The 138,857-nt window shown below is 42.6% G+C and overlaps 7 protein-coding genes across 7 annotated transcripts; 3 read left to right on the top strand and 4 right to left on the bottom strand.

Moving 5' to 3' along the window:
• Window positions 1–1,568: 1,568 nt before the first annotated feature.
• LOC308333084 (lysophosphatidic acid receptor 4-like) lies at window positions 1,569–3,112 on the bottom strand (the record flags this gene model as incomplete). The annotated part of the gene is made up of 2 exons (XM_080789279.1): window positions 1,569–2,048; window positions 2,624–3,112. 2 exons carry the CDS (start codon window positions 3,110–3,112, stop codon window positions 1,569–1,571), a joined length of 969 nt encoding a protein of 322 aa, XP_080645405.1.
• A 4,905-nt stretch (window positions 3,113–8,017) lies between these two features.
• On the top strand, window positions 8,018–30,988 carry synpra (synaptoporin a; the record flags this gene model as incomplete). Its single annotated transcript, XM_080789270.1, has 6 exons — window positions 8,018–8,035; window positions 8,197–8,262; window positions 28,852–28,976; window positions 29,425–29,623; window positions 30,418–30,609; window positions 30,746–30,988. The coding sequence occupies 6 exons, from the start codon at window positions 8,018–8,020 to the stop codon at window positions 30,986–30,988; spliced, it is 843 nt and encodes a 280-aa protein (XP_080645396.1).
• An 8,826-nt stretch (window positions 30,989–39,814) lies between these two features.
• On the top strand, window positions 39,815–48,689 carry LOC308323650 (interferon-induced GTP-binding protein Mx3-like). The gene is made up of 14 exons (XM_080775410.1): window positions 39,815–39,921; window positions 40,042–40,174; window positions 42,784–42,973; window positions 43,388–43,470; window positions 44,115–44,297; window positions 44,710–44,848; window positions 44,958–45,156; window positions 45,564–45,642; window positions 45,728–45,850; window positions 46,064–46,205; window positions 46,390–46,548; window positions 46,647–46,723; window positions 46,819–47,040; window positions 47,720–48,689. Exons 2-14 carry the CDS (start codon window positions 40,097–40,099, stop codon window positions 47,942–47,944), a joined length of 1,899 nt encoding a protein of 632 aa, XP_080631536.1. The 5' UTR covers window positions 39,815–39,921; window positions 40,042–40,096; the 3' UTR covers window positions 47,945–48,689.
• A 486-nt stretch (window positions 48,690–49,175) lies between these two features.
• Window positions 49,176–55,990, bottom strand: LOC308332409 (interferon-induced GTP-binding protein Mx3-like). Its single transcript, XM_080788303.1, has 13 exons — window positions 55,654–55,990; window positions 55,064–55,201; window positions 54,488–54,642; window positions 52,978–53,116; window positions 52,743–52,848; window positions 52,340–52,432; window positions 51,954–52,032; window positions 51,671–51,793; window positions 51,034–51,175; window positions 50,770–50,928; window positions 50,424–50,500; window positions 50,010–50,306; window positions 49,176–49,869 (listed from the first exon to the last, which is right to left on the bottom strand). Exons 1-13 carry the CDS (start codon window positions 55,838–55,840, stop codon window positions 49,645–49,647), a joined length of 1,920 nt encoding a protein of 639 aa, XP_080644429.1. The 5' UTR covers window positions 55,841–55,990; the 3' UTR covers window positions 49,176–49,644.
• Window positions 55,991–57,104: 1,114 nt separating this feature from the next.
• On the bottom strand, window positions 57,105–65,817 carry thoc7 (THO complex 7). Its single transcript, XM_080781020.1, has 8 exons — window positions 65,733–65,817; window positions 64,538–64,661; window positions 61,985–62,112; window positions 61,678–61,764; window positions 59,294–59,351; window positions 59,141–59,207; window positions 58,982–59,051; window positions 57,105–57,282 (listed from the first exon to the last, which is right to left on the bottom strand). Exons 1-8 carry the CDS (start codon window positions 65,749–65,751, stop codon window positions 57,221–57,223), a joined length of 615 nt encoding a protein of 204 aa, XP_080637146.1. The 5' UTR covers window positions 65,752–65,817; the 3' UTR covers window positions 57,105–57,220.
• Window positions 65,818–67,636: 1,819 nt separating this feature from the next.
• atxn7 (ataxin 7) lies at window positions 67,637–106,632 on the top strand. The gene is made up of 13 exons (XM_080776146.1): window positions 67,637–67,791; window positions 70,414–70,516; window positions 78,922–79,248; window positions 79,565–79,633; window positions 86,866–86,970; window positions 95,330–95,603; window positions 96,719–97,065; window positions 97,874–97,956; window positions 100,014–100,285; window positions 102,815–103,007; window positions 103,970–104,091; window positions 104,865–106,029; window positions 106,408–106,632. Exons 3-13 carry the CDS (start codon window positions 78,930–78,932, stop codon window positions 106,423–106,425), a joined length of 2,967 nt encoding a protein of 988 aa, XP_080632272.1. The 5' UTR covers window positions 67,637–67,791; window positions 70,414–70,516; window positions 78,922–78,929; the 3' UTR covers window positions 106,426–106,632.
• Window positions 106,633–114,696: 8,064 nt separating this feature from the next.
• Window positions 114,697–120,360, bottom strand: psmd6 (proteasome 26S subunit, non-ATPase 6). Its single transcript, XM_080780919.1, has 8 exons — window positions 120,050–120,360; window positions 119,154–119,359; window positions 117,761–117,906; window positions 116,697–116,916; window positions 116,171–116,279; window positions 115,479–115,647; window positions 114,992–115,069; window positions 114,697–114,882 (listed from the first exon to the last, which is right to left on the bottom strand). Exons 1-8 carry the CDS (start codon window positions 120,192–120,194, stop codon window positions 114,786–114,788), a joined length of 1,170 nt encoding a protein of 389 aa, XP_080637045.1. The 5' UTR covers window positions 120,195–120,360; the 3' UTR covers window positions 114,697–114,785.
• Between the last annotated feature and the right edge of the window lie 18,497 nt (window positions 120,361–138,857).

Here is a 138,857-nt window from a genome sequence, read left to right as displayed (position 1 = left end):
ATAGTACTTATACTACTGCATGTCTACACGAGTGGTCCTCAAACAGTTGCATGTTAAGGAGACCCCAAATCAACCTGACAATAACGTTGTGCAATTTTAACCATGCCATGTTTATTACAGCTGCAGTGGATTTGGCATCTAGTCACAGAGACACATACGCACGCGCACACACATGCACATAAGCGCCCACGCGCACACACACACACACACACACACACACACACACGTTTGGTGACCCGGGTTCGAATCAAGTGATTAAACACACACACACACACACACACACACACACACACAGCACACAGAACACCAGTGGCGTGCACAGATAGACACTTTTGCCCTTTTACCTCTGGACAAATATGCCCTTTTTTGTACAGTGACAGCATGTGGTCCATGGTAACATTGATCAATTCTTGATAAAAAGCTTCCAATATATTATTTATGCCCCAAAATCAATAAATCTCACACTATTAAGGAAACCGGCCGGTTCCACGCACTGCACAAGGTGCCCTTTTTCACTTCAGCACCTGCCCCTCTAAATGTCTGTGCACGCCACTGCAACACACACACACACACACACACACACACGCCCCACCCCCTCTTCCCTTTCTCTTTTCATGGAAATATCAAAAACGATGGAGCTTGCACAAAAACGAATTTCACCCACTATTTCACACGTAAAATTGATACTGATTCAGCCATGCACACGCGCACACACACACACACACACACACACACACACACACACACAAACTTTTGATACTTTTGAATTTGAATCCTGAAAAGTAAGAGTTTTGGACATATGAGGTTTCCACCTGACAGAGACGATATATTAGAGACGTCTGGGGCATGTGATGAAAATGTTTTGGGGTTGTGTGCAGAGTTATACCTCTAACCACATCACTGCACCCCTGGCTTATCTGGACAACCTCAAGACAAACATTTGCAAGAAGGGATTTGTACTAAAAGCTTTTCTCCATCCTGCATTTTCAAAATGTTTTCTTGTAGCAATCGGGGGATTTTCCTAGAGTTTGTGGAGGCGACATCTAACAAACAACTCAACATGTGTTAAAAATAGTCAAATAGACTATTTTGTGGCTTGTGCTCAAGCAACTTGGAAAACCTAAAAGAGACAAATAATATGCTCCCCCACAACAGTTTTTATTTTTGTTGTTGTTAAATCCTTGTTTAATCCTGGTTGTGTCAAATAGTACATACGTTTAAAGCTTCACTACAAGGTTTTGTAAGCATACATGTGTGTTTTCAATCAATCTAAATCACGTAAGGCATTGGAAATGTACAAGACCAGTCCATATACTATATTTTCCACAGTTTCAGCTTCACCCAGCTGATGACAGCGGATATCCCCAAAACATCGGAAAAACCTCTAATACCCATGGAGTACACTGACGTAATTAAAATGACACCATACACTGGCATGGATATTTGGGAATGCCTGACTGACTCGGAACTCCATATATGGGCATAAATGGGACACAGACAGACAAACGTGTATAGAACAGAACAGGTACTTGCATTGCTCCTGCGTAGGCCGGGGCAAAAATAGTCCCTTAACTATTGACGAGTTCCTCAGTTTGGTGGTTGCACTGTACAGAGCTCTGACTGTTCATTTGGAACTGCTTCCTCATCACGCGCCTCCTGAACGTCTCCGTGGTGAAGTAGTACACGATGGGGTCTAGCATGGCGTTGAGGCACGCCACCATCAGGGCGTAGCGGTACGCGCCCAGCAGGGGGCAGGGCGTGTCCTCCCGGTAGAGGTAGAGCAGGCCGAGGACGGTGTGGTATGGGAGGAAGCTCAGCAGGAAGATGAAGAGGCTGCCGCCGACGAGTCTCTTGATCTTCCTGCTGTTGACCAGCTGCGTCTGGGCCACGGGGCTGCGCTGGATGGCCCTGAGCAGACCCCAGGAGCACGCCAGCATCGCGGTCAGCGGGATCCCGAACCCGATTGTCAGCGTTGAAAACAGGATCCCCGGCTGGGTGTAGGCGTAGACGGGCAAACTTCCAAAGCAGCGTGGCTCCAAGTCCTCGTGCTGTATGTGCAGAATCAGAATCATTAATAATTTAAAAAGAAATTGGCTTCTTGCCTTTATTAATAGATTACAGTAGTGAGAGAGGAATCGGGGAGAGAGATGGGGGGTGATACACACCAAAGGTCATCAGGATCGGGATTTGAACCCGTGACGTGCTGTCAGGCTGGATTACGAGCCTATAGGCTATGCCAGCCGCCAATACCAGAGTCATTATTTTTAGGGGTGCTAATCGCTCCTAGGTCCAGTTTGAGGGTTTGTGTAACTGTAAACACAAACATTGTCCTAACACAAACATTGAATGCGGCATTGACAATGAATGGCCAGTTTTGAGTGTTTGTGCAAACACGAACATTGAATGCCATTGACAACAAACACAAACATTGAAGACAAATGTGGGGACACAAATTGTGATTGGCCAGAATGAGATGATGTATGATCATGTATGATGATAAGAGCGCCCCTCACTTCACACAGGTGTGATTTTTTCAATTCTACAAAAGCCACTCAGGCTATTCCATTTGCTGTATTAACACAGATGGCTAGCCTGCCCTGCATACTGTACAGTACATACGTACTTTCTGCAAAAGGCGGCTCGGCAGGCTGGAGCCGAAGGTGAAGAGCCAGATCCCGAGGCACACCGCTGCCGACTTCTTGCGGCCCTCCCGCACGCGGGACGACATGGGGAAGGAGACGGCCACGCAGCGGTCAAAGCAGTTGCAGGTGAGGAGGAAGACGCTGCTGTACATGTTGACCAGCAGCACCAGGCCGGCCCACTCGCACAGCCACTGGGGCAGAGCGAAGCCCAGGTGGTGGTAGATCCTCAGCGGAAGCACCAGGACCAGGAGCAGGTCCGCCACGGCCAGGTTGGTCATGTAAACGGTGGTGTGCGACGACGTCGCCCTGCAGGAGGACTTTCTGCTGCCGAAGCGGCAGAACACGAAGAGGGCCGTGAGGTTGGAGACCAGGCCCACGATGAAGGTGGTGCTGTAAACCACTACGAAGATGGCGGCAATCTCCCCCGTAGACCTGTCGTCACAGCTGCTTGTGGTGGTGTTGTTGGACATGGTGGCTGGCATCTATGAGCAAGAAAGAGAGAGAGAGAGACATTCGCTTCTATTCTGCTTTACCGACTCCCGTTGCCTTGATTGATGATGCTGGACAAAACACAATGTACTGCCAATCTCAGCTTCAAGGCCAAAATGGCCAAATGGCCAAAAGTCAGCAGTAAACTCCTTGGTGTCCAGCAAAGTAACCTGACAGTGGTGGACAGTTACTAAATGTACTTTAGTAAATTATACATAAAAAATTAAAGCAGATCAAATCAAGCAGACATTTCTATATCACGACATACTGTAAATTAGCAAACATGTTAAATGTGGAAAATATGCACAGAACTTTGACCTTTTGACTTGAGATGGTGAAGTAATGAATGAAGATCCATGTATTTGGTGAGCTGAAGAGGATGATGATTATACTTAACTTAGGTTATGATTATAATTTCCGGATTCTGTGTTTGCCTGCGTATCCTGTCCGTCTATTTACTATACAGATATAGGGCATGATAAAGTAGTCAGTAACTTACATTTATAGGAAGAGTAAGATTACAATAAAACACCATCAATTATGAATAAAAAAAGTAGGCTATACATTATGCAACCTATAGGCTACAATAACAAGTATGCAGACGTATACACCAAGAGTCAGGTTGTGCCACCATGGCCATGCATGGTGCAGGAAACTTACTGAGTTTATCTTTAGAGAAATTCAAGTCTCGTTCTCTGTCATTCTGTCGGGAGGATGAAAGGATGTCTCTTCCTGCTCAGCAACGTTTCTTATGCATGCTCTGTACATCCATCCAGATATGTCATATCATACTGTATGTGTTGTGTGGCATCGTTCTGTTACAGTACCTGCAACATTCACCCCAAACAAACGTTTATGTATACTAAACAGTCTCTCTCTCTCTCTCTCTCTCTCTCTCTCTCTCTCTCTCACACACTCTCTCTCACACACTCACACACACACACACACACACACACAAAAACTCACACACACCCGCGTGCGTGCGCGAGAGCACTCACATTGTCGTTCTTTCTAGGTTACAGCTGCAATAAAGGAAGACATTCAAAGAAAGGGGAAATTTATTGTCCCGATTTGTGCTAGTAATGGTGCAACGTGACTGGAAACTAAAGAGGTGGCTAAAGTGTTGTTGTTGAGCTCAGGGGTGGCTTTATTACACACACACACACACACACACACACACACGATTGGCAATGCTACTACAAACAATGATGGTGAGAATACTGTGATGCCAACTTAACTGGGCTGGCAACTTAACTGCAGTGTCCCTTCACTGACTGACTGACTGGCTGGCTGGCTGGCTGGCTGGCTGGCTGGCTGATTGACCCACTGACTTCACAAAGTCTCCATTAGCCCATAAGGCAGATTCTAAAAATGCCTTCTATCTATCCGTTTTTGTCAGCGTTCCCGGCTTGAAAGGTATATAATGACGTAACAAACCTAAGTAAAAGTTAACTAAGCTGACCAAAAATGATGACCTGACCTGACCTTAAAGCTGTATATAGGAGCGCCCCTCAAAAATGACTCAACTTCAAGAAAGTGCTGCCCTACACCAGAACACAACAGAAGAGAGATTAGAGTCATATTAATGAGACGGAAGCCATAGATTTCAGTTTCTGACAGACAGCTGCAGGTCAAACGGTCCTATTGGTATCTGTCACGGGGCAACCCGTGCCCTATATACAAAGACACTTGAAACTGCTTTCTATAACATGCAAGGACTAATGTTTTAAACTTGTGTATGGAAAACTGTGTGTTCACTGATTGTTTGCTAATTGTCTCTCCTGCACTGCTGGTGGCATTGCCCTTGATTTAGGAAGGGGCCAAGTGCTATGCAGGGGAGGGGGGGGGTACTTCTTATGCTTTGAGTATTTGTCATTGAGTGTTCATGCTTATTTATATTTGTTTAATGGTAACGCATCTTTAGTATGTTTAGGTTACTTTTATACAAGGGATTATTTATGGCAGTATTTATTTATAAGTATTTATTGAGAAGAAAGGTTGCTAATTGCTCTGTGTCCTGTGGTATGATCCACCCCTATTTAAGGGAGGCTGCAGGGACAAGTGGGTTAGTTGGTTGTGGGCTTTAACACGGGTAACAGTCCTGAGGGAGAGCTACAGGGCCTTGGGTGACCAAGGTTTAACCTGAAGAGAGTTCTCATCCTATGTGATTTTGTTCAATTGTGTTTGCCTAAGTATTTGTTCTGTTGGTCTATTGTTGGCCAGTATTTAGTTTGTGTATGTGAATTGCACTGAAGAAAACTGTCTGGAGGTTGGTGGAGGAGTTTGGGGAAAATAAAAGCCCTTAACGAACATTTCTGACTGTTCTTGGAGCCTTGGCCGTTCGGGCAACTTCACAGTATCCATTTCATTTGAGTCAAATCTTATTAAAATTGCTTAGAGTGTGGGTGGAAGGTGAAGACTGAGTGCCTCCACAGTGCCTCCCCTGCAGTGTCTGCCCAGTGCCTCCCCAGTGTCTGCCCATGTGCCTCCCCAGTGTCTGACCAGTGCCTCCCCCGTGTCTGCCCAGTGCCTCCCCAGTGCCTGACCAGTGCCTTCCCGTGTCTGCCCAGTGCCTCCCGAATGTCTGCCCAGAGTCGGCCCAGTGCCTCCCCAGTGTCCACCCAGTGCCTCCCACGTGTCAAAAATCCCATGTGTAATTTTCTTTGTCTCTAATGTGTCAACAAAATGAAATGATAATTTTGAACCTGGCTTTATCCGATCTTCAGATTTATAGTCCTGAAATGTATGCAAATTAGCGCATATAATGCCTAATTTGCATATTTAAACATATTTCAGAAAACTTGTAATACAAAAAATCTTAGTTTTATTATAAGTAATCAACTGGAGAAGTTTCATTGTGATAGCTATTATTTAACTTTTTTTCCCTATTTACCTGGGGTGTCTCGCCTTAAATGAGACCATTTAAATGGTCTCATTTAAAGCAGTAGAAATGTTAAATGTGCTGATTTAAAGCAGTAGAAGTATTAAATGGTCTCATTTAAAGCAGTATAAGTGTTAACACTTCTACTGCTTTAAATCAGAAACCCTATTCCCACGGCTCCACCCTCTTGCTGCCACAAAGGATAGGTGAACCTGAACTTGGCTAGCTCGTTAATTAAACAAGCAGCCCAAACTACAACAACAAGAAAGTTTTGTAGCTTACCAAACTTTTAGCTTTAAACGAGCCCCCGTGTTATGGCTGGCTCTGGGGCCATAACGAAGAAGGGGAAACCACACCGGAGGACAATCGAAAAATAAGTATTTTATTTAATACTTGTGGAAAAAGATAATGCAAGCAATTCAATTAAAGTTTCCAAATCATACCGGCAGGGAAACATGCTGCCCAAAGTCTAGAACCAAAACAAACAAATTAACAAAGGAACTCTCCTGCGGCCGCCCCTGTCGCCTGTGGAGAAAAGCAGATCTGTAGTGCTATGAGAGCAGGTGTCTTAAATAGTGTTTGGGGAGGACACTGGCCAGGTGTCTCCCCTTCCACTAATCATCTCTGGCTCCGCCCTCCAACACTGCAATGGAACTGTTAAAGGCACAGCCACACATACACACACAGAACCCATAGTACGACACATCGTAAACAGAATATTTCCATTTTGTGGTTTTGCTACGTTTAGGCCTACTTAAATTTAATCTGAGCACTCTCCCACCACAGTCTGCATGATGTTAGGTCAGATAAAAGGCAGAGCCGTAATAGTGTATGGCTGGGCTCGTGTGTGTGTGTGTGTGTGTGTGTGTGTGTGTGTGTGTGCGTGCGTGCTTGTGAGAGACAGAGAGAGAGGGGGGGGGGGGGGGGATTGGAGATGTGGGAAAATTAGCCACGCTGTCAGAGCAGTTAGCACTTGGCTGTAGAGAAATTGTCATCAGCGCAGCATAGTGCCCACCACTGTAGTCTCTCTCTCTCCATCTCTCTCTCCCTCTCTTTCTCTGCCTCCCTCTCTCTCTCTCCCTCTCTCCCTCCCTCTCCCTCTCTCTCCCTCGCTCACTCTCTCTCTCTCTCTCTCTCTCTCTCCCTCTCTCTCTCTCCCTCTCTCTCTCTCCCGACTCCCTCTCTTTCTCCCCCCCCCTCTCTCTCTCTCTCTCTCTCTCTCTCTCTCTCTCTCTCTCTCCCTCCCTCCCTCTCTCTCTCTCTCTCTCTCTCTCTCTCTCTCCCTCCCTCCCTCCCTCTCTGTAAAACAACAAAAGCATTTGGGAAATAACAAAAATAATAATAACAATAAGGCAATAATAGTAGCCTATGCATGTCAACTGACGACTAGACTAAACGACAACGTAGTCTATCTAGCTTGAATATTGTAAAAGGTGCATTTACGTTGAAAGAGCCAACACAACACGTGCTGATTGTTGCCTGGTGCGTATTTGTGCGTTTTACGCACAGAGCGCTGCGCACACGCGCCGTTACCCATCTGTGATGATCTGCAGATGCAAAGCGACTGTGATCGATTGAAAGGCATGCTGAATTTATTGTAATAAATACATTACAGAACTAGCTGTCGCCAATAGCCTACTATTTTTATGTTTGTCTAATCTATGCAAAATGGGAAAAACAGAATTCTCACAACAACTCGCCATTAAAATTTGAGACAGATATAACAAAGCACTTCGTCCAATAGTAAAACGACGAAGGCGTTGCTCTTCCTCGTAAAGCCAATCCCTGGCTGTCTCTACGGTACTTTACATTATTCTACAAGCCGAGGACAAGTCGATGCTTTCCGTATGGAGTAGCCTAATCAGAGCAGAGAGAGAGAGGGGGAGAGAGAGAGAGAGAGAGAGAGAGAGAGAGGGGCGCATAACGCGCATTATCAATCGGGGATTTGACTTGCATTTTGTTATTGTTTTCATTTACTCAAATCTAGTGAAAAAGTCTTCTGGAAATGGATACTGCCAATCAGGTTCGTAAATCACTCTTTTGCCTTTCCCACTCTTTTCAATTGCATACGTGCGCGTAATCAGTGTAGGACCTAATTAGACACAGACTACAGTATGTGACATTAAATGTCAGACCAGTATCAATGAATTGATTTATATATATGTGAAAATTGTCTTTGCACAGCTTGCATCTGCGGGGACATTCCACGTGCTGAAATTACCTCTCGGATTTATCCGCGTTTTGGAATGGGTAAGTTGGAAGTTTCCCTTATTGTTTTGCATGAAATAACTTGGTGAAGAACATTTGCTTTCCCCCCCGTCGACAGTATCTCTTCTCCAAAATACAGCCAATTGTAGGCTGTATGTAGATGTTGTTTGCTAATGTTTCCCCCGGTATAATATTATAATGGATGTTGTTGGGGTTCAACTTCAAGTGGTTATAATATACCCGACCGTCTAGGCGCGCAGCGCGCAGATCCAGTTTACACTTTACAGTGGTCCGCCGTGACCAAAATGGTTGTGTTCACTTCAGATCTGTGCCACAGAACAAACTGGTTATAACCTGCATGATATCCTAACTGTAACATTCTGCATTTTTTTTCTCTCCCATTCCTGTGCGTCTGTCAATAATTGCCCGTAAAAAAGAGGGAAAAAAGAGAGATCTGAGATTCTATAAATCACAATCAGAGTGTTAGTGAGAACAGCTTGATCCCATCTTAATTAGCATATATTGACTAATAACCTATACATACATTTCCAATTGTTGCATGAGTTCTTATTTATGTTATTTGATAGAGAAATGCCAATTAAGAGAGCTCTCTTATATATATAAGTAGACTGTAGTGCGCGCGTGTGCATGTGTATAGGCTAATGTTGCTTGAAGGGTGAACAATGCTGCTTGAAGGGGTGAACAATGTTGCTTGAAGGGGTGAACAATGTAGCTGAAGGGGTGAACGTGAACCTTAAGCTGCGTTCAGACTTCAGACCTGAATACATATATTCGCCTCGGTTCGTCCCGTTGGTACCCTGCACCAATTCTTGTCTTTGCAATGACTTTGTATAATCGCGCCGCTCTAACATCCAAGTCTGAACGCACCTTTACACACCAGACTTGTGTCACATTAGTATAAGGCAGGAGTTCCAGGGACCCCCTGCCCTGGGTTCCTTAAAAGGAGGCGGATGTCCATTTCAACCACTTTAACCATATGCTCTGGCTATGTTAAAAATACCCAATCTAAGCCCTCAAAGTGTTCGTGACTCGCGTCAAACTTGTACATTATCTTTAAAAAATCTTCTCTTTTGGGGTCCCCTTGCAGTTGCACAAAGTCCTTTGAGAAGGGTGTCCAACTGTCCATCCATTTCAGATCTCTTGGCTGTCTTTTGTGGGACTAATTTAAAGATGGACACATAATATAGGCTACAATTGTGGGTCAGAGCCAAAAAGAGCAGCCAGTCGATGACCCAAAGCACCATCTGTATGATGACGATAACACTCAGAGTTGCCTCTGTGTGCATGCGTGTGTGTGTGTGTGTGTGACTGTGACTGTGTGTGTGTGTGTGTGTGTGTGTGTGTGTGTGTGTGTGTGTGTGTGTGTGTGTGTGTGTGTGTGTGTGTGTGTGTGTGTGTGTGTGTGAGGGACTCCATACCAATACCAATCACATTATGGGAGCATTTTTCTCTATTCCAGTTTTGGCGACCATCTTCTATATAATAATATCAGGGGCCATTGGTCTAAACTCTAAAGGTTAGATGAGCGAGTTTATAAATGAAAGGTTCCCGGTTCGAAGATCAAAAAAGATCTGGGTGAGGAAGTGAATGCATGTCACCACCTTCCGAAACAGAGCTGGAGCAAGACGCTGAACCCCCTCCCCCCAATTGGCCAACAGTAAGTGGTTTTGTACTGTGCAACTCGTAGGTTTTAGTGTGAGAACTTAAGTGAAGAGAATAATTTGTTCTCAACGAATATAAGGCATTAATGAGCAAAGAATAAATAAATAACATAAAACATTGAAACATAATTATATGGAGATCCATGGTTTCTGCCCAACAGCAACGAAATTTGACCTTTGCCCGTTTGCCGTAGCTCCTCACTTACCATCTCAAGAGAAGGAGACTAAAGCCAGGTTCCCCTGTGGCTGCTATGGTTAAGGATGCAAACAATTCAAATCATGACTTACGTATTCGAATTCATTCAAGAAGACAGATTTGTACCCAACAGTAATATCATCATCCTATTACAATAATAGCTGGACTAATGTGTTAATATAAATAAAAAGATGGTTCTCGAAGTGGGGCCTGGGGATTATATTAGCTGCAGAAGCCTAAATCTAGCTTGATTTGGTCGCTATAGCTTTGTTTAGGTGCTCAGGTGGCACTGTGGTAAAGTGCCATGCCCACCACCGCAGAGGTTGTTGGTTCAAATCCAACATGGTGCATCCAGCGTGGCCAATCGTCTGTACAAACTCAATTTGGCCCGCGTTTGGGGGAGGGAAGCCGGTGGGACGGTGTTGTGTCACTGCATGTATCCAAACGGGGCTGGGGGCGGCACTTCTCAGCGGGCAGTGTGGGGCGGGAGAAGCCGTGCGAAGGCTCTATACGAGTCTACGTCCTCCCGGTGGGGGCTCCTGTCCTCACCGGCAGGTGAGTCAGTAGATGTATGTGCATGTGTGCGGAGAGGAATTGATTGGAATAACGACTAAATTGGTAGGACAATAATTTAAAATTTAAAATTGGTACGAAAATAAATTTAACCATGCACATCAACACTATAATGTCCTTATTCTGTGACGAACATTCAGCGAAAACAGCAGAGATTTTCAAGCTCACAGTCATGGGTAACAATGCAAAGCCCTTTGAGCTTGTAGATCAGCTGTTTTCGGTGAAGATATTTCGCATAGAGTGAAAACAGGAGAAGTCTTATAGCAATGACCCTGGGGTACTCCAGTCAACTAATTATACCGGTCTTTAGTACACTCTATACCGGAGTGTAATGTGGTTCATATTGAGTGTGGTTTTGTGCTGCCGTGCAGTTTGTTATAGGTGTTTTTATTTTTTGTACACGGGGAATTAATTGCATTGGTTTTGTTAATAATGGAGATTGAGCCCTATTAGACAGACTATATACTGTTATGTATCGCTTTACTCTTCAGAATAAGTCACCAGGAGGAAACATATGTTTGTCAGTCAGATCCGTTTCCTTGGCCCCGGGTGGCCAGAGGCATGTGTGTTTCCTTGGCCCCGGGTGGCCAGAGGCATGTGTGTTTCGATATAGCGATTGACATTTACTTTGCTAATGAAGTCTTGAATATATCGGCTGCAGGCTGCGCTGACTGCAGTGTAACGGTCTCCCTCCATTAGTGCTTTTTTTAAGCTTTGAATGAAGTCTGCAAAGGGCTATGATAACAATCCATTTTAGAGGTTTTGTTTGGAGGATTGCAAGAGAGCTCTTTCGCGCGCACGCGTGTCTGTGTGTGTGTGTGTGTGTGTGTGTGTGTGTGTGCGTACGTACGTACGTGTTTGTGAACTGTGCGTGTGTGTGCGAGTGAGTGCCAGCTCTCGGCCTGTTTGGCACACTGTTAGTGGATGACATATTACGCTTCAAACGGCTTTAAGGTCCCCTTCTCTCCTCCATCCAGCAAGTCATGCAGAAGCTGTCCTTTGAGATGTGCCCCAACTCTTCATCTTGTGTGCATTTCTTTGCTTGTGCATGTGTGTGTGTGTGTGTGTGTGTGTGTGTGCGTGCGTGCGTGCGTGCGTGCGTGCGTGCGTGCGTGCGTGCGTGCGTGCGTGCGTGTGTGTGTGCGTGCGTGCGTGCGTCTGTGTGTGTGACTTTGTGTGAGAGAGAGAGAGAGAGAAAGCAAGTGAAATTGTAGCGTTGATTGGGCATGTCGTTGCTGTCGGGTGGAAACCTTGTATGTCCAAAACAGTTCCTTTTTTATTATTATTTTACAAACATTTTCAAATTGTGAAATTAGCCCTGTGTACAAGCTCACAACGCGTCTTGTAGATCTGATATTTTCACTCTTTTTTGCGGCACTCTTGGATGAAGTAGGGCATTCAGTAGGGAAAAAATAAAAACTAAATTTGAAATATGGAGATCTGAGTTTTCTGCCCAACAGCAACGATATTATGCAACTGATGTATATTCATCACATGAATTAGCATTAGAATAATTATTACACAGTGAACGCAATCATATCAATGGCCTCCTATAATCGCCGATGATGAGTCACCCTCGTGAATCCCGGCTGATTCTAACAGTGCACCCCCCCCCCCCCCCCCACAAGATTCTAAAGATTTTAAATAAATGCCGGACAAAGTACGCATATTTCCATTTGTTTATTGGCACACACCAATTGTTTGTATACTGGAGTTTGCAGGTCTGGCACTCCACAGAAAACCATTGTTGATGCGGAACCTCTTTTCCTCATTCCCCAGTCCTGTGATGTCAGCGCCATGTGACTTGCCCCGGGGTAGACACTTGTGCACACTCAAACCCTTAGATCTCCATATATGAAGCTGACCTGGTCTGACATTCCATATGTGGATCTGACCTCATCAAACCCTGTACACTGTGACTCAAGTCACGGTCCATATATACAAAATTAATTCCATACGTTGATCTGAGCCCCATGCCAAAGTGCTAGCGCTCGCCTAGCAATCTGCCGTCTGCCGTCAACCAGGCGGATGCGTGCAAGCGACCTCGCCCTTTAGGGGGAGGTCCTCAGGGCGTCTTACTGGTACTAGTGGCTCCTACTGGTGACATGCACAAACATGCATGCATTGCATACAGTACATCATTGGTCGGGGGGGTAGGACCAAGGGATTTGGGATTTGTTTATAAACATTTTGGTATTTGTTTATAAACATTTGTGATTTGTTTATAAACATTTGTGATTTATTTATAAACATTTTGGGATTTGTTTATAAACATTTGGGATTTGTTTACAAACATTTGGGATTTGTTTATAAACATTTGGGATTTGTAAGTCTCATGGGGGGGGGGGGGTAGGACCACTACCAGTTGACCTGTAGTAAGTCTCATGGTCGGGGGGGTAGGACCAAGGGATTTGTGATTTGTTTATAAACATTTTGGTATTTGTTTATAAACATTTGTGATTTGTTTATAAACATTTGTGATTTGTTTATAAACATTTTGGGATTTGTTTATAAACATTTGGGATTTGTTTATAAACATTTGAGATTTGTTTACAAACATTTTGGATTTGTTTATAAACATTTGGGATTTGTAAGTCTCATGGGGGGGGTAGGACCACTACCAGTTTACCTGTAGTAAGTCTCATGGTCGGGGGGGTAGGACCAAGGGATTTGGGATTTGTTTATAAACATTTTGGTATTTGTTTATAAACATTTGTGATTTGTTTATAAACATTTGTGATTTGTTTATAAACATTTGTGATTTGTTTATAAACATTTTGGGCTCTGTATAATATGTTGCCTAGGGCCTCAAAAGGCCTAGAACCGGCACTGAGTACATGAGTACATACATGCAAGTATACACAAACACGATCATGCATGCAAGTGACTGTGGAATGGATGAAAGAGAGGAACATATATCAATATTATGTAACATTACCAGACAGTGGCCTTGTGTTTAGAGTGTCTGCCCTGAAACTGGGAGGTCGGGGATCGATCCCCGGCCGGGTCATACCAAAGACTGTAAAAATGGGACCCAATGCCTCCCTGCTTGGCACTCAAAGGGTTGGATTGGGGGGGTCAAATCTACTAATCAAATGATTGGCTGCAGCTCACCGCTCCTTGGCTGCGGCTCACTGCTCAAAGAGATGGGTCAAATGTGGAGAACAAATTTCACTGCGGTAACATGTGTGACAAATCTTATGACTTTGACTTACGTTTCTTGCCCCTCCTATATACAGGTTTAATGTTTGTTTTTAGTTCAATGTTTGTTTAAAAAACGCCATTGACAATGAAGAGAACACAAACATTAAATCCCATTGTTTGTTTTTTCATCATCATTACATGCATGCGTCAAGCGCTTCTGCCTTATTGTCATTTCTCTTGGGTCTGATGGGATATATTCACAGATGTGTCCCCTTTTAATACGTATGCTCGGGTCATGGTAGGCGACTATAGCTCCGGGATCTGACGGGATATTTCCTGATGGGTCAGGTCAGAGTTGAGTTGCTGCATCCTGTCTCAGCTCGGTGAGCAATGATCTGCGGTCTGCGCAGGGAAAGGTCGGCCTGTCTGTGGCAGACATGATTGGCCAATGAGGCCGCATCTCTCTCTCTCTCTCTCTCTCTCTCTCCTCCTCCTCTCTCTCTGTAGGTGCTTTTCCATCAAGAATTTTCGAAAAAATAAAGCGTGTTTTTCTTAAATAAATAAATAAGCAGTAGGTGGCGCTATTTTGCCAGTCAAGTGAGACACATTATCTGACATTTATTTTACCGTTTCATGTTCTGTTAAGACACTATACCCGATCTGAAATCTGATAGCATCACACACTACAGGATAATCTTACACGATTATCTTATCATGTCACACACACACACACACACACACACACACAAACACACACACACACACACACACATAAATAGGCGTGTGTTGTTGACTTGACAGGGTCTGGTATAGTTTTGTTTTCGAGTACAGGGACGAGGGACCCCTGTCCTGCGACTTTTGTGAATGGACGCGAAGACAGTACATTCATTTCCATTTTGGCCATGTTGATGTTGTTGACTACTAGTCTCCCCTCGTCCGTTCCGAGCTGTTTTGGAGAAATTTGACCGATCTAACCTCCATGATCAACGCACTTTTAATACCGGGGGAGAGCAAGAGCGCCTGCAGACAGATAACCTCGCGTCACCAGGCATAAATGTATGTATCCACATCCCACCCACGCTCCCGTTCACTCCACTAGTCCACTGACTCACCATTGCGTGTTTTTTTCCTTTTCCAACTGTCCTAAAGCGATATAAATGTGAGTTCAATGCTTTCTAATTAGAAATATTTTCCGCAAGTGTTTCCATACCCCATTTGCGTATTTCCTTTTTTTCCCCGATATAGGCCAAAATAAACCCTCTTCAAGCGCAAAAGGGTTTTTGCGGAAATACGTTTTGAGGTGTTTCCATTCAGGATTTTATTCAGGCAAGAGCCGTATTGTGCAAAACCATGGAAACACAGCTTGTGTCTGTCACTGTCTCTCTCTCTCTCTCTCCGTCTCCTGTTCAGATCTGAAGCGCAGAACGTCTGCACTGCATGCCACTTGTTACTTTTGAAGGTATTTTTCAAATGAAAATCTAACAAAGACTAAGGCACTGAAGGCAGTTTGTCTTTTGTATTAGTTATGGCCTTTGCATATTATTTTTGGAACATTATGAGATTCTTCTTTCTCTTTGTCTTTGTCTCTCTTCCTCTCTCTCTGTCTGATTCTTACCCTAACCTGAATGTTTAGCTAATTGTCTAAACATATTTTTCTAACCATATAAAACAACCATTTGTCTGTGAGGGACATATAAAATGTCTTCATGTCAGTTAACTAATACTATGCTACTACAGCATACACATTAACACATGCACGCACGCATGCTTGCACGCTTGCACGCACACTTTGCAAAGGCTACTTGCCTTGCATTTCTTAGTGATTTATTATTTTGCCAGAGCTAGACACATGTAAATGAAAATGCACAAACACGCTACCACAAACACCCCTCCACATACTGTACGTCACAATGCACACACGCATGCACACGTATGCACACACACACAAACACGCATGCATGCACAGTCGCGCACACACACACACACACACACACACACACACACACACACACACACACACACACACACACACACACACACAAAGCAATTATTATGAAACAAGCCAAACACAAATCAAGAGTGTTAAATGTATGTGCAATTACAGAGCATTAAAGAGATGTGTGAACAGAGCTGTGTCACGTTGCATTAGAAAAACTGGCCCACAAAACCGAGCAGTTATGTAACAGGATTGACAACTTGGTTTAAACTAAGCGTTTGGAAAATATGGCAATATATTCTGCCATCACATGGTAGGCTTGGTAGGCAGGAGATTTCCAAACACATGCACGCACGCAGTCACTGCAGGGCACACACACACAGAACACACACACACACACACACACACACACACACACACACACACACACACACACACACACACACACACACACACACACACACACACACACACACACACACACACACACACACACACAGGGGCCGGGCTGCAGGTCACCTGACTTCAAGTAGCCATGGAAACCCCACTGGGAGAAGACGACCATCAAGGACCAGAGAGACACTGTTAAAATAACATGGAGATTCTCTGCCTGCTTGTTGTGGTCAGTCAAGCTTACAGTTGAGTACACAGAGAGAGAGAGAGAGAGAGAGAGAGAGAGAGAGAGAGAGAGAGAGAGAGAGAGAGAGAGTGAGTATCAGCATCAACATTACTGTAATGTCACTTTACCTATTAAGACCTGAGGACAAAACGATGTCTTCGTTTTCTGAACAACTTATGTTGTACAGTATCAGTGGCAGTCAAACCTTTTCATGTCATGGACCCCCAAAATGATATTAATGTATATGTGTGCATGGCTGCCGACCCCTCATCTCAACACATTTTGTTTCAGGGACCCCACAGACGTAAAGGTTTTGAGTTAAAAATGTTCCCATTAAATATATAATATATATTGAAATATATTGCAGCCCCGTCCTGTCCCGTCGTGCAAAGGTGTCAAAACTGTAAATCTAATGATTTGAAGCATATACTGTACAGTGTAGTATATGCTTAGCAGAAATTAAAATTAAAATATATATTTTATAGATATTTTACAATATATTTTCGTGAACGGAAATGACGAACAGATGCCAGCTAGCATCCTTTCTCAGCTTTCGGGAGGCGAAGTTCCACAATCCCCAGGGGTTCCTTGAGAGGGTTCCATCCAGGGGCTCCCCAGTAAAATACAGCAGTCAGTTTGGAATGAAAACCAAAGCTTTTGCCATGTGGAGAAAAACCTGTGACGTGAGGTTTAGGTAAATATGGCTGCACTTTTTCTGTTCTGTTCACTCACATTTGTACTCGTACATACATGTATATCCCCCTGTCTTCTTGTTCACACGTTCCGTTCCACTCTCTCAGTTTGTTACCAGAGACTGTACAACACATGTCACAGTTTAACATCTCTATTGTGTGCATCAGGCGTGTGGAGTCTGCGTGTGATGGCCTCTTGGCCCTCTGTTTTGTACTTAACTAGCTGCCGTAAAATTGCTCATATTGGCGGACCATAGCGATTGCTATATTGCTTCTGCCTGACTGACTGGAGTGAGAGGGGTATTTTTACCATCCAGCACACACACACTCATAGTCATTTAAAGTATACACGTACTGTATGCACATTATAATTGCATATCTATGCAGACAGGCGTGCACACATTCATGTTGACCGTGTGTGTGTGTGTGTGTGTGTGTGTGTGTGTGTGTTGTGTTTGTGTGTGTGTGTGTGTGTGTGTGTGTGTGTGTGTGTGTGTGTGTGTGTGTGTGTGTGTGTGTGTGTGTGCGTGCGTGCGTGCGTGCGTGCGTGCGTGCGTGCGTGCGTGCGTGCGTGCGTGTGTGTGTGTGACTGTGTGTGTGTGTGTGTGTGTGTGTGTGTGTGTGTGTGTGTGTGTGTGTGCCTGCAATGGCACGGATTTGCCACGGACCCACATGCATCCACAGTGTTGGAGTCGGAGGCTGTTCATTGTTGTTCTTTTTTTTTTTTGATTGTTGTACACAATCAAACAAAAACTCCAATCCTCATAAGATAAAATATTTGGGAGGAAGTTCAGCGCTGATCATTAGCATAATAGAGCTTATTCGATAACATCATTTATTAGGAAAGGGGGGCTATGCGAATATAATGAGATATCTCTCCTCCCCCCTATCTCCCTCTCTTTCTCCCTCTCCCTCTCTCTCTATCTCTCTCCTTCTCTCTGTCTCTGTCTCTCTCTATCTCTCTCTCTCATCTCCATAAAGGGTGCCCCAGATTTTGCTCTACAGACGGTGACTACAATTGTAACATGCTGTGCATTCAACACTGTGGTGATTCCTATAATCATTGAATGTAGCAGGTGGAAGCCATGTGCTATATGTGGTTGGCACTCATTGATGAATACGTATACACCTTAGAGCCTGAATGCCACTTGGCATCATCAACATCATCATCATCACCCTCCCCCCAGTGGTGGAGAAGAACTCAAAGTATTTATACAATGTAAACATACTCTGTTGAAGTAAAAGTTTGGTATTGTGAATTTACTATAGTATATAGTATATATACTTAAATCTATAGAAGTAATGTACCCAAAAATAAATGTTAGTCTTTTTATGCAGAAATGTCCCATTTTCAAAATGTCAAAATGTTTAAAAATCCTTTGAAAATAGCAGATCTGCAAGCTCACAATATGTTATAAAAATACTATTTTCAAATAGCCCAATTATTATTCATTTACCAAAGCTATGCATACAGATGTCGTGTGTACTGTCACAGTGGCAGGTATACTGTATATTGCACAATGCACATCATGCATGATGTTTAGAATATTATTATCATCAAATGCAGGTGTACAGTAACATGCCGCCCTGAGGCGAGGTTAAGGTTCAATAGGCCAATTCATGGATCAAGGGAACAGGGAAGTAAAGGTGCTATAACCACATGTTCACATAATATAATCCACGTCAGGTAATCCAGTAGGGGGACTAGACCATAAGGGAGATTGTGACAGCCTTAGCCAGCCTAAGGTGGTCTATTTTGGGCTGAACTTGCCAAGTAAGGAAATATGAAGGTATCATTATTTCAGAATATATCTGCTGTCGGGCTAAAACCACCACTATGTCCAAAATATGATCCTTTCAGGAAATGGAATTGTGTTGTTTTTAGAACAACACAATACGGCCTCATCAAAGTTGGCATGGTGACGTTATACATTGTCAGATACTTTAATGTGTCCTTATATTATCACCACTTTATCCAAATACAGCTACCGACGATGTCACTGGTATAGGCATGTTTCTGAACGGTCCACAGCTCTCCTCTGAGACAGAATAATGAGGAATAGTGAGGACCAATTATACGAAGAAGATAGGTGAAGTGGCCCTATGGTGAAGTGGCCCTATGGTGTGCTGAAGTAGACAGTATAGAAACATTCACTCGCAGGCTGTTTGTTTTCATTCCTGTACTTGTCATTCCAGGTTTATCGTCATCGTTCTCTCTCTAGTCTCACCCACTCTCTGTCGGTGCCCCCTGCACCCATTTTACCCACCGCTCTTCTCCTCCATCCCCCCCCCCCATCCCCTTTGCTCCATCTCTGCTTCCCTGAGGAGGCCAGCTGGGAGAGGCAGATAAACACACTGGGGGCTTAACACGCGCGCGCACGCACGCACGCACGCACGCACACACACACACACACACACACACACACACACACACACACACACACACACACACACACACACACACACACACACACACACACACACACACACACACACACACACACACACACACACACACACACACACACACACACACACACACACACACACACACACACACACACACACACACACACACACACACACACACACACACACACACACACACACACACACACACACACACACACACACACACACACACACACACACACACACACACACACACACACACACACACACACACACACACACACACACACACACACACACACACACACACACACACACACACACACACACACACACACTCCCCTCCATGATGCCACGCTCGCCTGTTCAAACGCCCCAGCCACAAATGTGGAGAGGGACTAAAATCCCGATGCCGAAAATCACAGGGCGACGACGCATCTGTAATATGGGAGAGAGAGAGAGAGAGAGAGAGAGAAGGAGAGGGAGATAATAAGGATAAAGGGGGTGTTTCTGGAACTCAGTGTTGCCAGATTGGCAATAATTATAATTTTGTGTAAATGTGTAATATCATTTTACACTCTAATATTGTGCAAAAAATACCCAAATGTACAATACTTCACCATATCACAGTAAATCACATGAATGACTGACTCAGCCCATGAAGCCTTGACTTCATGGAGATTTGTGTCGCATTCCTGATCCAATATTTATTTAATTAACTGAAGTAAATTGAGGCAAAAGGCAAAACCATAAAAAAATGTAAATGAGACTATAAATCCCAAAACAACTCTCAGTGTAATCACTGAAAGGACGACTACTGTGATGGTTTTAAATAATTATATTTTCACTGTTGGGCAGTGTGAGGGCCACATATGTCATATGATGGCCACACAAAGTTGGTAAAGCATGGTGGAAACTTGTCTTTTTCGGTTTTTGAGTTTATATTTATTTTCAGCACTACTACATTCTACACTACAGTACATGCATAAAGGACTACACACAAGTTACACAACACAACCGGTTGAATGACACACTGGTTATTACAATTGTGATAAAGTTACAGACTGGAGTGCACATCCATATGTTATATTTTGTCAAATGCCAAGTTGTTTTATCAGGAGTTATATATGTTTTTGCTTTTAGTACTGGAGTTTAAATGGCTGGTCACGGAAAGAAGGGCCAGCTGCTTCAGATTGGTTTATAAGGAGCTGGGTAATTGGACTGCACCATGTCCCCTTTGCATTGGGGTTGGGCAGGGATTTAGGTTTGAATTTATAATGATTTTGAAGAAATGTATTTTGATATTTCAGTTTAATTATGTTTCTTTTGTTTATGATTTTGTGATGTGTTGTAGTGGATTATGTTGTAGTGATTTGTAGTATATGTTTAAATGTTATTATTTGTCTTCCCCTGTGTTTCAATAGTGGTTTGATCACCCACTATATATGTTCCCCTCAGGTCTCATTTTGGTTAGCTCAGTCTTGATGGCAAGTTCAGTCCTGTATTTTGGGCCTAGAATTAATGTTCGTCATTCTGTCATGTTTTCATGTGGAAAATAAAAGACAAAAAATACAATTTTAAGAAAACCACGCAAGAATCCTGGTGTCTCTCATTGCCGACCAACTCTGTTCCCTGACAGGCAGAAACCTCTTATCTCCATAGTTGAACTATTTAACTTGTAGATCTCCTAATTTAGCTATTGATTTTGATCTTTGATCTTGAAAAGTAACAGTTTTGGACATATGATGTTTCCACCTACACCTACATTAGTAGTAGGCCTATTGCATATTGGCCTCCCTTTTTTTACTTAAATTCATTATCTTTTACTTTTTTATCGTTTCCTAATAGTGATTTTCTTTTTTGCTCTCTGCTGTGGCCCACATGCATGTAAAGCGTCTTTGAGTACTATATCAATCCCAGAAAGCCTATTAATGTTATTATTTATTGGAATTTTGGATCAGGAATATGACCCCCCCCCCCCCCCACACCCAAAAAAAAGAGAACTCAGTGAATTCAAGGCTGGGGTGACTGATATAGAATTTATTTTGGGGTGAACTATATCCCTAGTACAGCATATTCTGTGCCATTTGTGTGTGCCTGTGCTCGCACATTTCTTTTATGCATGCTTTTTGTTGGCGCTTCTGTACTGTGTCTCAACAATCACGAGAGTTGTGGAGGGGAGAAGAGAATTCCCTGCAGTGGTCTCAGCTGTGTGCGTGGCGCGGCATCAGCAAGCATGCAGTGCTGAGGCTACACCTGAGGCCATGGGATGCCATGCAGTAAAACCACATTGAGACAAAGGCCACATTGACATCACCAAAGCCAAGTCATGAGATTCCAGGCCTGTGTGTCCCCCTAATTATGTCTGTTATGAATGCAGGGTCCTGTTTCTGCTTTCAGCCACAAGGTGGCATCAACCACCTGATAATGTACTTGATCGCAGTCTCACATGCTGTGAATACTGTGTAAGTGTGTATTTAGCTATTACAGTCCTAAATTGAACATAACATGTTGGCCATTTTACAGATTTGTATACACATACCATAATTGTATGTAAACAAGGCATCTCAGGGTTTTAAACCCTTTTGTAGGCTCTCTTGTACCAATACAATTTCACCAGAATCAGATGATGATGATGTAGGCCAATCAGTGACATCATAAAAGGATTTTCCCCCCCTCAGAATAGGAGTGTAATTTTGAATTGCAGTAGCTGGCAATTGCCAGACCCTATAGCTTTCACATTAACTTCAAAAGTTAGTTTTATCACATTTCCTCCACCTCTTTAAATTATGGCTGCACAATATATTGCGATATGATATATTGTCACTATATCGATTCGTTTTTTGAGCAATGTTTAGTTTTCAATGTTGCAACACTTAAAATATAGAATATGACATTTTAACGGTAATATTGTATCGATATCGCAATATTTGTGCAGCCCTACTCTAAATGTTTATTGCAGATTCATCAGATTCAATGTTCATTGAACTTATTTTCTTTCTTCAACCATATTGCTTAAAACTTTTATTTAGATACAAAGTGATTACACAAATAAATGAGCAGACAAAATTGAAACTGGAACACTAAAAATGTTATTTCTGTTTATCAAAGAGTTGAAGAGACATGAGACCCAGAACAAACACTCTATTGCAGTGATTACTATCACAATATAGTGCTTAAACCTTTTAACAAATACCTAACAGATACCTTTAAAGCATCGCTACTTAATCTTTGTTTATGAATAAAATTTTATTTTATTTAATCTGTATGGTAGAGTAATAAACTTCAGGTACAGTAAGGATCTCACAATCACTAGAGGGATTCCTATTTAGCTAATATTGCAAGGCGCTCAATTGTATCACTGTTTAATTAACACATGTGAAAGCATCTATCTGGGCCTAATGGACTGAACAAATGCAGGAGATGAGGGTCGATACGGCGATGAACAAACAGAAATGATGCCAATTGGTACATAAATGGGTGAAACCGGTGGTGGACAATATGAAATACTGACAACGTCCAAGGTTTAAATGTTACTGCTGTACGGACAGCAACAGTTTGTTTGTTTGAAACAGAAAATAAGCTCTTCATCATGCATCTTCCTAGCCTGAAGCATGAAGCTTCAGTCTGATTTCAGTAAAACATTCTGTTCCATTGGGGGCGGCCATAGCTGAGGTCAGTGAAGAACCTCATCTCTTTCTTCTCCTGTTCTTTGGCGGTGAAGTAAATGAACTAAAAAGAGAGATGAGTGCTTTTCCTCTCCCTATAGAGCCCATAAACAGACGTAAAGACTTGACTAAATACTTGTACTTATACTAAATATGCGGAGCCGGAGGCACAGGCAGACGAATGAGGGTTTCTGAGCCATGCATGCACCCTTCAGCCTGACGGCTTCAGGACACTGACCCCACATAGACAGTTCTGGCTAGTCCATAAAGAAGCCCAATACACATTTCAAACAGACAGTCATTTAACACCCAGACCAAATGGTCCAAGTCACTGTGTGGTCACAGCAAGATCGAACAACAGGAGACCTCTCTGGTCTAGATGCTGCTATCAACAAGCTAGATCAATAGGCCTATACCGGTAGCTATTTACCATAGAGTGCAAGCTGTGAATGGTGCCCATGCGTCTATCCAAACACGTCCTGTTGGTCAGGCCTACTAGTTTAGATGTGAAACAATTTAGTCTGTCTAGTTTAACATTATTAGGCTATATTAATGAAATGTGGTTCCATCAGATACCACAGCGGCATCCTTGATCCTTTACAATCTAATCTTTCTTAGGAGGAGCCTCTTTCTTAGGCTCCATCTTACCAATCTTCTTGGCGTCAAACTGATCCACCTTTTCACACAGCCTGACTGACCTCCCCAAGGACTGCTTTGAACTGTGTCTGGTTGACGCAAGTGACCAAACCAACCAGCAAAACAACCAGCGAAACATACTCTGTCCCCAAGCCTTCGGCCTGGTGGAGACAATTAAGCAGTCAGCGGTTACTGTTTGCACAACCAAGTATCGTTCTCTTTGTATCTAAGTATGGCAAAGCAGGGGTCCAGAGAAACATATAAGCTTAACCACTTCAACCCCAGCATCCGTATTGTGTGTGTGTGTAAAAGCTTTTGCAGAAAATTGTTGATCGACAAGCCCACACACACACCCCGCATTGTGAGTTTGTCTTATCGGCTATGTTCAGTGAAAGCTTTCTCCATAACAGACAACAGAAAGGACCCTGAGAGACTCCGATCAGCCACATAGGGTTTAAGTGGTTAATAATGAGGTCTCTTTGGACCAGACTGAGGAGTAGGCAGGAGCAGAAACAACAACCACAACGTGGACATTCTTTCAATCTATAGCACAATAGGAGTGTTTTCTGGAGTTGTTCGCTGGCATTGACTCACTCATCAACATTACTGATTCACATTCAGTCACGAGTTGTTATTGGAGAGTGTGTGTGTGTGTGTGTTGTGTTGGTTGAATATCTGAATGCAACGGCCCATTAGGCTTATAACCTCTATGAACCATGCAGCAGAACACAAACGTTTGTTTCTGTCAAACTTTCTCTGTCTTCAGCTCTAAGGGCATGGTCACACCGCACTTTTAGTCTACCTATATGAGGGTGGATTCTGCCAGTGCATTTCAATGGCATACATGTTAGTCGTCAAGTCAATGGCACTGACCACAGGGATCTGGCCCTTACAGTATGTTGAGGACCAAGGACCACATACATAATACTTTACACAAAACTTAGGCTAAATCTCTGCCTATACAATTAAAGGAGCAGTAGCACTTCCCCCATGTTGAACCTTGTTCATACAATGGGACCTCAGACTCCTCACTAATGCTCATTTTAACATGGTACCATTTCTGTATTTGCTCTTTATCTCATAGGTGAGCTGTGGACAATTCAGAAAACTGCCAAACAATGACATAATCTATGTTAATTTTGATGTCTTATTGATGCAAAGACAATGGCTTCTATATCAGCATGCGAACATTCCAGGAAGGAAGAGAAAGGCTGTGGTTTCCATTCGCTTGGAATCCCCACTGTCGTTGGTATATAAACTGAACTGTCCGCGGCCCACCTCTGAGACGCACCCACAGTAGATAGAAATGGTGCAACTTTATAAGTAGCATTAGTGAGGACCAACTGCATACTGTATGAAGATATGGTTGAAAATGGCCTGCGTGGCCCGGGCCGGTCTAGTGGTCCAGGCACCTAGGCTGCTAATCCAGCCTGACAGCGTGTCGCAGGTTCGACTCCCGGTCCTGACGACCTTTGCTGCTTGTCACTCTCCATCTCTCTCCCCCTGTCAGCTTACTGTACTAACTACGCTATCAAATACAGACAGAAAAAGCCCCAAAACAAATCTTTAAAAATAATAGAAATTGGCCTGGGTGATGTCACTGATGTGCACCTATAATGTCTAATTGGAGTTTGTCTTCTCGATAAATCAATCAACCTAGATGAGCAAGATTTAGTTGTTGGTGTAGTTGGTTATAAATATCGGTTTCAATGTATTTTCTGTTAATTAGTATAATTACCTTCACTCTTCCCCTCTCCCTCTCTCTCTCTCTCTCTCTCTCTCTCTCACTCTCTTCACACTCCCTCCTCCTTACACTCGGTCTCCTTCTCCCATTCATTCCTTTACTTCATGCTAACTGAGCAACAGGGAGGGAGAGGAAGAAGAGAGATTGGGACAAGGAGTAGAAAGATGCAGTGCTGTTTAATTATCAGTGGGCTTCTTGTAGCCTGGGTTTCATGGTCAGCATGGCAGCGAGCGCTTCTGGAACTCCTATAATTTAAACTAGCAGCAGTTTGTATCTTCCCGTCCTAAATGTGTATGGTGATATTAGCTCCGGTAAGTTCAAGTTTACTATACAAGGTACAGCATTGGAGATAGTGTGTGTGTGTGTGTGTGTGTGTGTGTGTGTGTGTGTGTGTGTGTGTGTGTGTGTGTGTGTGCATGCGTGCGAGCATCATAGTGGAGATGACTTTTGGCAGGTTCACTGGCTTTGCCTTCCCTTAGTGCCACTTTGTTAACAGCACCCATGTGTTTCAAATGCTACACGTGTTATTGTGATCAACATCGTTTGACTTAACTTTTTTTGTTGCTACTTTTTACCCCCTACCCAATTTAGTCATTATTCCAATTGATTCCTCACCCCACACATTTGTGAGGAGCTCACCCCACACAGTGAGGAGCCCTAACCGGGAGGATGTATAGCCTTCGTCCTACTCCTCTCGGCCAACACTACCTGACGGGTGCCGCCGCCAGTCCGTACACCTCGGTGGTTGTCGGCAGGCACTTTACCACTGCTCCACCTGAGGGCAGACCTTTGACTTTTTTTTATTTTTACCCAAAAGTGAATCACCTATTTGGTGTACCTACTGATTATTAGTGTGTATGCCCTGAGGGCAATCATACTATTGCTTTTGTGCCCTTTTCTTTATTATTATACTAGATAAACTTTATTTTGCCGTGTTATATCTCCCACAGTTTTTGTCGCACGCACTCGAGCCATATGTCAAAACGACGGGCTACATCGGGAATCGTGTGCTTGTTGGATACTTTAATTGATATGAATTAATTAGTGCATTAAATTTCCCCATAGACATTAATGGGAAAATGCAAAAACTCACTTTCAAGTATTTTTTCCTCTGAGACCGTAAGGGCTATACTTACAAGACTTGGAGGAGAGATTCATCATAATTACTCAAAATAATTACCGTAGAAGTATATCGGTCGGCCTCATGGTGGCGCTATAACAGCCAACTTTAAGTTTTTGGGTATAACTCTTGAACCGTAGGTCGTAAAATCTAAATGTCACAAATCTCACAGAAATCGGTACACATGATCTCCGGACCTATCCGATTAAAACAGCACAGTCAGAATTTAGATTTTCTTTATCGTTCGGCCGTAATCGTCTTCCGAAGTTAGTGGGAGGGGCCTATTGTACGAAAAACGCCACAATTCACACACGGAATGTCCGATCCATCCCAAATCTGAATCACGTGTCGAGGGTGGCTTAATCAACGCAGAGCCAAAAGCGATTCCATTTTCGACGGCTGCGATGTAGGCAATCACACTTTGCAATTTCCCAGAATTGCCTCTTTCTAGTTCTCATTTAGTTTCATGGCTATCCGTACTAGAGTTATACCTGCCATACATTGTGCGTGCGTGCGCCCCAACCATGAAGTGCTTTAATTGAATGATATTGATTCATTGTTGTGGGCAACATTCGTTTTTGATACCGATCAGCTGGGTGAAGTTTTCAGCTTCACCCAGCTGAGTGCTGTCCACAGAGGAGCGCGTATGGGTGCTTAAGTGGAGTTAAGTGTCTTGCTCAGGGACGCTTGACATGGCTGAGAGCTAGAATCATAGCTGTGACCCTCCAGAGTCATAGGCGGGCTCACTAACCATTCAGCTATGGCCATTCGCTGCTGTCCCAGCTGTGAATGAATGGCATTGCACAGATGCCACTGACAACAGTACTCACCATTCATCTATTATTGCTTCATAAATGGAGCATTGCCACCTGACTCATGGTCTGGAGAGTTTCTAATCTCATTCTGAGAGGAGAAAGATTGGGGGGAAACAAATCTCATTCTGCTAGATTGGAGATTCTGTGTCCTTATTCGCCTGCTACACACTCGTTGCTGTTGGGCAGGAACCTCTTAACTCCATATGTCTATGTTTATTTTTTCCCCCGTACAACACCCCTACTTTGTCATACAGTCAAACCGAAGCAGAAAAATAGCCAATATCTCCACGCGTCTCAATGCGTCTCAATTGGCTTTTATGTTTGTTTTTTGTTCGTTTTTTTCTGAAAAGTAGTTACATTATGGTTTCCGTCCGGACAGTAACTCATTGCTAACTCCTCCATATCTTCTCAACAGGCCAGCCGGCACATTCCCTAACACCTATAACCTCACAGCAAGAGACAATTCTGGTGTCAAGGCTCCACACTAATGCATTTCATTACAGATCCTCTTGCTACATGGGCCGCGTTGCACATCTGATCTCCATATTTAAACTTAAACAAACACACAACACAACAGCATCAAAAGTAGTAGAACCTCAAGCTCGAAAGAGCTTGTAGATCTGATACCTTTGATGCTCTTGTCCCTTGGAAGCTCCTCAAAGACCCCTGGGGGCGGGGGCACCCAGAACCCACTTTGGGAACCACTGCTGTACGGTATATTCCACACATCAGTGTGTGCGTGATAATTGGCAGTCGCCCTATATGGAGGAGGCGATGCATCCTGTAATCATGATCTGTATCCTGAAATACTGAGTTTCCCAAGTTTCTGCATCTACCTTTGGGTTAAAGAATTTCTTGTTCGTGCGTGCATGCGTGTGTGCGCGTGCGTGCGTGCATGCGTGATAACCCAGACATTTTTACATATTTGACAGCTAATATTCAGAGTAGTGTCTGTATTGGAGATGAATTGATTAATTAAATACCACTATAATATAAACTTGAAAACAGAAGGAAACTAATCACGTCACAATTAAACAATAACAAACTAACAAAGAACTGAACACACAGGGGCATACTAGGAAGGCACAGAAGAAAAAGATACAGTTACCAAGGCAATAAACTACAGGAATACAAAAGTAAACGTCCAAAAACGAATACACTAATAAAGGGCTGAGGAGCGGACATGGCGGAGAGACACTGTATAGTACTGACTGAGTGACATGCTTATTGTATCATGAAGACATTACGTGATGACATTATGCCATGATTTTGTGAATGTAACCTTAAGTTAACTGTACTTTCATCCTTGTATGCTCCCCTTTATGTGGACATGAATACATTGTTAAAATGTCTGTGTGTGTGTGTGTGTGTGTGTGTGTGTGTGTGTAACACAGCTGTTTGCCATCTTTGCATTTGCAACATGCGGTGGCTTCACGGGCCAGCTGAGGGTGAGTGTGGACTGCATGGAAAGGGCCGCCAGCAACCTCAGCATCCGCATCGACTTTACATATCCTTTCAGGTGAGTGTTCCCTGTGTGCACAGTTTGGAATAAGGGGTCTTCTAGGGGGACCCCTAGAGTTACTGCAGGGAGGGCGCCAAAGAGTGTTTTATTTTCTATTTTTGAGTGGTGGTAGTTGCCCCACTCACTTCACACAGGTGTGATTTTTTTTATTTTTACATTAACCACTTCTAGAATCCGTATATTGTTTTATGTTTTACGTTTATGTTAATCGAGTGGCAAAATGAGTGTCAAAGTGAGTTTAACATTGCTTAACGTCGTTTAATGCAATCATATTAGACTTTTCTGATGTATGGGCTGTCGATGCCATAAAATAATACCCTCTATTCTGATCCGTATTTCGGGAAAGAGGTTTGGTCTACTCTAGAGGGACAAAAAAATGTGTGTGTGTGTGTGTGTGTGTGTGTGTGTGTGTGTGTGCGTGTGTGTGTGTGTGTGTGTGTGAAAGGTTGCACGAGGTGTCCTTCGAGGCCCCCCTGTGTGAGGGCATGATGAGGGAGCGTCTGTACCTCATCGGAGACTACTCCTCCTCTGCCGAGTTCTTCGTCACCATCGCGGTCTTCACCTTCCTCTACTCCCTCATGGCCACCGTGGTCTACATCTTCTTCCAGAACAAGTACCGCGAGAACAACCGCGGTCCTCTCGTTGTGAGTACAACAACCACCATCTCTGTCCCACTGTGTCCTAGGGACAGTGATACTTACTTAGTCCTCTTGCACTTCAGGGCGTGTAGAGTCAGTCAACCATAGCCACCAGGTCTCTCCATCTGCGTCTGTCATGGGAAAGGTGTTGAGCTTGTGCCAAAGTCACGTTACATGCTTTAAGGCCCTGGGATATTACATCCAGCCAGTGGTTGCGTGTTGGATGTTCCTCTGGCAGGCGGATGACGTGGCCATACCAACGCACTTGCGGCGAGAAGCTGGGCTAGCTCTCTTAAAGTCTGGTTAGTGACATGCTGGCTCCACAAGATGCCTTCGATCCTCCTGAGGGCTCTGGAATCAAAACCACCGAGGCTGGGGTTTGCAGCCCGCCAGCTGACTAGCCATCGCAGGGCCAACTACCCAGCATGGTGAAAATAAAACAGTGTTACGAACCCAACCAGAGCAACTAGATTTAACCGGACGGATCACCCTGGCAACAGACCTCTGCCTGCCCCGAACCACGAGATTTGGATGGAAGAAGTACTATGTTTAATTTGTGATGATTTGTTTACCGGAATAGTCCACTTTCAAAACAGACTTAAAAAGTTTGAATATTATGGTGATTGGAGGTTTCTGTCCGACAGCAACGATATATTTATGACCAGATCATACCACATGATCTGTATCCAGTGACATAATACTCATACTTCACACATATGAATCAGGTCTCTAAGCTGTGACGAAGAGAAGTCCCATTTGCTTCACATGTCTTCCTCTTGTCTTCATTTTGGCCCCATCAGGACTTCATAGTGACGGTGGTCTTCTCCTTCATGTGGCTCATCGGTTCCTCGGCCTGGGCTAAAGCTCTGGCAGACGTCAAGGTGGCCACGGATCCCGACGAGGTCCGGCTCCTCATCTCCGCCTGCAAAGACGAAAACAACAGGTGTGGCTCCGTGCTCGAACCTCGCTGGTCAGGACTCAACACCTCAGTGGTACGTTTCACTATTGGTCTGTCTGTAATACCCACCTGGATGTGTGTGTGGCGCCAAATGACAAAGAGACCCTGATCTCAATGGGTTTCCCTGAAATGAAGGTTTCAATCAATTATATTTTTTGCTGTCTCTCCAGGTCTTTGGCTTCCTCAACTTTGTCCTGTGGGCCGGGAACATCTGGTTTGTCTTTAAGGAGACCGGCTGGCACAAGGGCACCGCCAGGCAACCCGGCGGAGCGTCTCAGAAACAGGCGGGCACCTTCACCCAGCAGCCATACCTCCAGGGCCAGCAAGGTGGCTATGGCGCCCAGGGCGACATCGGCCAACCGTCTGAGTACAGCCCAGTGGGCGGTCCTACAGCCTACTCCAATCAGATGTAAGTTGAGGTGCCGTGTTAACTTGTGACCGAAACTTGTGCATTCAAAACCAGGGCAATCAGGGGGTAACATATGAGTGAAAGCTGCATGAGGTTCACTTTTATGGCGCATCCACACGGGCAGCTACAAAGCTACAGGCTAGCATTTATTTTCAATGGCAAAGCCCGACGTTTGTAGCTGCTACAAAATCTACAAAGCTACAATCCGAGTTGAGCTGGCTTCAACTGCAGCTACTGTATACAAAGCTAACAAAACCACCAAATGTTGTTTCTTGTTTCTCCATTTCACACACATTCTGCACACAATTCCTGCTTGTAATGGGGAAAAACGAATTAATTCCGTCAGCCTTTCCCCGTTCATTTTAACCCCAGGCGTTATATTTTCCTTAATATTGTTCTCGCTCGTCAGACGCACGCTGGGCGTCAACGAGCGTGTTGATCAACACTTTGACAGCGACAGATTACGCCACATCGCCTTGTAGCTTTGTAGCTTTTCTACTAGCTGCCAGTGTGAACGCAGCATGATTAGATCCTCTTCTCTGCCACTTCTCTCATCATTCCATTCTGTTGTGAAAAAAAAAACAATAAAAAAGATGTGTCTATGTTTGTGTCAATGGAAGTACATTTTCAGGCTGATAGACATTGTAAGTATACACCAGTTGTATAGAGTAGGTACCGATAATATTGTCAAGTGTTGTACAGAGCTATTAGCTAATGTCTTTTACACTCAGCGTTTTCCAGAGGTTGTGTTGTGCTGAATGTCGTATTGCAGTGATTCTCAACCTGTGGGCCAAAAGGATATTGCAAGTGGGGCCCCCAAATAATAGGCAAAACACCAAGATTTGAATGATACTGTATAATTCACTGCTCACTGCTCCTAGTGATTATATAGGATGACAAATTTCACGTCGGTGCAAATATAACGGTGACGCCCAAAGGAGTGCTGGGGACCAATATAACGGTGACACCCAAAGGAGTGCTGGGGACCAATAGGAGTGCTGGGGACCAATATTATTGTGGGCTCGACGAGCGAGCCTAATATTGTTATTGCCACTCTTTATTCCCGCCCCATTTTCATTGGCTACTGGGCTGCTGTGACGTCATGTGGGTCATTACATCATCATCGAGGAGCCCACATTGTTTCTTCAGGAACAGTATTTTCCAGTTATCATTGTTATGCTATGTTAGTTCCATTGATCCAAAACCGAGACACATTGGATTGATTTATCATTGAAATAAACACGCTTCAGTGGTCAGAAGGGTGGGCCGCCAAGACTTTGTGGGCCCTGATCCAGAAAAGGTTGAGAACCACTGTATATATATTGCCGTAAAAAAGAAGAAGAAGATAAATCTCCTGTTCTGTGATTGGTGGATAATGCTTGCCTTCAAATGTTCCAAATGGTTTGGACTGTCTGTGGAAGCAAGTCAGAAGTGATGTCCACTACTATCTGTGTACTAGATGAGAAAAAAAATTAAAAAATACCAGGCAGCATTTTATCTCTATAAAAGTTTACAAATTTGTAAAAAAAAGTGTATTTAGAATCATATTTCGATTTGTTTCTCTTTCCCCCCCCCCCCCCCCCCTCCCCCAAAAAAATAATAATCTCAATCTCTTTTTATACTGGATTATCATGATTCATACATACAACATGCCTATCCATATTATCCATATTTTCATACTCATACGTTTAGCATATTCTTCCATTTCATAAAACAGCAAAGTGTGACAGCTTTAAGTGCATTTTATTATATAATGTATAATGTCTCACTCTGTCTCACTCAAGTACATTTTGAGTGAGACAGGTACGGTAGTTTTGGACATCCCTACAGCAAAGAAATACTTTACTTTTACTTAAGTAGGCACAGGGGTATTACACTCCCATCGTTTTAATTTCTTAGTTCAATTCATAATAAGATCATGTTTTTTTTGTTTGTTTTTAGCAATAAAACTGGTTTTCAACCTTTTTCACATCAAGGTCCATTATTTATTCAGCATTTGATCCACGGACCATCGTTTGATGAGATTTAGCTTGCATATATTAGTTTGGGGGTCCTTTGACATGAAAACGTTTGAGAACCGCTGAACCATTGAAAGCTTGATTTAAAGAAGCTAAATATTATTCTTTATATGATGGTGAGAAAAAAAAAACTTTCTTCAGTCTATTTCATTCAAGTTCTAATACATTTTCGTTTTAGTCAGTTTTGCATCATATACGGTATTTGTATTTAATTTCAGTTAATGAAACAATGATTTGCTTTTTAAGTTTTTGTTTCAGTCTTAGTTTTAGTTAAACTACTGTATGATAACCCTAGTTCACAAATCAAAAGTGGTGATCGACGGATAATAGCTGATTGCTGTTTGCCTTTTGATATGAATTTGTGAAACCCTGTTTATTAACTTCCTCAGCACGAGACTTGCATCCAGGTAATAACATTTATAACTACTACTGTGTAAAAAAGAATAATACCAGAAAACCACCCATGTGTTTATAATATTTTACTGTCAGTGTAAATTAATAATGTGTACGGGTCCAATAAACTGCCTCTTGTATTTTGCTCAATTAAGCGTGGATGATTTTTGCATGTATTTTTAATTCATATTAGTATGTCCCATTATGGTCTGGTTTCTGTCTTTATGGTGGTCAGATGGGGTGGGACTGGGGGCCCTGATCCAGAAAGAAATATGGATTGATTGATTGATTAATTGAATACTTATTAGTCAGACATGTATAACGAACATGAGGTACAGTCAGGCATTTAGTGCTGAAAGGATAACACAAACAAGTCCTGGGGGATTCAATTCATCAACTGTTTTTGGCAGCAAATTTTGATTTTAGTTTTAGTCATAGGCTTTTCAATAGTTTTCATTTAGTTTTAGTCACATTTTAGTCACCTGGAATGTCTTAGTGTTAGTCTAGTTTTAGTCTATAGTCGATACAGTGTATGTCATCAACAAATATAAAACTTATGTACAAAAGAGAAAAAGGAAAATAAACCTTGTCCAATAAAATTGTAAAGCAGCACCCCTTAATTCGCATATGAATAAAAAAAAGTCTTATTTAACAGATGGATGGTTCGGAGTGGCAACATGCAACAAGGTTCTGTCCGGAACCACAACAAGGACAACACAATCACGCACGCACATACACACACTGTGTGCCACTAAAACACCATATTATTTGGGTCATATTTATAAGCCAAGTCATTGATCAGTTTCAGCCTGATGTTGACCGAGGCTGGCCAGGTCCTGGGCCACTCTCCTCAGCACCACATTGTTGTCTGCAGGCTGCAGCACTGCCTTGAGACTGGTCCAGAACAGCCTGCGCTTCTGCTCGTCCGCTGGCCACTCCAGGTAGGTCTGCTGCCTCAGGAGCCTCTGCAGACGAAGGAACCTCTTGGGCAGTGAGTTGACAGGAATGGGCTCCAGCAGCACAAACACCATAGAGTCATGTTGCTCGCTCAGGTCCCGGTGCTGAGAAAAGAACAGTTCGTAGTTGCACCATTCACTTTTGACAAAGTTCGGAGACAGCACAAATATTGTCTTGTAGCTCCCCTCCACACAGTTGATGATGTTGTCGATGATCCAGTGGCCGGGGATAAAGTCCCGCTCGTGGACGCAGATGCTGAAATCCTCTCCCTCCAGGTGGGGTATAAGCTGTGACTCCACCCAGTAGCTGTCCTTCTGACTGTAGGAGACAAAGGCGTGGTACTGCAAGTTGGCCTGTAGGAGGCGCTCTGTCTCCTTCTTACCCCGGCGCTTAACATTCAACCACACACACAGCATACGCAGGTACCAAGCTCCACCAACATGGTGGAATAGCAGTCCCAGAGCCACACATACACACACTACCAAGGACAAAATCACAGCCACCTGCAGCATTGGATCACAGGACCATCTGCCTGGGTCAAAGTCTTTTAGTGCAGTTCCAGACAAACTGTCTGGAGAGGCACACATGTACTCAGAAGGCCAATCCAGCAGCAGTGACTTATTAAAACTGCTCAGAAACCAGTACAGTTTACAGTCACAAGCGAAAGGGTTATTTCCTGCTTTGAGTTTCTTCAGTTTGGGCAGTCCTGTGAAGGATTCTTTGTAGAGAGAGTTGATGCTGTTGTGATCCAAGTGCAGCTCTTCCAGGTTCATGTTGAGGTTTGGAGGCAAACCAGTGATTTTGTTGAAGCTCAGAAAGAGTGTTTTCAGATCCTTCAGAGACCCAAGTGTATTTTGGCTGAGACTGTCTATCCCAGTCACTGACAAGTTGAGACTAAGGAAGTATGGAGAGAGGTGATGGAACACTTTGTTGCCTAATTGATTCTCACTCAGAGAAACGTGTGTGATGTTCGACGGCCAAGAGGGTTTCTTATTCAATGTGAATCTGTTGGCGCTGAGGTCCAGAGACTCTAAATGGTTAACACCGTGGATGCCACGGGCAAGAGCATGAAGATCAAATAGATTATTCTTTCTTAGAATGAGTTGTCTGATTGATGCACTCTCAATATTTCCAAAGAACTTGCTATCTAGGGAATTGTGGGAGAAGTCGAGAACACGGAGATTTGGCAACCTGAGGATAGGTCCAAAACAGGAAAGACCAACAATTATCCCTTGATTTATGACCCTTAACACTTCCACATTAAGAAAAGGCAAACTCCCAAATTTAACGATAGGCCACATGTGCCGGATGAAACCTGCACTATTAGTGTTTATGAGGACAAGGTTTCTAATGGTAGAAGTATTATCACCCAAATTAATTTCATATGGAGGGTCATGGTAAAAGTCTAGATTGACAAGGAATACACTGTCAACTGCTAACTGCAGAATATTTGTAAACACAGAGTTGAAAATTGAGCACTTTATAGACCAGTCCATTAATGTGATTTTGCTCAGGTTCCTCATGTATTTCAGCTCCTGAAATGGATCTCCCACTGAAAGGTTGCAGAGGTTTGGTCTGACTATGGTCAAATTCACCACACTGCTGCCATGTAGATCTATCAGGATGTCACGCAGCACTGTGGGTTTTCTACAGAAAGACATGTTCAAGGTCAGCTCTCTCAGTGAAGTCAGTTGAGCTAAAGAACCAGCTTGGTACTCTTCCATCTCAGCTCCAGAACCCAGAGACAGTGTCTCCAGGGTAGATGAGCTCACAGCTGATAAGTCTTGTTTCTTTATAGACGTAACAATGGGACTTCCCAGAGACAGAGAGGACAGCCTGTGAAGGCTGCCGTAGCTGCTGCCAAGGCTGTAAGAGGCATAGTGGTTTTCTGACAGGTCCAGGATGCAGAGGGAACGGAGACCACCCAGGTCAGGCAGAATGTTCAGAGCATTGGAGGACAGGCGGAGTATCTGGAGCCTGGGATTATCCTGGAAGGTCCGGGCTTGGATGGAGTCCAGATGGTTGTGACTGAGGTTTAGAAAGCGGAGATCGGGCACATTAACCAGGTCTCCTCTGCCTAAGGAGGTGATGCTGTTGAAGGAGAGATCCAGGAAGCGTGTGTCTCTTGGCAGGTCTCCAGGTACTCTGGTGAGGTTGCAGTGGGAGAGGTCAGTGCTGCTGGGGTCTCTGATGCCTCCACATCTTAAGTCTACCGCTAACAGCAGTAGAAACAACAGCACGAGAGCAGAGCAGCATCCCATGCTGATCAATAAACCGCAGTCTCACTGTATGGATGCCTTGCTCGTTTCTCTTTATATCACCACACCTCTGAATGGAGACCATGTCCGCAGACCATAAAGCACAAAAGAGGAAGCAAGTACACTTGACAGCATTAGCTGTCCGCATTAGTAGGTCTCTGATACTGTGACCAATAAATCTTATATGATATGTATAATCATTGACTTTCACTACCTGAAGGAAGTTACACTACTGTTACAATGTATGGGTGAATGTAATGCACAATGTAAAGCACCTTGGATAAAGATGCTATAATCAGGTCCTCCAATGCTGGCCTGCTTGAAGTGTCTAAAAAAATGTCAATAATCTACCATTACAGTTCAGACAAGCACCTCCTGTAGACATTTTTAAAGCTCAACTCAAGACTCACCTCTTAACTCTACTCTGTCCTGAGTCTCCTGACTGATTTGCTGCATGTTATGTTTTATTTTCTTCTATGTTGTTATGCTTTTATTTTTTATGTTCTTTGCCATTGTTTTATCATTTTAACTGCCCTGTGAAGCACTTTGATAAAGTTTATTATTATGAATTGACCTTTTACAGAACCCTGAGTGGGAACTGAGTATTTGGCTGCATGTTTTATGAGGCTTTATTGCTTAATTTCTTGTACATCAACTTGTGTGGAGAGTGGGACTGCGTAGAGGAGGAAGTGCTCTAATGGGCTTCACTTCCTCTCAATATGGGTTTGTGTTATACAATTGCCAACCAAGCACATGAGCAATTTACTTTATTTCCTTCAAACATCAAAAGAAAACAATTCCCCTTATTTGTCATTGTGGTTGCAATAAGAATTCAATTCTCAATCCCCAAGTCAATGTTCTACAAAGGCAACAGATCAATAGAGAAATATATAGAGTAAATAAATATGCTGAACGAGTAACAAGTGAATAAAGGATTCACTTTACGTAAATTAAAACAAAAACATTCTTCATGCACAGTGGAGGTAACAGTAGTGTAACTCCTTTCAGGCTTGTGAAGAGGTAGTGAAGTCACACTCATAATGTCTGCACAAATCCAATAATGACTTTAAGCTTATTTATTGGTCATGTACTGTAATTCTGCAAACTGTTAATAAATATTTCAATCAATCAATCAAGTCACAGTATCAGCGACCTACTCAAACACAGCTAATGCTGTCAGTGTCAAGTGTACTTGCTTCCTCTTTGGTGCTTTATGGTCTGTGGACATGGTCTCCATCCATGCGGAGGTGTGGTGATATAAAGAGAAACAAGCAAGGCACCCATACAGTGAAATTGCGGTTTATTGACAGGCTGGAATGGCTTAGGGTCGACGACAGAGTACAGCATCTTGCAATGGGTTTGATCCACAAGATTCAATACACCATGAAGATACCTGTCTAAATACTTCCTTAATGTTAACGAAGTCCACACCCACACCCACAACACCAGAGGGAGTGCAACAAACCACGTCCACTCACAGTTAACAGTGTTTGTATTGAGTTGTGCTTGAAATGTACTGTAAATCTGCAAACTGTTAATAAATACTCCAATCAATCAATCAATCAATGGGAGGCTGCTCTGCTCTCATGCTGTTGTTTTCACATCTGATTAAGGGTCAATAATCAAGGGTTGACATTGTTTTTCTTTCTTGGAAAGCTACTCAGTTTGCCAAATCTCCATGTTGTCGACTTGTCCTACAGCAAGTTGTTTGGAACTATTGAGAGTGCATCAATCAGACGACTGAGACGAGACAACTCATTCTTGTGTTGTCCAGGGTAGAAAAGGAAAGTTACATAGTGCAGTAAGGTCATACGAAGCTGCGACCACTAGGTGGCAGCATACAGCTATAGAGGTCCTCCTTCTCACAGTCACCTTTGTTTCTTAGTTATTTGGTCGCCATTTGCCAGAAACTGCACATATCAAGGACCCCCAAATTGACACCAATTAGCCCGCGGACCCCCATTTGAAAAGATATGCCAGGGACCCCCATAAGAGAAGATTTTTACGGCTCTAGCAGTGATCCTCAACCCGTTTAATTTCAAGGACCCCCAGTTTGACATATTACTCTACAGCTAGACCCCCATTTAATGGCATTTCTATCTCTGGGACCCCAATTTATATTGTAAAATTCATTAATTAATGTAACTCTGAGAGTGTACAAATTTGGAACCAAAGGGTACACTCTCAGAGTTACAGACCCATAAGGGTCCATTTGGTTCCTAACTATCATTTAGCTGGGGATCCCCTGGAACTCCCTCAATGATCACTGGGGGTCCCCGGACCCCACTTTGGGAACCACTGGCCGCGAGGTTACACTATGGGTTACCACATGGGCGCGAGTCTGAGGGTCAGATGACAGCATGTCAAATTCACTATAGTGGGTAAAACAAAACGAAAACAAACAAACAGGCCTAGCGGCTACAGCGCTTACAAAAAAACCAATGCAGTTAATCGAAAGTGAAACTTACATGATCCATTTCTCGTGAATCAAAACTTAATGCAGTCCTTCACTTGTGTTCCGCGGTGATCTAACCAGAATTTGTGAACATTATGACACATACACATACACAAGTTGTACAATGTTATACAACCCTAAACTAATTTTAGAATACACTCAGTAATGAAGACACCTGACTGAACATATAATATTGGCCAATATGTCAAATATGTAAATATTACATATAATGGTATTGAATGGAAAGTGGACCATTTGTACATGTTACAAAGCTTCGAGCAGTGACCAACTGACCGATCCCCACGAACGATACATTTGAGTAAGGTGTCACAACACTAGTGGTGAAATATGAGTTTCTGTTTTATAATGTTAATTTAGGTTTGTTAGTGTTATTGTATGTAGTCACACACCACACCCATTAAGGCTATGGACCAGAGCTACACACCCATGTACCCATTGTGCCTCTGCATATTGGGTCATATTTATTATGTCCTCCACTTTTTAAACAAGCACATCGATCAGCAATAGTGGGATGTTTATCAAATATCTGATTCTAAATTGGTGTATTTCATTTTAATTTAAAGTAGCCTATAGGCTATTAAGAAGTAGGCCTACATGAAAGCATGGGTATCGAGGGCCGAGGCTAGCCTACATTGTGCAAAACGGTCTGTTAAATTGAAAGTGAAACTTACCGGTATGCTAAAGTTTCGATTTCTCCTGAATCAACCCTCCCTCCCTCACATCCCCCAGGGGAGAAAAACTAAACAAAGCAGTGAAGCACCTGAACCATTACGGAGACGGATTTATGCTTTCAACTTTGTGTTCCTGCTTCCTGCTCCTAACTCACATTAAGCCGGTATAGTATAGTCTGATCTTCAGGCCAGGGTATGCCTGTTTTAATTTATATAACTTAGGCTATATAACTTTGATGTTCAGGTTGTACTAATAATGGACTATAATTTGTCTTCGTTCACAGTAATCACAGACATTCTGGTCAAGTCGAAGTCGGACCGAAGAAGAAGAAAGCCACGATGAAGAAGAGCACTTCCTCCACTCCCTCCAGCACCTCCAAAATCTATGCCAAAACCAAGCAGACCAATCATGATAACGTAAGTGGACAGTAGCTCTGGTCCATATAGCCTTTTTACTGCTCTAGCTGCCAAATGCGACGGCATTAGAGCTATGGACCAAAGCTAAGACAAGTGGACAGATATATTTATACGCCGATGAAGACGCCTTGTTATATGTTTGATAACTGAAATGATGTAAGATAAGATAACCAACGGAGTCCCTACACTACAGTAGCCTAGGTACCTCGGTGAACTCTCCTCTACACGGTACTGTGTGTGTGCGTGCATGTCATTTGTAATAGTCCTCTAAAACATGGTGTGCATTTGAATGATAGCCTTTGTTTTGATGACCCAGGTACAGGTAGGCTACAGGTGGGCACTGGGCAGCACTGACTGGGCACTTATGGACATCTGGGCACCAAAATTGTCTGTTTTGTTCAAAATGTTCATAAATGCAATAAATAGTAAGTAGCCTAATGTAAAGTATAAATGACGTGAACATGCACAGCACATCATTATCAGACTTAATTTTATCCTTCAACTTCTTGTTTATGCCCCAAAATGACTGGATAGGTTTTGTAGCAATTGCAGAACTATTAGATGTTAGTTACATAGCATACTTTTTTTTATATATTCCTTTTGGACATTTGGTGGGAGGGGGGGGGGGGGGGAGCCAATGTATTCAATTTAACAGTGAGGTGCCCACTCTTCCTTTGTGCCCACCAAGTGACAGCATAGAGCAGGCTGTAGGCTGAAGCATACCGGAATTTACGGAAACCAATTAAGACTTCTGGTTGACTTAATAAGCTATTTAAATGCTTGTTTCAACCCGTCCGTCAGTTAGATTTTCTTGCCGTTAAAAAAATACATAGAGCAGTCATACATAGAGCAGCACCATACATAGAGCAGGTCTCCCGACCTCTACTTTTTGGATATGATACGATTCGATTTTTGGAAAAGTATTTAAAAATATATTCGCCGGTGTCCCGCTCTGCCGATAGGAGGGAGAGGTTCCATATGGGGCTAGCCAAGCCATCAAAATAACAGTGTTATGGCTAAATGCAAGTCTCCCAAATTAATGCAATATACCGTATCATGTTTATTTCCATAGAACGTTTTGGCTTAAGCAGTGGCGTCACTACGCAGCAACAGGCCCTGACGCAGGATGGTCTAGAGTGCCCCCCAAGCCGCTATAGAAACAAATTAACTATGTTAAAAACAACGGTTTTGTATCAGACCAAACACTACTCTAAAATGAATAGATTCAAGCTGTGGCAATTGGCATTATATATCAAATTCGGTCTCTTTTCTGTTTAGCCAATTATGAAAAGAAACTATAAGAAAACAGCCAAAACAATGCGCTATCAATCAATCAATCTATAAAGCCATGTTGCGCAGCACGGAAAACTAAAAAGCGGCAAGCTAGAAATGCTTAATAAAGTAAACAAAATAATCAAGTAGGCCTACTGTAAAACACTGGCATTTTATTTTAAACTATTCATTTTGTTTCTCCACTTGAAAGGCCACTTGAATTATTTAGAACCTTGGCTTGGACAGCGCTCTCTAGGTAGAGAGGAGAAAAAAAGAGGGGAAAAAATAGGTGAAGTTGAGCTATAAAAATATGGTGACTGCGCACCACGAAAATTAGACAGCAATTATTTAATTAAATAAAGAGGCTCTGCCTCTGCGCTCTGCTTACCTTATAGGTGAACCTTCCTCGATTTTCGGCGTTTGTAACTCGCTCCGGCGGCACGTCCTTGCCCAAGTTGCCCTGCTCCTCCTCATCTCCAGCAGCATGCTCTTTCTCTTCCTCCATCGCAGCTTGTTCCTCCTCCATCCCCTCCGCCGGCTCAGTCTCCATGACCATGTCCATGTCCACTCCAAGTTCTCCACCTCCATCGTGGTTGCGTGGTCCGCTTCTGCATGGTGCTAGCAGTCACTGCGGCCGCGTTCGGCTCTCCTGCCTCCCCAGCTTCTGCCAACTGCACCTGGCCTGAGCTACAACAAGCCCCAACCGTTCGTGGTGGTGGTGGTGGTGCCTCTTCTTCTTGTCCCACCGCGGCCCCATCAACATTTTTATCGTCTTTCTTTTGAAAGAAACCAATTATTTTTGGAAGTTTTGCTATTTTTTTGTCTTTCTCTTTTTTTAGATTTCGCTTCTCACTACCACATTTCTGTTTTTGTCTTTCTCTTCTTTTAGTTTTCGCTTCTCACTATCGATTTTCTGTTTCTTGCTCTCCATTGTTTGTTTGTGTCTGTCGCCATTTACACCTATAACCTCTGACCTGTCTCTTCCGTCTTCCGGACCTGTAGCGGACCGGGCGGGGCCGGGCCGCCGGGGGCATGCCCCCTCCCATAAAAAAGTGAAGTGATCATACATGGTCAGATTATAAAATATTAAGTTGCGACGTAAAATCAACCTCAGTTAACAATATATTGTTAAGGGGCCCGGCCGCCTCTTTATTTAATTTATTTTTTTAAATTTGCCACATTTGTTTTCCTCCCGACCTGGGTGTGCCCTCAGGCGTCATGGGCCACCACGCAATCTCGTTGTCTGCGTCACGGTAGTGACGCCCCTGGGTTTAAGTTAAATTCTAGGTGTTGTTAAAATTGTCTTTAAAAGGTGTTAAATGTCCTGGTCCCTGTAGAAACCCTCCTTGCTGCAGCAACATTTTGAGGACACAGTGCGTCCCTGCATTGACCTCATTGATTCTCTACGCTCCCTGGGTGTGGACAAGGACCTGTCTCTTCCAGCTATCGCCGTGATTGGAGACCAAAGCTCCGGGAAGAGTTCTGTGTTGGAGGCGCTGTCCGGAGTGGCTTTACCAAGAGGAAGTGGTAAAACTCTTTTTTTCCCCTTACAATGGCGGTCTGTGAGCGGGGAAAACAGAAGTACGGTTTGTTTGATTGATTGATTGAATATTTTATTAGACAATAAGAAAAAATGCAAACAGCACAATGTACAGTCAGGCACATTTACACAAATCCTCTCTTATACTGTACCTGGCACAAACTCTTTTTGGATTGGGGTCCATGACATTAAAAAAATCAGACCAGTCTGAAGCGAGTGGTGCAACAGCACCCCCTATTGGTACTCTAACATAGTCACATAGGTTAGAACATAGGGACAAAACTGTGGTTGCACCACTCAAAAAAAGAAGACATATTTTATTGAAGCGTGTCAATAGGCTAACATTGTAGCAAGATATTCCGTGCCCAAAGGCCATTTACTGTAGTCCTTTTCCTTTACAGGCATAGTGACAAGGTGCCCTCTTGAGTTAAAGATGAGAAAAACAATGAAAGGAGACCAGTGGCAAGGGAGGATAAGCTACGTTGTAGCTGTTCAAGATGGTAGGTTTGATTTTATTCCATAATCAACTGAAAGAGGATATTGCAACAAAAATAATGAATTTCTTCTTTTTTTACTGTGTTTGAAATGTACAATGTGTTTTTGTATGCTGTCTTTTCATGTCTTCTTATGTCAGTTTTGTTTAGTGTTCAATGTCCGGGGACTACGGATGAAAATTAGCATCTCTGTTAAATCCAGTGTATTTACGCTACATTTTTATGTAATGTTCATTAATACACTCTGTCCCGTCCAAATAAACCAATAAAGTAAAGTGAATTATCTTAATTTAGAAGGGAGAACAGGTGGCAAACTGGCAACACTTCTCTTCCATGGGGATACATTATGCTCATTACTCATCTACGTATGATGTCTAATTATTACAACAAAACAAAAGCAGTAACTTGTCATAGTTAAATAAATCCCTCTGTGCCCAACGATGAGTTTCATTGTTTGAACATAACACCTTTTGATTTCTACTAGGCGTTTTGTCCGTTAGTGAAATCATCGATGATCCTTCACAAGTGGAGCAGCTTATTAAGCGAGGTGATAATAACGAATATCGTAGACATTGTTTTTAATTCCGTGAATGCAAGATGCACCAAACACGACAAAGCCCATCTGCATGCTCAGGTTTTTGTTTATTTTGTTCCAATTCCAGCTCAGGATGATATGGCAGGAGTTGGAGTGGGGATAAGTGAAGATCTCATCAGTCTGGAGATCGCCTCTCCTGATGTTCCAGACCTCACTCTCATAGACCTGCCTGGCATTGCCAGGGTGGCTGTACAGGGACAGCCAGTAAATATTGGGGACCAGGTAAAGACGCTTTTGTGTTGAACAAGCGATCTCTAGAGTCTGTGCTGCTCCCCCTCGTCCACTGCCATGCTAACTGAAATCTTAAAACTCTTTTATCTCGGATTCATTTCCCAGATGAGGTTTTTGATCAAAACGGCTTCACGGCTCATTACTAAAGCGTCGCTGTCTTGCGGTTACAATATTAACGTTGTTAAAGTGCTCAGCAAGTTTAATTTCATTAGATGGTGAGATATCTTCATTCTCCATGAAGTCATGAGTGTGAAGATGCGCAGAAAATTCATTGAACAATCCAGCCAACATTGACCGACTGAATTAACAACCTCGCCTTTCTTAATAGTGCCCCTACACTAGTGAAGCTAAAACAAAAATGTAAAATTAAATGTGTGTCTGAAATTTTTATGATGTGTTTCAGATCAAGAGATTGATACAGAAAGTCATCGCTAAACAACAAACAATTTGTTTGGTGGTGGTTCCGTGTAATGTTGACATTGCAACTACTGAGGCATTGAAGATGGCACAGGAGGTGGACGGCGACGGAGAGAGGACTTTAGGTAAAATGACGTTATTTAAAATGTCAACTTGATGTACGTAGCTCTGCTGTTACTAGGTTAACACAGTACATTTCTCTCTTGTCGTCTCTACATGCATGCACACACGCAGGTATCCTCACCAAGCCGGACCTGCTTGACAGAGGCACAGAGCAGACGGCGGTGGACATTGTGCATAACAAAGTCATCCCCCTCAAGAAGGGCTACATGATCGTAAGGTGCAGGGGCCAGCAGGAGATCGTGGACCAGGTGCCACTGAGCGAAGTCACCAGGAGAGAGAAGGTCTTCTTCAAAGAACACGCACACTTTAGGTCTGGACCCAATACTTGCTGTGTACATAGATGGTCAAGAGTACTGTCAAGGAAATTAGGAATACACTAAGCAATGCTAATCATTTTATTATTAATTTGAGAAACTCAAAGCTGTGTTAATTCTTCCTGTACAGTACAGTACAGTACAGCAGAGGGTACAGTAGAGGGACCCCCACACGGTAACTCGGGCTGGCCCTGGGTGCATTCCTGTGGGTCTGGGTCCCCCCCCAGACCCACAGGAACTGGGTCTGGGGGGGGGGGGGGGGTTTCTGACGGTTGTAAATCTGTTCAGTTTGTATGCTTGCTACTCTCTGATGTATAAGTCATATTCATATGTCTCTCTGAATAAGAGATCCAAATGGCTATCATGTTAAGTGTTTTTCTTGTTCCCCATTCTCACCAAACAGAACACTGTATGATGATGGTCAAGCCACCATTCCAAAACTGGCTGAGAAATTAACCCTTGAGCTGGTGAACCATATCGAGGTGCAAATTGTTCATTGTCCTTCATTTCAAAAGTACCTGATCACAGAAATTGTTTATGGACCATTTCATACTATCCCATTTTCAGAGATCCTTGCCTGCATTGGCGAAAGAGATTGAAATGAAAATCTCAGAAACGCAACGCGAGATAGAGAGATGTGGAAGTGGGCCCCCCTCTGATCCAGCAGAGAGAATGCAATTCCTCTTTGATGTGTGTAACCTTATTGTTACTCTCATGACCGTGTCTTTGGGGTAACACTGAACCCAGTAACTGTGTGGTTCGATGTAATACAAATTAAAACAACTTATGGGCAAGACTACCTGGTAACAAGGGACCTGAGTGATTTTACATAATACAATATAAATGTATAAAATAAATGACTAACTTTTATCCTATTTACTTGCCCCTTCTCCTATGTTTTAGAGAGTGATGGCATTTACTCAAAATGCCATTAGCCTGACTAAAGGGGAGGAAGTAAAATGTGGAGACAATCCCAATGTCTTTGCTAGTCTCAGAGAAGAGTTTGGGAAATGGAGTAAATACATAGACCAATCTGGAATAAATTGTAAGTACATTGATCCATCTACTGTAGCTACAATATGCAGTGACAAAAAATACCCCAACTAATACATTCCCATTATAAGATCTAGTGATTCTCTTATCAAAGAAATCCATGTCCCAGTCATAACCTAAACCTTATTATAGTTTATGCTCCGAATCTCTTATCCACATATCTATTAATATTGAAGTTAACAGAAAGATTGAAAGTGAAGTGGCTGCTTATGAGAAGCAGTACCGTGGAAAAGAATTGCCTGGGTTCATCAACTACAAGACCTTTGAGACCATGGTGCAGACGCAAATCAAACTTCTGGAGGAGCCTGCTGTTCAGAAGCTCAGGGACATCGCAGGTAACGCTATGTGTTTGGTGTAATCTAAATGTAATAAATAATTTTATATCTTGTATATTCAGTTTCTTTATCACCGTTGTTTTCTATTTGCTTTCTAGATTTTGTGAAAAATGTGTTGAGTCAGCTTGCTCAGTTGAGCTTTGTTGGATTTCCTAACCTCTTAAAAGTTGCAAAGGTATCCGTCACAAATACTTATGCACTATTGTGATTATGAAATGCAATTTATTATTACTTTACTATTATTAAATTGCCATTTGCTTTGCTATCCAGACAAAGATTGAAGGCATCAAGCAGCAGAAAGAGCCCATTGCAGAATCCATGCTGAGGACCCAGTTCAAGATGGAGATGATCATTTACACCCAGGACAGGACATACAGCCATGCCTTAAAGAAGAGAAAACTGAACAACTCCACTCAGATTATAATCCAAACGGGGCTCGAGCCGGAGGCCACCCTGTTAGAGCTGATGTTTCACCTGAAATCCTATTACGAAGTAGGTCTTGCATCTTTAGCCCAGAAAAAATAATATATTATTAACCCATTTATACAATACCGGTACCTGAGGTCGATTCTAAAAATGTCTTCTAAATGGATCCGAATACTGCAATGTTAGTTATGCATGGGTACAGTATATCTGCTACAGAAGCATTACACTGTTGTCAGATAAAATGGCCACCAATGTAATAAAAAAAAGTCAACCAAAGAACAAGATTCCTGTACAGGATCTCCTCACTGGTCAACAAAAACACCTTGAAGACCCTTACAGGATCCCTCGTACAAGGTTTCTTCGACTATGCATGCACCTCTTGGTACCACAGCACCTCAAAGGCCCTTAAAACAAGACTCCAGAAATGTACTGTAATTCTCCAAACTGTTAATAAATATTTCAATCAATCAATCAATCAGCAACTATCTAAAATCCTCATTGTTAGTTCCATATATACAGTATAGTGATTCTCAACCTCGTCTGGCTGACTTGTCTTTTAGTTCTACAGAATCTCTTCTCCACTAGTCCCCCCCTAACATTTCATTTGTTGACGAAATTATCAATATATTTAGTCTTAGTCATCATAGCTTACGGTAGTTTTTCTTTCGTTTTCGCCAGTGAAAAAAAGGTAGTCGATAAAAAAAACACTGGAACAAAGTAACCTTTATTTTGTCTTCTTCTCTAGATTGCCAGCCAGCGTCTGGCAGACCAGATTCCTCTGGTGATTCGCTTCTACGTCCTGGAGGAGGCTGCCACTCAGCTGCAGAGGGACATGCTGCAGATGTTGCAGGACAAGGACAAGACGGAGTTCCTGTTGCGCGAGGACTCTGCCGTCAATGACCGAAGAACCACACTGCAGAATTGCATGAAGCGCCTGATGCAGGCTCGCACTCGCTTGGTGGAGTTCTAATATCTCTTTGGAAAAAGTAACTACTATATGTCAAGCTTCTGCAAAAAAAATTAATAAAACAATAGGCAAGAAATCAAATTCTTAGGTTGACATTTGAACATTTGTTCACATCTTTGGTGCATCGTGAACTTGTAAATTGGCTATTTTTGCTATTGAACATACAGTAAAGTATGGTTTAATTGGTCCAAATGTTTGGAGTCATGACCTGAACTGGTTTAGTTTCTTGTCCATATATCTTCAGGTAGCACAAATGCAGCTGTATATACATTTCAGTGCTTATCAAAGATTTTCATGTCGAGTACACCCAAATTGATATTTATTTGTCTGTGGCTCTTTGGAGATTTGGCCGTGAGCTTGTAAGTTAAAACTTTTATGCTATAACAAATACTTTAGATAAGGATTAACTAAAGGACCCAGACCCTACTTTGAGAACCACTGTTATTTGGTTTTAGTTCAGTGCTTCATTTCCATGTGATTGTTTTTGTGCTTTTGTTAACCATGAAGCTCTTTAAAAAGAAATCTAAGTGCCGTGCTATACAACAAAGCTTAAATATATTTGTATTGCTATCAAATCAAGGAAAACTTTGAGTGAGCAGTTGGTTAAATATGATAATCTAGGGTCATTGTTAAGACTATGTGATAGTCGGTACTGTAGTGTAGTAGTATATAAATCTAAATGTATAAACCCTTTATATACAGTAGATCTGTATGAATGCATAATGATGGTTCTGTGATTGGGTTTCCTCTCCGCATGTTTTGTGTTGTGCTTTCTGATGTACCTGATGTTATAAACACATTAGATCATTTTGTAATTATAATTTGTTAACAAACAAAAAATAAATAAATAAAACATTTTCATTACGTTTGGGCTGTTTCTGTTTTCCTACCCTGAAGGATTTCAATAAAACCCTTGGAAAAAGGTGTGAAATGCTTTATGTATGGTGGTTCTTGGGATTTGAAGGGGAGTTCCATGACAGTTTCCACTGACTTGAACAACGGATAAAATTCTCAACTCGCTGTTTTCTGTAAGACATCACTCTATAAGCCATATCTCCAAAACTGGTGGGTCAAACTGAACAACCAATATGTCAATTTTAAGCTATGATTCCATACATTCACATGACATGAACATAACGGAAATTTAAAAAATCCAATGGCAGTCCATCAGTCAAATCTGGTCACAAATGTGTTCAGCAGTTATGATGGATTAAGGAAAAATACTGTTACAAGATTCAATAATCAAAGAATTTATTAACCAGATAGCAGTAGTAATACTTTCAACTAATGTGTAATAAATCTTCTTGAAGGTATGTCTGGCCCGAGGCATTGCCAAAGCATTTCCGGGGGTCCCCGGCCAAAAACGTTGAGATCCCCTGCTATAGACAGTAGAGTAGACAAAGGATCTTACAAGAATTTTGACCTGATGGTCCAGATTAAATTATGAGCAAGCAGGCAGGCTCTATAGCTCAATGGTAAAAAACAAATTCAGCACTTCAGTGCAGAAAACTGGGGTTCACATCTGGGGTAGAGGAATGTTACAGTACAGTACATCCAACCAATGAAAAGTATTAACAAAAGCTTGTGACTAAATAATAATTACACATATTCATATTTCCCCATTTCCTGAAAATTAACAGTTTTGGAATCCCGACAGCGATAATGAGAGAACAACAACGTGGGTTAGCCCCCCCCCCCCCCTTCTAGAAGCCCACCAGGTATCTTTGGGCCTGCGTCAGGCGCTTGAGGCGGCTCTGCAGGGAGGCTCTCTTGCTGCCGATGTCGATGTCTTCCTTAAGCAGGACCTCCACGTTCTCCTTGTCCTGCAACATCTGCAGCATCTGCATCTGCATCTGAGAGGCGCACTCCTGCAGCATGAAGTAGCGGATCACCATAGGGATCTGGTCCGACAGGCGCTGCCTGGCAATCTGGAGGGTGCAGACCAGAAGACAAGTGGACAGTGAGTGATGCCAATGATCAGAGACACTACAGTGAATATGGCCATTCTCTCTGATTTGTTTGACGTTTTACGGACCTCTAGACGGAAAATTGCTAACTTAAAACTTACTTGAAAATAAGACTTGAGGTGCAACATCATCTCTTGCAGGGTGGCATGCTTATCATAGGAGTAAATGGTGGTCCTTCTCTCTAAACTCAGGTTGATTTTGGCGGGACTGCCAAAAGGAAAAACTTTGGGCACTTGGGCAAGATCTGATTCCTCTATAATCTCTTCCTTCTTCATTTGGTCCAAACTTTGACTGTAGGTTCTGTCCTGTGTGTAAACGATCATCTCCATTTTGAACTGGGTCCTGATGGTGGACTCTGCCATGGTCTGTTTCTCCTGCTTGATGGCTTCAATCTTTGCCTGGAAAACAAACCAACTTTAAGTGATTCTGTCGACATAGGCAAAAAAGGAGGGAAACACATATAATTATATAAAGCATACCATTTATTATTATCTGGTTTGTTGTTCAGCGCTTACCTTGGCTGTCTTGATCAGATGAGGAAATCCAACAAAGCTATCATGAGCCAGCTGGATGAACACCTTCCTAACAGCATCTAGAGGTCATAACAACATTCCAACAGATCAGATTTTAAGTATAGAAAGAAATCACACAAATACATATTATTTCTTGTGGCATTAAACATTGAGCTCATTGAGGTCTGTCTGACTACATTCAGACAGAGATTCATGTGCATTGTACTTGGTGGGTTGATAGAGTGCAGGGACACGGGGGAGCCTGGGAGGCCAGTTGAACTAGCGAAGGAACTCGTCCAACTGTGTAAACTGGTTTCATGAATCATGAGTATTAATAATAGTGCTATACCTCCTATATCTTTAAGTCTCTTGACTGCTGGTTCCTCCATCTTTTTGATCTGGTCCTTCACCATCACCTCAAAGGTTTTGAAGTTGATGAACCCGGGCAGTTCTCTTCCACGGTACTTATTTTCATATTCAGCCACCTCTCTCTCAATCCACTCGTGAACTGTAACATATTGATAATTTTGACATTCATTTATTTAAATGTCTTGTTCATATCTGTCTGTCCAGATCTTTGTGGGCAGAGCCAAACCAGCACTAACACACTCACAGTCCTCTCCTGAGTGGTCCAGGTGGTCCTGCCACTTCTGAAACTCTTTTCTGAGCATGGGGAAGACATTGAGCTCTTCGACACATTTTAGCTCCTCCCCTTTAGTCAGACTGATGGCGTCCTGACTGAACGCTGTCACTTTCTGGAAAACAAATTAAAACCAGTTCAGATGTATTCTATGTGTATAAACTATACACTGTATTTACAGACAGGTGTCTTTGAACACATTTGAAAGACATTTTAATTATACAATATTTACAATTCTTATTCCTTTATCTCTTTCTACCAATTAGGTTAATATGCCAACTGCTGACTCCTACAGTTTGTGATGTCAAGGCTGGGAGGACGGTGCACATGCAGGGGTACAGTTCACTAGTGGTGAATGATGGGTGGGATATCTCCCTCTCGGCTCTACTTCTAACCCAGTTGTGTTTGTTAGAGCGCCCGGCCAAGACTGAACCCCTGGTCTCCATGGTGGTGGGGGCAGGAACTTTACTTCTGCGCCACCCGGACGGCCCTAAATAATATATCTAAATTCTGTGGCATTCGTAAAAATCTCCAGATATACACAAAGAATATTAAGGTGGAAGAATCTGCAGATCAGAGTGTCAGGGTTGCATCACATGAAGGGGCTCACATTGATAAGGAAGGCAAGTCTCTCTGAAGGCTCAGGTGGGGGTCCGGTGCCACATCTCTCCAGCTCTGCATGGGTCTGTGCCAACTTCTCCTCGATTTGCTCCTCAAGTCGAGGCAGGGATTTCTGAGACAACAACAAATGGGACATCAACGGTCAACTTCCAAAACCTAAATACAGTGTATGCAGTATACAAAAATGCAAGTTTAATGTGTGTACAGTATGCTGTGATTATTAGTCAATTTATGTATCAAAACGTTGCAGGGAATTAATGAGAAGGATTCACTTGAATATGATTCACGAGTTCCAGGGTGAGTTTCTCAGCCAGTTTAGGAATGGTGGCATAGCCCTCATCATAAAGACAGCTATTGAAAGAAACAATGGGGAAGTTACTGATCACATACGGTACCACAATCTGTACAGCAAGAACTTTAAAACAGGTAGGGTAAGAATATTATTATGTTACTGTCAGGCAGAAACCTTGTATCTCCATGTTTCAGCTGTTTTGTCTCCATCATACAACAGCGTAGTAACTACGATCAACTAGATCAACTACACCGTAGTTGATCTACAAGCTTGCGTTTTGAGCTTGTAGTTCAGCTATTTTTGGCAATTAAAAAACTAAAACTAAAGAAGAGCTTGTGACTAAATACAACTACTATTGGCATTTACCGGAAGTGCGCATGTTCTTTGAAAAAGTCCCTTTCTCTCTCCGAGGCCTCCTTCAGAGACACTCTCTCTGTGATTTCCTTTTGACCCCGACACCTGAATCAGAATCAGAATGGACTTAATTATCACATCACATGGTTTACAAATGCTTGTATTTTTTTCTTCAGAAAGAAAGAAAATAAGTGTGTGGCATGGAGAAACACTAGAGAAAAAGAAACAAGGAGAAATCTAAAATATCTACATGACATTATAATATTAATGTACTGTACAATAGTCTGTGCTGTGACAATCCAGTTCATACAGTATGCATTGCACATGCATAGGTTAGACATAAGGTGCATACACATATCAGCAGGTATGATATTAGACATTAAGGTGCAAAGAGAGAATCAGCGCAATTTGTCACCTGACGATCATGTAGCCCTTCGTCAAGGGGAAGACCTCGTTATGAACAATGTCCACCGCTGTCTCCTCTGTGCCTTTGTCAACTAAGTCAGGTTTGGTGAGGATGCCTGTATACCCAGAGTGTAAGGGAGAGAGGTGCAAATGTCTACTGTATGTGTTTCCTAAAACACAATAAAACCTAAGACACAAAGAAGCATTCCATCAAATTTGAGCAGCACAACCCACTTATTGTTTACCTAAAGTTCTTTGGCCTTCAGGGTCTACTTCCTTTGCCATCTGCAACGCCTCGGTCGTTGCTATATCCACGTTGCACGGAACAACTACCAAGTTAATGGTTTCTTGTTTATTGATGAACGTCCTTATCAGTCTCTTTATCTGAAAATAAACATCCTTGTGTCATTTTGATGAACCTGTCTTAGTATTTCAAATCAGCAATGATCTATTCTAAAGGGCCACTTATTTCGACCGATCTTTAGATAATTTTACCTCAGTAATGCTCATTATATCATGGCACCGTTTCTGTCTGCACACATGGGTGCAGTACTTAGTTCAGACTAGTTATTGGTCCGACAAACAACCACCTACCTCAAACACCAACCTAACCATAACCGCAAGCACGGTCCCATGTCTCAGAGGAGGGCTGTGGACAGTTCAGAATCCTGCCTACCAGACAGTGACATAATCGGCAGCCAGGTTTGCTCATTTCAAACAAGATTTCAAACTTTTATCTTTATTTATATTAACGTAAAAAACATGGCTTCTATTTCAGTGTGCTAACTTTCCAGGAAGATAAAGGCTGTAGTTTATTTTCTCCCCCCCCCCCCCCCCCCCCCCCGATGATGATGTCACTGGTAATCTGGTTTCTGAACTGTCCGCACAGTTCAATTGTCACTTTTCTAAACACTCAAAAGCAATGTTGAAATGTGTTGTGTATAATGAGAATGAGTGAAAACAAATTATATGAAGATAAGGTTGAAAATGGTTGAAATGCTCAAATATGTCACAAATAAATGACCTTCGATCTTAACCACTTAAACCTTATACACATACTTTGTTGACCGGAGTCCTCAGAAGCACCCGTTTCGAATGCCATCAATGCATTGAAAGCATTCACGTTTAACCAGAGCATTACTACTGTCCTACCAAGATCTCAGTAGGCTGCATTCTGTGAGTTGATCACGGCTACTGTTTTGACAGCGACGACGCGCGTTGTCAACTGATTCACGTGGCCGGTTAAGACTGATATGAGATTAGGGGATTTACGCTGCCGATTAAGACTGATATGAGGTTAGGGAATTTACGAGGCCGGTTAGGGTTAGTAATGTCGGAATATAACGTTTTGCGCTGGTGACGGTTGCGGTAGGTCAGTAGACAGCTACTGAGAGCATACAATGCTCTAATTAAACGTGATTTTGTCCCTTTCAATGCATTGATGGCATTCAAATCTGCCTGTTTCGCGAGTAATCAATTAACCTATACTGTACATGAGCAAGATTAAGTCGAGTATTAAGTCGAGTAGTAAAATATTGGTTTCTGTAATGGAAATTACATTTTTATTCCTATATAATTATTGATTTATTATATATTATTACATTTGTATAAATCCACTAAAGGCATTTAGTTGTAATTACCGGTATTGATTCTCTCACCGTGGAAATCTCTACATTTCCACAACCGTTTCGATATATTATCGGGTATTTGCCCAGCAGCCCTAAGGCAGCAGTAAGCTGAGCTGCAGTAGCATACCTGGTCCCCGATGTTCTCGGGCTGACCCTTCACAGCCACCCTGGCAATGCCAGGCAGGTCTATGAGAGTGAGATCTGGAACGTCAGGAGAGACGATCTCCAGACTGATGAGCTCTTCACTGATCCCCACGCCAACACCTGCTATCTCATTCTGGGCTAATGGAGATATAATATGGTACATCATGATGAATCCATTAAGACCTGAGTCTGATTCTACAAATGTCTTCTAAATCCTAACAGTTTTCTGAAAAACTTAAGTGGTGTTCAAACGTTTTCAAGTCAAGGACCCCATATGTATTTGGCCTCCGACCCCCCATCTCAAATTATTGTGTTCCATGGACACCAAGAAACAATTTTTTTTTTAACAGAGTACACTTATAAATTAAAAGATTTTTCAAAAATAGCAGTGCAGTGGCATGGCACAAAGTGACACACTTAGTATGTAAATGTGCTATTGCTGTTTAGCTCAACCTAAAAAGAGATGGATGGTTTCAGTGTTGTATTAAATGGTAAAAGAACAATAATGAAAAATGCCAGACAATTAGGGGGGGAACATCTCAATCTAAAGTGAGCCCACCTTCACGGATTTTATTCTCCACATCTGTGGGGTCTTCTAGCTCTTGCTCATGGCCCTGGTAACTGATCTTTCCAAACCACTTCTCTCCATGATGCCCTCTCTTCATCTTCAGCTCAAGAGGACATCTTGTCACAATACCTTAGTGGGAAAGAGTTAAGAGGTGGGAAAAAGAGGTAAAATCACCCATTTTAACCTAATGTCACTTTCACTTTATCAGTGTAGTGACATCAGTTGTGCGTGTGTGTAGTCACAACTCTCCGTGTGTTGACACAAGACACACGGAGAGATGACAGGTCAGAATCACAATCACAATCACACACACACACACACCCACACACACACACACACACACACGACAGTTTTGGTATGGAATGAACATACATAATAGCCTATAATAATTAGGCCTGCATCGCTTTGCCTAAAACACTGAATTATGAAAAGGACCGAAATTGGCACGCTTGCTTTATTCTATTGAGCGCATGTGGGGGCGTGCGAGCGGCTATATGTATGGTTTAGTTAAAAAGTTCTGTAGCCTGCAATTTATTTTGGAGCTTATTTCTAGTGCAAAATAAATATTGTAAGAGTCTTACCACTTCCTCTTGGTAAAGCCACTCCGGACAGCGCCTCCAACACAGAACTCTTCCCAGAGCTTTGGTCTCCAATCACGGCGATAGCTGGAAGCGCCAGGTCCTTCTCCACACCCAGGGAGCGTAGAGAATCAATGAGGTCAATGCAGGGACGCACCTTCTCCTCAAAATGTTCGTTTAGATTATTCATGATTTAACAAAGGATGATGATTATTAAAACACCTACAAATTGATTGTCAGTCGGATGCACGATAGGCGATATCAATTCGCGGACAGGCAGTCGGTACTCTGAGTCGGTATAGGGGCTGTTTAAGCTACCACTGACTGTACAGGGTCAGGGATGCTTACTGGAACTCCTTCTTAGCATATTTTAAGTTTCACTTTCGTTTCCCTGGATGAAAGTTTCAAATAGCACCCAGCCTCGAATGTTTCATTGATTTTCATTTCTTGTCAGCCAGGGCATATGGGGCTGGGCAACGCCCTGCAGAAAATAAATCTATACAGAGGCTCCTGCGGCTGCTTCTTCCATATAAATATCAGACAAATTAACAGATTGTAGCCTATCAGACAAAAAGATAATACATCGTGCCCCCATTTAATACAGTGATGGTGGCGCCGTGGCGTGCAAGTTTGTTCGCTCTGGAGTCACCTTTAGTGTGCTTAAATTAAAGTATACTATAATTTACTACCCATTAAACAATATCTTGGGCCTACAAGCTTCTCTCGTCTTTATACAGCCGATTGTGTGTAATATGAATGGAATTGTATTTTATATACAGAATATTATTAATTGTTCACAATTAAAATCGGCCACTTGAAACCAATAGTACACAAAGTAATGTTTTACTTTGTGTAAAAAATTACTTTTCCTACAAGCAGCTGGATGTTGGTGCTGCTGCTGTGATGGAACTGCCACCTGGTGGTGCATTCATGGCTACTGCAATACAACTTCCCCCCCTAAGCATGTTTCCTGAGGTCAGCCCACGTCCAGACCAGCTGTTACAGAAGAAAACGTGAGAAATTGAGAATGATGATGACTTAACAGCCAAGACTGCACAGCATTATCCCTGGAGACTGCAGGCGTGCATAGCATCAATAATAAATTAGTAGTATAGAATCAATGTGACACCATTTGACAATCAGTTTGTGAACACAACAACATACCCTTCTATTTGTATTTACCTTCGCTGTAAGATTGAAATCTGCCATGTCCGGTGCGCGACACAAGAAGACACATGTACGGACCGATGTACGGCAAAACATAACCTCTAGACTGAAAGTGTTTTAGGTCTAGTCCCAATCTGTGATTTGTGAAAAAAGCCACTAGTTTTACATTTACACATTGTAAAGGATCATGTCTTCTCTGACAGTGTGAAAACAGATTCTCACAAAAAAAATATAATTGTACCATGAGAATCATGGCATACATCAACACTTATATCACAACACACAAGCACATTAGTATGCATTCACTTTATTCAGGAAAAAACTAGACGTCATATAAAAACAAACGGGCAAAAAAACAAAATCATTTAAAAGTCCTCATTTGTTCACAGAGTCTCCCCCACATTCATTCACCATTCTCCATGGGGGCATCCTGGTTGTTTTCATCACTGTCTGATTTCTCATCATCTAGAAAATAGAACACAAAACAATTAATAGCAAGGCATATAACAGGTAATTCTATCCTTCCATCAGCACATTTTGTGAACCATCAACCAAACATTTCTGGTTTGTTAAACAAGAATTATTTTAACCCAAGAAAGCGGAACTCCACTTCCCTATTTCTTTAACCAATTTAGACCAGAGGACGATTCTACAAATGTCTTCTAAATCCTGACAGTTTTCTGAAAAACCTATGTTTCTATGTCAGTGGTTCTCAAACATTTTCATGTCAAGGACCCCCAAAAATATATGTAATTGGCCACCGACCCCCATCTGAAAATATGTTGTTCCAGGGACCCCCCCAGAAGCAAAGATTTGAGTTAAAAACGTTCGCTCTGAAAGAATATATATATATTCAAAGATTTTCACTACATTTTCATGATTAAAAAAAAAGCAGATCTACGAGCTCGAGATCTGCTATTTTTCAATAGCTAAAGTATAACAATGCTTAAAACACCAAAAGGGGTTCCCACCCAGAATGAAGCCAAGTTTCACTTTCCCAATTCTTTAACCAAGAAAGCTAAGTTTCATGTTCCTATTACTTTAACCCAAGACAGCAGAACTCCACTTCCCAAGTGAGGCTCAAACAAGAGGTTAAATAAATGCCCTACCAACAGCCATAAGAAATGTGAATCCCTAGCCTCCTTCAAAACCGCTCTCAAAGAGCACTTATAGACGGCTGCAATTCAAAACTGGCCCCTGTAAGTTAAATATACTGTTCACGTATTCCCTTTTTTCTCTAACTGTGTATTTGAAGATACGATGTGTATATTTGTACTGTATGTCTTGAAAATGGAGGACCCTGATGTAAACAAGATTTTCTATTGACCTTTACTTTCTTTGAAATGTACCCATTCCACAAACTGAATACAAATTTCAATCAATCAAAAGGCACTGCTACTCTTCAACAAGTAGGTGTCCTACGGACATCAACCACTAGGTGTCATACCGACACCAGGATCTGCATTTCTCATTCTTTCTTTGGAACAGAAGGTTCAAGGTAGAGTCCATTTCCAACCCACTGCAGGTGTGCTACAGTGCTAGCTATATTATTAACATGCACCTGTCCTTCATACAGATTTGTGATGTTTTATATGGTTAAAATTATGGTTGTATTCATTTAAATAAGTTCCAGAGTGCAGCTTTAAGGCATTAAAAACGATTAAAAACGATTATAAAATTGATCACCTGGTTGTGCATGCAGCCGCACTCTCGTCTATCGTTTTGCCTGACGCGGTCTGCCCGCCTTATTTCAGCAATATTCTAACACAACACGAGAAGGAATGCTATTGCGGTGAATCTGTGATTCTTGCCCGTAGGCCAATACTGCTGGTCACAGTCCACACTACAGTTCACAAGCAGAGTTTCTGTTTCAAATAAATGTACATGGTGCAAGACCGGGAGGCAGACTACCGCTGATTAGGACTTAATCATGCGGATGGGGCCATTCAAAGAGAAGACTGCAGGCGTTGTCCCTTTTGTTAAGCACCGGGACACATTGTCCAATGTAACAGCCTGCCTCCAAGACTCAATACATATTGAGCAGTTCTGAGGAGCCATGAAAGATCAGGGATTTAGATGTTTGAATCAGACGTGAAGTTTCGCAGCTCACCAGAACGGAGTAGCTCACACTCACAGTGACATAACATGATAGCGGTTTACTCACTCTCCAGTGTCTGTTGTAGTTCCTGGATGGTACTGAGGAGTACATGGAACTGCTTCTTCCTCAACTCCAACTGAATGGGGAAAAGAGAGAGAAAATATGAAAACTCCTCACCAGCTTAACACCAATGTAACTAGGTGGACTTGAAGGGAAACACGTTACCTTCGCATCCACATTCTCTTTGATGTTGGAAAGCTGCTGAAGTTCTTTGTCAAGTGCCTCCAGCTGTCTGTGGGGAGAACAAAGGTGTCATTTTTCGTTTATTTAAAAAAAGAAAAGGCCAAAATCCATCCCATCGGACGACTAGAAACTCACTTTAGTGTTTCATGCCGATCTGGGTGCTGCTGAATAACCTTGGCCAGAGCGTCATATTCTGCAAAAGAGAGGTATTCATCATTACACTTTAATCACCAAATGTTATTAGTGTGTGTGGTGCCACCACTGTAACAGAGTTGTGAACTGTAAAGCACTGTAAACTATTTCATTCAGAACTTTGCTCGAGTGAATGTAGGGCTGGGCAATATCAATATTGTGATGTGAGACTAGACGCCATCCCTTAAAAACTAAGTGAGGATCACTGCCTGGCTTCCTTTAAAACAGGCTTGAAAATCCATCTTCCAGGAGGCACTTCACTCACTTCTTCCATAGAACGTTGATGGCATTCACTGACATCACCCCTCCCTTTCTTCTACTATGTGTACACTGTAGTGTTTTATTTTTTGTTGATGATATTGGATTTTGGTGTTATTTCTTATGCTACATTCTGTCTAATAAAGTATTCAATCAATTAACGTCTGGGATTATTAAGATCGTGACATGGAAACCTGGAAAGGGATCTCTCCAAATGTATTTGGCATGGCAAAAAGCCCAGACTAAAGACGGACTGGGGCGGACTGGTGCTTCCCAACATAATAAACTTCAACTTGGCCTGCCATGCACAGACCTTTCATGAATGGGTAATTGATCATATTAGCGGAGCATGGGATCATATGATGAGTGGTGTTGTTCACCTGCAAACTTGCTGAGTCTGTTAACGGACAGTGGGAAGCCAGTATCAAGTATTACATTTTTTATTTATTTATGATACAGTAAGGGCCTGGAGAGAAATTTCCACCTCCATAGGGAGGAAGGAATTCTCCTCCTCCCTGACTCCTATAATCAGCAATAAGTATTTTCTACTAGATATGAATAATAGTATTTTTAGCCATTGGTTTACAAAGGGAATTAAGACTATAGGTGACCTCTTCATTGAAGAAGGGCTCATGTCATTCGCACAGGTTCAATCTCGTTTTGACATACCCAATAACCACTTCTTAGCCGTTTTACAAGTACGTCACTTTATTCAAACCAGCATTAACTCCCCCCAGACGAACCAGTTAAAAGCCCACTAGATAAATGTCTCACCCAATTTACAAAGCCTAGAGGCTTTATTTCTCACTTCTATCAGTTTATGGATACTTGGAACAAGCATAGCATAGATAAAGTAATATCATCCTGGGAAGGGGACTTTAGAACTCACTACCAAATGGCAGACTTTTTATTTTTATATAGCGCCTTTATCCAAGGCGCTTTACATAGATTGTGCATTACATTCACCCATTCACACACCGATGGCAGCGGAAACCATGCAAGGCACCAACTAGCACATCGGGAGCAATTAGGGGTTCAGTGTCTTGCTCAAGGACACTTCGACAGTAACTCTGGGGGAGCCCGGGTTCGAACTGGCAACCTTGCGGTTCCCATCCAGGCACTCTACCCCTGAGCCACCGCCGCCTTCCAGCATAGACAACAAGTTCTCGCCAGAAAATGTGTCATTTCAATTGGACAAACCACCAACAGTTACACAGTGGCATATATAAAATTCTACCCATGGAGAGTATGAGTGCTAGGTCTAAAGCCAGTGAAGACAATTTTACCAAAATATGGTAACTTCTACTCGACCACCTACCATCGGTTGCCCTTAGCTAATATGTCTCTGAATAGCTGCTAAATTGTTTTTAACCAATGAAAGGGAAGGCTTGACGGGTCTATGTAAAGCTGTTTATTGCTCTGAACCAATGCAAGGGAATGTGTCTCGGTATATAGCTGGTTAATTGTCTCGAATGCTTGATGCGTCTTGCTATAGCTGATTAACTGCTCTGATGAACTAATGCAAAAATAACCAATGATCCATTTTCTTTTCTTATTTTGTTAGTTTTATTTACTTTTTTTGTCTATGTCTATTGTTTGTCTGCTTTTGTTAGCCTGTTTCGTACTTGCTTTATCGTTGATGTATTGAATGTTGGTTGTAAAGTGTCTTGAGACAACTTGTTGTGATTTGACACTTTAATAAAACTGAATTGAATTGAATGTAGATGGTTTACAATTTGTCTGTCTTAAAAAAACACAGGGATGCTACAATGTAATGATACAAGCACATGTCATGTGTGTGTATACTGTAAATTGATGTGCCCAAATAAATAAACATATTCATTAAAAGAATATTGATTGTGACATGGCATAAATGTTGTCTTTTCCTGGTTTTCAAGGCTGTGTTACTGTAAAGTAATGCATGTAATTTTGTTAACTTATTCTATTGATCTATTATTTGCCTTTACCACCTATTTTATAGGCACTACTGCTGGATATTAATACACTTTTGTGTAGACATCCCCACAACATCAATAGAGGTTGTTGTAAAGCTGCCATGCTTGTCTCACCTTGTCGATTCTTTCGTATTCTCTTTGCCCTCTGAATCTCCTTCTTGCATTCTGATATCTTGTCGTGTGCAGATGTGATGTTTTCCTCTACAGCGTTTAAACAGAAGACGGTAAGAACGTTACAGTTGAAGCAAACATCAACTTCACATTCAGACATTGACACAGGTGGCCTCGGGGATAATTACAATTCATTCATGTACACATTTAAATTGAGTTCTAAATTAGTGTGTGTGTGTGTGTGTGTGTGTGTGTGTGTGTGTGTGTAGTGTAACAAGTCAAACTCTCTACAACCAAACTGTTGACCCACCTATATTTGTGTAGATTTTCTCGTAATTCTCCATTTCGCGAAGGTTCATGTCATAAACCATCAACGTCTTCCCCATGGAGAATTCACATTGGGCTAACGTACCAAGCATCCTCTGGTATGTTGTGAACCTGCACACACACAAACGCATGAAACAAATCGTCAGTGTTCATATACATTTGAAGGTGGGCCTGGGTGGACTGGACGCAGGCCCACCCAGATTTACAGCTTTCCCCAGTCTGCACTGACTGTATATAATATTCTTGACCAAATGTGTAGAACAGCACCCCCATATGTCCGAGTTTTGAGTCAAACATAACTATTTACAGTACACGCTCTGATAAAAGCTTCTGAATGGAGTGAATGGCTGAATGCCATAGCACAAATTAAGATAGGAATGGCCCTGACTGCATGCTGCATATCAAATGGCCCAGTGTGTATCATAAACTGCAAGTACTGTAGCCTACTAGGCTACTTTTTAAACCACCGCTAATGAGACAAGACATGTTTTGAGAAAGAGATCGGGTAGTATATTATATATATTTTTTTCTCTTCATGAACCAAAAATGTATGCCTCATCTGTAACTGCACGGTCTGTTTTCACAAAGCTGGTGGTAAAATTAATTCCACCAATACAGCCTCCCATCATGTGTGTGCCACATTCTTGCCAAACAAGAAATCATTTCGGGGTGGCGACATATTAAAGGAGCCGTACAGACTTTCTGAAGTAGTTCAACCACGCAGGATAGCTTTGGTTGGAAACCAATGTCATTGCATGTTACTTGCTACATGTGCTTGTACTGTAAGTGTATGCATGAAGTTTCTCATTTTGTGGGCGATTATGTGGAGTTGGAGCCGATAGTTACAGAAGAACTGTTGTACATGCATGGATGTATTGTATTATGTTGTTCTGTAATCTTTGTATATTTGTGACAAGGAACCCCTAGGAAATGACATGATATACATCTTAAGGGGTTTCCTTTCAATTCTAAAAGGTACATTGTAGAAACACCACAAAAGTACACAAATAGCCGATCTACAAGCTTTTACAGAAAACAAACAAAAAGGTTTCTGTCCGACAGCAACGAAACACACTATGTATTGTAGAACATTAGACACTATAGCACATTTAACCCATTCAGGATGGGAAACCCTGTGTTTTAAGCATTATGTTATACTTTAGCTATTGAAAATAACAGATCTACAAGCTCGAGCTTGTATTCCTTCAGAGCGAACGTTTTTTTACTCAAATCTTTGCTTCCGGAGGTGGGGGGTCCCTGGAACTACACATTTTCAGATGGGGGTCGGCGACCAATTTTATATGATTTCTGGGGTCCTTGACATTAAATAGTTTGAGAACCAAATTTGAAATAGCTGATCAACAAGCTCATTTTTTTTTATCCCACGATTTTGTAACCCATTTTTTTCACCCCTGTGTCAATCATCTACTGTGATCCTGGGCTCTACACACCCTCCGCCAACCTGGGGAGAGCAACGGACTTAACTCATGCTCCCTTCATGCTTGAGTGTCCAAGTTGCTCCTTTACACCTGACAGGGGGGAGTTTCCCTGGTTGGACGTAGCGCGTGGAAGGAACACGTTATTCCAACCAGCTCCTTTCCCCTCCATCAGGCGCCCCGGCTGGCCAGGGGGAGGCAGTTTAGAGACCAGGATTACTGCATGTTTTTGTGAGGGTACCTACCCTAGGGGACACGGGGAGAACATGCAAACTCCACACAGAAAGGCCCTTTCGCCAACCCCGCCTTCGGGTATGGGCATGCGGAGGAGGAAACACGCCGCCAGCACCCACAGTGCCCCGAGCGGGAATCAAACCCAGGACCTTCTAGCTGTGAGGCGACAGCACTACCAACTGTGCCACCGTGCCCAATATTTATACATTTGAAAACTTGTGAAAACAGGGCATTCTGCATAATGAGTACCTTCTACTTTTGGTACTTCAAGTACATTTAGATCATACCAATAGTTTTGTACTTTTACCCAAGTTAATTTTGAATTCCGGACATCTACTTGTAACAGAGTATTTCTACATTGCAGTAGTGATACTTTTACGAGTGTAAAAGTATAAAGTATCAAAGTATAAAGAACGCGGGTACTTTTTCCAACACTGGTGGTTCTTTCATCTAATAATAATCCGCTGCTCGCTTTGTATGTCCGTGAGAAAACCAAAGTATTCAAACTAAGGGTTTCCACTTTCCAGAGTTCCTTTACAGAGCACAACCATGGACTGCTACCACATTATATCATACCAGTCTGAGTCTACACTGTAGATTATCTCAACATTCTTATACCACTAAATATCTCCCTCTCTGTCTCTCCTTCTCTATCCCCCGACACGGTCGAGGTAGATGGCCGCCCACCCGGGTTGCTTCACGTTTCTTCCAGCTAAGGGGGAGTTTTTCGTTCGTATACCACAGTCGCAAAATTGCATGCTCAGGGTGGGATCTCTGTCGGTTCTCTACTCTACATGTAAAGTGCCTTGAGACAACTTGTGATTTGACACACTTGAATTACAAAATACAATTGAATTGAAGTTTACCCTTCTTCCGGTGTCCCAGCGGGTGAGTTGCACCATTTGGTGAAGCTCTTCAGGAGGACGTTGATACGGCGGTCATCTCCGGCTCCATCGCCGTCAATAAGGAGACGCTTTCTGATCACTTCATCTACACAAGGAGGAGAACAATGAATAACGAAAGTGCAAGCAAACTGACTGAAAAGTGGACTGTAAGCAATCGATTGGCTGAGGCCTTGATTGATTGATTTATTAACAGTTTGCAGAATTACAGTACATTTCAAGTGGAGGCTGGGAATTCTACAGGAGAGGACTTAGGCTCATTAGGTCCACTGGCAGAGCCTGACAAGAGACAAGGTGTTTTAGGCACTGCACTCCCGGTGGTGGTGTGGAACACGTGTGTCAAATTTGAAGTCGGTGGGACAAACGGTTCTCGAGTTACGTGGATCACAACCGTACACAGAGACGTGGTGCATGTATAGTTAGATATCACTTGTATGTGCTGATATCGCATTTGGCTGAGGACATTTAAACCCATTTATTATCAGTAAAACAAATGACTGCACTTTGGCTTCGTAGGGCAGTACACCTCCGACAGAAGGTGAACAAAACAAATCAAATGCCAGCAGGTACGGATGGACACAGGGCAGTGAGGGCACTTAAACATATTTCATGGGTACTTCTGAAATAATTTAAATTATGTGTCCCTAGCCTAGAGTCTAGGCCCTATAGACCATTATGAGAGCACAAATTGAAATATCTACATGATTTATGCAATTATACTAAATTACATTCACTGTTAAATTATATCAACCTAAAATTGGCTACTTTTTTCCTAAATGTATAAAATAAGTAATTTGGAAAATGGTCTGAAAGTCATGCAAGTGAACATGATGTGCAGTAAATCATGATCAGATCTGTACCCTTCAACTTCTTGTTTATGCCCATAACGACTGGCTATCCACAGGGTTAGTAGCCAATGAATTTAAATAAAATAGCCAATTTATCATTGAGTTGACTACAATGTTAGGTACCCACTCCTCCTACCCCTGTGAGGCTAACGTTAGCCACCTAGCATGGTCATTTTAGCAGCTAAACGTTCGTAATAACGTTTCTCTGCTACGTTCAGTCATTGTCAACAATGTGATTGACATTACACTCGCCACTTTCCTCTACAGACAGTTACCGAATAAACTATAATAAATCCACCATAATGTCTCACCGTCTGTCACAGCTCCCATGTTTTGTCTGCAAAGCAAAGCGCATAAAATAAACTTTATTGAAACAACAACAGGAAGTTATTCTTCTTCTTCTTTGGTGTGTACTGTGTGTAGAGCAGCAGGGGCATTACCCCCGCCTACTGGATTGGAATGTGGTGATGAAAGCAATGAAAACAATACAAAACAACTACATAGGCCTACTGATACTACAGTCTACACTCTACAGTATATTGTGTTCATTAATTTCATGATGTAATAATAAACAACAGGAAGTGGGCAAGTGGGCCCCTCCTCTAACTCAGTAATTCTCAAAGTGGGGCCCGGGGTCTGTTTGATTAACAGGCCACTGTATTAACAGTTGGCCAAAATGGGCCAGCACGTGGTATTTATAAAAAAGGACGCTAAAAGGTTAAAAGCATACTTTATATTCCCCAGGGCAGGGTCCTTAGGTTTGCAGGGGGTCCCCAGCTGAATTATTTCAAACACTTGAGCCCTATAGGTCACACTGTAGGCCTATATGCTTCTTTTAATGCCTCCTTTATGATGAATTCCTGTTCTGTTCCTTGGCTATATAGAAGTGTATATTTGTATTGTACGTCGCTAAATGTTTTGATAAATTGAACAAGGTGGACCCTCTTGTAAACAAGTGTAATGCTTTATCAGGTCGTCCACTCACAGATTAACAGTCTTTGTATTGAGTTGTGCTTGAAATGTACTGTAATTCTGCAAACTGTAAATATTTCAATTTCAATTTCAATCAATCAAAGTATCAAACATGTTGAAAAAGTCTTGAAACACACATTTTGTTGCACAACATTCAAAGTGGTTGACCGAATACTAGGGTGGCCTCATCCATTGAGTTCAATGGTAAAGTGGCACCCTTTTTGGTTCATCAAGCTCTATCGTGGCACAAAATCCTTGCAGGCCCAATATATTACGTTTGTGGTCCTGGGGAGGACCAAACTGGGGGTCGAGGGACCACCAAATGTCAAACAGTATTAGGCAGTCATTGTGAAAATATCTACAAGTCACAACACCTCGTAGGGGCAGTTGTGAGCTTGTAGTTCAGCTAGTATTTAGTATTAGTATTTATCTGTGGAACTGAGTCGAACTAAATGTAATGCCTCAACTCTACAAGTCGTGCTTGTCAGGGTGCGGGGTCCCCAGGTCAAATATGATTATTTTGGGGCCTGCAAAGTTTGGGAACCCTTGAACTGTTTGACCTCCTGTTCTGTTCTTTGACTATATAGAAGTGTCTATTTGTATGTCTCTAAATGTTTTGATGAATTGAACATGGTGGACCCTCTTGTAAACAAGTGTGATGCTTAATTGGGTCGTCCACTCACAGTTAACAGTCTTTGTATTGACTAGTTTGTGCTTGAAATGTACTGTCATTCTGCAAACTGTTAATAAATATTTAAATCAATCAATCAAACCTGAGGTTTGTCTACAAGCTCTCCAATTTACCTTCCTTCCCATTAGCTAATTTATAAATATATAGGCCCTACACCTCCCTCCCCTGAGCCATTTATCGAGTTTCTGATCCGGTCTGGAGCGGAAATATCTTCACGTCATCAGGTGGCCGGAACACTTGATCGGAAACTTCCAATGGAACTTCCCCTGCCGTGCACCTCCAAAGTTATTCCCCTAGTTAGTTTGCATTTTGTTTACATTTCGGTATAATCGGTTGTTTTCTTTTGGCACAATCATCGTCTTGGTATACCAATCTTTTATTCTAACTCGTAGCGCGACGTGAAAACTAATCGATTCGCATTACGATGAATGTGGGGAACAAAAACAACGCGACGCCAAACGGAACCGGAACACAACACCGGAACACAATGACGTACGGCCTCCCCAGAATGCATTGCGGTAAACAGACATGGCCGCTCCTGGTGGTGAAGACCTCCACAGCAGTCACCAGCAGCCAGCAGCAGCAGCAGCACTGAACTGAACCCACCAGTCAGTGCATCCGACCCTCCTCGCTCTCCTGTCGGCCGCCACACATCCAGCGACCACCGGTCCTGACACCACACCATCCTCCACGTCGTCCACCATTAGGTAAGAAAGAAGAGAACTTGTGCTTCATTTATTTCTAAGATGACGACTCTTCATGACGTGTTGTGTTTTTTTTAGCCATCCCAGGCTAGCATTCCCATCGCTAACCCGTCTAAACAAGACATGGCCGAAAAATAGCAGATCTACAAGCTCACAATGCATCGCGGACACGACGCCCTGTGAGCTTGTGGATCTGCAATTTGCGTCACGCGACACTGTCCCACGCCTGAAGTATAACTCGGTCTTTAGCCCAAGCTAATTTAGCCACTCCTCTCATTCCAAGTACAAGTGACAGTCAACATTTTTTTTACCACATTCTTGCAAGAACTTATTTTATATATCTTTAAAAAATAATACTCTATTATTTCACATCTGTTGAACATTTGTTTGTATTGGTAGCTTTGTGTTTTACGATTGTCACGTGTTTTATTTGTTGTTTTGCTTCATGTTAAGGGGCGTTGGGAAATGGTTTGCTGCTGCATTGCTAGTCTCCACAAGACTGCTCTGCTCTGGCTGTCTGGCTTGGGTTGTGTTGCTGCTTGCTTTGGTTGCTAATGTTAGCTATCTGACTAGCTACCTAGCCTAGCTGACCTGGCTTCAAGTTAGTGCATTTTGGTGCCAAACTCTTAACTCTATGGTGCAGGTGTCAAAACACTCATTACTCTTGGTGATTGCTTTTGTTCCCCTCTCGACTTTCATGGTACATCAGTGCAATGCACATTGGAATAAAGTGCAGTTCATGTAATAAGTATTTGAATACACTTATCCAGTTTGACACAGGTCTATGGTTGTTGCACACACAGATGTGCTGTGGTGTAAACAAACACTACACTTTTGACTTGTATATTCTGGCTATGTATGTGTGGTGTTTTAACTTTTAACCGATTTGTATGAAGCCTTCAACAAGGCCTATGTAGATTATATTATATTATAATGAATGATAGTGAAAGTGAAATGTTGCTCTATCCTTTTGTTATGATTGAAAATTGATTGAAATTTGTATTCACCTTATGTAGACTGGCTACATTTAAAACGAAAGCACAAGTCAATACAAAAACTGCTATGAGGATAAAACCATGCAGACCACTAAGACTTGTTTACGTCAGGGTCCTCCCATTTTCAATTCATCAGATGATATATTGTTCAATTTACAATTTACAATTTAGGCATTTAGCAGACGCTCTTAATCCAGAGCGATTTACATTAAGCAAGAACAAAAAAGCATGGGAATACATCCACAGTTTTGGAGCCAAAAGGGAGAAGAGTTTGGGACGTGTGGAGCGTTGTCCCGGCGTTTTTAGTGAGGGTACTTCCAGCTTCCCTGCGTTGGCTGATCTGAGTGGGGAGGGTTTGTAGGGTTCGATCATACTTGCAAGATATGGGGGAGCCATACCTTTGGTTGCTTTGAATGCCAGCATCAGAGTTTTGTATTCTGTTCAACAAGACAAACTGTCTAATTGCATTTTTTTGTTTCCCTTTTCAACAGCGTCTTGTAAAAGCAGTTATTTATATATATAGCTGCATCATTTAAGACCTTAAATAAATGTCAATAACCTCAACAGTACTGTTCATTCATTGCTTAAAAAAATGAAAGGTGCATGTGATGTGATGTGCATTTGATAACCAGTGACCACACAGGTTTAGTCCTGGTTGACTCCAGCACCTTCCAAGGCAGAATTAGCAAGTTCACTGACGGCTGAGAGCCAATCACGTGAGGCCTTTTCCTCTACCCAATCAAAAAGGGTTCTCTGATAGTTTTCAAATATGCCTGTGTATTTTAAGGGTGTATATGGTATGTAGCTGTTTTATGCTATGCAGCAATGCTGTATATGTGATATCAACCTGTGTTTTCTGTGAATATGCCCTTTCTAATATGCTAATCTGCTAATTATTAAGAAAAATAATGCATACTTTATGTTAATTTCATTTAACGATAACATGTACACGTGACGTGTGCGGCATTTCTTTTTCATACATAATGTAACTTGCTATTACAAGTTTGAGGTCATGGGATGACATAATTTTATGCAGTTCATTCTCTCTACAATAATTCATGTGGGGATAAAAAAATTGGTAGAAAATGGCAATTAAGGAAAAAAAACGTTGTCAAATTTGGAGGCAGCCAGTCCGAGCCACACGAAAACTTGGCATTTCTGTCATCTACAAACCTTGTGGGAAAATTGTTTAAGATTTGAACAAGCATTCAAATTAAGTTGTCATGTTGTCATTGTTAATATGCACACTGATTAACTATGCAAATTCAAAGGTTGCTAATGTGCTGCTGTGCTTGATGATATGATTTCCTTCTCAGAATACAAAGAATAATGATGAAAAGGCTAAATGATTTCACTGGTGTTGTTGCTGTCCCCCAGCTCCCAATCTGTGGAAGGGATTACTGAGCTGCGGGAGTGAGTGGTTAACCAAGGATAGTGCTTATTGGATTGGATTAATGTGCAGCGGCGAGGAGCTCCATAAGTAGTGAGCCGAGGTCCAAATCCTCCACGAGCGGACCCAGGGAAAGTCTAGCCCTAGACAGGCAGCCTAAACACTTGTAGACTCTTGTAGAAAAACAATAAAACTGATACTGACATCTCCCCTGTGTTTGTTTGTGTGTCTGTCGTCCAGATTTCTCTCACCAGCTTGTGTGGCAGCCAGCAATCACCCAAACTGATGAGGATCGGCTGATTGAGTTGAGACTGAGTTCCCTTTTTCACGTTTGTTTGACAAGGTATGGGCTTACAATATACTGGGCTACTATTCCCTGCCAGGCTTAATGCCACTCAGACTACAGTGCATTCTGTAGTAGTCATGTAAGAATTAAGACCAATTTGTTTGCAATCTGGCAAAAAGTGATTACATTTAAATAGAAATGTCATTTTTTTTTACGGGATACGACCGGCATAATTTAATTTGTCATCTTACCCTCTACGAAAAGACTCAACCAAAATATTGCTTTTATGAGATATAGCTCATATTCATAAGTCATAGAACTGTATTTAAAAAAAAGTTATTTTGTCTGCATAATTCCTCAAAAATCAACTTGTTTGGGAGACCCTTTGTCTCTTGTATATGTGTAGTTCCATCACAACCTATAGCCTGGGAAGCATTCCTTTTCGGATTTATGATCCGGTCGGAAGCGGATGACATCTCACGTCGTGTCATCATGACACGCCGTGAGATGACTACAGTACAAACCAGTGACTACAACATGACACTGTCATGTTGTAGTCACTGGTTTGTAGTCATTAGGCCGTCATTTTAGGGCCTACCCAATAAAAGATATTAAAGTTTAGTTAGTAACACAGACACCTCATCTGTTACTAAATCGCTTTTCCTCTGTGGTGAAAAGCCTGGTGTAGCTATGCACTGGATATGTATATGTATGACAAGGTGCGAAGGAGACATGAAGGATATACAGTACATACATAAATGTATCTACATGTTCATTTGCTTTTGGTTCCTTGGGATGCGAATGATTTCCAGGTCAAGCTGGAAGACGAAGCAGGCAGAAATTTGAGTATTGGGATTTAGCTATAGACCAGTGGTAATCAACCTTTTTGTCTGGAAACCGCCCAAAAAGACTAGCGACTCCCTTCCTTCATGATTCGCCAATCTAAAATCCTACATGCATTGAACAAATGTATGTGTGTACAGTATACACACTGAACAAACACGTGTGTACTGTGTGCACAAATACAGACTGAGACTGCTATACTAAATAAAATGCCTAATTGGCTATATTAGTTTTTGATAATGGGAGAAGTAATACATTCGAGTCGAACTGTGCATCAGCTTTTGTGTGTCAGAAGTTGAACCTCAAACACATTGGTGCTGATCAATTAATTTTTCCCCCCGCTTTGTAAATGGCTGTGCCTCAACTTTGTGCCCACTTTGAGTTTCTCAAAGCCAACAATACTTATGTTGTAGAGTGTAGGTGTGTGATCTCTTTATGTATCTTAGTTAATAGCCTATCTTACTAACAACAAAATGCTTCCACTGCCACCACACCGTTCCATCCACTGTCCACAGGCTGTTGAGAGCCATGTATTGCGACAGTTTCCTTACATAGATTATGTCATATAAAAGTTTCATGGAGAAAGTTAAATTTATTTGGCAAATGGTGGAGTAAATCTCCCCTGTGGGGAGAACAGAGCCAGTGTTAACAGTCTGTTTCAGTGTGGCCAGTGCCACACACAGACGTGTGTATTTTACACGCACGCTCACTCACTCTTTCTTCCACTGCAAAATGTTAGGCCTACCTACTAATTAAATATTCTGTATTGTGACTGTGATTTTACTGAATTATTAACCAAGAAAAACCCTTAGGTTGAGAACCACTGCTATAGACAGTCACCATGCTACAGTACTTGACATGCTCACAAGCAGCCAGTTGGTCAATGCGAAGGCGATGCTATGCTCACCTTTTCTGTAGTTTAGCTTCACTACCGAGCACCGCAGTGTGATTTGTAGGGCACATACTGTACTAGTGATTGTCTTTGTTGGTCAACCATGGAGTTCTATGAGCTATAGGCCTATCTGGGGTTGGGCAGATCGGTCAAAATTATAAGTAGGACTAGGAGAAATACATTGTAGGTGACATTGTGAAAAACGGAAATATTGTGCCGTTCTTATCCTTTAACCACTTATGCCCCATGTATGTACTTTGTTGTACAAAAATGTATATATAAAAATACAAATAAATTATATATATATATATATAAATAATTGGCCATCCACAGTGATGTATGTTATTTACTTTCTTATCTTCACAAATTTGAATATCTTCCTTGTAACATTTGGCCAAATGGTCAAGGATCTAAGAATCGACACAGCCCAGAGAGGATTGCCAGTCAAGGTCTCAGGCGAAAATACACTTTTAAAAACTAAAAGCAAGAAATAAACACTTGATAACTAAACAAAGTAAAAACAAACAAACCAAGAACTAAAGATACTTTAACAGGCAATGATGCCTCTTTCCTCAAGGCCCTGGAAGCACTCAGCTGGTGTCTCCTTAGCTTCAAGGAAACTGAGCATTTCACTCTGAGCATTCTCCCCTCAATATTTCTATTGATGTACCAGGTGAGACCCACCCACAATGATTAGTAATTGGAATAATCAACTCAAACAAGGTAAACCATGACCCATGAGTAAGATTAACTATACAATTACTGTACACATTTCGTTAATAGACTGTTTTTCAAGGCATCAAATAAATCACAAAACAATTGCCGTACAATAGAATTAGGCAACAGATATAAGCGTATAGGCCACAACACTGGCTGCTACACATACACACCTCCAGTCCAAGACGGCTTGATGACACTGTGCAGTGTGTGTTTGTCATGTTCAGTTTTACACTGTGGAGTCTTTTAGTGTATATAGGGCACGGTTTGCCCCGTGACAATCCTTTAACAGCATTCATTAATCCAAATAATTTCTCATTTCTAAGGAGATGTTTTCCTATGTATTATAAAATAATATTCACATCCAGCAATCGGCCAATATCAGACATTCACTAATATAGGTGAGTGTGCAACATGTATAAAATAATTGTTATAAAAGCTGTCACACTGGAGATTAGTTTTGGTTATATTACATGACTGGATACATCTTATCTGTGGGAGTTTTAGAATGTGTCGTTTAGTTCTTCATTCAATCAAATGTATACCTGTTGGCCTGCTTTTAGATGTTTTATTTGAATTATATGCTATTAAATATCTGCGTTAGTAGCCATATCTCAAAGGGTAAATGACAGAAAGAATGGCTACACGGAAAATGTAAAAGACAAAACAATGATAGAAATGGAACAGGCAGTGTAAAGATGCTCAAATTAAGGCTGACGTGTTCAAATTAAGGCTGACATGTTCATGTTGCGTGATTAAAGTTAAAAGCCTTTCTGCTGTAGTTTGAACTAGTTGGCAATATGGATGGATCCATTTCGGACCAAGATGTGTTTAAAAGTGCTGCAGTAACCAAGATAAGAGCAAAAAAAAGGCATATTGCATATGTCACCAGAATAAAGTAGTTTGTTTTATTCATGATGACACTTATTCTGGAAAAGAGAACATGAAACGGAAATAGACCTAGCTTGTATTAAGTTCAGGGTCAAAGTCAATGCCAAGGTTCCCACACAATTGCACTCCTGCATGTCCTTTTGAACACTTCAGAGTTAAAGCAAAGTCATGCACACCTGATCAACTCCGGGACGGATGTGTAGGTAGGGATCAGATTGATAAAATTAAACCACCTGCACACTGTCCTGTGTCTTCACTTGCACAATAAGGACAACTTGTGGACCTTCCTCGGGCATTAGTTACCAGAATAGGTGGTGACCCAAGTCACAGAAAATTAATTGTATTTTCTGTTTCTTTTTCTTTCTTTTCTTTGCAATTCAGAGTTTGTTTAAGGCCAGGCCAGTGTAAATGCCTGACAACTCAAAGATTTGAGTTAGAAACGTGTGCTGTGAAAGATATATATGTTTTGCGACATTTTTCAAAAATATCAGAGCTTGTAGATCGGCTATTTTCAAATGGCTACAGTAGAATATAATGTTTAAAACACCAAAAGGGGTTCCCGTCCAGACTAGGTTAATAAAAGTTGTCCTTATTGCGCAAGTATAGGCGGTGTGCAGGAATTCAATTTACATACACTTTCAGTTAAAATAATACTCTTCAATTTGGACTCGGGATGTCAGATGATGGAGAATCACATCACATTTATAGTCTCTGAAGTAGAAAGATATCCTCGTTGGCCGTTTCTGACACTGCATCAAGTGACTTATTTGTTTTGTTAGACACATTGCTGTGTGCTCTACGTTTTAAGGAAATTCTAGGTGATAAGAAAAGTGAATGACTGTATGACAGATTGTAAGTTACTAAAGGATTAAAGAACAGTACAAGGTTAAGATCAAGTGTGCTGAGCATTTCTCTGATTGTGTTATGGATTTGGTAGTTGTTTTGAGCAAAACGATATGCCTTAATTTCTCTCACTGGAAATTTCCCATGTTTCTTGATATCTATGTTTTATGTATTTGACAAGACAATTTAGGGGTGAGACATATTCTTAATATAGTGCTGTTTTTTTCTTCTTAAACAAACTGAAAGTGGACCCTGCAATGTTAAGACGGCAGTTCATTTCTATTTATGATCTTCCTTGTGGGAGTAGATCTGGTTAAATCATATTACTTTATTGTTCCAACCCATTTCATTCAACACTAACATGAGGGGAACAATACATGTCGGTGTGTTTTTTGTTTGGATTATAATGGCAATGACTGACTAATATTTTCATAAATATTGTTCTTGGCATATGCAGGAATGTAAAAAGAAAAAAGTCTCTAGACACCATAATGTATTTATTAGACTAAATAAAAATCACCGCCCACTGTCTAAAATCTCGCCTAGATGCCTTCCAAAGCCTCAAGACAATGCCAAACATGAATTTGCAGTTTGAATTGTAAAATTATGATCCAAATCTGCCACTGTAATAGGATTTTATAATGTGCATATTCGTGGCTACTTTCACGTGTTGGGTAATGACCTATAGTTAGCGCCATTATAGTTCACCGGAATGTAAATTGAAAGGTAAGCAAAGTGCCGAACGCTTGCCTTCCCCCCTCTCAACGTTTTATCTCTATCTGTGATTGTTCACAATGTACAGAATGCAACCGGGTGGGGTGGGTGTGTGTCGTGGTGGGGGGGTAGAAAGACCCCAACACAGACACAAACACTCCCTGCTTGTGTCAACAGCTCGGCACCATAAGCAGTGTTGCCAGGTCCGCTTGTTATAAGCTACTTTGGGCTTTTTCTATAAAGTAACATGCAAATATTGGTAGTTTTTTGGGCTTGTTTTGTAATGTTGTTTAAACCAGTGGTTCTCAAACTTTTTCACGTCAAAGACCCCCAAATGAATATGCATTTTCTGCAGACTGCCACATCTGAAAGGATGTTGTGCCAGGCATACCCAATACAATATTAGTGTTAAAGATTGTGAAATTTCGTTATTTTAATTATTTTGGGAAATAGCAGATCTACAACCTCACAACATGTTGCGGCACGTTATGAGCTTGTGGATAGGATATTTTCAAATAGCTACATGTATTAGGGCTCAAGTGGTAAAACTCGTTGCTTCTTTTCAGCATAGACCTGGTCGCTTGTATCTCCCACGAAATCTGGCAACACTTGACCATAAGCTGCCTTGTAATCTACAGTGACAGAGCAGAGCCCCTTTTGCCCGGACACACGCTGAGTGTTTTTGTTGTTGGGGTGGTCGTGGATGGATACAGGAAGAGTGGGCACATAATCATTGTGGGCACATCAGTGTTAATTTGTCTATTTTGTCCTAAATGTACAAAAGACTTTACATGATTTGAACATGCACAGTACACCTACATCATTATTATAAATGGTGCATTTATATAGCACCTTTATCCAAGGTGCTTTACATAGATTGTGCATTACATTCACCCATTCACACAAATTCATACACCCATTGTGGCGGAAGCCATGCAAGGTACCAACCAGCACATTGGGAGCAATTTGGGGTTATATCTTGCCCAAGGACACTTCGACATGTAGACGGGATTCGAACCGCCGACCCATGGATCATTGGACGACTTGCTCTACCTCCTGAGCCACAGTCGCCCCTCAGACCTAGCTGCAGTTTGCAAAAATAGATCTTTTTTTATAATGGGTTGAATCTATTAGAGTATTCATCCAAATAGAAAAGTCAAGATCTGCTTGTATTAAATGACGTTAAACTCACCAACATTGCATCTGTAAGGCCAGCTTGAATGATCCTCTTTCAATAAAAGTGTTTCATAAAAATCCACCGTAGACATGTTATGACTATGAGCTACTTTCTGCTAAGAAATTCTGTGTGTGCTGGAGTTTGGAAGCGTTCGTCGGAAGTCAAGCCACTGAACGGCCCTGCATACCACCTGTTTTGAATTTGCACATAATGCAGGAAGCAGCACGATGCGTTAATGAAAACGAGTGCTTCCAAACTCCAACACTTAAAAAGCATAACCTGCACAGAATTTCTTGACAGGAAGTAGCTCATAACATGTCTACGGTGGATTTTTATGAAACGAACGCTTTGCAGATTGAAAGAGGATAATTCAAGCTTGCCTTACAGCTTTAATGTTGGTGAGTTTAACGTTGTTTAATGTAAGAAGATCAGACTTTTCTATTTGGATGAATTGGCTGTCAATGGAGGGTTTTGCAACTCTAGATTCAACCCATTATGAAAAAACGAGTGTTGCAAATTGCGGCTATATAAGATTAAATTTACCCTTTAACTTCTTGTTTATGCCATGTCATGACTGGCTAGCTTCAGGTTTTGTATTCTTTGTAGACATTTTAGGCATTAAATGTCAAATGTTAAAAATGTTAATACTTATATATTCTTTTTTTTGAAAATAAATAGACAATTTAACATTGAGTTGCCCACAATGTTTTGGTGCCCACTCTACCTCTACTGGTACCTTTTCAAGCCGGGGACTGCCCCTAAGTCTGACATCCCATTAGTCTGACCTACGGTAAAGACTGAGGTTAGGGTTGGCAACCTACGTGGCCGGTTAAGACAGGTTAGGGTTAGCGACCTATGTGGCCGGTTAAGACTGAGGTTAGGGTTTGGGATTGGTGTTTGTTAGTAATCGGTTGAACTAACGGGAGGTCGTAACAATGACGTCATATGATACATTACCATATAGCCTACTGTTACACACACAGATTGAGATGCTGCCTTACTAGCCTCGCGTCACCAGGCTTTCCACCTCGGAGGAAAGCCTGGTCTGTATTACAAAATTGCCGTGTGAACTGGTCTGGAGCGGATGATATCGTTACGTCATGTTGTAGTCATTGTTTTGTAGTCATCAGGGAGGATCCATCATCTGGAGCTTCCTTTCCCTCAAACCGGAAGAATAACAATAAAAGCTCTCATATCCTGTGGCTTTTGAGAAAAATCGGTTTGAGGAAAAAGTTCCAGATAGATGGTTCCTGCCTGATGACTACAAACATTGACTGCAACATGACGTAGCGATATCATCCACTCCCGACCGGATCATGAACCCGAAAAGGAATGCTGCCCAGGCTACTGCCTTGCAAACGGTAACAAGACTACTCGCCCCGTTTCTGTTTTCCTCCCAGAATTTTCCCCAGTGAGGGGTGGGAGAGGCTGGACAGCAGACAGCTGGACTTTGAATTTCTCTAACTATAAACTTTCATGACAGCAGAACAGCCTAAGTACAAATATAATTTATGAAAAGCTACTACAGTGAAGTCTGTTCACAGAAGTTGTTGTAGGATATGTGGGGATTATCTGACGAGGTACCATTTGAGGGGGCAAAACCTTACATATACTAAATAATACTAAATTGTTACTTTATAGGTTCAATATAAGTCAAATAATATAGCCTTTCCACAGCAGTATCTTTTTATATTTCTCCAAAAAAATACAAACAGCCAATAGCATATTACAAAGTTATCCCCCTCACTGGGGAAAATTCTGGGAGGAAAAACGGGCAAGCACCGGGGCGAGTAGTCCAGTATTCCTTGCAAACTACACTGGTGGTTCTCAAAGTGGGGTCCGGGGACCTCCAGGGTTCCCCGAGGGCGTTCCAGGGTGTCCCCAGCTAAACTAGTTAATATCATCAGTCGGACTTGAACCACTTCTAACCCAATATACATTGGCTATTTGAAAAGAGCAGCTGCTAGTATTTTCAAGATATCTTTAGTATATGAACGATTTGGAATATTACAGTATGGGGGTCTGTTGCAGAAAATCTTGTCAGATGAGATGGGGCCAATTATACTGTATTTGAATTTGGGTGTCCTTTACTTGACATGAAAAAGTTTGAGAACCACTGTTTTACAGTGACTGACACAGTTTAGAGGACGGTCCCCAGTGAAAACATGCGTGTGTCCTGGGCCGGGGGTCAATCAATGAATGAAGGAATCCATGTCCCGCGGCGGTGCCGTGTGTGTAGTGTACCGTTATGTGTAACGAGGGGGCTTGTAGATCGGCGACATTTTTTACGTGTCGGCGGCTAGCTTGCTTCTATCATGCTTCACAAGTGTGGGGGGGGGGGGAGCCCCGCGCCTGCTGACAGACTCCTGTTGTGTTACATTGTAGCGGAAAGAATGTCGGAAAGGGCCGATGATGACGTCAGGGGGGAGCCCGCGCCGCCGCAGCAGCGCAGCAGCAGCAGAGTGTCGTCGGCCTTGGCCACCAGCAGGCAGCAGCAGCAGCTCAAGCAGCAGCAGCTCCAACTCCAGCTACAGCACATCCAGCGGGGAGGAGGAGGCGGCGGCGGCGAAGGAGGAGGAGCAGCAGGCAGCAGCTCCACAGCAATGGCGACTGTTGCGGAGCGGAGTAGTAGGTCCCTGCCTAGTCCAGAAATAATGCTGGGACAGCCTTGGAGCAACTGGGTCGACGCCGCCAAACTCCACGGCAACGACGGTGAGTTGCAAACCCCCCGACCGCTTGTTTACTGCACGCCCCGCGCAAAGCGATCCGATCCGCCGTCCCGAATTACATTACCCGGCGAGACGGCGTGACATTTATAATATGAACGCGGATGGTTTGTTCTGTTGGCACTGGGGCTTTTTGTGTGTGTTTTGGTTTAATAGCCCCCGATTTCATTGCATGCAGTTTTTGAGGGGAGGATATGAAGAAACGCTACTGGTAGCAACAGCACGAGCAGGCAAGGCAAAGCAAGTGCAACTATTTATTTGAAGTGTTGACCTGAGGATTGCCTCGTTTTTTTTTATTGTAGGTGCTGATTCGGAGGAAAGTTTCAAAGACTTGGGGAAAAATCGAGAAGCCATGCGTCTGTACAGAGAAGGTGAGTGTTTTATTTTATCTGGCCCATCAAGGTGTATTTGAATGTGATGGTTCTCACATAATTAGGCTACTACATATATAACGCACACATACGGATTCATAATTGAGACGCCAATCAGTGAATTGACTCCAGCAAGAAGCCACATCACTTAAATGGTTGTTGGTACTGTTATTTTCTTTTGTACCAAAACAAGTTTATTGGCAACAACTTAAACTCTCCCCAGTCCAGACTAGGCCTACATTTAACAATGACCTACTGTTATTATTATATTTGGGGTGTTGTTGCTGTATGTGTGGTTGGCCAGCAGATAGGCGGCCTACATTATTCCAGTTTTCACAACAACATTGCTGATATTAGGCTATTCAAGAGCACTGCTGCCACTATATTGCATCTGTCCTACTCCTAACCTTAAATATTCGGATTCTAACTAGGTGAAAAGGAGCACTCTTTTAGGAATATGACTTTGGAGAAATGGTTGTATGTCTTAACAATGACATGTACTTATGTTCTTACATCTGGGGCTCACGCACACGATTTCCTCAACGCTCATTTTGCTCAGATTTACACTGGGTGCATATTTCAAGAAATGTATAGCATATATAGTATAACAGAAGAACTAGAAAATAGATACACCAATTTGAGTAGGTAATTTTTTTTATGCATGGTAGTTATTAGTATTCAATGTAAAATTGTATGAAAGTATATTACCTGTTGACTACCCAAAATGCCTTTGTTGCACTTCTTTGTTTTGTTTTCCGCTGAGCTGATTTACAAACAAACATGTTGCATCGATAGGGAGACAAGCGTGCATTAATTAAACTCAACATTTTAACATTAATGAGGATTTTCACTGTGGCAGGATATTTTCTTGATATAACCTCAGATTAATAGTATATTATACTATTACAGTGACACAATTGTTACGGGCCTTAGCATCTCAATGTGATGAACCTGAGAACAAGCGTGTCTGCCATTCTTGATATTATGCATTCTATACTTCCAAACAACAATGCCCCAGACGCGTCTCCCTCTTAGCTCCCAAACTGTGGAACAAACCAACTCCTGTTGCAGTTAGAAGAAGTTATACATTTTCTGCCATAATTTGAACACTCAAGACTCACCCATTCAGACTCCACTGTAGCCTGTAGCACCTAGTCTTGATGACCATGCAGACATATGCAAAGGTTAAAATGTTATTTAGACTAGGTTCATTATTCTTCTGTTTATTTAACTAGAGATGATATAGCTTGTTGGTTTTGTATATTGTGTACTGTAGACTGATGCTAGGGTCTTGGTTTGCCTGTGATCCTAGTTTACTGAGGCACTACAGTGTAGAAAGTGTAGTGACTACACTTTGTAGTGACTACACATTCTCTATGTATATATTTGATGTATGTGTTTTGCTTTGGTTGTAAGTCACTGTATAAAGAGCATCTGCTAAATGCCCACATTGTATATTCAATTAGTGGATTGATCCATGAAATCTCACCACATCTATGAATGAAATTTTCATTTTGCAAATTTTTTCTTTATTCCTGCCTTATTAGGCAATGGAATGGAAAACACTGCTAGTGATGTAACAAAACAAGAGGGTCCGGTGTCGCGTAAAATACGTCATAATATGCTGAAACCAACCTACAGCAACATCACATACTGCACTCTGACTTTAAGCCACAGAAGGGGCTGAGAGAGGTTAATGCTGAAGTTCTCTTTATGTACAGTCTAGCCTTGTTTTCCATCCCTGAAAGAGGCAGGTTAAACCTTCATTTACTCCATTGCACGAGAGTGTCACTTACTGACGGAACTGATTGTCGAGCTAACATCAAGTCACATACTAGACAGTATCGGCAATATCTTGCCCCAAATTTCAGACAAACAAGGTCAAAGCTTGGTGTAAGACTAAACTGTTAAGTGGTTAAAATCAGTTGACTAGTAATAAGTACATGAATGATAATTGTTCAGTTACTACACTGAGATGTAACCTCATGTTTGGATAAAGTATATCAAATAAACTTAAACAAATATGTATGTTAGTATTCGTTACCGGGAAGAATTTAGAAAGGGTTATTGAAAATTATTGGATAATTTTCTTTTCATCAAACTTGCATTAAATTATTTGGTTCATTTGAACCCTTGGAAAAGTAGGGTTGGCAAAATGTCACGTAGAACTGGCAAAATAGCACATACTGTAGATCAGCCATGAAAGGACCTACACCTGTGATGTCATCTATGTGCGACGCACAATGTGCATCGAGCCTTTAGTTTTTTTTCTTTAAGGGAAAATGTTGCACTGTAGTCTGCCTGTCAGGGCATGCATGTAACGGTGCATTTGCATTGGCTAACAATGGGGCTTGTGTGTGTGTGTACACACACTGAGGCTATTGCGCAATTTTCATACAGTAGCAAATTATTGGTGTCTCAAAGGTTTCTCATAACCACAAGAATGTAAACTCGTCGTATTCACACGTGTTTATTGGCAAACAATAGATGTACAGTTGTGGTTCAATACAGAATGTCAGAAGGATTACAGTGAAATGCCATTTTCTTGTTGAAGCAATGATAATTTCTGGAAAATGGACAGAATGTTTGTTTCCGGGTCAAGGGAGGCTTCAGCATACGGCAGAGAGACTGATGGTTCACTTTAGATTCAAGGCTGTAATGTAATGTCTCTTGCAGTCCCAGGCAGCGACTCACAACTCCCCTTCCAGTTACCTGACTGGCTGCTTTTCCATAGTACTGTCATCCGTGTCGCTGAGTTCATTCTCTCCCCGTTTGCTCCTTGTGGCCTCAGCATGTTCTCCCTCGCAACATTATTCATCACTCTGTCTGGCTGTTTAAGAATTGGTATGGAGCGGCGGAGCGCGGGTATTACGAGTGGATGACTACATGTCTTTGCTGTGACTCACCACCAGATATCTCCCCTGGTTATAGCAACCATTCCAGCACACGCACACACACACACACACACACACACACACACACACACGCGCTACATACTCGCACAGCTCATCGCGTGAACGTGGCCAGTGGCTAATTAATTCCCTCCTCGAGAGCAGGCTCACTTTAACATTTTACAGTGGCAGGCGTCAAAGTCACGTTAGCTGGGCAAGCGTGGTGCCAATGTCAGCCGCAGGTCAGATTCTGCTGGCCTGTGTGTGTGTGTGCGCACGTGTAGCCAGCCTGTGTGCTGCTGAGAAGCAGCCAGAGCTGCTACTGCTGCACCTAGATCATTCATCAATGCCACGGATGAGGACGCAGAAATTAACTGGACTCTCGTTCTGTCTCATACTGGCTTTCTGCTCTCTCCTTGTGCACAGGTCCTCCACTCTGCGCTCCCTTTGTCTGGGCCCGGGCCTGTATCTTTGCTCCGTTTCACCCATTCATTCTTTGGGGGTTTTCCTTCATGTTCTCAAGCTTTCTTGCTCTGCCTTTTTGCTTATGTACCCCCCCCCCCCCCCCTCCCCCAACACATTTCTCATTCTCTATCTCTCCCGTGTGCCTCAACATCCTCTCTCTCCTCTTTTCATCTCTTCTCCGCACAAGACGAAAACGGAGAGAGTGAGAATACCCCCCCGCGTCACAATGGCATTCTACCACTTTTCAAGTCAGGCCATTTCAGTGGTACAGTGGGTGCCAGTGCGCTGAATGCAGAGTGCCTTTTTTCTGTTTTTTTTTTTTTTCTTTTCCAGAGAGCCCTGTTAGAAGAACAGCCCACAGTGAACAACAGTAGCAGCTAGGAGTGAGGTTTCGTTTTGACCCTATCCTGCTGATTTCTTTTGCCAGGAAACCATGTCAGCTCATTGGGATCCCAGTACATTTCAGAGAGGGAACTGGGAAGAAGCATTGAGTTAATAGAGGACACACTTCCAAAGAAGGAAAAAATGGACGTTTGCAGCATCTCAGCATAATTAAGGTTTACTTGTTGTGGTTAGGATGGGGCTGGCCAAGGTTCGATTATTTGGTGGACCTTTCAGATTAACCTTAAAACGTAATTTAAAAAAAATAGGGCAGGTGACGTCGTGCCATTATGATGGCGGCGTACGGTTGCGGCAGCCACTCTGTGAATGAAGCGTATCCGTTATGGTCCCAGAGTAGCCTGGGGGTAGACTAGGTAGACTAAACTTACATTCATGTGTCGTGGGTGTCTCTGCGGACTACCGGGTCTGTCACGGAGAATTCCACGTTCTTTGATGATGGAAATAGTACAGATAATACTGTACAGAGAAATTTCGATTGTCATAATCGTCATTTGTTAATGTTCACCCATTTGTCGTTTTCTTTTAATGTAGCTGCCCTGTTGTTGCCAACACTAATAAGAATGAGATTTTATGTATTTCAGAGTTGAGTGTGGGGGGAGGGACACATGGGGGTTATATTAATGTCTTGTTCAGGCGCACTCGACACATTGCCAGTGCTGGGAATCGAACCTGGGAAGCTCCTGCGGGCTCTCGCTCTACCCATTCAGCTATGGCCACCTCAACACTGCTAGTGATGCTAAGTGTAACTTGCTGTCTGTGCTAAATCCCCCTTTATAGTATGACGTTCAGTCGATCCACGTTATTCCACCTCTATACTCTTGATTGAATCTGCCAATCACTCCAGGATATATATATATATATATATATAACCTTAACTTGTTTGATCATCACACAGTATTTGTGGAAAGCCTTTCTATTTTTTAGCTTCTATTTTCTGTTCTCAGATCTGGCCTAGAGCCTGCCTACTGTGTGGTAATTTGCACAACATACATATGCACGCTCACTATCCTCTCTAACCTGACGGCTGGAAAAGTGCAGAATGAGTAGCCATGCACGCCACGAGACAGAAAATTTAATAAAATGACTTATAGTGGGATATGGAGGTGAAGGGGATCATGTTTTAGTAAAAATTAAAACAGACGAGTACAAAGCAAAATCCTGAGTGTTGACTCTTATAGTGGTAAAAATGGGATGCACTTTATACTTCAGTCTTGCTGTGTAGTGCCAAAAGTTGGACAGAACTTTGGGAAGCAGATTCTAGCCTCTGCTTAAATGGTATAAGCCCAAACCACGGAAAGCAGGCATTTTTTCCCCCGTTCACCGCTCCTCCATACCACGTCTCTTTACGGAACGGGCAGAGACTGGGGCTAGTGTAGGTGAATCAAGCTGTGTGCATCCTCATTCAACCCATCATATTTTATTGTCCATTAACTTTAGTCATTTGCCTTTCACAATATATTTTATTAACTACTTTAAACCTGTCATCTCTATTTTGGGCTTGCCATTATTCAAAAATGTTATGAAATGGCATATCTACTGTTTCATATCTACAGACCGGCTATTTTCGCACATCACCATTGTACTGCCATGTATAAAATGGGTCTTAAGTGGGGTTTTTTTGTTTACTCTTTAGTCTGATACACTTGACACATGTCAAGTAGCAGTGGGGCTCCAGTCGTCACTCCTTCCACGCAAGACTGTAAAAGATCCCCCAGAAAGAGAACCCACTAGTTGTGCCCTTTTTGTAAGGGCCTCCTACGCTAATAGTCTCTCATCCCTCCCAGATTCCGCCCATGATGTTTGAAGGACCCTTGACTGCTCCAGTGGAGTGTGTGTGTGCTTGGAGAGGGACTCGCTCCTCTCCATGTGTTTAATCACACAGCTCCAGGCAATCTCTTAATTGGCCTACTTAATTAGGTGGTTTGCGAGTTGTGTTCTCAGGATCAATTTTGATGACATTCTGGTGAAAGGCGGCATTATCCTTAGATTGTTTGGTTTGGTTTTCGCCCAGTGAAAACTGGAAAGAAATGTGTTTACACTAGTTGGCATGAATATGACTATGATTATACCAGAAGTGTACTGGCTTAATGGGTGAAATGTTAAATGGGAGATGATGTGTTTTTATAGAGAGCATTTATCCAAAGCGTTTAATAATGTGCATAACATTCATCTCTTCAAATGGACATTGAAACACTGAAATCGTGCGCAAGGCAGAAGGCACTAACCTGCAGTTAGGAGTTCAGTATATTGCACAAGGACACTCGGGCACAAAGCCTTTTTTAAATGGCTTTTTGAACACATGATGTGCATTTGCTGACTAGAGAAAACTTGGAATAAGAAAATGAAAAGAACATCCGTGACATTTATTTTGTCTCCTTGTTAAATGCAGTTTAAATGTTTTTTCTTTGTCTAAACCTTTTTTTTTTACCATTATCGAGATGTGAATGTAACGTGTAATATTTTTTTGTCGTAAGACTACAGCATAAATAAAAGCATATTAATTTTAATCAGTAGGTCACGCTCTCTCTGAAAATGGACATGGTGGTGCTGCATCCGTGCTTGTAGATCCCTTATCAGAAAAGGTCACACTGATACACACTCGGGCTGGCTGCAAAAAAAACCTGGCCGCTCGTACGACGCAGCACTCGTAAGACAGCACTCATAAGACAGCACTCATAAGACAGCACTCAGACACAGAATGCATTGCATTCCATCCAGAAGTTTTGAAGGGAAAAGGTTTAGCATGTAAACTGTGTTATGCGCCTTAGTTTCTGTTGTAAGAAAAACAAACTAATAAGTCTTCCTCAAAACGCTGCCTCGAGTCCAGTCACTGAGTAGTCGTGAGACACATGGAGCTGCACAACCGCTCCACGACGCTCACCAAGTGTCTTGCTCGGGAGAGCCTCACCAGCCTCACCCTCACGCACAGGACATTGTACAGTATGTACCAAAACCTGCAATCCTCAACAGTTTGGGTATCTGTTGGGAACTGATTACATGCAACGGGCCTGGCGGAGCTGCGTTGTGCAGTCACAATGTTGTGTCAAAGAATGTGTATAACGTGTGCCCTTGGTTCAACATCGGTTGGTATTAATCCTGCATTTATTTACCTTGAAATGGTCTTGAATTGAGTCACGCTTACATTGCTTTATTTGTTAAACCCCCACATGACTATTCTGTATTACTACTGGCCTGGGCATGGCCAAAGACGAGTGCTTCACCTTACAGTAACGTGCGCACACACACACGCAGTACACACCTTATAAATACAGTACCATGCGTAGAAGAGAACATGCTTATCATTGGAAAAGGAGTGATCCGTTTTGTGCAGGGTAGCTTGAGATCACGCATTCTATTGTGTCAGTGAATGAGAGCATTTCAAAGCCCCAAGACGTGAAAACGAGCACCATGTTTTGTTTTATTTGCCTCTCCCTTTGACTACTTCTGCCTTCTCTGTTCTTCTCCTGTGTACAGATATGCCCATATTTGGCCAGTGCCCCGCGCAAGATGACTTCTACCTGGTGATGTGCAACCACTGCAATCAGGTAGTCAAGCCCCAAGCCTTCCAGGCACACTACGGTAAGTCTCTCTCTGAGTTATACTTATTCCAGGATGACTCTGATCTACAAGCTCTTGCGAGCTTGCATATCTAGCCCCCCCCACACACACACACACACACACACACACACACACACACACACACACGGATTGACCACAACTGATTTCAGTCATTTGGATTCCACAGAGGTCAAGTCTTCTATGGAAGCATGTCATGAACCAAAAAGAGGCTACCTACAGGCTTACAATACTTCGGGCTGCAACTTATGTAAGCTTGTAGATAGCCCATTTGTGGTTATTCTTCAAAGTAGCAATAGAATGCATGATCAACCTTCAAGAAAATTCCAATGTTCTCAGATGGTTCATAAAAGCAAAGGTTAACCCTCTGGTGTCTAGCATTTTGATCTAACAAGCAAAACGACTATTCCTTTTTTTTTGTTGTCAGGAATGGTATGGCCGACTTTAGCATCAATTTCTTCATCTGGTTGGTTGTATGGCCGTCTAAAGCCCAACACACACCGGCTCCGTACGACGCGGCGCGACGCGTTGCCGCCTGGAAAATAGAACTGGTTCTATCGGCGCGCCAGGCAACGCGACGCGGCAGATGGAGCCGGTGTGCGATAGGTTCATTGAAAATAATGGAGGCGGCTGTTTTGACGCGCGGCTGTCGCAGACGGTGTGTGATGGGCTTTAATTGTTTATGAAACACTGCACAGCTCCTTGCCATCTGTTTCACGAATCACATATTAGGACTTGGCCATACCATTTTTCTTTAATCCATTTATACACGCACACATGTACACCATTCCCTCTCCTACACATACACACACACGCACACACACACTGTTATCTGCAGTTATCTTTCCATCAGTCATGCAAACGCTGTCTGTGAGAGCTGACAGTTTGGTTTAATAGTTTTACATTTTATTGCTGACTGGAGGAGAGGAGAGCCGAGCCTCAGGACAGACGTTAGATCAATGAATGGAAGAGGTGAAGGGTGTGTGTGTGTGTGTGTGTGTGTGTGTGTGTGTGTGTGTGTGGTAAAATTGAACACATTAGCAGCACACCCAGGGGTGTGTTTTTGACCTCCACTCCATTATCCCAACACTTGTCTGTCTCCAATAATAACCCAGGGCGATGTGGGCGACGTAGACTTTGCCTACAGCTAGTAGCTACCCACCTGCCCCCAGTGCCTTGCGTGTGTTTACAGTTCTCCTGTTAATATTTGATTTAAGTCTTGCGTGCGTCTGTGCATGTGCCTGCCGCCTGCTAATGCACTGGTTTATCGTGCAACGCTTTCCCTAAGTAGTCGGCGCTCTAGTGATGTAAAACTTATTTTGGGGGGGGAGTGCGTGCATGTTCGTTCTCGGGCTGTGAATGCAGTTAAACAGACAGCTTTGACCAGAGAGCATTTGATGAATTATGTATCTTGTTAGTCAAGGGATCCGTTTTCTGTGGATCTCGTTAAAAACGTTGACGTTTGATTTGATCACCCCCCGTCCCCTGTCCTCCTCATTCAGCTCGGTCAAACTTTCGTGAAGATGCCACCATGGAGCAATTAGCCATCTGTTCCCACTCCCCAGCTTGTTTGAGGCAGGTTAAACGGGGTGATGGTTTCATGTAGGCATGTTTGTATGCAGTGGTAATTGTCAAGGACTCTTCATGGATCCGTTTGGTTTTGTTCCTGTTGAATTGTTGCAAGTTCATTCATGTACTGCAGTACACTCTTGACAAGGCCTCGAGTGTGAAAGTATTTTTAGCACTCGTTCAGCTATATCCCACAATCGGTTTTGTTTTAGTTCTTCACCCCTAGACGCAGCTTCAAGTGTTTATTTACTTTGATTAATTGTAGATTAAGTGTGGAGTGTGGAGTCATTTCCTGCAGCGTAAACAGTAGTAACGGGGTGGGCCACTAGAGGGAAGCACAGCAACGCGTGGCTCCCAGCAGGGCTGTCATCACCACCACTGCTGTCAACAACAAACGCCACTCCAAATAGCATTACCATACCTCTGGCCCTGATCAAGGATACCTCTGGCCCTGATGAATCCAAATCACTAACATCTGGACAAGACCTGCATGCATTCATCAGATTGAACTTCAATATTTGGTAGTAAACGCACATGTTTGCTACTCCCACTTAACCCATTTTGGGCGGGAACCCCTTTTGGTGTATTAAACATTATGTTATAATTTAGCTATTGAAAAATAGCAGATATACAAGCTCAAGCTCATAGCAAAATATTTATTTTTAATCGTAAAAATGAGGCACATATCTTTGAATATATATTTCAGAGTGAATGTTTTTAACTGAAATCGTTGCTTCTGGGGTGGTCCCTGGAACAATATTTTCAGTTGGGGGGTCCTTGACATGAAACTTTTTGAACACAACTGTCAGGAGACAGTTGTAGAATCGATGGTAGGTCTAAACGGGTTAAAAATGTGAGGGAGAGGTTGAAGTTCAATGGTCATTATCTTTTATTCGTTTCCTTCCACAGAACGCAGCAGAGTGCGTGCCATGCAGTGTGCCCTTGATGCACCCATGCAAAACACATACTGTTGTAGGCCTGATGTAGACAGCCAGCTACAACCTTATCAAAACAAGATGTCCTCCAAAGCTAGACAAATACCATTGGTCTCTTATGTACACTACAGACGAGTGTGCAGTAGTCAAGCGTTGTTTTAACAATGTTTCACTTATGATGTTCAATCAGTGAATATATCCTCGCTAATTGAAAAAGGCCAAATTAATGCTTTTTTCTTTTGTGTTATTTGTTTTGCATCTCTCTCCAAAGTCCAAACGTCTCACAGGAGAAGAGGCTTTTCTATCAACAATATAAGTATCATCCACACGCCCACTTGCTCCATGTAAATGTTCACTGGGCTAACGGCCTTTTCCATTCGGACATTACACGTACTTAACTCGAGGAAGCTTCCATTGTACGTCAGGTTCTACTGACTCAGAGATTTGTGCTCCCGTCTAGATTAATTCCAGGTTACAGTGCATGTGTGAAAGCCACTGACTCTGCAGTCCAGTCCACTTCTAAATGGTGCATTTCTATAGTGCCATCCTAAGTGCTTTTATAACGCAAATCATGCGAGACACCAAGCTGCTCATAGGGAGCAGTTAGGGGTTCAGTGTCTTGCTCAAGGACTAAACCCAGGGGGGATTGAACCGGGAACCCCTCCGATTCCCAAAGCAGCCGCTCCACCTCCTGAGCCACTGACGCCCCATGTCAACTAGACATGACTGTTGACATGACTGTGATTACTCATACAGAGCTTGAGACATTTATCGGGAGGAGGTCCTCTGGTTATCATATTAACCCATTTTGACCTGAGATCAGATTCTAAAAATGTCTTCTACATCCTGACAGTTTTCTGAAAAAGCTGTTTCTATGTCAGTCGTTCTTTTCCCCCCAAAAAATAGCAGATCTACAAGCTCATAGTGTGCCACTGAGTGGCATGCTATGAGCTTGTAGATCTGCTATTTTTCAATGGCTAAAGCATAACATGATGCTAACACCAAAAGGGGTTCCCGCCCAGAATAGGTTAAAACATGTCCCCCACTTTGGCATAGCACAGCCCTACTTAATTGATATTAATTAAGTTGGTGTCGCCAGATTAACAGCAAAGATAAAGCGTCAATATCGTGTACACCGTTGGGTATCGTGCAGATCGCCAGAGTTGACTTTTTCCCCTGGCAGGTGCACTACACTATGCAGCTAAGCGCAGTAGGAGCCCTCTGTCTACTGCTGCTTTTTTTGCTGTCTTTATTTATTTATTTTACGGCAACCTGCTCCTTCTCTCAGATGTCACTATGAGGTGTTGTGTGTGCCGTGCGGCCCGTGCCGCACTATGATGGAGATTTCAGTGCCTCGCCATATGATTCCACCGTGTTTGCCTGCGTGAAAACAATCCCGTCCGATGTCGACCCGCTCGAGGTCTTTGTGCTTGAAGCTTCTCTGCTCGGGTAGCTCCCAGCAGGGTTGACACCCACTGGAGTCTGGGAAGCTGCAAGCTCTGCCTGCCGTTGTTTTATGCATTCATTTCTGAAGCCGTTGGAACAAAGACTTGTCTCCTCTCCTCGCGGCTCACACAGGCACGCTGCCTGGACGGCACACACAAGCACACATTTTTTGAATTACGTGTTCCTTGAGTTGGATCTGCCGCAGGCAAAGTTTGCAGAGCAATTGTAAACAACCCCAACCAGTAAATTAATAAGTCATGAAAACACTAATAAGCGTAACATTCATGACCTTGACGATGGAGATAAATAACACATGGACCGCTAGTGCTATGTTTTCAGTATGCTGTATATCAGATGGTCTTCGCAGATGAGCGCACAGCAGGTTTATTGCCGCGTTTGTTCAGGCGCAGCCGTGAGATAGGATGGGTGTTCAAAGTTTCCTTTGTTACTGGGTGCTCTTGATGTGATTGCGGTTCTGTTTTGATCAATTGTACTGTGAAATCATATTTACACAAATGAGTATAGCATTGCGCTTGCATCACAAGCCTTGCTTGGACACAGCGACTGTATTTTTATATGTAGCGTAGCTGATGCCACTACTTGGAACGCGGCAAATGAAGCCAACCATCTTATTACAGACAGTCGACAAGATGGACAGCATTCAAATGCAGATAAAACAGTCAGTCATCTGTCTTTTCCACTGCCTTGTGGTTTCCCAATCCCTATTTCTCTTTTTTTCTTTAGCTAACATTTTAACTGAAATCTTCGCTTCTTGGGGTCCCCGGAACAAAATATTTTTAGATGAGGGGCGCCGGCCGCTGCCAAATACAGGTCATTTTGGGGGTCCTTGATGGGTCTGACGGGTTAAAAATAGTGTTTTCCCTAGTTGTCTCTTTCCCAGCCACGGTTTAAGAACAAAGCCTTTCATTTGGCCGTTTTAGAATACCCCTTAATATGCCGTTTGTTGCTGCAACATTGGATATTTGATAGATGTGTTGTCTAAAATACAAAGGGGTGAAATTAATAAGAATGTACAGTAAGCTCTGGACCAAGTTGGATCATCCTCATGCGTAACGTTGTCGCATCCTGGGAGGTTCAGCTGTCGCAAACATGACGCGTGTATCCTGTATTAGAATGAAGCAGTAATGTCTAGTCTGAGAGCTGCAGATGGTCACTTTGGAAAAGAAAAAAATCAGACCCATCTGAAGTGAGTGGTGCTGTACTGTACTTGTATGTGTGTTAGGCTGCGCAACAGCGACACTTGGTGGTGAGAAACCGGTACTACCATGCTCAGACCCAGGGACACAGCCAGGCAGAGACACGCATAGCTGGGCATTGGAGTGCTGCACCCTATGGTTGCGCCACTCAAAAACAGGGCCCGCATGTGAGCTTGTAGATCTGCTACTTTTGCAACTTTTGAATCCTGAAAAGTAACTGTCTGTCAGGTTTCCACCCGTCTGACAACATATACCGTAATTTCCGGACTATAAGGCGCACCTGAATATAAGCCGCACCAGCCAAATTTAGGGAAAATCCTGTATACAAGCCGCACCGGACTATACACCGCAGGTGGCCCCCTAGTGGCCGTTACGTTAGCTCAGAGCCTTAGATGGCTCTGAGTTAGCTGTAAAAATCCATAGATTAGCCGCACCGTTGTATAAGCCGCAGGGTTCAAATCATGGGTAAAAAGCTGCGGCTTATAGTCCGGAAATACACATAGTATAGTAATTACATCTCTGTTTGGCTTTTAGGCTTCGTAAACAAAAGCTTGGAGATCTGATATTTCTGCTATTCTATTCTGGGGGGAAATGTTTGAAAATCTTTTCATCATGCAAACGATTATGACGATTAGATAATTGCGGTCATCTCACATAGTTGTGATTAGGCGATAATGTGATAATTGTGACTGGCCTAGTAAGGTCCACATTCAAGCTACAGTTGCAATACTGTATAATTTTGTCCCTCCCATTGCCAGGGTTTCCCCATGTAGTTTCGAGCCAACTTGACTGAATGAATTGGAACAATAAGACTCCGCCTGTTCCATCTATACCTCCAGCTTATCTTTCTCCTTCGTCTTTTAATACCACTTCAGGACCACTGAAATTGGGCTCTCTGCCCCTCTTGTGTCTCGGCAGAGAGCATTGTGGGAGATTGCATCACGCTGGGCTTTCCTGGTGTGAGCTTGCAATGCAGGCGCGCTGTTGACTGCTGTGGCTGTGGGGGAGTGAGCAAGCAACAGGAGGGAGAGAGAAGCCTGGGGCTGTTCTGCTGCTAAGGAGGGAGTGAGGAATGAGAGGGGAAGAGAGTGTTGCGCCATGAATCGGATAGGTTGTAAAATGTAAAAGAGTTGGGGCACCGGCGGCCTCGAAAGCACACCAGTTTGGAGGAACGAGGTTTGTGTGTGTGACACTGTGTGTGTGTGTGTGTGTGTGTAAAAAAGTAGCCCCATAGTGGCCCATACCTCACCTCACTTTCTCGGAGGGTCTTGACCTCCGTGATGCATTGCTTCTTCACCATGGTAATACACATTCCATGCACCCCATGGCGTCCCAGCCTTACCACTAGCTGTCTCCCACCAGAATAGATGCTACCCAACAAAATAAATAAATAACACGCTTTTGGACCATGATCAACGCGTGCTCCTGAGGCGTATTATCCTCACATTTTCACTATTTGCATTCATCCCTTTGATGTTTTACACACTGAAGTCTGGTTAATTTGTTGCCATAGAGAAAAGCTGAGTCTATAAAATGACTCCTCTTTACACGTGGCCGTGTCATGGGCTTAACCACCGTGATGCGTTGCTTTTTCACCGTGGTAATAAACATTCCATACTACCGCCCCAGCCCTACACTTGCTGACTCCCACCAGATGCTAGCCCACAAAAATAAATAATTACACTCTTTTTCTACTATGCTCCTGATGCGCATGCTCACAAATTCACTATTCGCATTCATCCCTTTGATATTTTACACTTTAAAGTCGGCTTAATTTGTGACATAGTGTAGAGTCTTTAACCCAAACATTATGTTATAATTTAGCTATTGAAAAATAGCAGATCTACAAGCTCGTACTTACAGCTTGTAGGTCTGCTATTTTTGAAAAATTGTGAAAACATTTATTTCAGAAAACTGGAGGATTTAGAAGATTTTTTTTACATTTCGAGGTCAGGCCAAAATCGGTTAAAGTCGGCTTAATTTGTGACAGTGTGTAAAGACCGCCCCCCTCCCCAGCTGTTTCTGTTCCAACGGACCTGTCTCTCCGCGCATATAGCCAGAGCAACATGGCTGTCTGTGTGTGTCGGCGTGACCCTCGTCTAATGACACGAGGTCCATCTTGTTATTGTAATGTTCAAGGTTCCCATGGAAGCTGCAGCGGTTTTGAATTAAGAACAAGACAAACTTTGGCACAATGTCTTTCTTAAATGGCCATTCCGGATTTATTTTCCTGTTCTGTTGTCTCATGCATGGCTGGTATCGGATCAGGCAACATTGTTACCCAAACATTTTTATATCTAGACTAAAATGTTGTGAAATGACCCCTTGTCATGTTTTTCTGTTAATTCTGCATACCTTTAGTATTTGAGCCCTATCATGCCTCTTCTGGAGGGTTCTGCAAAAGAATACCACATCTACAAGCTCCGATCTGCTGTTTTTGGTAAAGAGATGTGGTGTAGTGTAGAGCAAGTGTACCAAGTACTGTTGCATTTCGGGTCTGTTTTACTTAGAATACTTTTAACCCGAGTAATCTATAGTCCCTCCTGTCGACGCACAAGAATGGCCCATGTCTGGTGAGGTGACGCTGCCAACCATTATTTTTCTAAGGGCGGGTAAAAGATATCACGTTTTGAATGAGAGCAGTTGGCCCCGTATCACCTTTGAGGCTATTTCTGTCTGTCCTTTCTCAATTCAGTGTTGTCCTAAGCTTTCCAAGTGTTGAATTGCGTCACTTTCTACAGTGGCTGCTCTACTCAAATGGCTGAGAATCAAGCTCTCTTTCAACGCCAAGGGCTACTAGTTCTTTTTTAGTTGGATTGTATTGCAAATCCTTTGTACTACTTTGTTGTTGAGGCAAGCTGCTTTTTCCTGTTAAGGGTTGTCTTGGTGTTTGACTGACTGACTATATTTAGTGGAATGTTCTGAAAACAGCCATGACCGTTCTAAACTCCCCATTCAAGTTTAAAGCTGACTTAAATCATGGCTCCCCCGAAATCCTAATTGGTCTTAGCTAAATTTGTCCCCTGGGTGCCTTGCCCCGAGGGTTTCAATTTGCTCTCTCCTTAGCTCTGTTATGTCTCTCTCGTGAGTGGCATCCTTAAAATTGTTGGACTTTTGCAAATCGTCAATACAATATTAAATCCATCAATCAATCAATAAGCCGTGTGTTTTCATTCTTCTCCCCTGTCTCCGCAGAGAGAAGACACAGCTCGGCTGTAAAGCCAACCCCCGCATCAGCCTTCCCTCTGTCGGCCCGGAACCGGAGCGGTGGCCTCGTGGCCGCGCCCGGGCTGAGCACGGGGCCCGGGGTCCAAGCCGGAGGGGTCCAGGGACGACCCTCCACAGCCGGCGCCAGCGTTTCCGCCGCAACCCTCCCCAACTCAAAACTCCTCAAACCAGCCAAAGAGAAGCCAGGCATCCAGCGAAGGACCCACTTCCCCCCCTTCAGGGTGCTGCAGCCAGACAAGATGTACGTATCTCCATGCAAACCAAAGCACCTAGAAGCAGCATTACTCTGTGGCTGAAGTTCAGCATAGAGTTGTTTCGATACCTAAAGAGAGATACCAAAACTGGTGTCGGAAAAGCTGCCGATACTGCCTCAACTGCTGGTATTGGCGAGTATGCCAGTCTATGCCATTCCGATACCACTTAATTTATCACATATGTACAGTAATCAATTATTTTGTCCTCTGAATGCTTCAGTTGATTTATACTGTTATTGTACGATTTAATTTTTTTTTCTAACTTAGCTGAACTTTAACAATTATTAATGTAAATGTTACTTATTCCTAGATCAGTCATTCTCAAACGCCCTTCTGCCTCCCAAATCCCTCGATCACTGCACTTTGCGTTATCAAGTTCCCTGTGTTAGATATCCTCGACCGCTTCATCTTGACCGCTTCCCTCATCTGGCCTTCCAGATGTAAATTTGAATCTCCCGTCAAGGGAACTGTAAAAGACCTTGATTTTTGGTTCTACCTGGCATTCAGCATCTGCCCACACAAAAAATGTTTCAATCCCGATCAGCTACAAACATCACCTTAACCCATTCTTTGGTGTTTTAAGCATTAGCTATTGAAAAATAGCAGATCTACAAGCCCATACCTCAGCACCGAGTGCCACGCTACGAGCATGTATGTCTGATATTTTTTTTTTAATCGTGAATGCGGCACAAATCTTTGAATGTATATTCTTTCAGAGCAAACGTTTTTAACTCAAATCTTTGCTTCTGAGGAGTTCCTGGAATAAGATATTTTCAGATGGGGGTCGGTGGCCGATTACATATAATTTTTGCGGTCTTTGACATAAATTATTGAGCACCACTGATACAGAAACATAGGAATTTCAGAAAACGTTTAGGATTTAGAAGACATTTTTTAACGGTTTAACTGCTCGTGGCGCAAAGTTCCGTCAGAAGGAATCCAACCAGCAACTGATTCCGCTTTATTATTGATATCAAACCGGATCGCTGATTTTTATTTTTGTTTAAGAATCGTCCTCGGGTCTAAATGGGTTAATCCCGATCAGCTACAAACATCACCTTAACATCAATGTTGTTCTCCCGTCTCTCTCTGTCCCCCTCAGTCCCACCCCAGCCGTCAAGGTGGAGAGGATGCACCTGAAGTCGGACGCGACGGCGAAGCTGACGCAGGCTCCCTCGGCCCCCGCCACCGGCTCCACCACCACCACCTCCTCCACGCCCTCCTCCAGCACCACTGTGAGCTCCAACACTACCGCCCCCAACTCCTCCTCCACCTCGTCGTCGTCATCAGCCCTCAAGCCAGGCCTTAACTGTCCCTCCATACCAAAGCCTCCTGTGCTGGCCCCGGGCCAGATCCCCAATGGCAAGGGCCACTCTCTCTCGGTCCTGTCGGACAAGAAGCAGGACAGCAGCGCCAGTAGCAGACGTCACCTCTACAAGAGACTGTCAGGTCAGGACTGAGAGGATTTGATTGATTGAATACTTTAATAGTCAACTGGCACGAGGTACAGTCAAGACATTAAGGCTAAAAGGATAACGCAAAAATGCCCTGGACACTTGTTTCCAGTATAGTCCTTGACCTATATATATTCAATTCATCCACGTAGTATAAAAGTATACATGTCATCAACAAATGCAGACCACTGAGAAAAAGGGAAAACGAATGTGAACACCTCCTTTCTATAGGAATTTTCATTGGCGTCCTTCCCCTTGTGCTCTCCTGTAGATGGTTTTAAAGCTAGATTTGAAAGAATCCAGTGATTTCCTTAGAAAGAATCCAGCTACCAGTATTTTACACTGGATCTCACTCTGGTTTTGTTATCTGCCTTTTTTTCCCTTTTTTTCCCGTCATTCAATCTTTTAGAATGTTATTTTTTTTACCCTGCACAATGTTTTTCCTTTCTTTTTTCCTTACATATCACATTCCGAAATGTCATATTTTCTGATTTTGGATCTCAGAGCTTTTAACCACATAAACCATCTAGACTTGATAAACTGCACGCAATTTGCAACATTCACACCAAATCTCTTATAGTAGCCGCTTGTCTGCTATTTTTGGCCAATTCCTACTGAGGGTTGAAGTGGTTAAAAGCTGATATTATCCAAAGTCCTTCCTGAGCATCGTGTGTGTGTGTGTGTGTGTGTGTGTGTGTGTGTGTGTGTGTGTGTGTGGGGCAGCAGCAGATATGTTGCAATGCCTGTTCATTACGTTGTCCCTCCCATGTTGCTCAATCTCTTGCTCACCCTTTCGCCATCAGAACGAGAGTTCCAGCCAGATATCCACTGTGGCGTTGTGGATATGACAGCTCGGAAACCATGCACAAGATCCCTCACATGCAAGGTAATAATCTGCCCGTTCCTTCTCTCTGTATGAGGCCTCGTTGTTTAAAAGAGCAACTTAACATACGGTAGCTTTTTGCAAGCCTTCAACAATGCACTCGATGAAGTAGCAGACTTTTCCCCTCGCCACATGTGGTACCTTTTTGAATTACGCAAGGTACCCAATGTGAGGCATCCCTGGGGTACCTATTTTTTAACCATTTGATCTGTTGTCTGCCATGTTGGGTTTGAAGAGGATGCTTCTCTCCACTGATTTTGAACCTTTGCTGTTGGCAAGGCCGGTTTTAAATCAAATGAGCACGGTAATTAATTACTTAACACATTAAGGCACTCGGGTGGTGCAGTGGTAAAGTATCTGCCCCACCACCGCAGAGGTTGTGTGTTAGAATTCACCGTGGTGCATACCGGCTTTGTCGAGTGTCAATAGGGAGGGAAGCCAGGCAGGGGCCGGTGTCTGCATGTATTTGTACGGGGTGGGGCGGCACCTGTCGGCAGGGAGTGTTGGTTGGGAGTATTAGAATTAGGGTTGGGATTCGTTAGGATTTTAACGGTTCCGAATCCTTCCCGGATCCCTCTTAACGGTTCCGGTTCCTAACGGTTCCCTTAACGGATCCCAATATAATTTTTTCCCTTTTTTTCCTGATATTATAACTAACCTAATAAAGTACATAATAAACACAAATTCATTAATTAAATTATTGCAAATGCTCTTTACAATTATGAGGTGGCACTATTATTTTTCACCACCACCAGCTAGCCACCACAACAATATCATTGTTGCAATTTGTACTGTATATTGCAATTTGTACTGTATATTGCAATTTGTACTGTATATTAAATATACAGTACATACACATTGCAATAATGATATTGTTGTGGTGACAAATGTTGTCTTTAATGTTCAGATTAATTTAATATGAAGGACCCCTTACCCTAATGGAAACAAATAGTGCTTTCTTGGATTATAAAATCCTTTTAGCAGACCTTGTATTGAACTGTAGGCTACGTTCCTGTGCTTTTTTCTGCAAACTGTTTATAAAGTAATCAATCTATGGAGGTATATGCACCTAAACGCTGGGCTCAACAGTCACGCGATTAATTTAGAGACAAATCAAAAGCAGTTGAGTTTCTTATAAATTGTAAAAAATAAGTGCAGACAAATTGATTTGGCTATATTTAACGAGTTGTGGACTCGTGTAGGCATATTGATTTTGAGATGTTTCCTCGTGGATGTGGTGCAACTGGTAGCCTACAAGTTGCAACAACCTTTGCAGGGAACTATAGCATCGCAATTTTTGCACTTTGCGTGTTCAGCCTCAGAGTCATTTCCCACTCTGTTAACCACACTTTGGAGATCTCTTCGACATACTGTCCCACTCGCTCCGCGGCGGTCGCTGAATGCACAGAACAGTGGGCGTATCCTCCCCGACCCCACACACTCATGTAGGTGGGGTGACGTCACCTCAGGCTCTGCTTGCATGCATGCACAGACACAGCGGAGCTAAATGACGACTGATGAGAACCGTTTGGGGAACAGTTAATACGAAAACGATGGAACCGGCTCCAGATCCGCAATGTCGGAACCGGGTCTGAAATGGACCCGGTTTCCGAATCCCAACCCTAATTAGAATTAAGGCTCTACATCTTCCCGGTGGGGGCTCCTCTCTGGCAGGTGAGTCAGTAAGATACAACACAGAAACGTGAGTGGGGAGGAATTAATTGGCATAACGTCTGCCGTAAAATATTGATGATCCAGAATCGGTCCTAATATATTCTTTTAGTAAATGAGGGGCTAAAACCATAGACATAGAAAGGCAGACGCCTCCTTCGGCTCTGGGGCAAGCTTCCGCGTTGGTGTTAAGGAAAGTAATGAAATTAAGGGACGTGAGTCACATGACTGGACGCCGGGGATGCGCCATTTAACACCGCCCTCAGTGTCACTCCAATGAATTGCAGCGGCCAATGAGGCGTCTACCTTTCTATGTCTATGGGGGAAAACGCACTACAGCTACGCGTGCACCTTATCTTGACCTCTTGTCCTCTACTAACCCCTCACAGACACATTCCTTAAGCCAGCGGAGAGCGGTGCCTGGGCGGAGGAAGCGCTTTGACACGCTGCTGGCTGAGCACAAGAACAGAGCCCGGGAACGGGAGATCCACCACCCGCCCCATTCCCAGCCCACCCCCGCTCTCAGGGAACCCCACCCCTCGCCCCGCCTCTCCTCTGCCCACGATCCCCACCAGGTGGCCCACGGCAACGGCCCTGCACCAGACGCCACTAAGCCTTTGCCATTCGGAAAGCCCAAACCTCACAACTCTGGTCTTCCACGGTAAGAACTTAACGCTAGAGATGCACAATATTGAAATTATATTGACTGATATCTAGGGTTGGGTGACGATACGAATACATCGTCAATCGCGAATATACAAATCCAATCGCCGAATATTTTTATTAGGCGATTTTTCGGGACGATTTTTAACCTTTAAGTGTGAGCAACATGTGAATCAATTTGGGCCAGGAAAGTAGTAACAGCGGCAGTTATAATGGTATGGTCCCACTGAGTCCCCGCAGCCGTGATGCTCAGTTGCTCTCAGTGACTCACAGTGTGAGCCGAGGGACCGAGCCGAGGAAGGCTACTGTTACTGTACTGTAGCCTACATGTTGTTTACGCTCCGGAGTCCAGACGCATGCAGTTTAATAATATACAGTCACAACAGAACGACAATGCTGTCTCGTGTCTGAGCCTATACTGTATAGGCTTGGGGATCGTTAGCTTAGCGTTAGCTTAGCGTGTAGCTACTGACTCAACCCACTGAACTGCATCTCCGCCTGTAATCCAAGTTATTTTTTTATTGACAACGTGAACGAACCCCGACACCAGCGCTGCAAAAATAGACAGATCTACAAGCTCTCAACGCGTAGCGAACGGTGCTGCAGAAACAGGCAGGACGCGGCGCCTTGAGAGCCTGTGGATCAGCAGCAGCATGTGGGCGCGCCTCTGAGCCTCCAACGCCGGTGCGGGGAGGCAAGACTTCTCCAGGAGACGTTACTAGGGCAGGCAGGCTACATGTTTAACACTGTCACCAGCCAGTGGTTGTGATAGCTTAGCTTGCAGCTGCTTGTCCGTTCCAACTTCACTTCATCTAAACTTATTTCTTATTTTGTTACCCTGTGGCTGCGCAGTTGTGCTGCAAAAACAGACGGATCTACAAGCTCTCAACGCGTAGCGAACAGAGCTGCAAAAACAGGCAGGAGGCGGTGCCTTCAGAGCTTGTAGATCTGGCTTTTTGCGACCTGCAGTGAGCTGTTCTCACTTTACTTTTATGACACGAATACATCGTTAATCGCCGATTCTTGGTCAGACGATAGGCGATTGAATAAAATTGGCATATCGCCCAACCTTACCGATATCCGATTATTTGCCGGTGCATATACTGATATATTACATGTGCCAGAAGTTTACCTCTTGCACATGAGTCGCCTGAGTGAGGGGTATGATGTTGAGAGACCTGAAACCCCGTTGACCTCAGGATACATAACTGAGGATACGTCCCAGGTGCATCCATGCAATGTTTTTTTTTTTGTCATAATTATATTATATTTGTATTGAACTCAGAAAACAGAAAAAAACATTTTCATTTTGCTGGTGAAAATAGATCGTTACGCTCCACTTCTATGCAAGATCACCATGGATCATCAAGTGTTTCACAACAGTCTCCGATGGCTTTTGCCTTTTTATTCTCTTGTAGACTATAGTCAGTCTCCACGCCATTCAGTCTTTATTTTTTTATTATAAAAGATGGCATGCATTTATCACCTTCTTTCCTCTAAACTGCAGCACTGATGGTGGTTTATCTGGTAGCATTTTGTAGTGTGTGTGTGTGACTGACTGGTTTCACTAAATGTGGGAGAGCACAGAGCAGTGGTGCACTACGAAGTCGTCATTCTTAACCACCCGCTGTGCGTGACTCGTCAACCCCACATCCTCGACAAGCCGCTGCTTAAGGTTAATGTTAACATGCAAAACCTTTTACTGAATAAGACGACAACATTCGGTGCCTTTCAAATTTTTAATTAGGCTGCGAGAGATATGCAACTGAAATAGCCCAGCTCTATAGAGTGCCGCAGTCCCTCCCCCTTTCAGAAAAACGAGTGGCCCAGGAAATGAAACCCCAATGCATTCTCCCATCGGCACTTCTTTTTTAATTTATTTAAAGACGGTTACGCCACGGACAAAGCCAACTCGGATCGTGACAAATCATGACAATGAACACAATGTTTTGGGCCGATCAAATCATTAGAAAGAAGAAAAGAAAGTCAGGAGACAACACTATTTGTTTTGTTTTTCGTCTTATAAATTATTTGATCGGCCCAAAACATTGTGTTCATTGTCATGTTTGTCACGATCCGAGTTGGCTTTGTCCGCGGCGTAACCGTCTTTAAATAAATTAAATAAGAAGTGCCGATGGGAGAATGCATTGGGGTTTCATTTCCTGGGCCACTCGTTTTTCTGAAAGGGGGAGGGACTGCGGCGCTCTATTGTCCTCTGCAGTCTGTGCGCGCGTGTGACGTGTACTGTGTATGCGTCGCTCATGGGCATAATTACCACATGGACAGGCTTTACGTAGGATAGAACATCACAGTTGAACATTGAGTTTCAGAATGGTTTCCTTCCAGGTTGCATCACATGTGACGTGTGAACCGTACAGGAGCAATGCATATTCACGCAATGGCACTGGTGGAAAAAGACAAATGCTAGAAATCTGTCAGTCTTGTCCCCGAGGTTCGATCTGAACGACTTGCAGTAAGATCAGGTGACTAATCCTCACCATACCTCTCTTTCCCTCTACCCTGTCAGACTAAACAGCTGTCACGGAGGTGGGGGTCCTCCCGGAGACCCCTCGTTAGTCCACGAGTCGACGCACCATCCCCCAACTGCCCCCGAAGGCGTCTCCCGTCCCTCGAGCGACGAGGGGGAGAACGACGAGCGGGAAGAGGGCTCGGACAAACTGGACTGCCACTATTCAGGTTATCACCCACGGCCGGCAGCTGTAAGTACACAGTCAGACTCCTGTGATTAAGCCATTATGATGTTTTATGATTATTACAGAATTGTGACATGCTTTAAGTCACAATTATTTGAGAAACAGTTATTTTGCATAAGTCAATTGTTTTCATGCTACATCGCTTTGTGACGTGTTGTAAGCTGGTAGATCAGCTATTAAAAAAATGAAAGAATACACTAATTTCACTAATTTATTTGTATTTACGTTTTTTACGTTATTTACATTTAGTTTGCAATTATAAAAAAAAGAAACTCATTGTATTCACTATTCCTATCTTTATTGCCAAAAACACAGTTAGTATTATCGCAATTATTTCTGACAATCGTCAACTTAAATTTGTAATCGTGACAGCCATAACATCCAGGGAAAGAAAGCATGGTGTCATTTTAGATGTTGGTATAGGGTGTATATATATCGTTGCTGTCAGGTGGAAACCTCCTATCCAACTTTTTGTAAATGATGGTACTTGATCAAACTACAGTGAAGTGTGACTCAAAAGTTAGCAGATCTGAAAGCTCTTGAAGATCTGCTACTTTTGCTAATTTGAATCTTGAAACGGTTTTCCACCTGACAAAGATGGTATAAGTTTGTCAGAACACTGTTAAGGCCTTTTTTTCAGATCGGGAGCGGCTGACGCGCCTATTAACTTTCAATGGGAGGCGTCAGAAAACTGTCAGGATGTTTTTTTAGGATCGGCCTCGGGTCTAAATGGGTTAAATGCCTTGTTTGTTCTGAGTTCTGGTTCCCGAATAGTTTTATTTAATTTGACAAACACAAATGTAACGTAGCTATTGATGTTGTTGTGCCGTTTAAAGCTCAGACGTTTAAACGTCAGACTAAACCCCTTGTCTCTGTTTCTCCAGTACTGTACCTTCGGACTAAACACCTTGTCTTTGTTCCTCCAGTACTGTACCTTCGGACTAAACACCTTGTCTCTGTTCCTCCAGTACTGTACCTTCGGAAGTCGACTGTTTGGCAGAAGCTGCTACTCGTTTGACCGTCGCTGGGACCGGATGCGATGTGCACTGACCGCCATGATGGACAAACATGTCAACTCACAAATGTGGAAGTATGTCTTTTCTGGCTTAACTCATTCGGAGCCACAGCGCCATCTGGTGGAGGGCTCTCGCCGCCACAACTGCATTTTCAATTGCAAGCACCTTTAGCCCTGTTTGGCCGAAAACCGAGAATCGGGAAGTAAAAATCTGCTGTTTAACATATCCCGCGATTGTTATTTAGTCCACCCAAAACATACTTTTTGTAAGCTAGGATCATATCGTTTTGAGAAATGAATGAAAATCTAGCTTGTTTTGACCCAAAAAGAATAATCCGAGATATTTGCGTTAAAAAAGCTGCGTCCGCATAGACTGCATGAGCCACATTTCCATTTCCGGGGATACTGGACGCAGTTGATGTATCAATATTTGAAAAGGCGCAATTGGCGACGAGGTACATACGAAAATAGTCTAGCCTGGAATGACTCAAGATTCTGGGGTGGCTTCTTTGATCTTGACGGCAATAAATGCCATGTGCCACCGCTAAAGGTGATTGGTTTATTTCTTAATTGGGTGGAAACCTCATATTTCCAAAACAGTAACTTTCTAGATTAAAAAATGGAGATTAAAAAAGCAGACTTAACGACCTCAAAACGTGTTGGGCCGCGCTTCGAGCTTGTAGATCTGCTACTTGTGATGCTTCTGTGTGACGCTGTAGTATCCAGTAGGGCATTCAATTACGAAAAAACTAAAAGTTAAAATATGAAGATAGCTAGTTTTTTAGCTTATATCAGTGATGGGTTATCGTGGTTAAATTGCTAATTTATTTATTCAATAAACTTTGTAGGAAAATCCCTTTGGCCTTGGAGAACTCCTCTTCCTCCTCCGTTGCACCGGCCCACAGGACAAGCACAAACTCCCATGGTAGCACTCCCTCCTCTGGCTTCCTGGGGCCCCCTGCCACGCCGCCCCAGCCCCCCTACAGCCAATCCTACGAGGGCAAGTCTGCACTCTCCTACGGGACCACCTTAAACACCCGCAGCTCCCCACAGGGCGGGGCCGAGCACCTGGCCTACGGCACCGCGCAGGCCCGGCAAGTGTCTTCGTCGCCGCAGATGCCTTCAGCCCACTCCACCTCTTCCACGTCCACTCCCTCCCTTGCCTCAGGCCGGGCACTCAAGTCCCGCTCCTCCACCTCTAGCAGCAGCACTACCAAGTCGTCCTCCTTCAGGCCCAGGGAGAGCTCCTCTGCTCCCGTCACCCCCACCTCGACCGGCGGGGGTGGCAGCAGTGGGCCCAACAATAACAGTAACAGTAGCAGCACCACTAGTTTCAGTTCGGGAAAGAAGAGGAAGAACAGCTCGCTCCTCTCCTCGTCCCACGGCTCCACCGAGTCGTCGTCGTCGAACGCCAACTACTCTTCCTCCTCCAAGAAAAACTGCGTGGCCGTCAGCAGCTCAGGGAGCAACTACCACCACGGCCCGCTCGCCTCCTCCACCCCCGCCTCCTCGCTGTCGTCCTCTCACAGCGGGGTCCACAGCGTGGGGCTGAACTGCGGCCCCACCGTGCGGACCAACTCCCTCAGCCTGAAGGCGGAGGCGTCGGCGGGGGCCGCAGGCGGCTCCTCGGGCCCGCCTGCCCGCGGACCCCCCTCCGCCAGCCCGGCCGAGTCCATCAAGCGCATGAGCGTGGTGATGAACAGCAGCGACTCCACCCTCTCCCTGGGGCCTTTCGTCCACCACCAGTCCCTGTCGGACCACCACGCCGGCCTTGGCCACCACGCCTCCTCCGACGGCCGCTTGGAGGGCAAGAAGCGCAAAAGCTCGCCGGCCTCCAGCGGCGTCGGCGTTGGGGGTGGAGGTGGGGGGCCGGGGGCAGCAGGTGGAGGAGCAGGGCCGGGCCCAGGCAGGCCCAAGGTGACCAAGTCACCCGCCATCAACAACATCCACGGGAAGCATGGCCGGAGCGTCCCGGGGACCCCGGGGCTGCCCAACAACTCTCACATACATCAGGTGGTTTTTTTTGCCTTATTGTTATACTTTAGCTATTGAAAAATAGCAGATCTACAAGCTATTAGCGCAGCACTCAGTGGCAGTGCTATGAGCTTGTAGATCTGCTATTTTTGAAAAGTACTGAAAATGTGGTGCATTCTTTGAATATATATTCTTTCAGAGCTAACGTTTTTAACTAAAATCTTTGCTTCTGGGGCGTCCCTGGAACAACTTTCAGATGGAGTTCGGCAGCCAATTCGGCAGTCCTTGACATGAAAATGTTTGAGAACCATTGGCATAGAGGTTTAGAAGACATTTGTAGAATCCTCGGGTCTAAATGGGTTGACTGAAACTGGATTGCTTTAATACCAACTTGCTTTCACCTCTCCCCTCCCCCAGCCAAAGGCCCGTCCCTGACAGCGGTGTTGGGGTTCTTTGTGTGGAACCGGTGGGCAGACGGACAGGAGGAGGAGGAGGGCGGCAGCCGGCGTGCTGCTCCAGACTGCACGAGGCCTTCTAGAAGCAAATCTGCGTTACTCTCAGCTTCCCACGATCCTCAGGGTGGAGATGATCTGGACAGCCCAGTTACGTCAACTTTGTCGTGGTCATTGAACTTATTTTCTCCCAAAGCCATGTGAGTGTAGGGGGAGGGGGGGGGGGGGGACTTCAGGGGCACCTTCCGTGTTAGGAAACCGGTAGGCGTACAGTGCCCCGGGGAGGGGGGGTGGGGGGGTTTGGGGTTCTGATGGAGTAAGCCAGCACCCTGCCCATCTCAGTGTTGTCCTGATGCTCTGAAAGGTCTTCCCGTCCGGTTTTGGAAGGAGCAACGACGGCAGCAGCAGCCATGGGGTTTGTAACCTGTGGTTGGGTCAGAGTTGATGGGGTTCAGGTAAAGGGCCAGTGCAAAGCCCCACCGAAAAAGGAAGCCACCGTGACACTGAGCAACTAGGGGGAGCCAACAAGCCGATCTCTTCCGCGTGTTAGTGTGTGTGTGTGTGTGCGCGCGCGTGTGTACGTTTTTTTTATTTTTTATTTCTCATGTCAGATTCTGCTGGACTACTGGAAACTCTAAAACGTATTGACGCCCCCAACACCTGATTTCCTAAGCCTTGGAAGGAGCAGGCAATGGTCGGAGCCGACGGTCATGTTTGAACCCACACACTATTGCCCCGTCGTTCCCCGTCTCCATTAGTCCCCAACTCCTCTTCTTAGTGACATTTCCTAACCTCAGGTTACGTACGGTAGCCAGAGACTATCCGCTAGGCGCGGATCCAGTCGATTCTTTATGACCCCAAATGATTATGCAAGTGTTAACCTTTTTATGTTTTTTCTTATGAGCTTTTTACACTGAACTACAAAGACTCTTTGTAGTAAATTTGGCGAAGACAGTCAGCCGTGCATGCAAATGTGAAACAGGACACCTGACGTGCCCATTCATTCAATTGAATCTTTTGTCCGAGAGATCGTTTGGTTATCGAGTACACCTGTGTATTTCCTGAATGTTTTGTTTTTCCCTGTGCAAAAAGGACAGCCACAGTAGACTTATCCCCACGACTGTGAACGGCACTAAATAAATACTTGCTCCACACAGGCAGTGCTTAGTTTCCCCACAACGCTAGCCAAAGGCCGCTACTAGCTTCCTTCCCAAACCCTACTCGCCGGTGTAACCACTACCCCAGCTTTGGCTGTAAAGGTTTTCTATGTCCCATCGGAATACGACGCCGCCGTTGTGCGATGGAGATTTTGGTCACAAGGAGGCAAGGAAAGGCCGACATTTACTCTTCGTATTCCTTTTTGTCGAAGTGGAGTCTTAAAATCTGGCAATACTTCTGAGTTTTCCCTCTCACTGACGTGTGTTCAGGTGGTGTTGGGTTTTTGGTGCGAGATTAATGGTGATAACTTAACAGGGAATGTTTATACTTTTAGGTGACACCTGTTGTTTCGCTGAACCTCCACTGATGTCAGCTGTCAAGTGTTGGGAGCGGAGGAGACTATTTTCTTTTTGTAACTTCCTTTTTTTCCCCTGCCCTCCTCCTCCTCCTCGTAGCTTATTTATCAAACAAGTATTGAAGTATCCCTATTTCAGAATACATATTTTGTTAACAAATTGTACATATTGAAATATGTATTTTTGCACAGGCATTTTCGTACACATACGGATGATTTTTTGGTACAATTGAAAGGTAATTATTATTTATTTAGTATAAACAAGATGAGTCAAAAGACTTGATTATTTGAAGTGGTTCACTGCCAAGTCTATATAATGCAATACGCCTATAAGTAAAACGTTGAAAGCATCTCATGAATCGTGTACTGGGGTCCTTAAAGGAGAAAATAAAATAAAAACGACAAAGGTGAAGTGTTGCCACTGTAGCAAGTGTCTGACAGAGGATACCTTCATTCACTTCAAGTCAAGGTCTCACTCGTGTGCTTTCTCAATAGAGCACAGAAGTCACGGTCTCACTCGTGTGCTTTTTCAATAGAGCACAGAAGTCTTGACCTAATGGACACATCCTACGTGGGTCACGCCCCCCAAATTATGTTGCGTCATACAAGAACTGTTCCAAAAGAAATAATACAAACGAGCACGCTGGCTTGACTCATGGTGGATATGAAGCATCAACTGAGGGAGGAGGGGGACAAGATTCTTATGAGACGAGATGGCACAATGTTGTTCTCCATAGAGAAATTACTTCCGAGGCCCATGGGGATGAACGAGTGACGTCAGGACTTCCGTACTCTATACATTTTACGTTGCCTATGAATCGACACAAAAAGAAAATCTTTGTCCCAATTTGCCTGTGATTCTAAAATATGTTATGCAGGCTTAAAAGCTGTGCCCGTTAGACAAATTTCCATTAACTCTTCAATCATATAATCTTCCTAGATGGAAGACCTTAAACCCCATTTCGTGATTGAAGCACTTATTTCTTTTATTTTATTTTATTTTTTTGTAAGGCTGAAGGGACTTGAAGCAATCATCATTGCAAGGAAGAGGAACACTTGGAAAACAGTGAAAACTGCTTTGCATCATCGTTGCCAAACGTTAGTCATTTGAATCACAGCTTATATAAGGAAATAGTTTGCAGCTTTTTAAAGAAATGATTAAATAAGAAAGTGCCTGAATTTGTTTCACCCTGACTGTTTTTGAGGACAGTATGTTTGGGGTTAAGTTTCACCTTACTTGAATGTTTAGGAAGCTTGCTTTTCAAATCTGCCTATGATGAACCCTATATGTGGTAAAAAGAAAAATCCGAGAGCTTTGTCGGCTGCCCGGTATGAAACTCTAGTTTAACTTTTTTTTATATATATATAGTTTGGATTATCAATGTTTTCCAGACATTACTACATCAAAAGGTTTTCTGTAGGCCTAGGTGTGCAGCTTAAGCCCCCTTGGTTTACTATGATCTGTATGTAAAATGTTCAATCAAAGTGTTTTGTTTACCCTCAGATTCCACTGACATCTTTGCATCTCGTTTCCATGCACATGGAAACATGTTGTGAAGTTTAAGCACCATAGACTTGGAATGTTAAAAGTGAAAGAACAGAGCTCGCTTCTGGGAGGAAAAAAAATAATCCATTCATATAATGTAAAAGCGTGTATAGATTTCTTTTCCTTTTTTTATACATTCAAAAATAATTTTGATCAGCTGGACTTTTATGTATTGGCTGCTATGTAATTCATGAACAAAAAGTTAGGTTAGAATTACTTAATATTTAAAGAAAGATTGTATAGTCTATTTGTTTTGTAACAAGTTTCTGTAAATAAAAAAAATAATTTATACTGCTATTTATATGAAATGATGTCTCTGCCTCTTTTCTCCAATTTAGTTTTTTCTCGGATTTAACCATGCGAATCCCTTTTGAGGTGCAAGCCCTGGCCAAACAAGCAACAAGCAGGAATTTAACCCATTCAGCGTGCCACTCGGTGGCGCGCTATGAGCTTGTAGATCTGCTATTTTTTTTTCAATAGCTATTTAGCTATTTTTCAATAGCTAAATTATAACATGTTTAAAACACCAAAAGGGGTTCCCACCCAAAATGGGTTAAACACGATTCTAAACTAAGTCTAATTCCACTTTTTTAACAATCTCGAGTAAAACTGCAGCACAGACTTCCACTTTAGATGTCTGATCCCAGAGCCATGGGGCATCAAAACTACAGTAAAGCTGACCCCAGAGCCATGGAGCATCAAAACTACAGTAAAGCTGACCCCAGGGCCATGGAGCATCAAAACTACAGTAAAGCTGACCCCAGGGCCATGGGGCATCAAAACTACAGTAAAGCTGACCCCAGAGCCATGGAGCATCAAAACTACAGTAAAGCTGACCCCAGGGCCATGGAGCATCAAAACTACAGTAAAGCTGACCCCAGGGCCATGGAGCATCAAAACTACAGTAAAGCTGACCCCAGGGCCATGGAGCATCAAAACTACAGTAAAGGCAAGTGGTCTTGAACATTAACTCATAAATGCAAGACTGGCTCAGAAGCATTCAGAACACTGACGCATTTCGGCAAACCGCCTTATTCAGAGCAGATTAAAAAGGGACTAACCGTGGTTAAAAGTATAGCTTTGGGTCCAACCAGACTCCTTGGTTTTATAGGGGCACCTGTTAACCACTTAATACACTGGAAGTTTTGCTCTGAACAGACTAGTGATTGAAGTACTTATTGTAGAATACTAACTCAACTTGTCACACCATCACTAAACCCGGGTATATTTTACCTCATATAATACTGTACATTCCATAAATATTTCTCATAAAAATATTTAAAGTACAATACATGGTAATTTGAGTTACTCTTTATTTTTCAACATGAATTTTCATGCAAATAAATAATACAAAATGTGGTCAGGGAAACGCCTACCTTCTATGATGCCACTGAGCATCCTGAAGGTGGCAAGGACCTACACACCTCAGACATCAGCAATATTATGAAAATCACCTGGGTTTTAGTGTTCTAGGGTTAAGTAAAATGAAAAGTAGCAATACACCATTGTAGAAATACTGTTGCGTACAAGTACAAAAGCATTGGCATCAAAATATACTTTGTGTCAAAAGTAAAGGTACTCCTGCAGAATGTCCCATTTCACAAGCATGAAAATCCTTTGAAAATAGATCTACAAGCTCACAATGAAGGTACTCCTGCGGAATGTCCCATTTCACAAGCATGAAAATCCTTTGAAAATAGCAGATCTACAAGCTCACAATGTGTTGTGATGATTGAGCTGTGAGCTCAAATAGCCAAAGTAAATGGGGCTCTATAGGTCGTCAGACAAGCCCTCCATCGTCGCTTCCAGTCATCCCGGTTCTCCATACAGCTTGTTTGCGCTCCAGTGTCGTTCTTGAGTACATCCACATGTTAATGTAGGACAGGGATACTCAAATAGATTTACCTGTGGGCCACATTACAAAAATGGCAAGGGGCCAGTAGATAAAATTACGACATTAATGATACTTGATAACTTCTCTCTTTCAATTGCTTTATTTTCGCAAAATGTATCAAAGTACAATGTGCATGCACACAATATGTAAATAAATAAATGTGTTACATTTTCTTGCATAAACACAAAGAGCTGTTTCCATAACTGCACAAATTATTGCACATAACATGAGTAGCTGTTATAATAACATAACATAACATGAGTAGCTCTTTGCCTGCCTGCCTGCCTGTCTGTCTGTCTGTCCATGAGTAGTTATTTGTCTGTCTGTCAATGAGTAGCTGTCTTACTGTCTGCCTGTCTATGAGTAGCTGTCTGCCTGCCTGTCTATGAGTAGCTGTCTGTCTGCCTGCCTGCCTGCCTGTCCAATTGTCCATGAGTAGCTGTCTGTCTGCCTGTCTATGAGTAGCTGTCTGCCTGCCTGCCTAATTGTCCATGAGTAGCTGTCTGTCTGCCTGTCTATGAGTAGCTGTCTGCCTTCCTGCCTGTCCAATTGTCCATGAGTAGCTGTCTGTCTATGAGTAGCTGTCTGCCTGCCTGCCCAATTGTCTATGAGTAGCTGTCTGCCTTCCTGCCTGTCCAATTGTCCATGAGTAGCTGTCTGTCTGTCTATGAGTAGCTGTCTGCCTTCCTGCCTGTCCAATTGTCCATGAGTAGCTGTCTGCCTGCCTGTCCAATTCTCCATGAGTATAGCTGTCTGTCTGCCTGTCTATGAGTAGCTGTCTGACTGCCTGCCTGTCCAATTCTCCATGAGTAGCTGTCTGTCTGTCTGCCTGTCTATGAGTAGCTGTCTGCCTGCCTGCCAGCCAGCAAGTTGGTTAACAGAAAATAAATTGTTATGGCTGAGTAAAATAAAATACAATAAACACAATTTGCCTGAAAATAGATTACCCAGCTATGACCTTTTTCATGAAAAAAAATGAGTAGTGATATGGCTGACTGAGTAAAATAAAACAATCTACCTGAAAATAGATATAACTATAAGTGAAGAGCAATTTCCGCAATTACCATTTCCGCAATTTCCGTTTCCGCAATTTCCTCAATTTCCATTTCCACCATTTCCGCAATTACCATTTCCGCAATTTCCATTTCCACCATTTCCGCAATTACAATTTCCGCAATTTCCATTTCCGCAATTTCCATTTCCATTTCCAACTATTAATGGCAGCTGGGTTTCATCATTCAAATAAAATAGAATTCTGTCCGTTTAGCTATAAAATTATGTCAGGGAATAGGGATACACAGTATATGTCTTTAATTTGCATTGCATCTCCCCCCCAAGCTTTTATTTTCGTTCGAGTAATAGTACAACTCTAATAGTATTACTTATAATAATGTAATTAAAGATAACTTCATTCAGATTTATTTATTTTTATTTCATTTTCCAGATTTTTTTTTCTTCTTTTTTTTAGATTTTCATTGGTGGGCCAGTCATAATGGTCCCGCGGGCCTGATGTGGCCCGCGGACCTGAGGCCTCGTGATCGGTGTCCATGTGTTGGTTCCCACAGCACTACTTTGCTGGCTGGCAGCTCTTGGCGTCTTTGGCAGTGTCCTGCTAGTCTACTCTAGATTATTTCTCCTGGCTGCTATTTTCTGGCTCACCCTTGGCATTCCATCATGCATATTCTTGTTGGTAACGTGTACTCTTGCTGTTGTTAAGTACTGCTCGCAGCATTCTGGTGTAGCACCCATCTAGAGACTTCTGCCGGGTTGGCTTCAGGGTCCAGCATTCACTGCCGTATAGAACAGTCTCTATACCGTTGCATAGAACTAAGTTTGGTTTGACAGGGGAGGTTGAAGTTCCATACACTGGCCATGCAAGATCTTGCTCCGTTGAGTTAAGTAGTTAATGTGTTTTGTAAAATTGATACTGCAGTAAAGTAAAAAATAAAATAAAGGAACTCACTTGGTACAGTACTTGAGTAAATGTACTTGTAAAGGTTACTATCCACCACTGAATACACATCCCATCAGGTGTAGACGTTTTAACCCATTTAGACCTGAGAACAGATTCTACAAAGGTCTTCTAAATCAGAGGTTCCCAACACTACTGGTACTAGTACCACTGGTGGTACTTGAGCCCCTCTGGTGGTAGGAGTCACCCAAAAAAGACAAAAGTGGAATGAAATATTTATATTACTACAGGTAGTTCTGAGCTTGTTGAAATAGGCTATCCAGCCATGCTGAAATGGGCATCACAGCACACCTAGCCATTAATAGAAGATTTGAGAACGGATTAATCACATTAGAAATATCAACTGTGTTCTGATTAGTGATTATAGACAGTTTTATCAGAGCAGCAGCATTATTAGCTTAGGAATGGAACAAAAAGGGCAGGTATACACTCCTGTATTTTAACATCAGTTATGGTGGTACTTCAGTATAAAAAGGTTGGGAACCAATGTTCTAAATCATGACAGTTTTAAAATAAAACCTGTTTGTCAGTGGTTCTAAAACTATTTAATGTTAAGGACTCCCAAAATTAGATGTAATTGGCCCCGGACCCCAATCTCAAAATATGTTGCTACAGGGACCCCTCTGAAGCAAAGATTTGAGTTAAAAATGTTCACTCCAAGCTTGTAGCTTGCAATTCTTAACACGTGGTTCCCGTCCTAAATGGGTTAACAGCAGGTTGCGAGCCCTTCTATATACCAGTGGTTCTAAAACACTTATGTAGAATCGGCCGACCACACCAAACACTATCGTTACAGTATGTTAGTTTTGCACTTTGCTATTCAACTTGAGCTAGAATTTATTTTACTACTGTACTGAATATCTATAGGGCAGCGGTGGCTCAGGGGTAGAGTGGCTGGATGGTAACCGCAAGGTTGCCAGTGTTGAAGTGTCCTTGAGCAAGACGCTGAACCCCCAATTGCTCTTGATGTGCTGGTTGGTGCCTTGCATGGTTTCCACCGCCACTGTGTATGAAGGTGTCTGAATGGGTGAATGTAATGCACAATCTATGTAAAGGCACTATATAAATGCACCATTTATCTTTATAGATTTAGTGTTGGCGTCGCAGTCGGGCAGAAACCTTAATCTCTATATTTCAACCGTTTAGTGAATTACCACCCTACTTGGATCATACTGCAGCATCACACAAAAGCATAAAAAGTAGCGGATAGATCTGCTACTTTTGTCATTTTTGAATTTGCATCCTGAAAAGTAAGTTTCTGACATGAGGTTTCCACCTGACTATAATAGGCAGCTTGCAGAGAGATTAATGGACTTGAATGAAAACATGTCCAGAGAAAACTTTATTATATACACAACATAAGGGTCACTTTGTCAGACAAACTTAGAAAAAAAAAGAGGCCACGCTTTCACAGGGGTTTACATGTTGATGACTCGTGACAGCTTCTGGACTCTGTTGAGGAGCAGATCTCCCTTCTTAATGGTCTCCTGGTACTGCCAATTCTTACTGTCAGGTCTAGGGAGGAAAACAGCAACAGTTCAGAGATATCTGCTTCCCCCTGTTTGAGTTGAGCATCTAAAAATAAATACTGAGGTTTGGTTGTTAAAAACAAGTCTTAATTTACCTGTTGGTTTCCACGATCTCATTGACTTTGTCAATTTTGCAATGGAGACGCCCAGCGGCGATGAATCGGGACAGTTCCCTGGGGACAGGAGTGAGAACTTCACTTAGTACAAAACGGTGGCAGTGAAAACACAGGCCAAACGGAATAGCCACAGATTCTATCAGAGAACCTCTTAATTGTTCGAGCCCGACGATGCCAGAATTAACTTTTTTTTTGTTTTAATGAAATACATTGTCGATTAGAAACTAATGGAATTAAACAAAATGCAATTTTTTGTATGGCAAAGTCCTAAAGTGTAATTTGCGAAACAGTGTGAAAGGAGCCCCCCCACTCACTAGCGCCGTTTAACAATTTGTAAAATTAACGTTTAAAAAATGTTGTTCCTGCCGTTCTACATACTGCTAAGCAGGTGAAGAAATCACAGATTGAGGCTTTAACCTTTAAGGACCGATATATGGGCCTGTGTGTGTGTGTGTTGAAGACGTACTGGTCTATGAACTCTGTGCTGACCCCGAAGGCCTCGGCCATGTAGCCCAGGGTCAGAGAGCGGTAGGACTCCAGCAGCTGACCATAGGCCTGGATCCTCATCTCCCTCACATAGTAGCGGTAATGAGGGGCAAACAGCCAGTCCTTCTTCATCTCCTGCTCCACCGTGGCTACAGCACGACCACATATATGAATATGACACACACAAATGGTCAAAAAGAGTGCAAAGAAAAACAATTTAAGTGTTACAACGTAACACGGACACTAGATAAATATCAAACCTAGAGTCTGCTTAAATGACATGTTATCTACATGCATAGCATACGCGAACAAGTAAATAACGTTGCTGTTGGGCAGAAACCCCTCATGTCCATATTGCTATACACTTTGTTGTTTTGTAAATTCACATCCTACTTGATCATACCACATCGTCATCGGCAAGCTCGAAGTGCGGCATGTAGTGACACGTTTTGAGGTTGTAGATCTGCTACTTTAGGCATTTTACTTACCGGTATTTGAATCCTGAAAAGTAACAGTTTGGTACATATGAAGTTTCTACCTGACAGAGATAACATGACTGGCGTCATATCTAAACGTATTTGTCAAGGAGCCATGTACAAAGGAATAACCAGTACTAAGGCTGATGGAGTTGAGAAGCTTCATGCCAGTGAAAGGAAACCCTGTGTTGCTCACCCAGAGACTGGAAGAACACGGAGTAACGGCACTCGTACAGAGAGAAGAGGTACTGCCGAATGGAAGGGAGGCCGTGAAGCACCTCCAGGATCTCTGCTCCCTTTATGACCTGCGTGAGACGAGAGAGAACTTCATGTTAGACCTTGGGATGAGACATATACAAATATTTTAAAAAAAGAGAGATTTCAATTTATCGTGAAACTATCATGATGATTTACGATTTGTTCAGCTCCAAATTCAGTACCACTTAAACCTGTGTCTTTGCTTATATAACAGACCTGTAAATATCGCATTTGGTACACTCATATTTCACTCTAGACATTGATTCGGCAAACAATTGCAAATCTACAAGCTGGATAATGTCTGAAGTGAAAATATATGAAAATCTTTCAACATGGAAAAGATGACAACGATTAAAATAACTGCGTTTAGGGCGATTGCGTAATAATCGTGACAGGCCTAACAAGCCAATCTGACACGACGTCAAAACATGGCAAACTGCAGGCTTCTTCATGCCTAGCCTAACCTTTTCCCGGAGGTCGGGCCTCTTGAGGGCGATCATGCAGACGTAGACTGTGTAGGTGACAAAGGTCTTGTAGTCCATCAGCTCGTAGGAGGTGAATGTGGAGACGGTGTCCAGGAAGAGCTCGGCCGCCTGCTTGAAGTCCCTGATGGCCACGCAGTACAGGCCCTGGTAGACCTTCAGACGGTTCCTCCTGTCCCAGTCGCCACCCTCCTCAATCAGACTGGAGGGGAAAAACAAGACCAAGTTTTCAACAACGCTCTGGTGGACACATTTGCACACACACACACACACACACACACACACACACACACACACACACACACACACACACACACTCGCATTAAAGTGCGATGCGAGAGGGCGGTCTAGCCAACACCAACTCGGGCCTGAATCGCTGCCCTCCACACTCTCCTATCTAGCTTCAGGGTCTTGAGCTCTACATCAACCTTGGAGTGCCCTCGAGATCTGCGACACAAGCTGCTTCCACTGGTCTGTTGCTCATCGCCACACCAAGTTCACAGTCAGTCCTGTGTCCCTACTCAGAACATCTGGAAATGTGAGAGGTCGTGTTCCTCTTGATGGGCAGGGTATAGTCTCCACAGAAGAATATCCTAAATGACCTGGTCTTTTGCTGTGGCAGTGTCCAGCAAAGCGGAATCTTCTTTCTGCCACAACAACTGAGATGGGGGGTGGGGGTGCCTCCATAAATCTGAGCTTTAGTGGGATGGTCCTTCCATGAGGTTCTGGACACGCATGAGGAGTCTTGTGTATGTTCCGTCAAGCTCTACAGTAGTGTTAGTTAGGCTGTCGCGAAAGAGTGCATCTACGGAATTCAAATCAGGCTGTAGTCAGCAGGTGACCACAAGGGTGAGAAGTGGATGGAAGAAGTTTAGAGAACTCAGACCCTTGTCTAACATCCCCATAGCAGTGAGGATCCAGTCCAACCCAGCGGTGCCTGGAAAAGCGGACTTTAAACCAATGATAAATGATGGCCATCTGCTCTGATCACCAAGTACATTTTGGGCAAGAAAATAAATGGCAGGTTCAGACAACTTTTTTTTTACCTTTTTGCTTTTTCAGAGTTGCGTGTGATGAGGTCACTGTCCATGTAGAACAGGCCGATCCTCAACAGGTAGAAGACGATGTCTAGCCTGTGCCCCAGGGCCACCGTCTTGTCATAGGTCTTCCTGAAGGCTGTCAGAGCGCCCTCCTGTGGAAGCACACAGCAAGGACAAGAACATCTCCGTCAACAGGGCTACAGCAGCAGTCTAAACATGATCATAATTGCAGCATTTATTTTTCCATAATTGTACGTCTGCTACTTTTGAACAAAGTGTTTGAAAAGTGTCCTATAATTTTACTTTAAAGGAGAATTCCATACTAGAAGGCTTTCTTACCTTTATTTGTAGTTGTTACGTCCGCACCAAAGAGGTCCAGGTGTTATTTTGTGCAAAAGTGCATTATTGGCCATTTCCTCTACCATAAGCCCTCAATGAATTGCATTGGGCTGGGCTATGGGGTTGGGGTGTTGTGCTAATTCGCTTATTTCCATCGCTCAAAAATCTATTTTGTATATATCCTCTCTTCACAATGTAAATAGTATCCCAAGCGGCACACTTATTTAGATGGAAATAAGCGAATTAGCACAAAAACCCAACCCCCATTGAGGGCTTATGGTAGGGGAAATAGCCAATAATGCACTTTTGCACAAAATAACACCTGGACCTCTTTGGTGGGGACGTAACAACTACAAATAAAGGCAAGAACGCCGTCTAGTATGGAATTCTCATTTAACACAAATTTTCTCTTCTGGGGGTCCCTGGCACAAAACATTTTCAGATTGGGGCGGGGGCAAATGCATATAATTTTGGAGGGTCCCAAACAAAAATGTTTAAGAAATACAGATTTTGAAGGCCTTTGCAGAATCGGCTTCATCTCTCAATGGGATAAAATAAAGATAAAATGACACCTCGGTCTGTCTGGAACCACATTTTCTCCTCAGTGGGTTGACCAATAATAAACCACTGTGAGCACACATTAAGATCTGAACTTGCATGCAGACATTGAGACCATAACTAACTATCTTCTACCCCAGTGGTTCCCACTTCACGTCAAGGACCCCCAAATTGACACCAATTATCCCACGGCCCCCATTTGAAAAGATATGCCAGGGACCCCCATATTAAGAGAAGATTCTTACAGGCTCTAGCAGTGATTCTCAACCCGTTTAAATTTCAAGGATCCCCAGTTTGACATGTATCAGTCTACGGACCCCCATTTAATGGCATTTCTAACTCCGGGACCGGGACCCCAATTTATATTGTAAAATAAAATCAATGTCAATTTAACTCTCAAGAGTTACAGACCCATGTAAGGGTCCATTTAGTTCCAAACTATCATTTAGCTGGGGACCCCTGGATCTCCGTCAAAGACCCACTTCGGGAACCACTATTCTACCTTATCTCCAATGCGGATGAGATACTCTGCTTTGGCCATCATGGCGTCTCGGATCTCGCTCTCTCCTAGGTTCTTCTCGGCGTCGTCCAGGACCTCGTCGAGCCTCTTGATCTCCTCCTCGTTGGCCTTCTTCATCTTGCTGAGCAGGTCGCCGTCCAGCGTCCACTTCAGGTCCTTGCACAGCACCTCGTAGTAGGGAGCCATGTCTAAAAACACCACGTGAGAGAAAGACCATTTTGTTGCCGTCGCTGTCTGGTATTTAAATCAGTAGGAATAACACAAGGCTTGATGCGACTAAATATTAGTCATTAATATTTCCTGATTTATTATTAATACATAAACAAGACAATGAATACTAGAGAGTAACAATAATGGATATTTTGACCAGAGTTGCACTGTCCATATCACATACAGACATAGTACTGTACAGTAGTCAGTAGCCTACAGTAAATTAATTGTAGACCATATCATACAGTAGTGGGGTACCACTGTACCAGAGATAACCCCAATCAACACCTTTTAGGCACTATTATTGAAGAGACCTGATGAACAAATTCACGTGTATACTGATTCAGAATTATTATTCTATTATAAAGTACTGTCTAACCGTATGATGTCTCTTGTAATCGCTGGTGCGTGTTTATTATGGTATAAGCGTGTTCTTTCTCTATGTATGATGTTATTCGTCTGTAATTGACGCCTGAGTCGAGACACAAAGTTGATTGACATCAATCGTGACGTTTTGCAATGGGCTAACATGTACGCTCCCATCGCGACAACGGGGAGGAGGCCACGTTCCAAGTAACCACTCCGACGACCACCACAAACCACGCACACAATAACTGCATTATATCAGGTAGACGTTTGTGTTATTATTAATCATTAAATCAAATTACTGTTGACTTTGATGGAGTCCATGAGCTCGCTCTTCACCGCGGCGTCCTGTCGGTGTCCGTCCATGGTCAACAGAAACTTTAGCTGAGCTATCCTCAGGTCTGGGTTCTTGGGCAAACCCTCCTCCTCTAGGTTCTCCTGAGGCATGGCTGACGACTTAGTATAGCAGTGTGTGATGATATATAAAAGACGAAAATACAAAAATATCTCTAGAAGGGGTTTCTTTGTGCTGGAGAAGCTTCTGTTCTTCTCTCCTGTCTGTCTGCTGCTAGCGGCTAGCCTCAACGATGACTACAGAAAATTTAGAAAAACACTGCACTGCCGCTTCCGCCGGAAAACGAGGATTCTTCAATGGTCGGTGTTTGTTTTCCGCGTCGCCAGATTTTGTGAGGGAGAAAAGCAACCAGGGTTGAAAATGTTAAAGAATTAAAAATATGATGTGAACACGCACGGTACAGATTTGATTTTATCCATCAACTTCTTGTTTATGCCACAAAATGACTGGATACTATACGTTGCGTTATAAGCATGTTTGTAGATCATTAGATCTGGAAAAAAAGGAAATATTTTAAATATTTTGAATCTTTATTTTTTATTTTTTTAACTACACGAATCTTGTATGGGGTCCCTGCTGACAAAATATTTTCAGATGGGGTTCTACTTCTGCCTTAGAGTATGGGTTCTGCAGACAAATCATAGACTGTAAAAAAAAAAATAGGGAGAAAAAAAAGTGAAAAAGAAACCGCCACAAAGTCGCTTATAATAAGCAGACATGGCAACGCTGCCCCTACCGCCTTGGTTTATTTTTACTTTCAAAGCACATGGCGCAACCTACTGGATGCAACCTGTGGTCCTCCAAGGCAAGGCAGTGAGTGATTCTTCTTGATTGATTGATTGATTGATTGATTGATTGATTGATTGATCTGGTTGTAACGGACCCACAGGTAATACTTTATTGCTTAGTATATATTCAGTGTTGTGAGGCATTGGAACAGGAAGTGTGCCAACAACTGATCACAGCTGATGTGAATCAGATAATTGGGACTCAGCTCAGCTGTGGCACTGGGGTTAAAAACAAGGAAATGCTGCCTCAGTACAGAGAAGACTTCAGACAGCACACAAATGGTGTGGCTGAAGTTCGTTGGTTATGTATGGCTAAGGAAAGGGAGGCCAAAGGAACGGTCAAATGCCAACTAACCATGGAACGAACTGATGTCACACACAGAATATAGCACCTAGCTGGAAAGGGGGACAAGGTATTTTATTGATTTGCTTGCACTGTTATTGGTATTTGGTATTATTGTTCAAATGTATGCAGAAGGCTGTTTATGTATTGTGTAATGTACTTTAGTGTTGCATGGAAAAAGTATGTGACTGAGATTTGAACAGTTTATGGATTATATTGTAGTGATTTATGACCATTTATACATTGTATTTTGTTTCTGTCCCAGTTCTACGTTGATCTATGAATAAAGCAACTTCAAAATCATCAGTTCAGACTTCATCCTTAAAAGGCCAGCTGGGTCCGCTACACTGGTTGCAGAAGTTTCTTGATCCTACTATGGATGTCATATGCACAATATATGTCTGTCGTGCGGGAATGGGCATGACCAGTATCATGGCAGTATAATATTCAGTAAGTATCATTGTCAGTATTGTCAGTATCACGGCAGCCGACAGGCTTCTTTTTTAAAGTGGGAAATTTAGTATAGGCTATAGTCTTATTTTTGTAGCCTACATACATTCATGTATGTTTCTTTTGGTACCTTGAATTTGTCACCGGTTGAAACAATGAGTTACAAAATCGTGGGATTACAAAAATCCCACCTGTGTGAAGTGAGGGGCGCTCTTATCATCGTACATCATCATGACGTACGTAGCATTCCACATATGAGTCATGACGTACATTCTCCATTCATTGTCACTGGGAATTTAATGTTTGTGTAAGACAAAAATCTACACAAATAGCTGAATATAATAGGATGGGCTAGCGCCCCTAAAATATCACACCCATGTGAAGTGAGGGGCGTCTTATCATTGTACATCATCATACGTCATCTCATTTCGGCCAATCATAATTTGCGTCCTCACCTTCGTCTTAAATGTTTGAGGCTTGGGCTAAAAATGGCCATAGCCGTCATGACAAATGTGTTTTGTGTTTACACAAACACTCAAAATTGTCCATTCATTGTCAATGGCATTTAATGTTTGTGTTAGGGCATAGGAGCGTCAAAAATAAAAGAGAGAGAGAATTATGGCCAGAATCATGGTCCATGTTAAGTATCATGACAGTATCATGTCAGTGTCATGTTGGGCCGGCACCCTGGGTGCGTTCCTGTGGGTCTGGAACCCCCCGGGGACCCCCACACGGAGTTGCACCACTCACTTCACCACTCACTTCACACGGGTGTGATTTTCTGTACATTTAAGGAATTCCTTTTGTTTATGTTTTACATAAATGTTTTATTTTTGAAGAATTTTTCGTAAAAAACGTGCAAAAAAAACATTATATCAGTATCAGTAGTATTTAGCTGTCATTAATTTTGTTTACAGTAATTGTTTAATTTGGCTTGACATTTTGATTTGATTTTAGTTTACAATGTTAATTTGTCTTATTGCATTTGATTTTTTTGTATTGTTATTTGTAGTTTTTACTTGTAAGTCTGTATTGTATTTGCTTTGTTAATGACACCATGCAAGAAGATTAGAGCCTCATTCCTGTCTCTTAAATTAATGGGGATCCTTTTTAATAAACATTATCAGAAACATTGCAGCACCCTGTAGCACATTGCAGCACCATTCAAAACCATTCACAAATAACGCCTGATCTCCCCCTTGTCCCTTTGTTTTATATTTGTTGACGATATTGTATTTGTGTTATTTTTATGCTATGTTGATGAATTGAATACACAGGGCCAGAATGGAAACAAGTCCCCAGGACTTTTTTGTGTCATCCTTTTAGCCCACGTACATGTCTGATTCTTTTGATTACATTTTTTACTCTCTCTGATTTACAGACTTTTAAGGGACATAACTAACTATCCTAGCTAAATGATTGGTAGTTACTAGTTGGGATCTCTGGGGATCCCAAGACCCTATGTTGAGAACCACTGTACTAGAGTGGATCTCTGGGGATCCCAAGACCCTATGTTAGAACCACTGTACTAGAGTGACCCTATGTTGAGAACCACTGTACTAGAGTGCGCTGATTAGAAAACAACATTGTGAAACACTGTGAGGTCCCCTTTATTTCCAGCCATCCACTGTTTTCCAGATACTGTTCTTTTTGTTCGCTGATGGCATCGTGTCAGACAAATTAAGTTTGGTTCGACAAAGCTGTTTCAAAGGCTCAGGATCGATAGCCTGATCGTGCATGATTGTGATACATTTCTCTTCCAGCACCTGTATGTTTACCGTGAGAGACCTCTTCTTCTCCAGGATCTCAGCCCCTACTGTTCGAATTTGTTCCTCCAGATCTTTAATCCAATGCTCCGTGAAGCTGGACTTTAGAGCCAAAGTCCGGTTCTTTTTAAGCAGCTTATGTCTCTTCGTCTTCCAGCTCATCTCCTTCATGGCCATCTCTTTCCCGAACGTGCTCTCCTTAGCTTTACGATCCTCTGCCCAGAGCTTCTCTTTTCTCCTAATTTCAGTCCTCTGTTGGATCTGCTGGCGCTGGATTTGATCAATCTCCACCTTCGATGTTTCCTCGTCCCCCTTCAAATCCGACTTGAGGTTGGACATTTGGGCGCTGTGCTCTGCACGCATGTTTTGTAATTCGTCATTTAACTTCATCATCTCCTTGATCTCACTCTCAGCCTTGATGAGTTTCTCGCTGTTTGTCTCGCACTCTATTCTCATCTTCCATCGCTCCCGTTCCCAATTCTTCTCCTCTTTCTCGACCTCTTTCCTGAAGAGCTGCGACATACTTTCCCGCTGACTCGTGATCTGAGTGTCTTTGAACTGCATCTCTTGAGAGCGGAGTTTCTCTGTCTCCTTCCTGAAGGCCTCCTCCCTCTCCATGGAGGTCTTGGCCTTCTCCACTTTGGACGAGAGCTCGTCGTTCGACTGACGGATGGGCAAGTGTATGCTGCTGGCTTCTTTGAGCTTCATCTGGAGCTCTTGGCCAATCAAAAAATACTCCTTGTATTCCATTTCAAGGGCCTCGACCGCCTGGTCATATTCGTCGTTGTCCCTCTCCAGCTGATGGAACTCGCGTAGCGACGCCTGCCATGATATTCTCTCCTTTGAAATTATGTAATCGCCCATTGTGCCGTCTATTCTCTCCTTTGGACTATTCTCTTCTTTGCCAGCGACATCGTCCATTGTGCCGTCTCCTGCTTATTCAAGTCTGCACGGCTCACAATGGTTCAAAACTCAGTGATTGTTGCTGAAGATGTGCTCGGAGAAACTCAGAGATCGGTCACTGAAGATGTGCTCAGCGAAACCCAGTGAATGCCGCTGAAAAGGTGTTCAGCGAAAGTCAAAAGATTGTCACTGAACTGCCATATGTATACCATATGTATATAAATGAATATAAATGAGGGCAAGTCATACGTCGCCCATCGCTGTTGTCAGAACAGCCGTGACAGAAGTGACGTAAGCCTGCTCTCATATATAGGCAATGGTCGAAAGCAAGTGCATGTAATCATGTGCTAGTCTGTGCTACATTTATGTTTCTGTTAATAACCTAAGCTTCATACAAAAGTAACTTGTAACTAAAGTTTTCAAACAATCCTAGTGGAGTAAAAGTGCAGTACCTATATTCACCTCCAAGATGTAGTGGAGTAGATATATAAAGTATTGAAACTGTATACTGTGTACTGTATGTTGGTTTGTAAACCGAAAACAATGTTGCACATTAAGCTAATCATCTGGGTTCACCCCCCCCCCCCCCAAAAAAAAATAAAAAAACAACAAAAGACAAACAAAATCAAAATCCTTTAGGGACTCCAGAGGGTCCTGACTAGGAATTGAGCTTGTTAATGTTTATTTATAACGAGCACCTTATCAATCGATATCCCATTCCCACTATCAAACATTTTCTATTATTTTGTGGAAAGACGGGAGACAATACATTCTGAACAGAACCAGTATCTTTTACTAGGGCAGGGCTTGACATTAACTTTTTGAGGCACTTTAAGGTACATTTCCCATTCACTTGTTCGGGCACAAAAGTCACTTGTCCGCAGTACGAGCACACAAATATATTTTAATTCAACTAACTGTAAGTTGGTTTTACTTGGTGGATACATGTTTGAATATTAGATGAATATTCTAAGTTTACAAGTTAATAGCCCTAGATTAGAATGTCTAATGTATTCCAAATACACAGCCATAGATCGGTCCTATCCGTGCACGGTTAGCAGACTGACCTTGTCGGCATTTAAACTTGTAGCACTGCGTGTGCACCCACCCAATAATACATTCCTATAAGACTTGGAGTCGTTTTGGGGACTAGTTACATATTCATTTGAAAGTTCTGGCAGAAAATGTGTATTGGGGGCACGGTGGTCTGTGTGCTGTCGCCTCACAGCTAGAAGGTCCTGGGTTCGATTCCCGCTGGGGACGCTGTGGACGCGTTCTCTCCTCCGCGTCATCAGTGCCCATACCCGAGGAGGGGTTGGTGAATGGGCCTTTCTGTGTGCCAGGGAAACTCTCCCATCAGGTAAAAAGAAGCAGCTTGGACTCCTCATGCATAGAAGGAAGCATGAGGTCAGTCCACTGCCCCCCCAGGTTGGCAGAGGAAGTGTAGCGCCCAGGATTACATTAGATAATTGACACTGGGTGAACAAATGCGTTGCAAAAATCGTGGGATAGTAAAGTAAAAAAAGAAAATCACACTATAATTCAGCCAATGTCTGTCTGTCTGTGTGTCTGTCTGTGTGTCAGAAACAGCACGTTATCTGATCATTGCCTGCACCAATCACTCCCACTTTTCACACAGGCATTGACCATATGAATATGGAGGTCTTAAGGCCTTTTTTCGATTTGACACATTAATGATTAATAATGAATTTATTAGTGAATTAAAACGCACCCGGGCGCAGTACCCACCCGTGGACACATGGGGGAGACAAATATCTCACAACGGGTAAGGGCTAGTGTGTAACTATTTAGTAAAATATCTCCACTTTTCCACACTGCACACGGACACATCGACTGTTCCCAAAGGAAGTTTTCATATTTCCAGTCTGAATGTGAATGTGAATGTATTGTATTGTATGTTATGTATGTTAAAAAAATATGTAAATAAAAAAAATATTGGAAAAGAAAATCAAAGAATGAATTACTGGGTGAGTACACACCCAGTGCTAAAAGTTTTAATGCTGACAGTCTGCTAACTACTCTGATATGACCGTTCTATGGCTGTGTTTTTGGAATACATGAAATGTATCACAGACATTCTAGGGCTATTAACAATATTGGAAAGGTGATTAGGAAAGCCAGACAATAATGCCAGATAATATTTTTGGCTGGTAGGAGCGTCACAGAAAAAGGGAAACAAAGAGTGACTTGTCCAACGGACAAGTAAAATTGTAATGCACTTGTCGGGGAAGATTTATTACTTGTCCCAGACAAACGGACAAGCCTGGCGTAAGGCCTATTCATAGTCTGTATTTTCGGTGGTGAGGTGACCACCACTCCGGTGGTGAGGTTACCACCGGAGCTGTAATAACGTGGAGCGGTGGTGAGTAAAAACAGAGAGAAGGGCTGGGGAGAGTGGTGGTTTCAGGCTCAGTGACGTCATGTTATAGTTATAGCTTTAATGTCAAGCCCTGTAGGGCCTTCAAATACAGTACTTTTCTAACAGACGGAAGGCAATTGACTTTATTACCAATAAAATAATATTAAAGAAACCATTGGTTTTAAAAGAAAAACAAATCACACCCATGTGAAGTGAGGGGCGCTCTTATCATCATATACCTCCTTCTGGCCAATCACAGTTTGCGTCCTCACTTTCCGGCTTCACTTTTGTCTTAAATGTTTACACAAACCCAGAAAGCTGGGCATAGGAGGGGCTATAGCACCCATCAAAAAAAAGAAGAAGCCTGGGTGATCCCCTGGAAATGTGGCATAGCAGCGTTACGCTACTCTCTCTGTCTCTCTCTCTCTCCTTGATTAGATCATGCCCTGGCTGCACCTGTATATCTCTCTCTCGCGCGCACACACACAGCCAGGGCTGTTCTGACGACATCGACGTGACGTATGACCTGCCCTCATTTATATATATGAGTCCGTTCAGAGACAATCTCATCATTCAATCAGAATTAGGCTTGAGTGAGCTTCAAACCGCCGTGAACTGAGCAGACTTGAGCAGGAGACAACAATGAGCGATTACAATATTACAAAGGAGCGAATATCATGGTTGAAGTCGTTGCGCATGTTCCATCAGCTGGAGAGGGACGACGAGGAGCAGGACAGGGCGGTCAATGCCCTCGAACGTCAACAAAAGGACCACCAGTTGCATGGTGAAGACCTTCAAAAAAGGCTTGAGGCCGCCAAAAAGGCACAGATGCCCATCGATCAGAAGCACGAGGAACTTATGTATAAAGTGGACAGGGCCAAGATCGCCATGGAAAAGGAGAGGTCCAGCAGAAAGAGCGTGGAGAAACTCCTTTGCCAGGAGATGCAGTTAAAGGACAGTATTATAGGGATGCAGCGGGAATTGTTGGAACAGCGCTTCGGGTTTGAGATAGAGAAGAAGCAGACAAACTGGGAGCGGGAGCGCGTTCTGATGAAGAAGGACAGCATGAGCTTCAGCGAGAAACTCATCATCGCGGAGGCCGAGATCAAGGAGATGGAGAAGTGCCAGGATGCACAGGAGGTCATGAAGAAAGAGCACTACGACAACATGGTCTGCCTCAAGGATGCTTTAAAGACAGACGAGAAGAAATGGAAAGGGGGGATAGAAAAGGTTGGGTGCCAGAAGAGCGTACAGAAGACTGAAGTAAGGAACAAAGATCTTCTCCGGGCAGAGGAGCGCAAAGCTAAGATGATCAAGTTCAGGAGAGAGAAGGCCATGAGGGCCATAGCCTGGAAGAAGACGAGAAGTAAGATGCTTAAAAACAACCGGGTTTTGATTCTAAAGTCCTGCTTCACGGAGCATTGGATTAACGATCTGGGGGTACAGATTCGATCGGTAGGGGCTGAGATCCTAGAGATAAAGAAGTCTCTCGCGCTAGAACTACAGGAACTGGAGGAGAAATGTCTCACATTCTTACACCAGCAGGGTATCGATCCTGAGCCATTGAAACAGCTTTGCCGAACCAAACTCGATTTGACCGACATGGTGCCATCGGGGAAAAGTAAGAACAGTATCTGGAAAGTAGTGGATGGCTGGAAATGAAGATGAACTCACACGGAGGAGTTTCACTGGAACGTCTACGGACTTTTAAAATGTTTTTAGAGTACTAAGCATGATGGCATATGGCAGCCAATATATGGACTTTTAATGTTTGTTTAGAGGACTTTTTTTTAGAGTGTGATTGTTTAAAGGAGTGAGGCGCCCCGCACTTGTTTTTTCTTTCTCCATCAGCGCCATAGACATTTTAACTCAATATGACAACCTATAGTTATCATGTCAAGCCACATTTATCTGTTCTGTGTATAGATATACATATTTTTGTTCTCAGTATTGGAATACATGCCTGTTCGGTTATGCAATACCCGCTGTACCTGTTTGTAAGGTTCTTCGCAGTACCCATTATCATAGTAGTTGGATGCCATGCAGTCTTCGGCGTCATATTGATGACATCAGGGATCTCTGGGGATAAATACTGCAAATCAATAAATCGATAATATGTTGATTTCATCAATAAATTAACAGATTACTGATACTGTATGTTTGGAGAACGGCCTCACGTGCTTAGTTTGAAGCTTCTCATGACACACGCACGTACACACGACTATATACTATTTTTGCCCATCCTGCTACCCTAATAGACAGGGGGTACACGAGCACATGGCCGTTTCTTTGTGCTCTATCTCCGACCGAACCACACTTTTACCACACATCTGATTTGGGATTATTACAAATCACACTTTAACACACTTCAGCCCTTCTGACAATTTGAAAATAGCAGATCTACAAGCTCACACTGAGCTTGTAGATTGGCTGTTTTCCAAATAGTATACTTTTTGAAACTGTAAAACAGTACTTTTACTTTTGGTACTTAAACGGAGTATTTCTACATTGCAGTGTTGATACAGTATTGATATAGTACTTTACTTAAAGGATATTTCACTTAAAAAAATGTTTGGGGTAATTTTAATGTCAGTAATGTTAAGTTGCTTGATTCATAATAGCCTACTATTTATAGATATTTGATATTCATTTTAACAAACACGCCCCCCTTCCTATACAAACCCACTGTAACGTCACAACTCCATTTTAACCATGATAGATTAATTAAAAACATTGGTTCTGGTGACTGATATTGTCCTTCTACTGCAGTGGTTCTGTGTGTGCACCTCTTGTGATGTGCGAGCGCATTCTAGGGGGTGCTCGACATGAAAAGGCTAATGGTGGTGTTATGGTTTTATTATAAATATATTAACATAGCCTATGCTGCATATATATGCCATATTCAGGTTCATATATGTGCATATATGTATACAGTGCCGGTTCTAGGCCTTTTGAGGCCCTAGGCAACATATTATACAGGATATACCGGATAAAAATTGTAAATTTGCCATGAAAATGCTTCAATCTGGTGCACTTTGAGATCAAAATTAAGAAGCTAGGTGGGGGCCACATGTGGCCAGTAGCCCATGTGACGAGGCCCCCTCAGTGGTTGAGGCCCTAGGCGACCGCCTATGCCTAGAACCGGCCCTGGTGGTCCTACCCCCCCCCCCCCCCCCATGAGACTTACAAATCCCAAATGTTTATAAACAAATCCCAAATGTTTGTAAACAAATCCCAAATGTTTATAAACAAATCCCAAAATGTTTATAAACAAATCACAAATGTTTATAAACAAATCCCAAATGTTTATAAACAAATACCAAAATGTTTATAAACAAATCCCAAAACCCATGAGACTTGGTCCTACCCCCCCGACCATGAGACTTACTACAGGTCAACTGGTAGTGGTCCTACCCCCCCCCATGAGACTTACAAATCCCAAATGTTTATAAACAAATCCCAAATGTTTGTAAACAAATCCCAAATGTTTATAAACAAATCACAAATGTTTATAAACAAATCACAAATGTTTATAAACAAATCACAAATGTTTATAAACAAATACCAAAATGTTTATAAACAAATCCCAAATCCCATGAGATTTGGTCCTACCCCCCCGACCATGAGACTTACTACAGGTCAACTGGTAGTGGTCCTACCCCCCCCCATGAGACTTACAAATCCCAAATGTTTATAAATAAATCCCAAATGTTTGTAAACAAATCCCAAATGTTTATAAACAAATCCCAAAATGTTTATAAACAAATCACAAATGTTTATAAACAAATCGCAAATGTTTATAAACAAATCACAAATGTTTATAAACAAATACCAAAATGTTTATAAACAAATCCCAAATCCCATGAGACTTGGTCCTACCCCCCCGACCATGAGACTTACTAGGCCGTTCTAGGCCTTTTGAGGCCCTAGGCAACATATTATACAGAGGCCCCCCCCCCTCCTGCTTTGCCACGCCGGATAAAAATTGTAAATTTGCCATGAAAATGCTTCAATCTGGTGCACTTTGAGATCAAAATTAAGAAGCTAGGTGGGGGCCACATGTGGCCAGTAGCCCATGTAAGGGATACATGAAGAAAAAAAAAATCTTCTCCCTGTGACGAGGCCCCCTCAGTGGTTGAGGCCCTAGGCGACCGCCTAGTTCTCCTATGCCTAGAACCGGCCCTGTATGTATATAAATAGGAAATGTATGTCTCTATATAGCTTAGGCAATTTATATTTCCATGTGTGGTGGAAGGGGGGAGAGAGGGGAGTTGCACCTCTCAGTTCACACAGGTGTGATCTTTACTTAAACCCCAGCATCCACGTCACAACGCTGTGAGCTATAGTCGATCTGCTATTTTCAGCAAAAGCTTTCCCCACAACAGCAGAGAAAGAAAACACACTAGTATAGATCCCTGAGGGACTCCGGTCAACCATATTATAATATACCGGTATAGGGTTTAAAAATAATCCCTCCCTGCACCTCCTTTCTGCCTTATCAGTAGTCAGCAGCTGCTATAACGGTATATAGCGTAGGTCATTAGCCAGTAAATGCACACCGGCTCCTGGCTCTGCAGAGCTCTGGGGATGCACAGCTATAGGATTGCATTGGCATTATCTTGGCCCGGGCTGATCACCCTGCATCAGCATCCCGCTGCTTTTCAGAGGGGATTAATTTTGGGGAGGGAGGGGGGGGGGGGGGGGGGGGATTAATGAGTGGAACCATGGTAACATCTTAACCATTCACTCTTACGGGCCTGCATGCTGTCACTGTGGGCTGCATCGTGTATTTGTGGCTGGTTTGCTGTTAATTTATAGCCATCATTTATATAGACATTTGTTGTCCACGATGTTTTATGCACAAGTATGTCAAATGTGTACATGCATGCTGAGGATGGGAGGAGCAGGAGGGGACAGGTATTTGGGATGCGGGTTTAATCTGAGTGATGTGATGTCCAATGTCATCACCATTTATGGTGGACGAATGGCTACCGTGTCAAGTGGTCTGATGGGTGCATGCACATGGGCCTGTCTGGGATACGTGCATTTCAGAGCCTCTTAACCCATTCTGACCTGAGATCAGATTCTAAAAATGTCTTCTACATCCTGACAGTTTTCTGAAAAAGCTATGTTTCTAATTCTATGTCAGTGGTTCTTTGATTTTTCAAAAATAGCAGACCTACAAGCTCGTAGCGTTCAGAATCCTAGAAGTTGGTTCCCCACTGAGCAACTTTTATACGTCTAAATGACCGTCTAAAAACTGGGGTAAAATTTTTAGACTATTTTCACCCCAGTTTTAGACCATTTTTTGCCATTTATACGTCTATTAATGCTCATTGGGTCGGAACTGAAACAAAATAATGTCTGCCGGTTCTGTGAAAGCACCAATGTTCCACGAATCTAGAATGGAACGAGTTCTACAGCAAAAGTTATTTTGGTGGAAAAGGGGTCTCTGTGTGCTGCATCCCTCCTGTGGAATTCAGTATGTTTTACAGATGTGTAATGGCTCTATCGCGTCAACAGATGGCGCAGTTAGTCTGCTGTTGACAGGCTTAAACCAGTGTTCCAATGGCAATGGTCTACTGTAGTGTAATTCTGAAGAATTTACATCATTCTGAAGCAAGGGCATACAGAAAGGTTCCGTGCAGCAGTGAGTCCATGGGGACCCCAGAGGTGAAAGAGAGGCCATTACCCTGCTTTTGGCTGCTCTCTAGTTCGCCTGGCAACACCGTAGTCAAGTCACAGTGCGTGAGCTCACTAATAGCGCCGCCAACCAGAACCAGTGCAAAAAGAGTAGAACTGCTCTCAAACCAACGACCCCCAAATTGATACTTATTCAATTTGGCCTCCCATCTGAAAGTGTTTTGTGCCAGGGATGCTCATATGGAGAAGAGAAGATTTGGGTTTAATCAAACATTTCCAAACAGTTACATTTATTTTATTTAAAAAAAGAAAAAATAGCAGATGCCCAACAAGCTCGTAGTGAGCGTGTAGACCTGCTATTTTTGGATAGCCAACACATACATAAGTCAACAAGTTTAAAAATAAAGTAAGAAAGTAACATAATAGAAAGAAAACTACTTTTGCGTCCAATGCGACAACAATTATACACTGTATGTAATGCGGTATAATGCCTTTCAAACAGCTATTTTACAACTATCTGTCTATAGGCCTAGGATGGAATCTTGATTGATGTAGCCTACTTATCACAGACCACGCCTGCTCAAGTACATCATGGTGACCCTCTGCCTTTCTATTTGACAGTATTTCAACCACGCTTACCATTGCTGCCTGAGGAAGAGTAGTCTGTAAGGTTTTGAGCCAATTTGTTTGTTCATACCGTTGGGTGTTACAGATTAAATGAGACACGAGTTGCTGTTTCATAAGTTTGGCCCAAGTCAGATGTGGGTTTTGGATAATGTCTGACACAGGAACAGTAGGTCTATTATGTATGTACTGATGGCTTCTTGTTTTTAACCCATGACAGTTGTTTAATCAACAGTTGTTTAATTGTATATATCGACTCTTTTGGGAGGAAACCTCATACAGTATGTCCAAAGCTGTGACTTTTACTGTGTGGGTTTACTGGGCTGAGCCTGACTGTTACTGTACATGGGGATGAACGCTGCATACTCGCATAGCAACCAACAGACGACTAATAATGACTCATAGGACTATGTATCAGTGATCAGTGTTTACTATATAGACCCTACCAATGTTTTATTTCATATGATTTTGAAATGTATTTGACTGAGTTTAAAGGTCTGATTGTTGAAAATAGCTGATCAACCATATGCTCAGTCAGATCGGCTAGTTTCAAATTGCCGATGTATATAGGGTTTATTAGTAGATATAGCACGTCTGGATGGCCGAGCGGTCTAAGGCGCTGCGTTCAGGTCGCAGTCTCCCCTGGAGGCGTGGGTTCGAATCCCACTTCAGACAAGACCATTTTTGTATTGTATATATGACGATATAGCTGATGTTGATGCTATAGGCCTATTAAATAACACAACACAAAATCAGTCTGAGACTCACTGTGCTATTATTTTTATTATAGGTCAGTCAGTATTAGTAAACACTGAAGTTGGTGCTTTCATGAAAGTAAGGATAGCACTCATCCATTGATTCACAATACCAGAATGCACCTTTAATCATAATACATGAAGCAGACAGCAATTGCGGAATTGCGGAAATGGAAATTGCGGAAATTGCGGAAATTGCCAAAATGGAAATTGCGGAAATTGCGAAATTGTGGAAATTGTGGAAATTGCGGAAATTGCGGAAAAAACACTTCTTCAGCTTGTAGTTCCTTTATCACAGAGAACAATCAAACCAAGCCAATGACTAGCTGACTATATATCTCGCGTTTTTGGACGACATAGAAGAGTAAGACCTGGATTTATATTTATGCCGCCATGGACCAGAGCTAGTGTAACATACCATAGTGTTTATAAATTGGCGGATTTTATTTTATTTCTTTTGCACATTATAGATCACTTTCTGACATTCCAAAGGAAACGTTTAATGCTTCGCTGTCTTGGTGATTTGGTGAATATAGTGGATTTGTTTTTAGATCATTCAGGGATTTGTTAATACTGTACTGGGCTGAGCCTGACTGTTACTGTACATGGGGATGAACGCTGCATACTCGCATAGCAACCAACAGACGACTAATAATGACTCATAGGACTATGTATCAGTGATCAGTGTTTACTATATAGACCCTACCAATGTTTTATTTCATATGATTTTGAAATGTATTTGACTGAGTTTAAAGGTCTGATTTGTTGAAAATAGCTGATCAACCATATGCTGTCAGATCGGCTAGTTTCAAATTGCCGATGTATATAGGATTTATTAGTAGATATAGCACGTCTGGATGGCCGAGCGGTCTAAGGCGCTGCGTTCAGGTCGCAGTCTCCCCTGGAGGCGTGGGTTCGAATCCCACTTCAGACAAGACCATTTTTGTATTGTATATATGACGATATAGCTGATGTTGATGCTATAGGCCTATAATTCCTTTTTTTGTTCCAAGTGTTTCAACAATGTTGCAACTTCCGGGCCACCGATTGGCCGGTGCCCGGATCGTGCAGGCTACCATTGGCTGGTTCCAACTGGGGTTCCAACCCAGGAGCCAATGGGGGCATGGTCCCGCCCCTACCTCTCAGTAATTCCAAAACAGCACGGCGGCGGCCATCTTGTTACAGTGTGCGGTGGATGGATGGAGGTATTCATAATTTTAATAAATCGTACAAGGTGTTTGGAAAATATTTAAAGGCAGCAGGGCTTTCTCCAGGGGCCAATAAGGGAACGATTTTAATTTGGAACATTTCTGTCCATTTTTGGCTTAGTTATGGACATGTAGTATCTGTTAGCATGTTAGCTAGCTGCTGGATGATGATGATGATGATGGGTTCTTCTTATTATGTGTGAATATTTCATATTTTTTTATTAAATCGTACAAGGCGTTTGGAAATTAGTGAAAGGCACCGTGGCGTCAACCAGGTCTCACCAAGGAATCGACTTTAATTTGGAACATTTTTGGTTCATTTTGGCATAGACATGGACATTGCAGCATATGTTAGCATTAGCTGCAATGGGTTCTTCTCATTATTGCGAATGCAGTGATTGCGAACCCAGTGAGCACTTACTATGAGACCTAGCAGATCATGTCTGTCTGTCAGTCTGTGTGTGTGTCTGTCCCGCTATCCAAATATGGAGTGTGTTGCATCAGCAATCACTCAGCTCCATATATGGCCACAAAAGGGGCCAGGTCCACTCAGCTCCATATATGGGCACAAAATGTGAAAATGATGTAATATGAGCCAGATTGTAGATTGGCTATTTTAGTATTTTTCTTGTTTTATTTATTTAACTGTCTAGGCCTATTCACATGCAATGAACTCAAGTGTCACAAAGCAAAGCAACACGAAAAGCGATGGTAATAGTACTATTAGCCAGCTTCTGCTGACCTATATGGGGTGCGAGGCCCTGCATTGCTCAATAACCTGCTTTGATGACACTTTTGTCCTTTTGTATGTTTAAATCAAATGTCAAATTATAGTTCAAAGACACCAAGAAGATAGTCTGTGATTACAATATAAATTTAAAATGTATTACCCATTTCTTGTTTCCTGTTTTCCACTTTATTGTGATTTTAAATGATCCTTCACCTGACTGTGGACCAGCCCAGTGTCTCTGACATTAGCTCAGAGCCTCTCTCTTCACCGTCCAATGGCTGCCATCAGTCTCCGTCCACTCATCATCCGCCAGCCTACCTGCTGCCTCCTCCTCCTCCTCCTCCTCCTCTTCCTCCCCCTATCCAGCTCATCGCCCCTGGACTTCAGCCCATCGCCCCCCAGCTCCATGCGGCGAATCTGACGATGAGAGCGCCCCTCACTTCACATTGTTGGGATTCTTCAGTGGTGCAATTATATATACGCACGCATGTTTCATGATAAATGCTTTTATGTGATGTATTCCCATGCTTTTGTTCTTGCTTAATGTAAGTCGCTCTGGATTAAGAGCGTCTGCTAAATGCCTAAATTGTAAAATTGTAAATTGTCCCCTTGCGTGCAGGGTCCGGCCCATTCCTCTCTGTTATGTCATATGACGAGCATTTAACTTTTAATATCACAATTATTGTAGCTAATCTTTAACTGAATCTGGAAGTATTCATTTATTAAATGATTCTTCATAGTCTGGAATTGTAACTGATCAATTTTCTTTTGTGACTTTCGCCTTTATTTTATATGGAGGGACAGTCAGTGGTGTAAACTTTATTTATATAGCACATTTCATACATAAAATGCAACTCTGTCACATTCTGTCTCTCCCTCAGTCTCCACACTGGCCTCCCATATCCCATTCCAGCACACCCAGTTCCATTTACACACCTGTCAACTACCTAATCAGCCCAGCAGTGAACACTTCTCCAATCAACCTGCTCACTATAAAACTGGACTCAGTACAAACACTCATTGTCAGTTCATAACCTGTGTCACAGATGTCCTGCCTGTTCATGTGTTGACTTTGATGTCATTCTGATTCATGCCTGATTCCTACCTGCATTCCCCTGTGTAAGATATCTCGTAATTCTTTATTAAATACTTTATTATTATACTCTAGTTTGTTGTGACTTTGCTCCTGGGTTCAACTCTGTCTGCATCCTTGACAACTAAAGTACTTCACATATTAAACTTTATTTATATAGCCCCTACCGTACGGCATACTATAGCACGCCGTTTTTCATCATTTTTGAGGATTTGAAGAAAATTAAAAATTTCAAAAAACATGGGTTATAGCCCATCGTTTTTTGAATTTTTGAAAAAAATGTTATCCTCATTTTTCATCATTTTTGAACATGGGCTATAGCCCCTACCGTACGGCATACTATAGCACGCCGTTTTTCATCATTTTTGAGGATTTGAAGAAAATTCAAAATTTCAAAAAACATGGGTTATAGCCCATTGTTTTTTGAATTTTTGAAAAAAATGTTATCCTCATTTTTCATCATTTTTGAACATGGGCTATAGCCCCTACCGTACGGCATACTATAGCACGCCGTTTTTCATCATTTTTGAGGATTTGAAGAAAATTCAAAATTTCAAAAAACATGGGTTATAGCCCATCGTTTTTTGAATTTTTGAAAAAGAAATTATCCTCATTTTTCATCATTTTTGAACATGGGCTATAGCCCCTACCGTACGGCATACTATAGCACGCCGTTTTTCATCGTTTTTGAGGATTTGAAGAAAATTCAAAATTTCAAAAAACATGGGTTATAGCCCATCGTTTTTTGAATTTTTGAAAAAAAAATTATCCTCATTTTTCATCATTTTTGAACATGGGCTATAGCCCCTACCGTACGGCATACTATAGCACGCCGTTTTTCATCATTATTGAGGATTTGAAGAAAATTCAAAATTTCAAAAAACATGGGTTATAGCCCATAGTTTTTTGAATTTTTGAAAAAAATGTTATCCTCATTTTCATCATTTTTGAACATGGGCTATAGCCCCTACCGTACGGCATACTATAGCACGCCGTTTTTCATAATTTTTGAGGATTTGAAGAAAATTCAAAATTTCAAAAAACATGGGTTATAGCCCATCGTTTTTTGAATTTTTGAAAAAAATGTTATCCTCATTTTTCATCATTTTTGAACATGGGCTATAGCCCCTACCGTACGGCATACTATAGCACGCCGTTTTTCATCATTTTTGAGGATTTGAAGAAAATTAAAAATGTCAAAAAACATGGGTTATAGCCCATTGTTTTTTGAATTTTTGAAAAAAATGTTATCCTCATTTTTCATCATTTTTGAACATGGGCTATAGCCCCTACCGTACGGCATACTATAGCACGCCGTTTTTCATCATTTTTGAGGATTTGAAGAAAATTCAAAATTTCAAAAAACATGGGTTATAGCCCATCGTTTTTTGAATTTTTGAAAAAAATGTTATCCTCATTTTTCATCATTTTTGAACATGGGCTATAGCCCCTACCGTACGGCATACTATAGCACGCCGTTTTTCATCATTTTTGAGGATTTGAAGAAAATTCAAAATTTCAAAAAACATGGGTTATAGCCCATCGTTTTTTGAATTTTTGAAAAAAATGTTATCCTCATTTTTCATCATTTTTGAACATGGGCTATAGCCCCTACCGTACGGCATACTATAGCACGCCGTTTTTCATCATTTTTGAGGATTTGAAGAAAATTTAAAATTTCAAAAAACATGGGTTATAGCCCATTGTTTTTTGAATTTTTGAAAAAAATGTTATCCTCATTTTTCATCATTTTTGAACATGGGCTATAGCCCCTACCGTACGGCATACTATAGCACGCCGTTTTTCATCATTTTTGAGGATTTGAAGAAAATTCAAAATTTCAAAAAACATGGGTTATAGCCCATCGTTTTTTGATTTTTTGAAAAAAATGTTATCCTCATTTTTCATCATTTTTGAACATGGGCTATAGCCCCTACCGTACGGCATACTATAGCACGCCGTTTTTCATCATTTTTGAGGATTTGAAGAAAATTCAAAATTTCAAAAAACATGGGTTATAGCCCATCGTTTTTTGAATTTTTGAAAAAAATGTTATCCTCATTTTTCATCAT

This window comes from Protomyctophum bolini, assembly GCF_963924005.1.
Source record: "Protomyctophum bolini genome assembly, chromosome: 2".
NCBI classification, from domain to species: Eukaryota; Metazoa; Chordata; class Actinopteri; order Myctophiformes; family Myctophidae; genus Protomyctophum; species Protomyctophum bolini.
This window is presented reverse-complemented; position numbering and strand designations above follow the sequence as displayed.

Bases quoted from the DNA above. Each gene is read 5' to 3' on its own strand.
- LOC308323650 (XM_080775410.1), top strand. From the start codon at position 40,097: ATGAAGAAGAGCACTTCCTCCACTCCCTCCAGCACCTCCAAAATCTAT. The intron at 45,157-45,563 runs GTCTGGACCCAA...CTCACCAAACAG, and splicing joins AAAGAACACGCACACTTTAG to AACACTGTATGATGATGGTC. The intron at 47,041-47,719 runs GTAGGTCTTGCA...CTTCTTCTCTAG, and splicing joins ACCTGAAATCCTATTACGAA to ATTGCCAGCCAGCGTCTGGC.
- LOC308332409 (XM_080788303.1), bottom strand. From the start codon at position 55,840: ATGAATAATCTAAACGAACATTTTGAGGAGAAGGTGCGTCCCTGCATT. The intron at 54,643-55,063 runs GTGGGCTCACTT...TATCTCCATTAG, and splicing joins GGAGAATAAAATCCGTGAAG to CCCAGAATGAGATAGCAGGT. The intron at 51,794-51,953 runs GTGAATCCTTCT...TTGTTGTCTCAG, and splicing joins AACTCGTGAATCATATTCAA to AAATCCCTGCCTCGACTTGA.
- thoc7 (XM_080781020.1), bottom strand. The intron at 62,113-64,537 runs GTAAACTTCAAT...GTGTGTGTGCAG, and splicing joins GCTGGGACACCGGAAGAAGG to GTTCACAACATACCAGAGGA. The intron at 59,352-61,677 runs GTGAGACAAGCA...TCTCTTTTGCAG, and splicing joins AATACGAAAGAATCGACAAG to AATATGACGCTCTGGCCAAG.
- atxn7 (XM_080776146.1), top strand. From the start codon at position 78,930: ATGTCGGAAAGGGCCGATGATGACGTCAGGGGGGAGCCCGCGCCGCCG. The intron at 97,066-97,873 runs GTCAGGACTGAG...TTTCGCCATCAG, and splicing joins CCTCTACAAGAGACTGTCAG to AACGAGAGTTCCAGCCAGAT. The intron at 97,957-100,013 runs GTAATAATCTGC...AACCCCTCACAG, and splicing joins CAAGATCCCTCACATGCAAG to ACACATTCCTTAAGCCAGCG.
- psmd6 (XM_080780919.1), bottom strand. From the start codon at position 120,194: ATGCCTCAGGAGAACCTAGAGGAGGAGGGTTTGCCCAAGAACCCAGAC. The intron at 119,360-120,049 runs GTAATTTGATTT...TGGTGTTTTTAG, and splicing joins GGACTCCATCAAAGTCAACA to ACATGGCTCCCTACTACGAG. The intron at 115,648-116,170 runs GTGAGCAACACA...GTCGTGCTGTAG, and splicing joins CGTGTTCTTCCAGTCTCTGG to CCACGGTGGAGCAGGAGATG.